Source organism: Erpetoichthys calabaricus, chromosome 7, assembly GCF_900747795.2.
Source record: "Erpetoichthys calabaricus chromosome 7, fErpCal1.3, whole genome shotgun sequence".
NCBI lineage: Eukaryota > Metazoa > Chordata > Cladistia > Polypteriformes > Polypteridae > Erpetoichthys > Erpetoichthys calabaricus.
Window position 1 is genome coordinate 183,614,260 of NC_041400.2, and position 144,179 is coordinate 183,758,438.

A 144,179-nucleotide genomic window follows, 5' to 3' on the forward strand; every position below is an offset into this window, starting at 1 on the left:
ATACAAAAAACAATATTAAATTAAAGATTGATAATAATGCAGGTAAAAACAGACAATAACTTTGTATAATGTTAATGTTCCCCCCCCCGGGTGGAACTGAAGAGTCGCATAGTGTGGTGGAGGAACGATATCCTCAGTCTGTCAGTGGAGCAGGACGGTGACAGCAGTCTGTTGCTGAAGCTGCTCCTCTGTCTGGAGATGATCCTGTTCAGTGGATGCAGTGGATTCTCCATGATTGACAGGAGTCTGCTCAGCACCCGTTGCTCTGCCACAGATGTCAAACTGTCCAGCTTCATGCCTACAATAGAGCCTGCCTTCCTCACCAGTTTGTCCAAGCGTGAGGCGTCTTTCTTCTTAATGCTGCCTCCCCAGCTCACCACCGCGTAGAAGAGGGCGCTCGCCACAACCATCAGATAGAACATCTGCAGCATCTTATTGCAGATGTTGAAGGACGCCAACCTTCTAAGTAAGTATAACCAGCTCTGTCCTTTCTTGCACAGAGCATCAGTATTGGCAGTCCAGTCTAATTTATCATCCAGATGCACTCCCAGGTATTTATAGGTCTGCACCCTCTGCACACAGTCACCTCTGATGATCACGGGGTCCATGAGGGGTCTGGGCCTCCTAAAATCCACCACCAGCTCCTTGGTTTTGCTGGTGTTCAGGTGTAGGTGGTTTGAGTCGCACCATTTAACAAAGTCATTGATTAGGTTCCTATACTCCTCCTCCTGCCCACTCCTGATGCAGCCCACAATAGCAGTGTCATCAGTGAACGTTTGCACGTGGCAGGACTCTGAGTTGTATTGTAAGTCCGATGTATATAGGCTGAACAGGACCGGAGAAAGTACAGTCCCCTGCGGCGCTCCTGTGCTGCTGACCACAATGTCAGACCTGCAGTTCCCGAGACGCACATACTGAGGTCTGTCTGTAAGATAGTCCACGATCCATGCCACTAGGTATGAATCTACTCCCATCTCTGTCAGCTTGTTCCTAAGGAGCAGAGGTTGGATTGTGTTGAAGGCGCTAGAGAAGTCCAGAAACATTTAGTTTAGAAAAAAAAAAGTCTAGAAACTTTGAGTGCCAGCCATACACTCCTCCTCAGGGCCCTCCACCTGGCTGCCTGCCTCCAAACTGCTCCTCACGATCCTGCCATCTTCGTGTAGTTTAAAAGAAAAAAAATACTACACAAACCCTAAGGATCTCCTAAAAACCAAACTCTCCCCACACAGGTCTTAATTAAGACAGTTTTAATAGAAATGCTTTAATTACTGGACTCATTAAAATACAACTACAATCTTTTTTAAAAACACACACACACACAAATAGTTTAGTTACTAATAAAAGTGTAGTTAGTTATAACACACTTGACCCCTACCCTAGGGGTCTGATCAGCCAGGGTTATTGGGATAATTAAATGTTTCGATCCAGACATCACATGGCAAGCAAGGCTAGGTGAATGGAAAAAAAGGTTTAATGAAATAACAAAGAACATACAAGTGTAACGGTTAAAAAAAACAAAAAACAATGCAAACCACATTAAATACCACAGAAAACAATACTTTAAACTAGTGTGACTCACAAAACCCGGCTGCCAGGTGGGAGAGTACAAAACCCAAATTGCCACATCTAATATCACCTAGGCTAATCAAACATCCCCCATACAATATGCACACTAAACATTTGGCCTTAAGTTAATCAGAACTATTAAAATGTAATTAGCCCAATCCCACAAGACAAACAACCAAGTAAATAAGCCATAAATAAATAGCAATCAGTGCAAAAAACAAAAAAAAAACATGAGAACAACATAATACAAATAAAAATCTAATATCAAAAATAAAACCTAAAACAATACTTCAAGCTAGTTTTGAGCAGGGGCAGTGGCGTAGCGTAGTGGGGGCGGCAGGGGCGGCCCGTCCCGGGTGGCACTTTTAGGGGGCGGCAAAATTCTTTAAAATTACTGTATATTTTAGTCTTTTAAATTGAAATACCTAAATAAGGGGGCGGCTGACACCCACGCTACGCCACTGAGCAGGGGTCAAATCTACCACAGCTTGCCCAACATTTACTTGATCTCAAACACAATGCCACAGTCTACCTTAAAGTTTTAAATACATTGTACATCTAACAAAAAAATTAAAACATTAATTAAAAATAAACTACCACATACCGCCAAGTAGCAAAGGATCATTCATTCCCACGACAAGGCCCAACTGTTCCTCGACCATCCTACCACCTGGCCATAAATAGCTTCTTCTTATTATTATTCTGTTATTATTATTATTATTAATTTTTTTATTATTATTATTATTATTTGTGAATTTCCCATTGGGATTAATAAAGTATGTATCTATCTATCTATCTAACACGTTCACTGAGCATACGGGACTGGGGGTGGGTTGGTGGGGGTGGTGGAGCACCTCTCTCGTGCTGAAGCCCTTTTCGAGGTCGTTTGACTGGTGGGTTCAATTTCCTGTCCCATGTGAAATAAACAAAGTTTTCATAATGTTTTCAAGGGAAGGGCTCCTTACGCTACGCAGGGCCCGGTCAGGCCCAGTGTGAGCACTTCTAGCGCTTAGTGCTTCACTGAGAATGAGCTACTGTATAATAATTGAAATTTGTTCATATTAACTTAAAATTATTTTTGAATCAGGGCTCTCCAAGAGAGCAAAACTCTTTGGATTGGATGCCCCCCTAGATATTGATGCCCGGGGCTATCGCCCCCTCGGCCTCCCCCTCTACATGTCACTGTTCTACAATCTGGACTGTTTTTAGCGTGGGAGGAATTTTCTGTAAAAAAGGAAATGAAAATTAAAATAATAAATCGAAAATGCAATCTCTCTTTTACAATTTCAATTTCAAAGTCTGTGTGCATGAATGCTGCAAAAATTATAATTAAAAATGAAATAACCCCATTTGCAATTTCATTTTCAGCCTGAACCGCAATTAGGCTGCAAAAATGAAAAGTAAAACGTAAATAAGCACTGGCGCCACCTGATGATCATTCAGTTTTCAATTTCCATGTTGCATTTCCATTTTAAAGTTCTCAACGTGCAAATAGTGCGGGTCAACGGGCGGGGAAAAGACTTCAACATGTGACCAAATCGTTTTTGGAGGGTACCGGCAGCTGCTAATAGGACGGAAAGTGCCCGTACTAAATTCAATCCATCCATCCATTTTCCAACCCGCTGAATCCGAACACAGGGTCACGGGGGTCTGCTGGAGCCAATCCCAGCCAACACAGGGCACAAGGCAGGAACCAATCCTGGGCAGGGTGCCAACCCACCGCAGGACACACACAAACACACCCACACACCAAGCACACACACATTAGGGCCAATTTAGAATCGCCAATCCACCTAACCTGCATGTCTTTGGACTGTGGGAGGAAACCGGAGTGCCCGGAGGAAACCCACGCAGACACGGGGAGAACATGCAAACTCCATGCAGGGAGGACCCAGGAAGCGAACCCGGGTCTCCTAACTGCGAGGCAACAGCGCTACCACTGCGTCAACCGTGCCGCCCCCGTACTAAATTACTATATACTGTATTATTATTATTATTTAAACACCTTTCTCATGCAGTAGACACCCTAAATTTTTAAGCAATGTGGACTAAAGTTACTTATGAGACCCATTTTGGATTAGGAGCCCTAGCTTCATTAGTTTCACAGTAGACCAGCCACTGGTCCGGGCATCACGCCGTCCACAAAAGAACAGGAATGTCTGACAAAGAAACAGGGATGTAAGGGTTGGCTTATCCAATAGAAGAAGTTCACAAATACAGGACGTGATTGAAACAGATGGACTTACCATTTTACTATTAAGCCTGTTTGTTATTCTAGACTGAAAACATAGAAATGTGAAGGTTTCAGTATTGTTGATCTGCTCAGGTCCACAAAACATTTAAAGGTATTTAAAGTGACTCCGTGAGAACCCTAACTACAAAGAGGACTATTTCATTTATGTTAGGTAGAATGCCCAAAGGGGACTGGGCGGTCTCGTGGCCTGGAACCCCTACAGATTTTATTTTTTTCTCCAGCCTTCTGGAGTTTTTTTTTTGTTTTTTCTGTCCACCCTGGCCATCGGACCTTACTCCTTTTTATGTTAACTAAGGTTGTCTTATTTTAATTTCTTATTTGTCTTTTATTCTTCTTTTCTTCATTATGTAAAGCACTTTGAGCTACTTTTTGTATGAAAATGTGCTATATAAATAAATGTTGTTGTTGTTCTTAGAAAAAAAGAAAATGAATAGTTCTGAAAATGTCTACTCTGGCAGATTGAGGCCACCAACATGTAGTGGAATTTAATAACTAGTTTACTTGACAACAAGAGTCAGCTTCTAATTAAGCAACTGGTTGATGTGAAAGTTTTAGGCCCAAACTTGGCTGGTCATCTGTTGGTTCACTTCAGAGGTAATTTCTGTTTAGGTGGAACTTAAAAGAAAGAGAAGCAATTCCGAGGACTGAATGTTATAAAACATGTCAATTAAACCAAAGGAAAAATAAGTTAAAATAGCAGCAAAAACTGGTCACTAATTAAGAAAAGGGTTAGAATGAAAACCTGTTGCTATACTTGAGCTCTAGAACTGGAGCTGAACGCAGAGTGCAGTCGCACTGTCGATAGGTAACTAAATTGAAGTACTCGTCCAGGTGATGGAGTGATCTGCGGCAGGTACTTATATGAAGCTACTTAAAGAATACATTTTCGCTGTTTCGAAAATAATGACTTCCATTTCAGTCTAAAGGTAGATGTTGAATTTTTACTAAAATTTGCCCTCTTTGCTGTAACGAAACCTGCAGTATACCTAAGATATTCAGAAACCCTGAGAATGAAGGCAGCTGCCCACCAGTTCCCTGGCCCGTCTCTCACACCACGCCCACATCTGGCACTTCTCCCCGCCCTCTCGCTTCTCCGTCTCAGCAATTCAGCGTGACTAAGCAAGAACCGCTTCCGCACTAGACCCCGCCCATTTCCTATAACTAAAACGCTATGATATTCGCGCGGTCCCGAGCGCTTCTCCTGGTTTTTCTGCGACCGAGAGCGCCGTTACTCACAGCACTAAACAACGGCATGGCGACGCGCTTTGACTTCCTAGTTATCGGCGGTGGATCCGGGGGACTGGCCGGGGCTCGGAGAGCAGCCGAATTGGGGGCATCGGTGGCAGTGATCGAGAGCCATAAACTCGGGGGTACTTGTGTGAGTATTTCAAGCTGCATTCTTTCTTGCTCAGGTGGTGGACAAGCAAGTAGGCTAAATCTCTGGCGCCTGCACTGTACACCCCGGAGGGATGCTGTTGTGATCGTATTTGGCTGCTGTAGTTTGTGTTATCAGTGAATTAAACGAAAATTCCGATGGGTAGACTACAAAGCTGGTGAACTGACAAAGGGTAGGATTTCTTGTCCGGTTTTTCCCATTTTTATTTTCCTTTGCCAAGTGCAGACCCCGCACACAAACGAATTTCCTTTTCTTGTCCTATTAAGTGTTGGGATTTCGAGTTTGACTGCTGTTAGTTCCCCAAAAATCAGTTTAGCGTGTCACGACGCTCCCCCTTTCTTCCTTTTTTGCCTACTTGTTGCATCGCAGTGAATGTGCGTCGCGCATTGTTTCTTTGATTTTGCGCATAGCGCATCAAAAACTAAATCGGGCGAGAACGCAACCAAATGAATATTAAAAGTTTATTTTGATCTGCTTGAGTTATCTAAACATTAACTTAGTAGGGCACATCATTAAACCCCCAACCTTAATCCAAAGGGAAAGCAGACACGGTATAGTCGATTGTAGTTAGATAGATAGATAGATAGATACTTTATTAATCCCAAGGGGAAATTCACGTACTCCTTGGGATTAATAAAGTATCTATCTATCTATCTATCTATCTATCTATCTATCTATCTATCTATCTATCTATCTATCTATCTATCTGTTAATTTTGTTACTTAACTATATTGAAGTACGTGTTGCTTAATATTGAAAGGTTGTGGTCTGACCTTCATTTTTATTTAGCGGTTGGCAGCACGATGGCGCAGTGCTTAGTGCTGCCGCCACAAAGGTTCAGCAGACAGAGTCCGACCTCCGACTCGCTCATTTTGTAGGAGCACTTCGTGTCTCACTGAGTATTTCTAGTTTTACTACCAAATCTCATGGGTTAGCTTAATCACCCTAAACTGGCTCCGAGTCAGTGTGAGAGTCCAGGGCATCTCCGCGACCCTTAGTTAATGTTAAAAGGGCAGAAAACGAACGAAGTAACGTGCCTGTTGCTGTTATGTGAACACAGATATCTACAGGAGTCTGTGTGACATTTTCTTTCAGTCATTTTTCTTAACTCTCCTAACTTTTCTTTCCCAATATAATTTTACATTCTCTTACACTTTACAATTAGCAATTCCATCCATCCATCCATTGTCCAACCCGCTGAATCCGAACACAGGGTCACGGGGGTCTGCTGGAGCCAATCCCAGCCAACACAGGGCACAAGGCAGGAAACAATCCTGGGCAGGGTGCCAACCCACCGCAGGACACACACAAACACACCCACACACCAACCACACACTAGGGCCAATGTAGAATCGCCAATCCACCTAACCAGCATGTCTTTGGAATGTGGGAGGAAACCGGAGCGCCCGGAGGAAACCCACGCAGACACGGGGAGAACATGCAAACTCCACGCAGGGAGGACCCGGGAATCGAACCCAGGTCCCCTGATCTCCCAACTGCGAGGCAGCAGCGCTACCCACTGCGCCACCGTGCCGCCCCAATTAGCAATTCGCAGAGTTAAATTTGAGCATTTTTTAATGACTTGGTTCTCTTCAGTCTGTTGTGTCCAGTTTTTGTTTGGGAGTACCATACTTAAAAGAGCAACTGGTAGCAGGACTCGAACTTGGGCAGCTTTTCTAAAACACAGTAGGGAAGTGTGTGTGTGTGTGTGTATGTGTAATGTACTGTATAGTACTGGGGTGTCAAACTCAGGTCCTGGAGAGCCGAAATGGCTACTGGTTTTCATTCCAACCACTTTCTTAATTAGTAACCAGTTAATGCTGCTAATTTAACTTAATGCTTAAGCCTTCGTTATGATTCACTTGCTTAACTGACTTTTTTTTTTTAAAGTAGCAGCCAAACAATAAAGAAATAAAACAACCCAACAGATAACCAGCCAACTCAGGGGTGCCAAGCAGTCCTGGAGGGCCATAATTTCCTTTTCAGCTTTTGATGAAGCTCATTATTTTATGTCTCGTTAGTGTTCTCATTCTGGCACACCAGTCATTTCCAAAATGGATTTCTTTTCTTCTTAGATCCATCCATTTTCCAACCCGCTGAATCCGAACATAGGGTCACGGGGGTCTGCTGGAGCCAATCCCAGCCAACACAGGGCACAAGGCAGGAACCAATCCCGGGCAGGGTGCCAACTCACCGCAGGACACACACAAACACACCCACACACCAAGCACACACTAGGGCCAATTTAGAATCGCCAATCCACCTAACCAGCATGTCTTTGGATTGTGGGAGGAAACCAGAGTGCCAGGAGGAAACCCACGCAGACACGGGGAGAACATGCAAACTCCATGCAGGGAGGACCTAACTGCGAGGCAGCAGCGCTACCCACTGTGCCACCGTGCCGCCCTTGTATTTATTCCTTATTACTAATTGGTTACCATATTATTGTGGAATTTATGAGACTTACCAGGTACGTTACCAGACTGGTCTACTCTCGCACTGTAAGGTTAGCACACACACACATATAAAGATCCTATCTAGTCAAAGTTCTGGGTGATGCCAATTGCTAGTCACCCCACGATATTCCACATAGGACCCCCATTCGTATAAGAGTGAGGCCAAATGCCTGTCACTCTTAGTACTCAACATGGGGACTCTGTGTCACCAGCCCTAAGAAACATAAAGCTGTCTTTAACAAAGGTGGTCAGCAGTGTCTCTCAAAGGCAACAAATCTTTTTTTAGATGCTGATCCTCTCCATCCATTTTTTAGACTTCACTTTGTGTATTTCAGGGTCCTCGATCACTGAACGCAGTTCTAACAGAATCGGGTGCAGTATATGAAACAAGCCTCAATGAGGCCCCAGGACATCAGATGACACTGTCACATATACACCCATAATCCCATATACACTTCGGCTAATTTTGAGTCCTCCGCTAACTTAACTTGCATGTCTTTTGATTAAGGGAAATAAACTGTGACTTCTGGAGAAACCTTTGCACAGGTGTGAGGATAATTTTCAAACTCCACACAGATATTGTCCCGGCGTGAGATCTGAAGTGAGTGTACTGGAGATGTAAGGCAGCAGCTTTAATCGCTGGGCCGTACCACATGCATATCGGATCAGGCAATCCACCTGAAGCTAAACACGTTCTGGCCCGGCCAGTACATGAATTCAAGACCATCTAGGAGAAGCCTGGGTTGGTGCTGTTAGAGGTGTTGAGGAGGCCGTCTGGGGGGTGCTTACCCTGTGGTTTGTGTGTGCACCCCAATGCCCCAGTGCAGCCATGGGGGACACTAAGCTGTAAAATTTGGCACTGTCCTTCAGAAGAGATGTCAAACCGAGATCCTGACTCTCTGTGGTCATAAAACGTCCTTGTGTATCTTTTGAAAAGAGTAGAGTGTTTCCCAATGCCCTGGCTAAATTACCCACCACATCCTACTCATTCTGGCCCCATAATCCTCCCTGTCCCTTACTGGCTAAATATGTCTCGCCCCTTCACCACCTAATAGCTAATGTTTGGTAAGGGTGAGCGTACTGCCACAAGAATGGCTGCTGTCCCATCATTCAGGTGGGAACTACACGTGAGGATTTGTTCTGTTCTGTGTATTGTATTGTATTGTATGGACCCCCTTGCTTTTGACACCCACTGCACGCCCAACCCACCCGGAAAGGGGTCTCTCTTTGAATTGCCTTTCCCAAGGTTTCTTCCATTTTTTTTCCCTACAAGGGTTTTTTCTTGTCTTCTTAGAGAGTCGAGGCTGGGGGGCTGTCAAGAGGCCGGGCCTGTTAAAGCCCATTGCGGCACTTCTTGTGTGATTTTGGGCTATACAACAATAAATTGTATTGTATTGTACACGGTGGTAGTGGTTGAAGTGATTCCTCACTGTCTATGTAAAGCACTTTGAATAGGTTAGAAAAGCCCTGTATAAATGTAGTTCATTAATGTTTAACTAGCCAACCCGCATACGTTGCATAATCACGCCGCTTTTTTAATGATTTTTAAGCACAGGGGAAAAAAATGAACATTTGAAAAATCCGTAATTTAATAAACCACCAAGAAAAGTAACATTGCAACAATGCACGCTACGAACCAACATACAATCATCGTTCAGTACGCACTGCCTGCTCATGTGCCCGCTCCCAACTCCTCACCTGAGCCGCTTTTGTCTCTGCTACAGTCCACATGCACCTCTGAGCCACGTTGTCTTTTCATTGTTCATTGCGGTTCTGGCTGCTTTTCTATATATAATCCACCATGTCACCTGACCAGTAGCGAGGGGGGTGAGTACAAAGGGCAGGGACGTAATCAGTGCAAGCGTATGACCCACACTTACTGGGAATTCCTCGTTCGTGGGGAACAATTGCAAGCCCCGGTCTCCATCACGAATGGGGTTCAACGGCTTACCCACGCCTATCGGCACCGGGTAGACGCACGTTGATCCATTCAGTGTAGCGCACGTGCAGTACCGGACATCCAAGGGCCTCACAGACCTGTTAATGCTCAATCTCACATGGCTGAAAGCCACTTGTCCCTCTAAGAAGTTGGACGCCGACCGGTTGGCGATCGCATAACTATTTAGCAGTAGGGAGTCTCATTTGTTTTCAGAATTAACCAGACTAATCGCTCCACCAACTAAGAACGGCCATGCACCACCACCCAAGGAATCGAGAAAGAGCTATCAATCTGTCAATCCTCTGCGTGTCCGGGCCGGGTAAGGTTTCCCGTGTTGAGTCAAATTAAGCAAAATTTGTGTGTGGTGAGTTGTTGTGTCCGGGCACATGAACAGGCACTGTGAATGCCTTGAGAGCGTGGGTGGACGCGTACCAGGGAATAATGAGTATCTATATATCTTTTTAGATATAGAAAGCGTCTGATGCGGTGTTTGGTGAATTGTTGCAGTTTGCGAGTTAGCAGTTGTGATGGTTTTACACTCTAGTACATTGCGGTGAGCGCCGGTAGCAGTCAGGCGAGCAGGCGTTCTCGTGCCATGCTCTTAGAGTTGGTGGGCGTGTCTCTGTATCGGTTCGAGTTGTTGGGCGGTGCTCTGTTGTTTGTATCCCATGGTCGGATGACTTGGTGGATTATATATAGAAATGCAGCCGAAACCGAAAAGAATAATGAAAAGTCAACATGGCTCAGTGGTGCATGTGTACTGTAGCAGAGACGAATGAGTGTTGGTGAGTTGTTGCGTCCGGGCACATGAGCAGGCACTGTGAATGCCTTGAGAGCGTGGATAGACGCGTGCTCGAGTTGGTGGGCTGGACTTTGTGAGTTGAATGACATGGCTATTTTTTGCGTATCCCATGGTTGTCTTCCGGTAGTGTGAATGCCTTGAGAGACAAGGTGTCCTTGTAACGGCCGACCCCTTACCCAGCCGGCAGCTACACCTCCAAGACCTGTGGCCTGGATGATTTACTGAGAAATAATCTAACTATCAAGCCGTACTTCTAACCAATTAAACTTTTCCCCACAATCGACGGTGAAAATAATAAGTACACAAAAAGAGGATGTAAAATTAAACGGATTAAATGTATTAAATGAAACAAGACATGCAAAAAATAGAAACATATAAATATAAATATCCCTCCACCCCAGCAACAACAAGACACCACCAAATATAAATACAACAAAAAACCCTCCCTTGTCCCTGTAACATATAAACACACAACATGAATAACAAGAATTGAATGATATATGGCAATGAATGTGAACGTGAGTCCGGTAATAAAGAAACTGTCCTGGATGCGGTTGACTGAATTAGTGAAAATGAGTCGTTTGATTTTCCCTGGAAAAAATGGGGCAGCCTCACCGTGAATCCTCGGTGCGTGGTGGATGATTAACTCCGACCCCGGGGTCTCTCGTGATGAGGTCCTTGAAGCAAGTCCGGCGGATGGAAAAACAAACTGGATGGAAATGCGCGATGTGGAAAATAACAGGTACAGATGGCTCGTGGTCGTGAATGTGAAAAAAAAAATCTCCTTCTCTCCTCCCCCTTCCTTCTTCTCCTGCTGGCTTAAATAGTCCTGTGACGGCTGTGATTGATTAATTAAGGACAGGTGTTTTCCAGGTTTGTGGCTGTGGCCTCCTTCCATCATCCGTCCCCCTTTACAGGGACGGCATTAACTGATACACATACAAACAATAAATGGGACAGTGAAACGAGACGCACTCAGAACTGACATTTAACACTAACTATGTGGCCCCGCTACATCCTGGTTTGGTGAGTTGTTGCAGTTTTTGATTGCATACAGCGATTCACATCCGCGACAAACATGATTTTTCTTAGATGGTCCTGCTGCGTCCACCCTCGTTCTTGAAGCATACACATTGCCTGGTCATGTGCCCACTCGCAAGAGCAACTGACAGAGACCCGCCCACCAACTCTAAGACCATGGGATAACCCTTGCAAACTGTTTTACATGCTGCATACGGCGATTCACATCCGCGACAAACTGTTTTACACGCTGCATACAGCGATTCACATCCGCGATAAACATGCCTCTTCTTAGATGGTCCTGCCGCGTCCACCCTCGTTCTCGAAGCATACACACCGCCTGGTCATATGCCTGCTCGCAAGAGCAACTCACGGAGACCCACCCACCAACTCTAAGACCATGGTGTGTAAAACAGTTTGCGATGGTGGACGCGGTTGTGCGTCATAACCGAAAAGAATAATGAAAAGTCAACGTGGCTCAGAGGTGCATGTGGAGTGTAGCAGAGACGAACGCGAATGACGCCCTGTGTTGTGAGTTGCTGCATCCGAGTTGGTGGGCGTGACTCTGCGAGTTGTCATCGTATCCAATGGTTTTAGAGTTAGTGGGCGTGGCTTTGTGAGTTGTCATCGTATCCAATGGTTTTAGAGTTGGTGGGTGTGGCTCTGCGAGTTGTCGTCGTATCCAATGGTTTTAGAGTTGGTGGGTGTGGCTCTGCAAGTTGTCGTCGTATCCAATGGTCTTAGAGTTGGTGGGTGTGGCTCTGCGAGTTGTCGTCGTATCCAATGGTTTTAGAGTTAGTGGGCGTGGCTTTGCGAGTTGTCATCGTATCCAATGGTTTTAGAGTTGGTGGGTGTGGCTCTGCGAGTTGTCGTCGTATCCAATGGTCTTAGAGTTGGTGGGCGTGGCTCTGTCCTGCGTGCTTCCATGGGTGTCTTGCTTGCGCTGGCGGCAGCTTAGTGAATTATATATATAGATTCTGACAAAAGGAATCCTTTATTTTTTCACATACAGCGGGCTTACTGTGGCGAATGATCCAGTTCTTGTAGAATAAATCCCTGGGAAAGGAAGCTTTTATGATTTTTGCAGAGTTGGTTTCAGTTAACGCATAGTGTTAAATTTGTCCTAAAAAAGTGTATTATTGTGACTTTAAGTCCAGCAGGTGCATTCACTGTCAAGACTTTTTTGTTCTGTTAATCTGCTCTCATTTCTTGCTAAGAGGCTGTTAATACGAAAGCAACCTGAAAAGAGCCGACAAGAGTGTGAGTGGAAATGAACTGCGGGGTATCGACGCTTATCTGTAAATGTATCTGCTCAGACCCGTACCCAAGGACAATCAAAAGTCCGATTCAAGCAAACTGCTGCTACAGGCACTAATGGAGTCAGTAAAAGCATCTATGTTGTAAATTAAAAAAAAAAAACGGTAAACTTTAAGTTACAAAAAGCTACGCTTGAAAGTATCTTGTGACACATTAAAATGGTGTCTCTTAAAATGGGAAATGCTATAGGAAGATTTGATTTTTTTTTATTATTATTATTGCAAAATTAGGGCAAAAAAATAAAAGATTATGGTAACGACTTTCATACACAGTTAGGTCCATAAATATTTGGACAGAGACAACTTTTTTTCTAATTTTGGTTCTGTACATTACCACAATGAATTTTTAAATGAAACAACTCAGATGCAGTTGAAGTGCAGACTTTCAGCTTTAATTCAGTGGGGTGAACAAAACGATTGCATAAAAATGTGAGGCAACTAAAGCATTTTTTGAACACAATATCTATCTATCTATTATATAAAAAATCTTGGGTCAAGATGTGATCATCTCGGAGAGACACTTTGAAGTCCTGCGAGACTACTTGCACGTCACACCCTACTTACAAACAATTTCTCGGAGACATTTTAACGTCCCACGGGACAAGTAGGTGAGACAAAAGGACAGCCGCTGTACAGGCTTTTAAATATATATATATATATATATATATATATATATACATATACTAGGGGGTTCCCCCCTGCTTGCTTCACTCGCCAAGGGGCCTGTGCTACACGCCAGCCCCCACTTCGCATCTCTGCTGCTGGTGTTGTGAAGAGGGGGGCTGAGACGCGGTCAAAAATCGTTGCACTTTTAGCCTTTATAAGTAAAATCCTAAGGCTAAAAGTGCAACGATTTTGTGCAACTTTTTTTGTCACGCTTTAAATTGAGCTTATTTGAAAACCTACATATATATGTTTGGTATCATTCTTTTCGGAATTTATAGAATGGTATTTTTAGATTTTCATATTTTTATTCCGTTTTTAAATTACGGTATAAACTAAAAAATATAAAGAGCTCACGTCCCGTGAAACGAGACTTTGTGCCAAGAGATTTAACCAGGGCCGGAAATAAAAGGCAGAGTAGGACAGCTGCTGTACAGGCTTTTAAATATTGAAAGCGTGCTCAAGATGCAGATCACACAGCAGCAGCAGCTGAACGAGCAAAGAGGAGGTAAAAAAAAAAAAAAAAAAATTATTTGCTTCCCATTGTATCACCGTTTAAGAGGGGGTTTCGGTGGAGCAACTGCGTCTCCTTGATGTGCGTTCCCACCGTGTCTGAAATTTTCTGCACTCACTTGCTATTGTGCATTTCTTTGGTTCTGCCATTTTTGGTCATCTGTAGCAAAGTTGTTCTTTGGTTGCAGTTGTTTGTGAAGATGCTGCCTTGATCAAGACAGTAGCTCCACCTTGTGTTAAACCTAAGAAGTACAATACAGTTAAGAACAAGTTTCGTGTGTGGGCCATAATTCATTATATTTTTAGAATTTGCTGTGGGCCAATTAAAAATGGACCATGGGCCGTAGTTTGGACACCCCTGTATTATGTTATGTACGGCCTCATGCCATGTACTACTGTGATCAGGCTACCTGGTGATTTACCTGTGGCTTTAAATGTGAAGTGGGGCTCAGGACTGCTGGGAACCAGTAGAGGGAGTTTCAGGTGGAGTACCTGACGCCAGAAAAGATTATGAAAGATGACAAAGAAAGTGATTCCTGGTTAAGGCTTAAGAGCTTCTCCGTTTCCTCTCCCTGGAACCTTCCCAATATAACCACTTTTGTGCAAATTTATTATCATTTTAATATTTTAGCACAACAGATTTACTTCACTTGCTATTCTCACCTTGTTGTCATCTTTCAATCTGACCGGGATTCCTTGTGATCCTTTACAGTGAGCCATTAATATCGGCCCCTGAAAGGAGCTTAAACCCTTAAGAGCAACACATGCTGGCACCGAGCTGCACTATATTATTATTATTAATATTTTTATGTTTTTTTTCAATTACAGGTCCTCTACAAATCAAGAAATACTTATGGAAATGTTATGTGGGTCTTGTAGCACTCAGCTGGTGTCCCCTAACTGTTCAGAGTTTTTTATTTTTTGCTTCTGCTGTTAGTTCTTTCTGTTTGGCATTTATTGTAATAATAAAGTAGAAAACAAATTGTTCAAACATACATGTATAATGTCAAGAATCATTAATGTAGGTTTGAATATGTTTACATATCCATCTTACTAACCGAAGGTTGTAAACCGGATATGGACGCTGGGCACATCGAGGCGCACGCGCACTGCTGCACTGCACAGAAAACACAGAAACGAGAAGGTTGTAAACCGGATGTCATGCGCACTGCAGCGAGCCCACCACCTGTAAACTACACTTGCCCTAATCCACTGTGCCAGTAATGTAGATCACATAACGGTCATTCAGTTTGGCGCCCACCCCAGAGTCAAACATAGTGGCGTCCCAAAACGCTGTGGCGCCTGCCTCGCATGCCTACAATGTGCTTGCGAAAGGAGTCACGGCTCAAACAAAAGAAAACACAGAAACAAGACTACGACCTGTGAACTACACCTGAGGTAAAGCGTGCACGCCAGGTTGTACAGCCGCCCGGACGCGACCGCCCACACCACCGCATATACCCTCCATGATATGTCTTCACGCAGCGGCTTCCCACCGAGGCGCATATTGCGCTGTGGCGCTCGCCCCACAGTCAGACGCAGTGGCTTCCCAGAGTCAGTAGGTGGCCCCCAAACAACACAACCTGTTCAAGCAGTCGGTGTCACCAAAGGCAACAGGCTCACATCTCCACAAAACGAAACCGCTTTAGTACAGATATGCTTATTGGATTAAATGACATTTCCCCAGACGCACCCGCCCTCCGTGTTATGTCATCCATCCATGTATCGGATGGAACAGAAACTGATTGCCATTCTAGGATTTCCGATTCGCTAGCAAATCCTAGGCTTACTTGTTAATTTTGAAATGAAAAAAATCGTACCTTTCTCAGATTGCGTAATCCATATATCAAGTCGTCCAGTCACTTGTACACAACTTCCCAAACACATGTGTTTTTACTAAAAAAAAATAACATTCTTCTGAACGAGAAATGGACTTAATGCGAAAGAGCAATTAAATTGAAGGCCCGACTCTCTGCCTTATTCATTGGTCAGGAGTCCAGCCCAGTAACAGCTTATTCGTTGGTTAACATTACGCTTCATGAGGTAACAGCAAAAACCGTCCCCTGAGGGACCTGTAAAACTAAAGGTTAAAAGTTAAGAAAAGTGAGTGTAAATATTATCAGGAAGAGAATACGCCTCAGGCTGGCGCACATCTGAAATTCTTCAACAAACATAAGGTCAGTTCATGCTTGCAGTGTCATATACTGCTACCAAACTAGTTATGGATATGAATGTAAATGTAACGATAGGAATCGGGTTTATGGTCACAGCTTTCCATTTTCATTTCTTTTTCACAACCAGCACTATAAACTACATGTGGTAAATACCATATAGAAAATAACACTTTTGGGTACAGGATTCTTTTAATTAGATTGGAACGTTCTAGAATGATTTAGTAATTGATCATTAATTAGCAGACTCTCCTGTTATATAAGGTTAGAAGTTTTATAAGTATTGGAAAAACAAACTTTCACCACTTGATTAATACCAGTGACAACATGAAAATTGACCTAGAGGTTAATAATTTGCTGTAAAAATGGAACATAAAGGTCTCCTCCTCAGTGTTCTTGTACCTCATACAGGACTGCTCAGACTTTTAACCCACATTTAATTATATTAAATATTTTTTAATACAAACAATTTGCCTCACATTTAGTAGTTCTGCTGGCAGCCTTACTATTTACTGAGAAATTCAGACAAATGGGTGCTGTATTACGATGATATTTCCCTCTACTTACCCTTTTCCTAGGGGTAGGTGTACTCATCAGATTAGTTACTGGGTTGGTCTACTGTCGCACCTTAAGATTATCACACACATACATAGATATACGCATACACACAGAAACTCAACAGTGTCCTATGAATGACAAACACACGGCTGGTTAACCTCTAACACTTTAAATCACACAAGTGCCTTAGAAATAACACAGCCTGTCACTCAGCACTTAAAGAGACTTACTTATTATCGGCACAAACAACATACGATGTTTTAATGATATCTCAGACCTAAATATTACTTTTGGTCTCCAAGAATACATTTAATACTCAGCATCCTTGACTATAGACCATTTATCAGCCAAGAATGCCTTACTTCACATGCTGTTCCCTACTTTTGGGTGGAGCTCACACCCTCAGCCCTTAGTAAACCTCACAGCACAGGGGTAATGGCAACTCTCCGGCTGCTCCAGGTACTCAAAGAAATCTACCTTATTACTTCAATCACTCTAGACATAAAGGCAAAGCATAGAAAGTTAAAAGCAGCATGATATTTATTACAGGAATAATAATACCAGTGGAACAAAGAATAATAGAAAATAGGACTGATAGTAAAGTCTGGATATATATAGTCTTTAGAAAAGTTTACGAAAAATTAAAGATGACAAGGATGAATGGCACAGGCAGTTTGTTATCTCACACTCATAGTTATTCATGAGATGCTTTTCTGAAGATCAGATGGAAACGGTCACACGTTGCAGGCACCTTCTCCTGACGTCTTTGTCTCTTCTTCTTCCTCTATCCCTCCTATGTTGCTCTTCAGACGAGGCATATTTATTATAAAATTCTACTGGGGGGTTTTGCAAGATGTGATTGTTAGATATTCTGATTGGCTGGCTGTCAATCTGATGAATGAATTCACTGTCTGTTTTCCCAAACAAAAACACTTTTTTTGATGTTGCCTGAGGTATCGGCATGTCTTCCTTTCCAAGGCTGTACAATGATTTAGCTACTTGTCCCAAATGCACAGGTTATAAACTAATCAATAGCCTTAGGCACCAGCATGTCTTCCTTTCTTTGTTGGAACAGCGCTTTTGAAAGTGACGTACAACTGGGAAAAGGATATGCTTTGATGTGCCCTGAATTTTGTTCATCTGTTGTTTTGTCTTGAACAAAATATAATGGAAATATAAACCAAAATGTACAGATTTTGTACCCCACAACGGCCGCAAATTGATTTTTTTTCTTTTTTTTCTGTTTTTACAGGTGAATGTTGGGTGTGTGCCAAAAAAGGTAAGATTTTTATTATCATTTTACTTTTAAAAAGTCACAATCTCAATTGATTTTTTTGCCATTAGGCAGTAAACCTTAACTGGTTAACTTTTTTGAAGTTAAGCCGGCATAGTGTTACACTGGTATGTGTTGCTGCGTCATGAAATCAGCCCCCCAAATTCAAATCCCATGTCAAGCTGTTTGTGTGGAGTTTGAATAGTTTCTCTCTGTTTGTGTGGGTATTCCTTCCACATACCCAAAAATGTACCAGTTAAGTTAACTGGCAGATCTAAATTTGTACTTTGTGTCTCTGTGTGTTTAAGTAGAGCCCCCTACCTTGTACCCACTGCTCCTGAGATAAACTCTAGTCTTTCATGACCATGATTCGGGGTAAATTTGCATTTTTAATGTTCTAAGTTTGCACTTTTTTTCTGAATGTTTTCTGATATTTTCTAATATGAAGATGTGGATAACCTCCCAGCAGTTACAAGACCGTTAAGGATTTACTTAGTTGTTTAGAAATTATAGAGAGAGCAGTGCTGCTTGGATTAAAAAGGCTGAAATCAAATAAATTGCCAGAACCAGATTGCTTAGTGTTAATGCATATATTTTTAGATAGATAGATACTTTATTAATCCCAAAGGGAAATTCACATACTCCAGCAGCAGCATACTGATAAAAAACAATATTAAATTAAACAGTGATAGAAATGCAGGTATAACAGACAATAACTTTGTATAATGTTAACGTTTACCCCCTCTGGTGGAATTGAAGAGTCGCATAGTGTGAGGGAGGAACGATCTCCTCAGTCTGTCAGTGGAGCAGGATGGTGACAGCAGTCTGTCGCTGAAGCTGCTCCTCTGTCTGGAGATGATCCTGTTCAGTGGATGCGGTGGATTCTCCATGATTGACAGGAGTCTGCTCAGCGCCCGTCGCTCTGCCACGGATGTCAAACTGTCCAGCTCCGTGCCTACAATAGAGCCTGCCTTTCTCACCAGTTTGTCCAGACGTGAAGTGTCCCTTTTCTTTATGCTGCCTCCCCAGCACACCACCGCGTAGAAGAGGGCACTTGCCACAACCGTCTGGTAGAACATCTGCAGCATCTTATTACAGATGTTGAAGGACGCCAGCCTTCTAAGGAAGTATAGTCAGCTCTGTCCTCTCTTGCACAGAGCATCAGTATTGGCAGTCCAGTCCAGTTTATCATCCAGCTGCACTCCCAGGTATTTATAGGTCTGTACCCTCTGCACACAGTCACCTCTGATGATCACGGGATCCATGAGGGGTCTGGGCCTCCTAAAATCCACCACCAGCTCCTTGGTTTTGCTGGTGTTCAGGTGTAAGTGGTTTGAGTCGCACCATTTAACAAAATCCTTGATTAGGTCCCTATACTCCTCCTCCTGCCCACTCCTGATGCAGTCCACGATAGCAGTGTCGTCAGTGAACTTTTGCACGTGGCAGGACTCCGAGTTGTATTGGAAGTCTGATGTATATAGGCTGAACAGGACCGGAGAAAGTACAGTCCCCTGCGGTGCTCCTGTGTTGCTGACCACAATGTCGGACCTGCAGTTCCCGAGACGCACATACTACATACATCCGCCACATACTGAAATTTCTACATAGTGGAAGCTAGCAAATATTATTTTGTTACAGTTGATCCTCAACATTCCCATGTTTAACTTTTGCAGCTTTAAGCTTTTGCATGATTATATTCGTAACCTCATTTTTAATTTTGTGTTGACAACCGCACACTCACAGGCTTCATGGCTATGTGCAGTAGAGAAAAAATGAAAGGTGTGATGTGTGCAAGTTTGAAGGGCAGCTACTATCCTCCTAGGCGCTTCACCCGTCTTGTTCACCCTAGTGTTGTAAAGTTAAGAGCTCCTTGTGTCTTTGCTGCATATTTTCATTCTTTTGCTTAAAAAAAATTAAACGTTTGTGTTGCAATTATGCCCCCAATGCATGGTGCAAGTACTTTGGGCTCTAAGCCCAAGTGTATAAAGTTAGTGATACAGTTTAGGGAGAAAATAAAGGTTTTCAATAAACTTTGTGCTGGAATGTCATCAGACGCAGGAGTGGTGTAAGCAAACCGACAGTTCATTATATCCACAGAGAGAAGGAAAGCAGAGGTTGGCAAGGCTGCTGATCCCATCAACAATTATATCCTCAAAGTTAAACGTCAACTTGCCTCTGCTGTGCCTCCATACCATGAGATCATTAAGGATCTCAAGCAGTTCGTGAACCAAACTTCGCTGATGGATTACAAGCCAGTGTGTCCTTCACGATCTTCAATGCCATCCTCATCCTGTTGTGAAGGACAGAGTGTTGGAGGTGATGTCGAGACCTTGCAAGTCTCAATGTCTTTCGAAAGGAGTGTCTACAGGCACAAGAGGTGTGGAAGTAACCGCAGAGGAAGACAAGAATAGTTCAATCAATCAGCTGTTATTCAGTCACAGATATAAGTACATGGCACAAGAGGTCATAGAATTCTTGGGAATGACTAGTGAGAAAAAATGTTTTGAATATTACCAATTTATTTTGTGTACTGCATTTTATTGTTTATTTCATGGTTATTGTGTTATGAAAAGTGCCTATTATCAGAAATAATGTTTTGTTACAAAGACGTCCATGCAGAAAAGTGTATGTTAAGCAGTGTCTAGTGAAAGATTACAGTTTTTGGTGGTTGTGGGAACCTAACCTCCTCTTTCCCATAAGATCAATATGTTAACATTCACATCTTTGACTTCTGTGCCAATTTTAACAAATGTTACTCCTGCGAAAGCTGAGCTCTGACTGTATATACAGTGCATCCGGAAAGTATTCACAGCGCATCATCACTTTTTCCACATTTTGTTATGTTACAGCCTTATTCCAAAATGGATTAAATTCATTTTTTTTCCTCCAAATTCTACACACAACACCCCATAATGACAACATGAAAAAAGTTTACTTGAGGTTTTTGCAAATTTATTAAAAATAAAAAAACTGAGAAATCCCATGTCCATAAGTATTCACAGCCTTTGCTTAATACTTTGTCGATGCACCTTTGGCAGCAATTCCAGCCTCAAGTCTTGTTGAATATGATGCCACAAGCTTGGCACACCTATCCTTGGCCAGTTTCGCCCATTCCTCTTTGCAGCACCTCTCAAGCTCCATCAGGTTGGATGGGAAGCGTCGGTGCACAGCCATTTTAAGATCTCTCCAGAGATGTTCAATCGGATTCAAGTCTGGGCTCTGGCTGGGCCACTCAAGGACATTCACAGAGTTGTCCTGAAGCCACTCCTTTGATATCTTGGCTGTGTGCTTAGGGTCGTTGTCCTGCTGAAAGATGAACCGTCGCCCCAGTCTGAGGTCAAGAGCGCTCTGGAGCAGGTTTTCATCCAGGATTTCTCTGTACATTGCTGCAGTCATCTTTCCCTTTATCTTGACTAGTCTCCCAGTCCCTGCCGCTGAAAAACATCCCCACAGCATGATGCTGCCACCACCATGCTTCACTGTAGGGATGGTATTGGCCTGGTGATGAGCGGTGCCTGGTTTCCTCCAAACGTGATGCCTGGCATTCACACCAAAGAGTTCAATCTTTGTCTCATCAGACCAGAGAATTTTCTTTCTCATGGTCTGAGAGTCCTTCAGGTGCCTTTTGGCAAACTCCAGGTGGGCTGCCATGTGCCTTTTACTAAGGAGTGGCTTCCGTCTGGCCACTCTACCATACAGACCTGGTTGGTGGATTGCTGCAGAGATGGTTGTCCTTTTGGAAGGTTCTCCTCTCTCCACAGAGGACCTCTGGAGCTCTGCCAGAGTGACCATCGGGTTCTTGGTCACCTCCCTGACTAAGGCCCTTCTCCCCCAATCGCTCAGTTTAGATGGCCAGCCAGCTCTAGGAAGAGTCCTGGTGGTTTCGAACTTCTTCCACTTACGGATGATGGAGGCCACTGTGCTCATTGGGACCTTCAAAGCAGCAGAAATTTTTCTGTAACCTTCCCCAGATTTGTGCCTCGAGACAATCCTGTCTCGGAGGTCTACAGACAATTCCTTTGACTTCATGCTTGGTTTGTGCTCTAACATGAACTGTCAACTGTGGGACCTTATATAGACAGGTGTGTGCCTTTCCAAATCATGTCAAGTCAACTGAATTTACCACAGGTGGACTCCAATGAAGCTGCAGAAACATCTCAAGGATGATCAGGGTAAACAGGATGCACTTGAGCTCAATTTTGAGCTTCATAGCAAAGGCTGTGAATACTTTTGTACATGTGCTTTCTCAATTTTTTTATCTTTAATAAATTTGCAAAAACCTCATGTAAACTTTTTTCACGTTGTCATTATGGGGTGTTGTGTGTAGAATTCTGAGGAAAAAAATGAATTGAATCCATTTTTGAATAAGGCTGTAACATAACAAAATGTGGAAAAAGTGATGCGCTGGGAATACTTTCTGGATGCACTGTAAGAAGGTGATGTACTGATCCAACTAACTTTAGGTCAGTAAGCTTAAGACCCTTAACAGATAAATTAATGGAAACAATTATTAAGGAAACGATCAAGTGATACATGTCAAGAGCAGGCATAATAGTGAACAGTCAGGCTGTGTATAGATGAGGAGATTGTGTTTCACTAATATGAGGGGAATTTAACAAGGAAGTGACTAAAGGAAATTTTCATAAAGTTTTTAATAAGATCCCACATGAGAGGATTATGATAACACTAAGTGAAGGCTCAGTCTGAAGATGGGTGCAAAACTGGCTTAAACATCAGAAGCAAAATGTGATGATGTGCGGCGTCGGTACATAATCAACTCCTCAATTTATGGTACCCCCAAATCCAACCCCTCAATTTATGGTACCTCTGAATCCGATTTTCATTCCTCTTATTTGTAATTAGTTTCGTATATTTAATACAAGTTGAATGAAAGCACACAACATACAAGATACGAGTCACTTCATTACTGCCAGCGTGAATCTTCAGGCTACTTTTTAGCACTCTAACCTGTTAAAGTTCAGGTTTAAAGGCTGTAGCGATGCTGTTGTGGATTACAAACGCCGAGTAACATTAAACATAAGACTAAACTTACAAAATTAAAAAATAAGCTATATTTTTTGCTTTGTGCCTTTTACCACCATAACCTATCATCTGTAGGAGAAGAGCGAAAGCATTAGATTCATCAAAAATTTCGATTACCAGTTTTTGATGGATCCCGACATTTTAGGGTCCTCTGATACCGAAAACATCGATATCTCTGTCTGTGTGTGTGTGCGTGAGTGTGTCTGTGTATCACAGTTTCTTGAGGACAGTGTAGAGCTAAAATGGCTGGATGGAAAAATACCAAACTCGAAACATGTTATGAGATGACAATGTGCTGATTAGCTTTTGAGGCAAATTGTGCAAGAGAAAGAGGCGCTCTAGAGGAATCCTCAAATGAATGTTTGATAACATCTCGAGAATTATGGCAAATACTATAAGTCTGCAATTATATATGAATTCTACTTATCACTTGCTATTGTAATGACCTATTTTATGATCAGAAAGATCAGCATCAGAGCTGTAATAATTACTGAAATGTTATAGAATAGTTTGGGTAACTTGGTTCATAGGGTGCAAAACCTTCTAACGCTCATGTCCAAATCAAAAGTCTAGAAGAAAAAATAGTTTAATTGAGTCCGTATATTGGAATTGGAAATTTTTGACACATTATTCATTTAGTCGGAGTTGGAGTCAGTACATTTTTATGAACTCCGACTCCACAAACCCAATAATAGCTTCTGACTCCATAGCCGTGATGGTGAGGGGAACATTTTGTGTATTAGATGACATTTAAATTGGTGTCCCTCAGGGTTCAGTGTGGTGTGCGCATACACTTTTTTATCTTGATTAGATTATAAATGACAGGCTAGTTAAGTTTTGCAGATGATGCCAAACTAGTTGGAATGGAAGATAATCCAAAATCGTTATACTGTAGTAGGACCTGAGTAATATAGGGTGTCCATAAAGTCCGTGTGCAATTTAAAATAGTTGTAACTCTGTAAATATATGTGATAGAATCTGTAAAAAGGATTAGAAAGGAGAAACACTGACATTTTTTATTGTTCTTGTTAGTTTTCAACATGTCCACCATCATTACTAATACAAAGGGTAATACGATTCTGTAGTTCTTGGAAAACATTTTCAAGCTGATTTTCAGTAATACCAGCAATCACATCAGTTATTGTAGCTTGCAAGTCTTCTAAAAGATCGAGGTTTGGTTGAATAAACATTAGTTTTCACGTGTCCCCATAAAAAGAAATCTAATGGGAGTCAAATCTGGCGAACGTGGAGGCCAAGAAAATGGTCCACCTCTTCCAATCCATCTGTTAGGGAATTTCTCTTGTAGAAACTGTCTAACATGCAAAGCAAAGTGACAAGGGGCACCATAATGTTGAAACACTGTATTCTCTCTCAGTCCTAATTGTTCAAGTTATAAATAAAGTAATTTATTACTTTATTAAGGAATAAAGTAATTGTGCTGCATTTCTAAATAGCTATCACCATTAACAACATGTCCACAAGGCCACAAGAATGGCCTTATGACTCGATTTTTTCCCAAAGCACACTGCACATTAACTTTAGGAGAATCTCTTTCATGTTCAACAGACTCATGTGGATTTTCAGTTCCCCAAATACGGCAAAAATAAAACTTCTAAAGACAAAAAAAAACTAGATACATCTAGCTTTCTAATCCTTTTTATAATTCTATCACATATACTTACAGATTTACAACTATTTAAAATTGCACACAGACTTTATTGATGCCCTGTTTAAGTAACTAGGAACTAAAAGTGTGGTGTGGAGACTGGCCCGGACACAGACAGGTGGACACTGAAGGTTCAACAACCAACACACGTTTATTCATTCTTCTATATACAAAGTATCACACACAACCCAGTGCCCCTGCACCAATCACCCTTCAGTCCTTGCCTCTCAAAATGCCTCTAGTCTTCTTGACCACCTCCACTCCTCTCCTCCGAGCTCTGTCCTCTTCCACCCGACTCCAGCCATTGAATGGAGGGAGGCGGCCCCCTTTATCCACACCCGGATGTGCTCCAGGTGCCTCCCGACGAGTTTCTGCCAGCACTCCCTGGTGTGGCGGAAGTGCCGGCTGTGCACCCGGAAGCACTCCGGGTGTCCCTGGTCTTCGTCCCCCTAGCACTTCCAGGTATGGCGGAAGTGCTGAGGACCATGGCTTTTCAGGCATCTGGGTGCCCCTATAGGGTTGAGCTTCCATGCTCCTTTCCTGTGGTCCCCATAGCCACCAGGGCGGCCGCCCCCTCGTGGTCCGGAGGAGGTGTAATCCCTCCTTTGGTCCTTCCGGGCGTCCCAGCTGAGTACCACCCCCACACAGTGGGAGTTTTGAAACTTGAAAATACCCCTTATAAGGAGTGAGTTTCAGAGTGTTATGCTGTATTATATAAAATTACTGAATGTTTTGCAATGCTCTGAACTGACCGAGTGGCATTCCACTGCCAGATAACCATTAACTGCCCAGTTTCATCTTCATTTATACCCATTGTTTCTCTTAATAAGATAAGCAAAGATCGACACCAATCAAACTGTATCAGAAAATGGAAGATAGGCAGAAATATTGTCAGAACTGGTAAAGGTGAGCAAGACCACAGAAACAAAGTGAAAACCCAGGTCTTTAAACAGGAATGAAGACCGGTAACACTATTGAGTGAAATAATAGAAACAGGACAAGGCAAAAAAGAAATGAAGAAACAAACATGAAGACAAAGGACAAAGACGACAAGAAATTAGAGAACAGAAATGATACAATCTGCTACTGGGTGACGGCAAAAGTTGGCCATGGGTATACTGCCAAAGACAGATGAGCTGTGGGCTCAAGTATCTCGCCAAGGTGTACAGTGGAATGTGATGGAAAGCAATAGGAGCTTCAGCAGAGCAAAATGTCTCTAGTCAAGGGTGAATGGACATGTTCAGACTACCGGAGAAGCCAAAGTGATCTGATGTGCAGTGACTTGCATTTTTTTTTTTTTTAAACCAAAAACCTGTTACAGAGAATTTCTTTCAGTTGAGACATCTGAGGCGAGAGATATAATTACCCTGAAACAGATTGTCCTGATGTGTGTACGATGGACTTTCACCTCATCCACAACAGACACCCTTCTTTCTACCAGTTTAGGTTGCTCCAGTTGTGAACTGGGTAAGCTCTTAATTAGATGGGTGACTATTGTAAGTTGCTAGTGTTTTAATTTAAAAGCTTTATGATAGTGTATTTTTTCAAATTCCTGTGTTATTTATATTTAAAGTTTCTAAGTCTCCTTAGATTACCATGACATGCCATTCTCAAACCTGCTTAATCCCATTCAGGTTCATGGTGAGTTGGAGCTTGACCTGGTAGCACTGGGCACACAACAACAATGACATTTATTTCTATAGCACATTTTCATACAATCAATGTAGCTCAAAGTAATTTACAAGATGAAATAAAAAGGAAGTTAATATATAAAACATAGACAAGATTATATTATACAGTATGTAACAAAGAAAAAGGGAAGATCAGATGGCCAGGAGGACAGAAAAGAAAAAAAAACTCGAGTTAGGATGGAGAAAAAAACAAAATCTGCAGGGGACCCAAGGCCAAAAACCTGCGCAGTCCCCACTGGATGGTCTACCTAACACAAATAGTCTCAAGCAGTCCTCATGGTTTACAGGCTTCAAATGGAAGAATTTGATGATGATGGTCATGTGGATATCTGGGACACCTGCCATTCAATCCATAAACGCAGGGGGCAGCATGGTACCTTGATCAAGTGGTGGCGCAGAAGTACTGGAAACACGGGAGGAAGCAGCCCTGGGTAGATTTCCAGTCTATTGCAGTGCCAATATGACTTACCCAAACCACCTCGATCAGGAGGAGCAGTAACTCTGACTGTTCCAAATCACTGAGTCCCTCGCCCTATCACGAAGTATCAGCCCAGCCACCCTGCAAAGAAACTGCATCTCTGCCACTTATACTGCCATTTTCATTCTTTTGGTCATTCCTCACAGCTCATGACCATATGTGAGTAAAGGGATGGAGATCGACCGGTAAATTGAGAGTTTTGTATGTTGACTCGACTGCCACTTCATCACCATGAACAACTGCCGCCGCTCTAATCCGCTTGATGATCTCCCATTCCCTTTTTCGATCATTTGTAAACCCTAACCCGACATACTTGAACTTGTACTTGAACTCCTCCATGAAGTTCATTTACCCCCCAGGGGTGTGGAAATCAAATTTGTTTCTACTTGTCCACGGACAAGTAAACTTAGAAAATCCACTTGTCCATAAACAAATAACAAAAGTGAAAAATAGTTTATTTTTTCTGATCTCTTTTATTGATACCAAAATTGCCTTCCATTTTAAAACTGAAAAAAGTTCTTTCAGGGAGTAGTATTTTGCCATCTTGCTCTAGAACATTTTATAAAAGATTCCCTTATTTTAACTCACAAATAAACAATGCCTTCATTATAGCTACACTAGTTCTGTTTCGCATACTACAGTTACAGTGAAGATTTTTATAGATATTTCATAACCTTTGGAAACCGTTAGAATGTTTTCTTCTTTATTTTTAATAAACTGACAGCGCAAAACCAACTTGTTTTATATGAAATATTCACTAATCAAAAACGATCTATTGACAGCTCATCAAAATTGATGTTGTCACTCAATAAATTTCTTAACTCCTCAATATATCACAACCTACACGAAATCGCACATTTCAGGAAAGATTAACTGCCAAACAAGCTTTGTTATGTGGTGAAAACAATTGTATTGTAAGTAAAATGACTGCATTTTTATGTAGAAACAATGAATTTTATCAATCTTCTTCTATAATACGCTACCGTGGCTGTTCATTTGTCTGTCCAGGATTTTAAGGGAGGCGCATGCATATGCGCCCACCACCTTCCCCACCACCTTCGCTAATCATTCTTCAGGCAGATTGAAGACTTAAGTGTCAGTTTAAGTGAAAAATTAAAGAAAACATTCTAAGTAATTGCAACACAAAAACTAACAATCAGTTTTAACGTGAAAAGATGCCAACGAAAGAAGAGAAGCAGCGGGCCGCTACGGTGGAGAAAAGAAGAGCTGCTCAGGAAGCAGCAAGCGCATCAACCTCTGAGCAAACGAATGCTCAACGTACAGAGAAAGAGGATGAAGACTAGGAATGCTCAAGTCAAGTGTATTTATTCACTGCATGTTATCGTGCAGTACGCCGTTACTGGTAATTATATAAAAGTTATTGATTTATAATGAAAAATCATCAGATTACATCGTAATGTCGGCATGAAAAAAATGACCGCATCTCCAAGCGTGTAAGTATTAGGGTAAAATACTTATATAAGACCGTAAGAGTGCTTCCCCTTTGAAAAATCAGCCGTCATTTTGTAAAAATATTGAAGGCCTGTTCTTCATGTCTCAAATTGGTCTAAGTAGACTGTTTCCGCACAAAGTACGTACCCAAATGTTTAAAATGTGAAAGTAGTGGTAAAATGTGCCCTGCACAGCACATATAATATTTTTTCTCTAGAAAATTGCACTTGTCCGCGGACAACTGAAACCAGAAAAACATGCTTGTCCGACGGTCAATTTACCCGTGTCGGACGAGTCGGGCGTTGGATTTCCGCACCCCTGCCCCCCCATTATATGGAGAGAGCAATTCTCTCTTTTCTGAGAGAGAACCATGACCTCAGACATGGAGGTGCTGATCCTCATCCCAGCCGCTTCACACACAGCAACGAATCACTCAAGTGCATGACGCAGGTCACAGTCAGATGAGGCAAAGAGGATAACGTCATGTGCATAAAGCAATGATGCTACCCCTAGCCTCCCCAGCTAGGCACCCTCATATTCTCCGGTGTGCCTTGATATCCTGTCCACGAACACCACAAAAAGGAGTGGTGACAAGACATCCTTAATGGACTCCCAACACTCACAGTGAACAAATTCGACTTAACTCCAAGTATTCGGCCCCAAGTCACACTGTATTCATATAGGAAACAAACGGCATGCAAAAGCGACCCTGTTACCCCCATATTCCTGCATAACCTCCCACAACACATGCAGAGGGACATGGTCGTACGCTTTTTCCAAATCTACAAAACACATGCAGACTGGGTTTTCATACTCCAGTGCACCCTCCATCAACTACACCAGAGAGAAGAGCTGGTCTCCTATTCCACAGCCAGGATGGAATCCACATTGCTTCTCCTGTATCCTTTGGCTTAGCCTTCAGATGGATTCTTCCCTCCAGCACCATTGCATAGGCTTTACCTGGGAGGAGGAGTTTGATCCCACTGTAGTTGGAGCACACCCTCTGGTCACCTTTCATGAATATGGAGACCACCACACTAGTTTGCCATTCCAAGGGTGCTTCAGTATGATATTGTCCAGCTCTTTTAACATTTCCATTGGGATTTCAGCCACCTTAGATATAAATCTAACATATATTACTTAAATGTTAACTGCTGAAATTTTATAAACTAAGAATTTTCAAGATATTGTTAAAAAATGTTGATGTTTTTGATTTTGCTGTCATTCATGCAGTCACGTACTGTAAAAGAAGTAGTCTCGACACATGAAAAAAGGTTTGGGGCAGCCACCCGTATATTGTCCCTGGCTGTAAAACGGTATAGAAAACAGGAGTAATGTGCTTAGGTTGAGTTCCAAGACTGAAATGATGAGGATTTGGAAGATGGTGGTTTTATAAGCCATTAACCGGAAGTGATTTCATCTGGCAGGAACTGGAAGTGGCGTCAGTCTGGGCACCGGAACCGGAAGTGATGTTGAATCAGGCAGGTTTCCCCGTATTTGGCCTGTAGAGATAACAGAGGTAGGTTTAGTGCACCCCACCACCCCCTGGCCTGGCGGGTAATTACCTCCACTTGGTCCACTCAGCTCCTTCCTAGTCGCACGTGTGTGACAGTATGTAAAGTGTGTCTCCTAAAGAAGAACATTAGACTTAAATACACTATCAGTCAAAAGGTTTTTTAGAACAACTTCGTTATTCCAGTTTTTCTTCAAATTTAAGCAGGTGAAATGCAATGAGTCACCCACAATGGTGAAAAGGTAAGCAGTAAACTGGCAGAGGTTTAAATTGAAATTTTAGGTTAGCAAAAAGTGAAAAAAGGAAATTTAAGAATATTACAAATTGGCCTTCTTCAGGGAACAACTAAAAGGTTACAACCAACAGATGTTTTGCAGCAGTTCAAGTAAATGAAGCCTTGGAAGTTGAAGCTAACAATTTGCACAGGTGTCCCAACTTGTGTTGATTACTTAAAATCCCTCTGTGTGTCTTAAAGCAGAGTTGGAGCAGACTGTGGCACTACACCCTCTGAAGTTCTACTTGGACAATATTCCAGTGATGATGCCAAGAAAACGGCAATTAGCAAAAGAAATGGGACAGAGCATTACTACCCATAGAAGTTTAGATGTTTTATTTAGAGAAATCACAAAAAAAGACTAACGACAAGAATATTCATTCAAAAACGAAAACTAAAATATTTTTAGTAAATTTATTATTTTACTTCAGTTAGTCTTACCAACTACTTCAATAGTTTCGTTTAGATAGATAGATAGATAGATAGATACTTTATTAATCCCAGGGGGAAATTCGTTTAGTTTTTCATTTTGGTTTTGATAATTATTTTATTTCAATTTATGAAAATGTTTTTTAATAATAATTTCAGTTTTGGTTTTAGTTTTTGTTAACTATAATAACCTTGGTGGGAACTTCTGCAACAGTATTGGGAAGATCTTTCTGACCACAATTTGATTTCCCTTATAGAAAGAATGCCATGTATGTGTTTGGCTGTTATACCAGCAAAAGGTGTAGGCTACTTTGATTAATCAGCCAGCCATCCATCCATTATCCAACCCGCTAAATCCTAACTACAGGGTCACGGGGGTCTGCTGGAGCCAATCCCAGCCAACACAGGGCGCAAGGCAGGAAACAAACCCTGGGCAGTGCGCCAGCCCACCACAGGGTTGATTAATCATAAATCTGAATAAAATTTTGCACACTTAATGATTTCATGACTTATAAACAATGGCAAATTAAAAAAAAAAAAGTTCTATGCCTTGATTTCATGAAACATTTAGACATTAAACCGTGTGCATTTCCATAAAAACTGTTGTGTTCTAAAACATCTGCCTGGAAGTGTACAGTACATACAGTTAATAAGGCATCTGGCAGAGATGCACACAGTTGCCTGCTTTACCTTCTGCTTCTTTATTATAGGTAATGTGGAACACGGCTGTCCACGCAGAGTACGTTCATGATCATGAAGATTATGGATTTCATGGCAGCAATGTCAAGTTTAACTGGCGGTGAGTTATAACATCCATGCACCTACTCGGGGCATAAAGCCGGCTTAGTTGGCCAGTTTGAGGTAACAGGAAAAACTCTGTGAAAGTATCTGTGCTATTATTATTGTATGCCATTTATTCAGTTCTTCTTGGAAAGACCATGCTACGTTTAAAACATGCAAAACAGAGAGGTCTGCTCATGCAAGTCTGAGTAATCTTCATTTGTCACTGCTTTTAACACCTCTGCTGTTGTAGCCAGTGGCTTTGTTTTCTTGCTGTGCCTCCATGTTCAGTTGTAAGCCTTTAAATGTTCCCCTTCTGTCACCACTTCCATTATAAAAAGGTGTGTGTGTGTAGCTTTGTCCTCCATCAAGCTTGTGCTGTATCTGTGAGAAACGTATTTTTAATAGATTTGCAAAAATTTTTTAAATCCTATTTTCGCTTTGTCGTTCTGGTGTAATGAGTGTTCAATGATATTGTTGGGGAATTTCAATGATTTTTATCACAAGGCTGCAACTTAACAAAATGTGAAAGAGGTAAGGGCGCTGAAAACTTTGAGTCCGCCGTAAATGATGTTACAATTGAATCTACCTTCTTAAAGAAGGATTTCTTGATGTATAAAGGGGTGCTCTGAAAGAGGTTATAGGAGCTTTGGAAGGATATTCACTTTGACAATGTTGTGCGCTTTCTCACCACAGGAACCAGAGACTTTTTAGAAACTTAGGAACGTTTGTAGTATTCCCACCACAGAAACTCGGGCCATTTAGATAGATAGATAGATAGATAGATAGATAGATAGATACTTTATTAATCCCAATGGGAAATTCACATTCTCCAGCAGCAGCATACTGATACAATAAACAATATTAAATTAAAGATTGATAATAATGCAGGTGAAAAACAGACAATAACTTTGTATAATGTTAAATGTTAACGTTTACCCCCTCGGGTGGAATTGAAGAGTCGCATAGTTTGGGGGAGGAACGATCTCCTTAGTCTGTCAGTGGAGCAGGACGGTGACAGCAGTCTGTCGCTGAAGCTGCTCTTCTGTCTGGAGATGATACTATTTAGTGGATGCAGTGGATTCTCCATAATTGATAGGAGCCTGCTGAGCGCCCTTCGCTCTGCCACAGATGTCAAACTGTCCAGCTCCATGCCAACAATAGAGCCTGCCTTCCTCACCAGTTTGTCCAGGCGTGAGGCGTCTTTCTTCTTAATGCTGCCTCCCCAGCACACCACCGCGTAGAAGAGGGCGCTCGCCACAACCGTCTGATAGAACATCTACAGCATCTTATTATTTGCAGTTCCTGGTAATTTTTTTTTACCTCCTGCTCCAGAGTTTGTATTTTTCGTTTAACTATAGGAAGTATCATGGGTGTAGCTTGTGCTTTGAATTGTTCTGATTGATTGACTACAAGCACTGGCACCATCTTACAAATCTATTAGTAGTTTGGGTGTAGGAGAGTTATCGGTGAAGATGGAGCACCGCATTTCACACCGCATCACTCTTCAAATCTGACTCCATGTTGTGCGACACCAAGCACTGAATCGAAGCAATAATCTCCCCCGTGAACGTGTAATTGCTTCAGAGCAATAAGGTGAAAGGATCACCCGTGAACACCCGATTGTGCTGCACTTTGTACTGCATCACTCTTCTTAACCCACCTCCATGGTGCGCCACACAATGTAGTGCATCAAAGCAGTAATCTCCCTCGTGAATTTGTGATCACTTTGAAACATTAAGGTGCAGAGGTCACCCGTAAACTCCCAATCGTACTGAACTTCACACCGCATCTTTTTTGCATATCACATATTTTGTATAAAGGCTACAGCTCCTGTCATGCGGTGGGAACGCAACACACAAACGTCACCAGGGACCACAAGTGGCCCTGGTCCTACATCGTACAGGGACGCATTTGTTCGCGATAACAAAGTTGCTGCAGTAGGAAAGTGCCTATGGGTTCTCCCAACTAAAGCAAGAAATAGGACATCTTGTTTGGTGGTTTCCATCATGCTACCAAAGCTGTGTTTAAAGAGATCTTTATATTTTCTTATTAATAATTATTAATTACTAGCTGAAATACCTGGCGTTGCCCAGGAGGAAAATAAAGTTGTTTTTTTTTAAGTTGTTTGAGAAAAATATAATTTAAAAAAACACAACTTTAAAAATAAATTAACAAACAATGAAGACTTGGGCGGCATGGTGGCGCAGTGGGTAGCGCTGCTGCCTCGCAGTTAGGAGACCTGGGGATTTGGGTTCGCTTCTCGGGTCCTCCCTGCGTGGAGTTTGCATGTTCTCCCCGTGTCTGCGTGGGTTTCCTCCCACAGTCCAAAGACATGCTGGTTAGGTGGATTGGCGATCCTAAATTGGCCCTAGTGTGTGCTTGGTGTGTTTGTGTGTGTCCTGCGGTGGGTTGGCACCCTGCCCGGGATTGGTTCCTGCCTTGTGCCCTGTGTTGGCTGGGATTGGCTCCAGCAGACCCCCGTGACCCTGTGTTCGGATTCAGTGGGTTGGAAAATGGATGGATGGATGGATGAAAACTTACTAATGTGCTTGTATTGTTTACTGAAGTGCCTTGTTATATGCAATGTTTTTAGTTTTTCCATCTTTAGCTAATATATAAATGTTCTAAGGACTTGCCACCCTTGAAATGCCACATAAAGTTGTCCATGTGAGAAACAGGCTGTGTCCAAATTGATTTGTCCTTGAGATGTATTTATTGATATGGCAAAAGCCAACTGAACTGGAAATATTTGGTCTATACTGTACCTTCGATTTTGATTACTTGATTAAATTAGTTTTTTTGATTATGACCGTATTAAAAAAAAAAAAAAAAAAAAAGAAAAAAAGAACTTCCTATTACTTTTTTTACGAAAAAATTGTAACACCAACACGTTAGCTACGATGCTGCAAAACAAATGACATTTCGTTCATCAATGAATAAAACAGAGCTGCTGAATCCACAAAATACAATACAATACAATTTATTTCTTGTATAGCCCAAAATCACACAAGAAGTGCCGCAATGGGCTTTAGCAGGCCCTGCCTCTTGACTCTCTAAGAAGACAAGAAAAACTCCCAAAAAAAACCTTGTAGGGAAAAAATGGAAGAAACTTTGGGAAAGGCAGTTCAAAGAGAGACCCCTTTCCAGGTAGGCTGGCCATGCAGTGGGTGTCAAAAAGAAGGGGGTCAATACAATACAATGCAGTACACAGAACAGAATAAATCCTCAATACAGTATAAAAATTTTACAAGTACGGAGCAGAATTTAACAGTAGATGATAGCCCATAATATGATTTGGATTTGTGTAGAGTCCTGGAGACCTCAGCCATCAAGCGGCCTCCCCCATTTGGCCATTTGACAGCTGAACAGCGCTGGGCCAGCCAATCCGATGAAAGGATCCTCCATCAGGGATGACTTTACCTTAGGCAGGCAAAACAACATAGGATACAATAAACATAGGATGTTTAGCTAAGATGGTAGCTAAAAATAAAATTGCTTACTTTTTTTATATATAATACTAGGGGGCTCCGCCCCCTGCTCACTTCGCTCACCCACCCCCGGGTTTGGTTTACCGGATATACAATTTAAAGAGATTGTTATTTTCATGGGAATTGTTACATATGCATTATTTTCGCTTTTACTTTAAAGCTTTTGTTCAAACAATACTTGTCCTTTATTTCCGTCCCCGGGCGTGGTTACGTCTCTTTCTCGCAGGATGTATAACGCTGCTCGTGTTGTGAAGGGGGTGTGGCTGAACGCACGCTAAGGAGATGCTGTCAGATCAGCTGCTGTCTTTCTGCTGCTGCTGTTGGTGAGCTGCGCGTTCTGTTTGTCGCGCTGCACGTCTATCATTTAAAAGCCTGTACAGCTTTTGCCATTTCGTGTCTCTGCTGCTTGCTTCGTGAAGAGGCGGATGTTTGAGCGGTCAGACCATCGGCTGGCTTGCTGCGGCTGGCGAGCTGCGCCTTCTGCTTGTCGCTGTTTTAAGAGCTGGGAGCACATGACGCGTGTCTGCCAAAAGCATTCCAACAACTGCTAAGTTAGATGTCCGTGAACTTGTTTTAAATGTTGTCTCACTGCCTTGTCTCGCGTGACATTAAAGTGTCTCTCGCGGGACGTCAGATTGTCTTCTGAGAAGATCACGTCTCATCTCCCTAGTCTCCCTCCCAAGATTTTTTTTTATAATAGTCTATATTCATCAAAATATAATTGTGGAATACATTCAGGGTAGTGTAAAAACGATGGGAAGAGCGAAGCCTTTTTTTGAAGGTTTTTTGACATATTAATTACTGTTTTGTGGTGTAGTAATACGTTTTTACATGCAGAATTTTTGATGCCGAAAAAAAATCAATTCAACTTAATATTATTATTAGGTTGATTTAATTCTACTTCCACTACAACACTGTTACAATATGAATAATGCAAGATGAAAATACTGTATAGTTAACAAAAACAAACATTAAACGACAAACAAATAATACTACGGATTTTTCATGATAAAACTGTCGGCTGCTTTTACGAAGCACACCAGAAACATACTGAGCGTCAACTGGATGATAACATACATACAAGACCACAAGATTGTTGTACTCTGCTTTATATATAAGATTCATGAGTATCAATTGTAATACTAATGGAATAGATGAATGTGGGTCTTTTTTTATACACAATATAAGCACCATATCATCAACATTAAAGGATTTTTTCTGTTCAAGTCCTTTCCTTACAATTGCTTTCTCGAGGAAAGCAAGGTCAGTGGCTTAATTGGAAAAACCTGGAGAAAAGAAGGCTGAACTGGAGGGAATTATGGGAGATGGAGTCTGGCAGGGTGAAGTTCCTTACTGGAGCAATTTATGATGTGTTCATGTCCCCAAAAAATATAATGATGTGGGACAGGGGCTGAGCTGAATTGTGTGTTATGTGCAGGTGTTGCTTCACTACAGCACTTTCTGTCAGGATGAAGAGTTAGTCTGAGCCAAGGCAGATGTACATGGAAGCATAATAAAGTACTACGATGTTTTGCCTTGGGAAGGAGTAAATTCAGTAAAGCAGACAAGCATGATTAGGCAGATTTTTGTTACGGAGATGGAGAACAACGTCCCTGTAGGCCTGGCTAAACAAAATGGGGCTCAATTAAGTGTGGCAAATGATTGGAAGCTTCATGTAGAATGTAATGCAAGGCTACTAGGCCCAAAAGAAGTTTGTGTAACTTGTGGTCAGTAAGGAACTGAATAGTTTACTTCATTGAATTAATGTTTCCATGGGAAGGATTAACTGAGGAAGCGCATGAAAGGAAGAGCGAGATATGCAGACTTGGCAGCTGACGCCCCCAAGAAATGTTGGGCTTCCCACATGTGGAATATTGAGGTAAGTTTCTGCGGCTTTGTAGCTGGATTAGTAACATTGTTACAGAGAGAGAGTCTGGCGGCTTAGCAAGTCAGCTTAGGCAAGTGCTAAAAAATCTGATTAGCGTGGTGGAGATAGGAAGCCATTGGATATGACTAAGGCAGCAGAATATGGAGTGGGGAAAAGACATCTAGGTGTTTCATTTAAATAGGAGGTTTGCTTTTAATTTTATTCTTAGCATTTTAATACAGTAGAACCTCTGGTCACGAACGTTTCCGAACACGTACAAATCAGGTTGTGATCAATAAGTTTGCCAAAATTTTGCATCTGTTCATGACCACACGCTCTGGTGGCGAACAAAAACACTGGCGGCCAGTTTCCCTACACGCGTTCGTACGCGCCAATGATTTCCCATTCTCCGTTTCCCATTTTGTTTTGTTTACGTATGCAGGGCCTAACAGAGCAGCTGATGTTGCAAAAGGACTTACAGTGTTAACCAAGCAGAGGCCTCAAGTGCTGGAAGAGGTGGAAAAACTGTTGCTAGTGTGGTTGAACGAGAAGCAACTTGTAGGGGATAGCGTAAGCGAGGCGATCGTATGTGAGAAAGCCAGGAAGATTCATGGCGATTTGCTGAAAAAAATTCCTTCTTCGCGTGGCGAAGGTGAGGAATTTAAAGGCCGTAGAGGATGGTTTGAAAAGTTTCACAAGAACAGTGGCATTTAATTTTTTTCCCCTGTGCTTAAAACTCATAAAGTTTACAGCGAGCGGTTCGTAAGGGTCTAGCGCCAACTCTTACAATGTTAGTTTTCTCTGTTGTTCAAGGTTTTCTCAGTGTTATTACATTTAGTTTACTATTACACTGTGCATTCTATGGTATAATTAACTATTTTTGCGCTTAAAAAATGTATATTTACATACAGGTTGTACGGTTTGGAATGGATTAATTGTATTTACATACAATCTTATGGAGAAATTACGTTTGGGTTGCATCCATAGTTTTGGAACGAATTACCACTGTATATTGATACTGTACATTTTTTTAACTATTTATTTATTTTTTTAATGAGATATGTATTGAAAGCATAGTTTGACGATGCATGTGTTTATATTTTAAGATTTGATGGCTTATTTAGTAATTTTAGGGTTTTTAACAGTTTTCGATAATTGCTTTAGATAAGTATGAGCATGGCCGGTACAACTTCAATCTGAGTTTACCTCAGAGGCTGCCGAGATAAGCTCACAGTACGTCTGTTTTGTGTGACCCTGACTAGAGTTTACCTCTGAGGTTGACCGATTAGGCTCATGCAGGGAAAAAGTGGGTTAGTTTTATAATAGTAATGATTTTACAATACCCCTATGGGTTAGAATTAGCTGAGCCTCAGTTATCCAGAAAGGAGGGCAGTGCATGTATGACGTCACACGCATTGTTGAAACCTTCTTGGTGTCGTGAGCCGTAACTCTGGCAAAACACCATTTGAGAGAGAGAGAGGGGACCACCTGATGACCTCTGTCATCTCCTATGTGACTGACATTCAGCCCAGTCGTGATGATGGCATAATTTACAGCAGTTTGGAAAGCACGGCATATTTAATTTCATTAAGATAAGGCGGGAGGAACTTTCATGTCCTGTGGCATCCCAGTCCTTTTGCTCGCCTGCCAATATTGCTAAGGGTGAAAAGGAGCAGACAGCGTAACAGTTTAGTGCAAAGAATATGAAAACAACATGGCATTTTCTAAAGATGACTGTTTTTTAGACTGCGTTTGGTCATTCATCTCATTTTTTTTTTTTTCAAATTGCTTAATAATTCAGAAAAATAATATCCTATGTCTCATATGTAAGAAACACAAAAGATTAGGATTAACCATTCATGTGCCTAAACCTGGTAAAGAATATGCTAAATTGCCTAAAGCAGATATTGATAAGAAATTAACTGACTTCTCAAAAAGAATTAAATTATTAACTACAAAAGAAACTAAAGCCAAAGTCACATTATGAGACTTTTTTGATGTGGCCATCACAGTTGCTGATTTCGTTGCTCCACCATGTCAGATTACATGACTGAATACCACACCCCGTGTCACATTTACCGATTGAGCACCAATTGTCCAGTACAGTCGTACTCGTCCCCCTTTTTCTGACAGTCAATAGCGAGTTACCTGACGGAGCCAGCATTGCAAGAAGGGTTAACAGCTGCAGCGAGTTTTAAGCAATTATACCTTTGTTTCATTTTTCCATTCTGCCACGGTATGCAGAAAGCATCAGACAGACGAGCTTCTCTTCCGTTTGTGAGGTTCACAGAGCCAGCGCTATGTGAAGCTTTAATTGCTGTGGTGTGTTCAGCCACAGTCTCTGCTCTTTTTCTCATTCTCTTTTAGTATGTAGAACACAAGACGTCAAACAGACACGATTGTCTCTCAAATTTCTTGTCCCTACATTCTATGCATGGTTACATCCAGATGAGCAGACATTGGCGGTCAGCTCTCCTGTACGCACAGCCTGCCCCTCCTACTGGAGAGAAAATCAAACGGGGTGATCTTATATCCTAGCCAGTCGCAAACTAGTTGGTCTTATTTGTTGGTATGTCACGGGAACGTGTCGCCAACTGTCTTTGACTTGCTAAGATTATGTAAATGAAGACTACAACTGGAAATCGCTGGAAGAGTCATCTATTGTGACATGGGTTTAAGCTGCTACTGCTTAAATCATGCGGTTTTATTATAAACTATCTAAAGTACCTGGTGTTGCGTGGGTATAAGAAAAAATAAATGTTGTGGGGGAAAAACTGGCCTTTGGAAATTCAGCATGACTAATCCCAACCACAATTAAGTCAAAAAGATGTAACCCGGTGAGATAATAAAATTGTTTAGAAAACACTACTCTATGTCCCTATGGACTTTGCTAAGATCACACTTTGGCTGCTTCAAAACTGCATGCTGAAGACGTCCTTCCTCTAGCCCCAGCATACTCCAGCTGACTGATGGGAATTGTAGTCCCCAAATCGGTGCTGGTTTTTTGGGTTTGCTCCCCCCTTCCCGATATGACCTGAAGCTTATATTTTAAGTTGGACTAAACAATGCACATACAAAATTGAACGAGAATCAGTTCAGCCATTTTTTTTGCATGATAGGTGAGACAAACAAACACAAACAGTTTTATTTGTATACATTACAATATACAGGCGCCTGTTGAAACTGTGCAAGTTAATCAGTTTTTTTATTTAATGTTATCTGAAACTGTTAACATACAATTTCATTTATATAGTGTGACAGATGTGAGCCTTCCACTGAGCCCCAGACTCCAAACACAGTGCATATACAGGATGGTTTAGATCTAACTATGCAATTATTGCATTGCATTGCATTAAAAGTTGCATAGTTAGATCTGGACCACTCTATACATAGCCAAGGGTTCAGTCAGTCATTATCCAACCCGCTATATCCTAACACAGGGTCATGGGGGTCTGCTGGAGCCAATTCCAGGAACAAATCCCAGGCAGGGCGCCAGCCCACCACAGGGCACACACACACCAAACACAATTTAGGATCGCCAATGCACCTAACCTGCATGTCTTTTGACTGTGGGAGGAAACCCACGCAGATACGGGGAGAACATACAAACTCCATGCAGGGAGGACCCAGGAAGCGAACCCGGGTCTCCTAACTGTGATGCAGCAGCGCTACCACTGCATCTCCGTGTCGGCCAAGGGTTCAAAATAAAGTAAATTTTATTATACAGTAAATACCATTTTCAGGTTCGTTCTTTACAAAAGCACTCACAAGCACAGTTCATACTTTAATTCTCTTCTACTCTCCACGCAAGCCTTGTCCTCCACCTCCTGACTCCAAATCATTTCGATTGGGGTTGAGTGGTTTCTTTTTTTGCCAGACCCAGCAGTACTTCCAATGTCACATGATTACACTGTGGAAGCACTTCCTGGTCAGAGTCCTCTCCCGACAGCTGCCTCTGGCAGCAACCATATATCCTGACGGGGCTGCTCATCAGGTGCCCTGCAGGTGTATAGATATGAGCGATGCCTAAGTGATGCTGCCATCTGATGTATTGGGGGACTACATGGCCCCAAGAGATTGTTCTTCCCTGTCCTTCTGTTAGATCTTCCTGGCCTGGAAAGGTATCCGGGACTACCCCAGCAGGGATGCCTGTCCGTCCAAATTCTTCCCTCGCAGTCTCCCATCTGAGTAAGGAACCACCCTTCTTCCTGGTCGGGATGCCATTCTGTCCCCCCTGGCACTTACAATTGGTAGAGAGAAAAGGCTAATAATGCACTAGCACAACAAAACAGAGGAAAAGACCTTCAGGACACTGTTGCTGAACCAAGAAGACTAGTAGTAGCACAGAGTACAGTGAAATATGTGTACGTCCAGCCAACATGCAACATGTCCGCACTCTCCGATACTGAGAGATAAGCAGTGCATTCAGGGAACACTATATGATGATTTTATCCATTTGAATGTAGCAAGAGTGACGTTCAAATGAAATGGGTTTTAGTGATAATTCAGTAATGACCGTTCTCCAATCGTGTTTGCAAAAATTGTCTAATGTTATATTTTATTTACAGGTTGATCAAAGAAAAAAGAGATGCATATGTCAAGCGACTGAATGAGATTTATCAAAATAATTTAAATAAGGTCAGTGCTTTCGTGGTCTATATTGAGGGTGTTGTGTATTTAATCTGTTTTCTTCTTCCTATCATGTTTGTTTACTAGCAATGTGCCAGGGTATGGACTTTATTCATTCACTAGCCATGTGCGCCCAACTACGTTGCGCGTGTTAAAGTTGTCTGTGAAGGGCTCCCTGTTTAAACGCGGCTGCCAGTCGTGAACTGGCCTTCGTCGCACAGAATTATGATTTTTTTATAAGGGAAACAAAATTACAAAACAAAACCCTTGGACATTGATTCGATAGGAACAGCCTACTCGGAATCACTGTCCGAATAGTAATTATGTGGTGGTGTAGGAGCATTTCTGCTTCTCTCCGTTCACAGTCCGTCTCGTTTTCACAACGCTGTCGTTTCCTCTCACGATCTCTTCTCAACCTTTCTCCAATCTCGCAGGTTGCTTTGTGGCAATCCAAAGAGTAAGGCAATATACACGGAGCAATGGTTATAAAAGGGGGACACATAGGTATCCAGGCTCTTTAAAGCATAAATAGAGATCACTTCACTGACATGTGAGCAAGCCACGGTACAACTGTGAGACGCGCAGCACTCACCGGCTACAACGTAACAATAATAATTTCCGGAACGTGCTGTTACGTTGTCATTCATTTTACCCACTGTCTTTCTTTCAATCATATGTTACGTAGGCACGTACCTTTTATCTTCGGCAATCTCATTCTCTAACCAGGCCTCAGGAGCTAACCAGCGTAACACTGTCCACCACCCCTTTCGTTATTCCGGCACATTGTTGACATCCATGAGTAACAACAACGTACTAAACTGGAAGGTGGTCTACGCATGCGTGGAATTCGCGGACAAACAAAGATCAAGATCCAAATGAAGATTATATATAAAGATTAGTTAATGTAAAGCACAACAATTTGTTTAGTTTGAATGTCTGTGTTTTGAGGTGTGACTGGAGTACTACAGTCTTCAGTAGTATAAGCCTGGAGGAGATTCTTAATGCAATGCCTATGTTTTAGCTGTCTCTCTACTGCCATCTAGTGCTTCTTCTTCTAATTCATTCGCGGACAAACAAAGATCAAGATCCAAATGAAGATTATATATAGAGATTTTCTTAAGCTGATTACTCAAAACCAGGATTTTAGATGGGCACGTTGTACCTACACAACCACCCCAAATGCCATTTTCCAGACACAGTAAATAACAGCTGAAATAACACAAGGCAACAAAAAAATGTTTTTAGTAATCATCAAAGACCACAACACACTTTTCCAAATGAATTTTCCAGGCTGATTTCAGATCCGCTTTCAGTCTTGTCCAGTCACGTCAACTCCTTGAGTTATGAGTAATGTTAGTTTACAGTGTACTTGAATGTAAGCACAAATGAAGTAAATGTTTCAATATCTTCGGTGCAAAGTCAAATCTGCGCACACTGTGGCCTGGAAATACTGAACGGTGTCCACTGTTTCATCAGAAAGGCTCAGAGTAGGATTTCCTTGTGTACGTTGTGCCTAGAATGTTGCGGTACAGAATCCAGCGGTAGTTGGCCATCATACTCGCATGGTAGCAACACTCCATTAACTGAAAGTCCTGGTGAAAATGTTCTCCTTGCTTGTCACTCACAATAGGAAGATTTTTTGGAAAAAAAACTCCAGATGTGAGTGCAAAGAAGTGTATTTCCAGTGACATGTGACAGCCCACTTTCTGGTATGAATCGAGGAGTCTGAACTCCTTCCTTGTATGCAGGAGACTTATGGCTACCCAGAAAGTTTTCACAGAGCCACTTGAATGACTCCCAAGCTTCTAGCTCGGCTGCTGAGAGAGACGGTTTAAAACCATCACCCTGTAATACGGACTTGATCTGTGGACCTATAAATAATCCCTTCCTACAGATGACATGTGGCACCCAAGATTTATCCTGATCATTAATTGGACAACCAAAGTACAAACTGGACATCGTAAGATTTGTGGTGTTGTGCTTTCACCATGAATGAACCTCACACTTAACAGAAACTGTCTGGATGATTAATACAATTTCTAGGCATGATAACAACTGAAATCAATTGTAGTTAATGCCATCCGTAACATATAAAAATAGCAGACAACTGTTGTTAAATCTTGTAATATGCTTAGGGCAATTATAACAAATGTAATGCATAATATAATTTGCTTCAACACAAAAACTAGACGTGCTAGAGAAAAACTTGAAATCGGCATGAAAAAACACAACAAAACCCACAAAATTATCCCTGATGAAAATGACCAGCTGGCCTGTAAAATCAGAACACCTGAAAAAAAAGAGTGGAATGAAATCACACGATAATGATTGGGAATCTTTAAATCCAAGACAAAAACACTGAATTATCTCAATATGACCTATTAATTTTTGTTAAATACCAAAATCAAGTTACAGCTTGCTTAAGTAAGGCTTGGCTTCAAATAAAAGAAGATTTGGTTGGAACTAAAACCTGCAGCCACAGTGGGCACCCCAGGACCAAACACGAGAACCTCAGGTGTGTGCAGACCCAGCTTTACGGTGTCCGAGGCTACTTTTAAAGCTGTGGGTTGAAAGTAAATGGCAGTCCTGGAACAACAACAGTGTGCTTACAGAAACCTAACATTACCATATCAATCTATCCTAGTGTTTTGTCTTGGTAGAGTAATATATTGCTCTGCTTTCCCCTTTTGTATTATTAATTTGTAGCCTTTGTCAGAATGCCTCAAATCTCACAGACTTACCCCTGTTTATAAGGTATTGTACCATATAACTTCTCACCAACTTCCCTTCTACACTTATAACCTCAGGCAATTAGGTGTAGTAAAGGACAAGCAGGAGTTAAGTTACACTTTAAATAATGTATTATTGATAATATTCATAAATAATAACAATAAGCAAAGTACATTTGAATATTGGCAACCAGACAACCTGATAAATGTTGATGTGTAGTTTCAGGCAGCACACAGACTTGTTAATTACTTAAAATGTCTCTAGTTAAGTCCTCATTTGTGGTCAGCTTTCTTCAGAACAGGCCGCATGCCTGTCTCAATATGGCTGCCGAGCTGTGCTCTTCATTATGTTGGCCTTTTCAGCTCATGGTGTGAGATGGTCTTTCATCAGTTTGGTCAGAGAGAGAGAGAGAGTGAGGGGTAAAGCAAGCAGATTTATAGATTTTCTGTCCAACCCCTAGAGCCAATAAGGCGTCATGGTACTTAAAGGCTTCTGATTAATACAAGCCAATTCCAGACAGCCATACTTTAGACCAATGGGGCAGAGAACACCTTCACACCTACCCCATTGAAGCTTGCCAGTTAAGCAGTCTGGCTTTCCTGTGGGGTTTAACTGAGAGAGTCCTGCAGAGAAACATTTGCTAAACTTGTTTGAGGCACGTCTCCCAACCCTGTCATAAAATTACAAAGAGACTCATTCCTAAAAGGGGGGAAAGGGGTTCTTACCTATCAAACTATTGCTGTTATTATCAATAATGTAGCACTAATATTACATTGCTTTGTCTAAGTTACAAATAAAGACATACAAAATATTTATCAGCTTGTATGCAAAATTTCACATCACAACACATAGTCTATCAGTCTTTACATTTTTAAAACATTCTTTTCCATGACACCCTTCATTGTAGATATTTACATCTATCGTTGTCCCTCCATACATGTGAGGAATTGGCTCCAGGACTTCTGCAGACACCAAAATCTGTGGATGCTCAAGTCCCTAATATTAAATAGAGTAGTATTTGCATAGAATCTGCGGATACAGAGGGTCCACTGTACTTTCACTGAGGTATTGTTGCCCCCTAGTGGACAAGGCATTGGACTATATGTCATCAAGCCTGTCTGAATAGAAGTATTTGTCAGCATAGTTTGATGAAACACCAAAATAAGTATCTGATTTTTTTTCTTTTATATGATCATTTGTGTTAAGACAAATGCCAGATTTTCTGAAATGACTACATATGGCAGTCGAGATACTTTAAGTTTATATATATTTTTCTCTTTTGAACAGGCAAAAATTGAAACGATCCGAGGCCATGCAATTTTCACATCGGATCCTGAACCCACTGTAGAGGTTTCTGGTGTTAAATATACAGCTCCACACATCTTGATTGCTACTGGTGGCTATCCAGCTATTCCTAGTGAGAAGCAAGTTCCAGGTACTAAACCCCCCCCCACTAGTTTCATTTTAGCTTTCCTCATCTCCTTACTTTATTAAGGTAGACCTATAAGATCACTTGACCATGCTGCTAAAGCTATAGGTCAGTGTTTCTCAAACTTTCTGGTGTTGTGACTTGTTTTTTTTTTCCCATTTGATTGCATGCACGACCCACCAAGGGTTGGGTGTGAGTCCCCCTTGGTAAATTGAGCATGATTGGTGGATCATCTCGTTCCCATTAGTGAATTGAACATGATTGTTGGAGCTTGGCTGTAATGAATGGCTACCAGAGAAGATCCTCAGCACCTGGTGATGTCTATGAATCGCAGACTTGAAGCAGTTGTTGCTTGCAGGGTACTAAATATGATGGCTATAATAGACCTGCCATTGCTATGTTCCAAACAGCATGGTGCCTTGAAATGGGGGGGGGGGGACCATATATAAAAACAGTGTTGTCATTTGTACATGCTTTAACCGAAATGTATGGAAATCTAAATTGTTTGATTTGTAATTTTAAATTGTGGAGCACAGGGGTAAATCAAGGAAAAATGTGTCTTTGTCCCAAACATTATGGATGGCACTATATGTGCCTGCCTGCCTGCCTACCTACCGTGGTCACCAAGGGGGTGTTGCAATTCCCGACACACAGGCTTAAGACACTTAGAGGATTTTATCTGGTGTGAAATGCTTCCTAGTAAGTGTTTCCCATAGCACCACACACGGTTACAGTTCCAAAGCACAGTAACATTCGATAGCTCTCTTGTCATTCTTTCTTTCTCTCTGCCTCCACTCCTCCAAGCAAGCATTGTCCTGCTCCTCCTCCTGACTCTGGCTTCCCGAATTGTGGCAGGTGGCTTCTTTTATGTGAAACCAGGGAGTACTTCCAATGTCCCATGATCGTGGCCCAGAAGCACATCCAGGTGAGGTTGGAGCTCTACAGAGCAGGGCTCTCAAGTTCTCTCTGTACCCACTGGCGGTACCCATGGAACCCAACAGGGCTGAGCCAAAGAATTCCAGTTCTGATGATGCCCTGTGGGAAACTGTGGCACTGCTGCAACCCAGGGAGGCTGCCACCTTGTGGTTCAGGGAAGGCAATGCCCAAGCTGCCTTCCCCCATCTTTCAGTGGCATCATGGCCAGGTCTGGTTCCTAGCCATCTCTCGCACCACCTACTAACCAACCACTTAAAAGACAAAGACATTCTTATTTCAGAGAGACCCCCTTGCACATGACTTTTGTAAAGAGCTATTGACCTTCTGTTAGTGTGAATGAGTCTGGTTATGCTCCTCTCACATCTTTCATTGCTGCTCACTGGATGTATTCAGGTTTACCACATAACTGTAGAGACTGTAGGGCATAAAACTCCCAGGAGGGCACCTGTTTTTCATACATTGGATCCGCTTGGTGTGTGGGTGTGTTTGTGTGTGTCCTGCGGTGGGTTGGCACCCTGCCCGGGATTGGTTCCTGCCTTGTGCCCTGTGCTGGCGCCAGCAGACCCCCGTGACCCTGTGTTCGGATTCAGCGGGTTGAAAAATGGATGGATGAATCCGCCACATCTGGCTCTAAAAATCATACCCAGGTCAGAGTCACTTTTAGATCAAGTTTAGTGTCACATGTAGAGAGTACATGGGTACTTTCCACTCTCTTGACCGTATGTCTTGCTCATTCTAATGTCTGACTGAACAACAACTAAACCTCTTGACTATGTCCATATGCTGTGTGCGATGAGTAGCAGTCACATAATTGGCTGTATGGAGAAACAGACAGCAGCTTCGTGATTGGCTATATGGAGAAACAGCCTAGTTGCATTAAACAGCAGGTGGACCTGATAAAGCGGTGTGATGATGCGGGTTCAGCTCCATGCTCCCCTCTATTAGGGAGCCCTTGAACCCATCACCGTCGGTAATGTCACCGATGAGCTAGACAGTGAGGCAATAACAATTGAGCAAGGGGATGATGTATAAAGTTCAAAAGTGCTTTTATTAAAAGAACAATCAAAACAATCAGTGTTCTCATAAATAGTGCAATAGTGCAATGTCCAATAAATAAATAATCCAATAACCTGTGGAGGTTAAAATCAATAAACGAACTCTTCTAAAAACCACGAGGTAAAATAGCACAGGAAGCAATATGTTAACATCAAAAAGCCCGGTGTCTTTCTATTTAGCCTGGCGGCTCCCCTGCTACGCCCATCTGGTCTGCTCTACAGGAGAGTCGCCTACCTGCAGGATCAGCTGCCCTTCAAACAGGTCCGGTAGCCCTCCGACCCTTGGCTTCGTCAGGCTCCCAACCGGACCAAGACTTGGGATATTTCCCAGCGGCCAAGGCGCTCACGCTGGGACTACACCAGCCCAAAGCCTTCTCGACTCCCGCTCCTTCTACGGTCAAGTCGATTCCACTACTGGTCACTCCAGCTACTTAGTCGCTCAGCTGGAGCGACCGCTTCCTTCATCCCCACTGAGTGTTGGCCAAACGCTTCTTTCGTAGGCTCTCCTCCCAGCTGCCTGCTTTCTCTAATGCGAGCCTGCTCTTGCTCGCTCTCCTTCCTCACACCGGCTTTCTCCACCTGCTTCCTGTCTTCTCTCTACCTCCCGTTCTCTTCTTTTTTTCTAACTGGCTCGCGCTTCTCTTTATATGCGGAGAGGACATAGCAGCTGCAGCCCATTAGCCACAGGAACGATCACGGATGTGGGCAGTCTCTCACCTGTGCACTTAGGTGAAAAACGCCCACACCGCAGATCGCCCTGCGGCTCGCTACAGCCACCATGCCCCCTCGCGGCGATTATTGATTTAAATAAAAACGGCCTTTGGTGGGAGAGCTGTGGACCCATAACACCACAAGCGGCTCTGAGTGTATGCTTACGTTCTTTTTCTGTGGAGCGTGCAGATTCTGCCCAAGTCTGTGAGGGTGTTCCTTAGGGTAATTTGGCTTTCTTTCTCCATCCCCAAAGTTGAGGAGGTTAGGTCAAAGGAATGCTCTACCCAAATGTTTTTTGTTTTTTAAATATTTTCCCTATCCCGTATAGTTTGTAGTAGTCGAGAAAAAGTATTACTCTTACGACATTTTCATTCAGAACAGAGATAAATAAAATGGAAAATTTATGATATAATACAAGCCAATGGTGACAAACTTACTTTTTAATAGTTGGAAAAATTGCTTCTTCTTTTATAAGAAAATGTGAAACATTTTGATAGTGCTGTTGGGGGTAAAAAAGAAAATCAACAGTTTTAGAAATCTCTGATGTGGCAGAATGCGAGTGAAAATAGTGCCCCCTCTCCATAGGAACTGAGTTTCTCAGCTTGTCAGCCATTTACAAACATGAAGAAACTTCTAATTTTAAATAAAAAAACGAGAAGAGGTTTTATTTTCAAATTAAGTTTTAAATATTATTCTGTTTACTACCTTGTGCCTGTTGCTGTTGGGATAGGCTCTGACCACAGCCATAAAGTGAATTCAGCTGCCTTAAAAATGTTTTGTTTCCTGCTAGTGTAAATGTGCATCTTTTGTACTTTGAACCCTTGCAGAGTTGTACAATTTTTGTTTTTCCTTTTAGGAGCAAGTCTTGGAATAACAAGTGATGGCTTTTTTGAACTTGAAGGCTTGCCGGGGTAAGCAGTTCTTTTAATCCACATACATTACATTGGACAATAAAGATTTAATTTCCTGAACACTTTCACGTATTTTGGTCTCCAGATGACAAAAATCACTTCAACATTTTCAACGACATTGATCCAGTCAAATTCTTACTTGTAGACACCAGTAGAAGTTAAGGAGAAAAGGTTTTAGGACTGAAGCCAGGAAGCACTTCTTGATGCAAGGAGTTATGGGAATCGGGGAATAAACTAGCAAGACATGGAGTTGAAGCAGAAACCTCGACAACCTTTTAGAAAAATCTGGATGAGATATTGGGACAGCTTAGCTAGTAGCTAAACAAACGAGCCCGATGGACTGAATGATCTCTCGTTTCTCAAATTTCTTATGAATCTTAAATTAAAAGTGCAAAAGTAAAAGGTTTTGTTGGTAAAACTATTAAATATAAACTGAGGGACTTGCTCAGCCCCTATAATACAGTACTGAGGCTACATCTGGAGTATTGTGTGCAGTTTTCGTCACAACAGTATAAAAAAGACATAGCAGCTCTACAGGATACTGCGAGAAGTGCAACCAAATGCATTCTGGGAGTAAAGGGCCTGTTGGGCTTCGAGTGGCTTGGGAAATTAATTTAGTGTGGAGCAGGAAAGGCAACACCAAGATCTAAACCCCTTTTTTCAGCAATTCCCAAAGGCTTTGATAAATCTGAAACAACAGAATTCTTTCAGTTAGATAGCGAATCACAAATCTAAGCACGCTAGTAGAAATTAAGAGTCAACCGAGTTATCAGCTGACCATACAAGCTTTATTTATTTATTTTAAGCTGCATCGACCTTTCCACTGTGGCTCAATTTGAGAAATCCATGATCATAAATTTAGGTGTGAAAATGGATTCCACTTTAAAACGTGATAGCCACGTGAACACAGTGGTAAAATCTTGCTTTTTCCAGTTGAGGTGGCTGTCAAAAATCAAGCCTCTTTTGTCTAAATGCAACCATGAAACAGCAGTATCTGCTTTTACAACCTCTCGTCTAGATTACTGCAGTGCACTTCTTTCTTGGAATTAGCCAGGCCTCCATTGCTCGCCTACAGCTGGTGCAAAAAGCCGCTGCTCGATTTTTAAGTGGCACAAGCAAGCATGATCATGTTACCCCAATTTTGGCTTCCCTTCACTGGCTTCCAGTTCGTTTTCGAATCCATTTTAAGATCCTTGTATTTGTTTTTAAATTCTTTACTGCTTGTGCCCCATTTTATTTGTCAGAACTGCTGCACCCTTATGTCCCGTCCCGCTCTCTCAGGTCATCAGACCAGATGCTTTTACGTGTTCCTAAGACACGATGCAAACTCAGATGTGATCGGGCTTTATCAGTTGCAGCTTCAGAATTCTGGAACGATTTGCCGTTGCACTTTAAGTCTTATTTAAAAACACACTTTTACTCCCTGGCCTTTAACCCAGTATGATATGTTGACTATCTGTGCATTTTTTATTATGAATTTCTTCAGCTCTTATGTGTTTCTGTTTCTTTTACCCTTTGGTTATTGTTTCTCTGATATGTTGGGTTTTATTGTACAGCACTTTGGTCAGCCTTGATGTTGTTTTTAAAGTGCTTTATAAATAAATATTTACATTTACGTATTTGGTTGACACCTTTATCCAAGGTGACTTACAACATCTGACATTACATTCCATTCTGTTTTTCCAGTTGAAGTGACTTGCTCGTGGGCACACAGCATCAGTAGCAGAATTTGAACCCACCACCTCAGGGTTTGAGATCCAAAGCCTTAACCACAATGCCAAAGTGCTTATGAATTTAATATACTGGGGGTGGGCAAATACAGTGGAACCTCGGTTTGCAAGTAACTTGGTTTATGAGTGTTTTGCAAGATGAGCAAAAATTTTTAATAAATTTTCACTTGATAAACGAGCGAGGTCTTGTAGTACGCGTAGTATGTACTGTATACACTTTGTCTGCTGAGCATCATGTGATCACAACTGAGCTGGCGGTTCTGCTCTCTCTCTCTCTCTCACTGCGGGATTGTGGGCAATCGTCTCCTATTCTCCGTCTGAGTCGGCATGCCTCACTCATATAGTCAACATCCGTACGAGTGTATAGTGTTTACTACAGCATTAGCATTGTGACTGTGTGCGCGCGTGTGTGCTGTGACGTGAGAGTCCCTGTCTTGCACCCTAAAACACGAAGCTGACTCAGTACTTTAGCAACACAAGCTTTATGAGTTTGAAACAACAACAGCGCGGTTATTTATGCACAAACACAGCAGTCAGGCAGGGCCCTGCACATTTATAATGTTCTTTGTTCCTTGTATCACCCATTGACGGCAGGCGCTTATAGCATGTGCGCGATCTTTTCGGATTCGCTTTTACAGAGAACTGCTACAGTGCTGGGAGACTGCGATTGCTTTGGGACGCTCTTCCGCGTGTCGTCCCGTTGGGTGCAAAGCCACAAGAGTTTAGAAACTCACTCACACCAGCCATGATTCTCTTCTAAAGTAAAGTGCAAGTTAATTTGTTTTATGTATTTTTACTTTATATTTTGTATTAATCATTTTTATATGAATAGTTTTGGGTTGTGGAACAAATCGTCTGAGTTTCCATTATTTCTTATGGGGAAATTCACTTTGATATAGATAGATAGATAGATAGATAGATACTTTATTAATCCCAATGGGAAATTCACATTCTTCAGCAGCAGCATACTGATACAATAAATAATATTAAATTAAAGAATGATAATAATACAGGTGAAAAAAACAGACAATAACTATGTATAATGTTAAATATTATTTACCCCCCCCTGGTGGAAATAAAGAGTCGCATAGTTTGGGGGAGGAACGATCTCCTCAATCTGTCTGTGGAGCAGGACAGTGACAGCAGTCTGTCGCTGAAGCTGCTCTCTTCTGTCTGGAGATGATACTATTTAGTGGATGCAGTGGATTCTCCATAATTGATAGGAGCCTGCTGAGCGCCCTTCGCTCTGCCACAGATGTTAAACTGTCCAGCTCCATGCCAACAATAGAGCCTGCCCGCCTAGCAGGCGTGAGGCGTCTTTCCTCTTAATGCTGCCTCCCCAGCATACCACTGCGTAGAAGAGGGCGCTCGCCACAACTGTCTGATAGAACATCTGCAGCATCTTATTGCAGATGTTGAAGGAAGCCAGCCTTCTAAGGAAGTATAACGAGTGCTTTGGACTACGAGCATGTTTCCGGAATGAATTATGCTCGCAAACCGAGGTTCCACTGTATAGGTTTACAGTTGTGAGTACAAGAAATAAGAGTTTATCCTTGTATTATTTATTGATTAATTTGTATTATTATTTATTTATTTGTTACACACAACCTGTATTTTAAGTGCGCTGTGCCACTGTGACATTATTTTGAGTTAATTAAGCTACTGTAATAATCTCAACCTGCATGTCTTTTTCCATACGGGCAACTGTAAACCTACATTTATTTAAAAATATCCAAATAGTCAGTTGTTGTTTGTTACACTAATATTTTTTCATAGATGTTTCTTTGTTTTCTTGTACTGTCACTCTGCAGACGGACTGTAATTGTTGGTGCAGGTTACATAGCAGTGGAGATGGCAGGAATCCTTTCTGCACTGGGGTCTAAAACATCACTGATTTTACGACAGGAAAAGGTAATATTGTCATGTAAATGGTTCAACCATACTAGATAATCAAAGTTGGCTTTTTGAGAACGTTCACTAGTGGTGTGCTTTATTCATTTGTTACGGTGCTACAAATGAAACTAGACACTTTCATTACTGACATTTATGATCAGCTTAGATAGGAGAATAAGGGACACTCGGAGAGACCCCTTTGGACATCCTTTCTGTTGTGCTTAGCTTGCCACTGAGAGTCTACCCCAAGCTCTCCAGCCTCAGCTCTCTTGTATTGGCTTTGGTTGGATAGTTTTGTTGTCCCGTCCCACCTCTGCTCCCTTTCAGCCTTTTGTAATCTGTTATCATTTTGTAACAGTTTTCTTCTCTCTTGCATTGTATTATTAAAGTAGCTGCGTTATTCAGCTTTGGCCGGGAAATTTTCTAAGACAATGGGGCCTTGGCTATCGTGCTGAGGGTTAATTGGATGATGTATGTAACTGAGTATCTTTTTTTATTTAATACTAGCTGATTACCCAGTGGCTTCGCTCACTGAGTGCAAGGGAAAAAAATAAAATGTAGTCTACAAGTTATTAAACAGTAAAACATTAACATTTAATAAGTAAAGATACATTGAGCACTACTGGAGTGGTTTGGGGTAAACTACATTTTAAAGGCGGTATAACACAACAGGTAAGTAGTACTAACAGCTGCTAAAACGTATTTGGATCATCTCTCGGTAGTAGATCCCTTGTGAAAGGCGCTACACGACCGCTATGGTATAGAAATTACATTTTCTGTGTGATCGTCCAAATTTCTGCCTGACAACCTTACACTACATGCCTGTGATTTAAGAGAAAAATAATTCTGATAAATGTGGACGCTGCCCTTCCGTGCTTAACGGGCAGAAGGTCCAAACAATTCGCAAGTCCAACACTTTACATGAAGAGGTCTGTACATCTTCTTAGATGTAAACTCTCCATCTTCTTAAAATAATTGATCAAAAAAGCAACCTTGAATGTTGCGGGGTTTTAGTGACCCGAACTCACCTTTGTTCTCACGACCCCTCGCAGCTAAAGGCGGTCTCGTCTTCACGTTGTTTACAGCTCGGCGCAGTTAAAAAGTAGAAAGACGCAAAGCTGTTTTCCTCATCTCTTCTACTATCAAGTACTGCCAACTAAAAAAAAGTTACAATGTGTCAGTTTCCACGACAGTCACGTGGACGAATAAATAAAACTTCTCTGTCAGAACACGCCTGGCGGCGGACGGCTCAGCGCTGTTGTTCAGAGATGAAGACTGGGAGAGGGCGACGCGGGGCAGACTTCTATGGGATAGATCGGCGTGTTTGTGTTTACTTCTTTTAAATAACATTCACACAAATGATAACAATTCGTAAAGACAATATAAAAATGGCGTCCAAAAACTAAGTGATTAGTTCCTGTATTATATGTTCTGTGGTCATACGTAATTTCCATATCGCGTGGTCATACGTAATTTCCGTCTCAAACGCGAAAAGAATTTTATATATATAGATTTCTTTTTTACCCCCATACACCGTGGCTAATATTATTCCCCTAGAGCTCCTTACTCTTGCACATCCTACATGCAATTGCCCCTGAGTAAGACATTCATACTGTTGCTTTTCCTAGAAACTGACCTTGGATTTTTTTTTTTTGTTGATGGTCATTGGAAAAATAGAATTTTACAGAAAACTATTATTTTGAATTTAAGCCGAGCAGGTAGTTACTGTATTATGAACAATGGGAATATGAGGTATACATATAATGTCACCTGTAGCACATCTTCTAAAAATAGTAGCTTCAATCAGATTCGTGCTACTAACACTCTGAGGTGTAATCTTGTAACGTCTCAAAGTTTTGGAGGGTTTAGATCATTGTCGGGCAACCGGTGTGCCGCGCCGCGGAATTTTCTAGGGGCGCCACGAAAACTTTTGTAAAATATTTAAAATTGCTACTGTTTTGGAACTTTTGGAATCTCTTATCTCTGTGAGCAAGGTTTTTCAACGCTTACGGAAATGAAGTCTAAGAAACGCGAGAGACTTCAAATGATCGACAAGGAAAAGCGCGCCTGTCTTTCGAAAATTGATCCTCGCATCAATCTCATATGTGCTGAAAAGCAATCTCCACGTTCACATTAATTAAATTTAAGATTTATCCTTTGATTCCTTTATTAATAAAATGTCTTTCAAACTTGTAAAATTAACTGTTTTTATTGGCGATTGTCCATAGATTGTGTCATCACGACTTTACTTATGGGCAGTCCCTCAGGTGCGCCGCGAAAGAAAATTTTTGAACTTAGTGCGCCGCAACTCAAAAAAGGTTGCCTTTCGCTGGTTTAGATCAAAAGCAATATACACTGAAATGTGATTTACTTTAACCGTGACATGAGGCATTGATTTGTACAGGCTGAACATTTACGTGGGGCACATAATAAATTGAACAGTTAATGCAAAGTACAGAAAAAAGCAGGCAAAGAGAAATAACGTTGTGAACAATGTCAAGTGTCCCAGTGCTTGAAGTGGAACCAAATTACAGGCAGTACTCTATTTAGTTGGCATCTTGCCCCTTCTTGCTCTTTGTTATTACTTTTACATGACAACATACAGTGGTGTGAAAAACTATTTGCCCCCTTCCTGATTTCTTATTCTTTTGCATGTTTGTCACACAAAATGTTTCTGATCATCAAACACATTTAACCATTAGTCAAATATAACACAAGTAAACACAAAATGCAGTTTATAAATGGTGGTTTTTATTATTTAGGGAGAAAAAAAATCCAAACCTACATGGCCCTGTGTGAAAAAGTAATTGCCCCCTGAACCTAATAACTGGTTGGGCCACCCTTAGCAGCAATAACTGCAATCAAGCGTTTGCGATAACTTGCAATGAGTCTTTTACAGCGCTCTGGAGGAATTTTGGCCCACTCATCTTTGCAAAATTGTTGTAATTCAGCTTTATTTGAGGGTTTTCTAGCATGAACCACCTTTTTAAGGTCATGCCATAGCATCTCAATTGGATTCAGGTCAGGACTTTGACTAGGCCACTCCAAAGTCTTCATTTTGTTTTTCTTCAGCCATTCAGAGGTGGATTTGCTGGTGTGTTTTGGGTCATTGTCCTGTTGCAGCACCCAAGATCGCTTCAGCTTGAGTTGACGAACAGATGGCCGGACATTCTCCTTCAGGATTTTTTGGTAGACAGTAGAATTCATGGTTCCATCTATCACAGCAAGCCTTCCAGGTCCTGAAGCAGCAAAACAACCCCAGACCATCACACTACCACCACCATATTTTACTGTTGGTATGATGTTCTTTTTCTGAAATGCTGTGTTCCTTTTACGCCAGATGTAACGGGACATTTGCCTTCCAAAAAGTTCAACTTTTGACTCATCAGTCCACAAGGTATTTTCGCAAAAGTCTTGGCAATCATTGAGATGTTTCTTAGCAAAATTGAGACGAGCCCTAATGTTCTTTTTGCTTAACAGTGGTTTGCGTCTTGGAAATCTGCCATGCAGGCCGTTTTTGCCCAGTCTCTTTCTTATGGTGGAGTCGTGAACACTGACCTTAATTGAGGCAAGTGAGGCCTGCAGTTCTTTAGACGTTGTCCTGGGGTCTTTTGTGACCTCTCGGATGAGTCGTCTCTGCGCTCTTGGGGTAATTTTGGTCGGCCGGCCACTCCTGGGAAGGTTCACCACTGTTCCATGTTTTTGCCATTTGTGGATAATGGCTCTCACTGTGGTTCGCTGGAGTCCCAAAGCTTTAGAAATGGCTTTATAACCTTTACCAGACTGATAGATCTCAATTACTTCTGTTCTCATTTGTTCCTGAATTTCTTTGGATCTTGGCATGATGTCTAGCTTTTGAGGTGCTTTTGGTCTACTTCTCTGTGTCAGGCAGCTCCTATTCAAGTGATTTCTTGATTGAAACAGGTGTGGCAGTAATCAGGCCTGGGGGTGGCTACGGAAATTGAACTCAGGTGTGATACACCACAGTTAGGTTATTTTTTAACAAGGGGGCAATTACTTTTTCACACAGGTTTGGATTTTTTTTCTCCCTAAATAATAAAAACCATCATTTAAAAACTGCATTTTGTGTTTACTTGTGTTATATTTGACTAATGGTTAAATGTGTTTGATGATCAGAAACATTTTGTGTGACAAACATGCAAAAGAATAAGAAATCAGGAAGGGGGGCAAATAGTTTTTCACACCACTGTATTAGTTGAACAATGTTTGTGGAGCGTTGCACTGCACTATACCAACATTTGATGAGGGATGTGAAGTCGGGGTATAGCATACCACTAAAAGGCACGGCAGTGCCCACCTCCTTGGTGGCTCTGAGGCTAGGGATCTGCAGTGGCAATCGGAAGGTTACCTGTTCAAATCCCGTAAATGCCAACAGGGATTTTGCTCTGGAGTGGTGGTGGAAGAGAGGAGAAGAAGAGTAGTGCTTGGTGACTGTATTGTGCTTTGGGACTGTGTTGTGGCTGGAGGAGTTACTGGGAAGACGTGCCCTCCAGCTGAAGAATAATAAAGAGTTTGTTTTTACACGTGCCTCTGTGTCAATCTGTGTCGGGTCGAGCACAATACAGCACCTTTTTTACAGCAGTTAGCAGAAGCCAACAGAATAAGGAATACTGCATGTGCCCAAGGAAGCCACTTGCTAACTTCGTTTTCCTTGTGATTTGTCTAACTTTCTTTTATCCACTTCACGTGCCATTTTCCACGAAGCTCACCACCTCGTCTCTCTTTTCTGTACAGGGCAGTTTTTTTTTACTCACCAGCAGCCCCCATTTCTCTGTGTGATTGCAGCCTTGGCTTGTACAGTGGTGCCATCCTGTGCATGACCCATTTCTCTGCATGAACACTGCTGAAGAAATAAAAAAAGATGTGCTGCTTAAGAATAATCCACTCGCTAAAGCTTCATTACCAACAGATATTGAAAGACGAGTAGTTGACACCTTTTTTTGTCAAAGCATTTTTGAGATTTTCGGGTAACTGGTTTCTCCAGAGCCAGCTCTAGGATTTTTGCCACCCTAGGCGAAGTTGTAAATGGCACCCTGCCATTCCCTTTGCTTTGAGAGGAGTCATCACTGCCAGACCTACACTTTAAGACCTGGACACAGGATTGGGGACAGCAAAGTATTTAGGACCTCAAATTCACAATTTGAGAAAGTCGAGTTGTAGCAACGTCTGTTTACAAAGACTGTCTCAAAAAATTTCACTTTTCAGGGGTGCCATTTCAGAAAACAAGTAGGAATCGGTCTGTATTAGTAGTCTTTATTTATTGCTTTTAACGTTTCAGTAAAAAAAATTAAGTTATTGCTAAAACTACCATTTAAAACATCTATTTAAACCACCAGCTAAATCTGTGCCTATTGATTGTGACATTCTACTTATATGTGACATTACTGTAACAGATACGTCATTATGCAAAGTTTTCAATTGATTTTATTAATTTAAATGACAACATTTAGTGAAATTGAGAATATAATAGTTATCTTTAAATAGGAATCCATCCATCCATTTTCCAACCCGCTGAATCCGAACACAGGGTCACGGGGGTCTGCTGGAGCCAATCCCAGCCAACACAGGGCACAAGGCAGGAACCAATCCCAGGCAGGGTGCCAACCCAGCGCAGGACACACACAAACACACCCACACACCAAGCACACACACTAGGGCCAATTTAGGATCGCCAATGCACCTAACCTGCATGTCTTTGGACTGTGGGAGGAAACCCACGCAGACACGGGGAGAACATGCAAACTCCACGCAGGGAGGACCCGGGAAGCGAACCCAGGTCTCCCAACTGCGAGGCAGCAGCGCTACCCACTGCGCCACCGTGCCGCCCTAAATAGGAATCTTTTTACCAACAATTCCTATTTACCTTATGCTTGTGCATGCACATAATGCAACTGCTTTAGCGTGCCCAGGGCTAAATGGTGGTGAGCACCAGTGGACGATATGTATGTCCACTTGGGAGATGTCCACAGTTTGGGTTAAATCAGCTTTGAGCAATTCATTCAAGAGCCACAGTTCTATTAGCATTTTGATCATTTAATTTTATAATGAATGTCTGTCTCTCCTATGCTACAGTTTGGGGATTATTATTGGTATCATCGTTATTCATGTTATTGTTGGACTGTGTAGGTCATCAGATGTTAAGACCGAACATTGCAAGTGTGTGGAAATAATATAAAATAGTATAACTGTACGTTCACTTTGAGTCCAACTGTTTGTAAGTTTGTATTGTTTTTAAAAAAAAAAAAGTTGAGTCACCAAGGGCCATTTTCTGGGCAACTGTACATAGTGCAGACAGTACAGGCGCTGCTGTGGCGCACAACATAAACATTTCTTTGTGTTCCAGTTCGGACAAATTTTTCTAAACAAAACAAACATACAAATCTCTACTACATGGGGCTGTAGTAATGCGCCCTAACTACTAGAAGGCACACTAGCCACCTGTCTACACTGCCTATGCCCAGAAACAGCCCTGAGTTTTTTTTCCTCTAAATATTGACATATCAAAATGTCCTTTCTTCGTCCTATTTTGGACAATGTGATGCATGGATGTATGCCATACAGTTTACTATCATATGCCGACCATTCACCTTTGTTCATTCATAGGACATTGTTGCCATCTTGTGGATGCCGGATGACATTACATCCGAGCAGTGGCATGGTCAGTCACCTTATCACTTTATATACAGTGGAACCTCGGGTCACAAACGTCTCGGAACACGTACAAATCGGGTTACGACCAAAAAGTTCGCCAAACTTTTGCATCTGTTCACGACCACACTAACTGACTAACAAGCCAGTTTAACTTCCGGTTCGTACGCGCCGATGACTTCCGCACGTGTTCAGTCTCTCCCTGTGCATTTGCAGCAAACTCTTTGTGCTCTATTTCGTTTTCCCTTCCGGTTCGTATGCACCGGTGATTTACGCAGGTGTTCAGTCTCTCCCTGTACAGTACATTTTTCTCGGTCAGACGTGCATCGTGCAGAGGGACTTTACCTCAAAACTGTAATCTCCTCTCCACCCAGCTTCCTGCTCACTTCCTTCAGTCCAGAACTCGACTCACGCAAGGTTAGTTTTCTTGGTTGTTTATAGTTAGTTTTTGTATAAATTATGAATTTTTCAAATCCATCCACCCATCCATTGTCTCCCGCTTATCCAAGGTCACGGGGGCAGCAGCTTGAGCAGAGATGCCCAGACTTCCCTCTCCCCGGCCACTTCTTCTAGCTCTTCCGGGAGAATCCCAAGGCGTTCCCAGGCCAGCCGAGAGACATAGTCCCTCCAGCGTATCCTGGGTCTTCCCCTGGGCCTCCTCCCGGTTAGACGTGCCTGGAACACCTCACCAGGGAGGCGTCCAGGAGGCATCCTGATCAGATGCCCAAGCCACCTCATCTGACTCCTCTCGATGCGGAGGAGCAGCGGCTCTACTCTGAGGCCCTACCGGATGACTGAGCTTCTCACCCTATCTTTAAGGGAGAGCCCAAAAACTCATTTCAGCCGCTTGTATTCGCGATCTCGTTCTTTCAGTCACTACCCATAGCTCATGACCATAGGTGAGGGTAGGAACATAGATCGACTGGTAAATTGAGAGCTTTGCCTTATGGCTCAGCTCCTTTTTCAACACGACAGACCGATGCAGAGCCCGCATTACTGTGGATGCCGCACCGATCCGCCTTGTCAATCTCACGCTCCATTCTTCCCTCACTCGTGAACAAGACCCTGAGATACTTGAACTCCTCCACTTGGGGCAGGATCTCACTACCAACCCTGAGAGGGCACTCCACCCTTTTCCGGCTGAGGACCATGGTCTCGAATTTGGAGGTGCTGATTCCCATCCCAGCCGCTTCACACTCAGCTGCGAACCGATCCAGAGAGAGCTGAAGATCACGGCCTGATGAAGCAAACAGGACAACATCATCTGCAAAAAGCAGTGACCCAATCCTGAGCCCACCAAACTGGACCCCCTCAACGCCCTGGCTGCGCCTAGAAATTCTGTCCATAAAAGTTATGAACAGAATTGGTGACAAAGGGCAGCCCTGGCGGAGTCCAACTCTCACTGGAAATGGATTCGACTTACTGCCGGCAATGCGGACCAAGCTCTGACACCGGTTGTACAGGGACCGAACAGCCCTTATCAGGGGGTCCGGTACCCCATACTCTCGGAGTACCCCCCACAGGATTCCCTGAGGGACACGGTCGAATGCCTTTTCCAAGTCCACAAAACACATGTAGACTGGTTGGGCAAACTCCCATGCACCCTCCAGGACCCTGCTAAGGGTATAGAGCTGGCCCACTGTTCCGCGACCAGGATGAAAACCACACTGTTCCTCCTGAATCCGAGGCTCGACTATCCGACGGACCCTCCTCTCCAGGACCCCTGAATAGACTTTTCCAGGGAGGCTGAGGAGTGTGATCCCTCTGTAGTTGGAACACACCCTCCGATCCCCCTTCTTAAAGAGGGGGACCACCACCCCCGGTCTGCCAATCCAGAGGCACTGTCCCTGATGTCCATGTGATGTTGCAGAGGCGTGTCAACCAAGACAGTCCTACAACATCCAGAGCCTTGAGGAACTCCGGGCGTATCTCATCCACCCCCCGGGGCCCTGCCACCAAGGAGTTTTTTTGACCACCTCGGTGACCTCAGTCCCAGAGATGGGGGAGCCCACCTCTGAGTCCCCAGGTTCTGCTTCCTCATTGGAAGGCATGTTAATGGGATTGAGGAGGTCTTCGAAGTACTCCCCCCACCGTCCCACAACGTCCCGAGTCGAGGTCAGCAGTGCACCATCCCCACCATACACAGTGTTGGCACTGCACTGCTTCCCCTTCCTGAGACGCCGGATGGTGGACCAGAATCTCCTCGAAGCCGTCCGAAAGTCGTTCTCCATGGCCTCCCCAAACTCCTCCCACGCCCGAGTTTTTGCCTCAGCAACCACCAAAGCCGCATTCCGCTTGGCCTGCCGGTACCTATCAGCTGCCTCCAGGGTCCCACAGGACAAAAGGGTCCTGTAGGACTCCTTCTTCAGCTTGACGGCATCCTTCACCGCCGGTGTCCACCAACGGGTTCGGGGATTGCCGCCACGACAGGCACCAACCACCTTACAGCCACAGCTCCGGTCAGCTGCTTCAACAATAGAGGCACGGAACATGGCCCATTCAGACTCAATGTCCCCCACCTCCCTCGGGATGTGGTCGAAGTTCTGCCGGAGGTGGGAGTTGAAGCTACTTCTGACAGGGGGCTTTGCCAGACGTTCCCAGCAGACCCTCACAACACGTTTGGGCCTACCACGTCTGACCGGGATCCTCCCCCACCATCGAAGCCAACTCACCACCAGGTGGTGATCAGTTGACAGCTCCGCCCCTCTCTTCACCCGAGTGTCCAAGACATGTGGCCGCAAGTCCGACGACACGACCACAAAGTCGATCATCGAACTGAGGCCTAGGGTGTCCTGGTGCCAAGTGCACATATGAACACCCCTATGCTTGAACATGGTGTTCGTTATGGACAATCCGTGACGAGCACAGAAGTCCAATAACAAAACACCGCTCGGGTTCAGATCAGGGGGGGCCATTCAAATTTTTCAAATGTTCATTTTTTTTCCCTGTGCTTAAAACTCGTTAAAAAAAAATTGTTTACAGCGATCAGTTCGTAAGGCTATTAGCGTGAACTTTTGCAATGTTAGTTGTCTCTGTTGTTCAAGGTTTTCTCAGTGTTATTCAATGTTTTTACATTTAGTTTTTCTATTACACTGTACATTCTATGGTATAATTAACTATTTTTGTGCTTAAAAATCTTTAAAAAAATATATTTACATACAGTTCATACAGTCTGGAACGGATTAATTGTATTTACATACAATCCTATGGAGGAAATCACTTCGGGTTGCGACCAGAGTTTTGGAACGAATTACGGTCATGACTCGAGGTTCCACTGTATACTGTACATAGAGAGAGGTTCTGAATTTAGCATTATAAGTAAAGATGAACAAAGTCATTGCATACACATAAAAGCCGATTGAGATTACACCCAAGAAACAGAAGAATTCACTTTGCACTTGTGAATGCCTTAGGGTGCTGCCTCCTGGGTTTGAATTCTGTACCCGGTTGTCCCTATGTGTGTCTGTGGATTTCCTCTGGGTAGTCTGTCCCCAAAATCCAACTCCACTGACAGGTAGATAAGGTTAACTGGCGACTTTACATTGGTAGCACTACTCTGAGTGAGTTTGGATGTGTGTGAAACTGCCAGAAAAAGTTTGTCTATTGCGATCTTGAATTGGATTAGGCAAGTTTATACTGTAAATGTGCATTTAGGTGTGTCTGTATTACATTGTATTTATTTATTTAGTAGACACATTTTCTCATCGAATTGGGATGAAATTCACATGACTTATACAACATAGTTTTTGGATAGCTGACAAGAGTTTTTAGCATGCGTTTGAGCACGTGCGCTCCAGTGGTATCCTCCTCACAACCATAGTCTAATACCCCTAACCATACAGCATATGAGCCTGTCAAACCCCCTTCAGTTGTTCAAATAATTTTTCAGGTGATCAGACTACCTCACTCATTCTTTCTCTGTGTCAAAAAGTTTACAATAAGGAAACGCCTGTCTCATGTTGGAGCTCTGTACTTCACCTAAATGGTCTTTAAAATCTCAACTGCATGCTTATTTATAGCCATTTTTAAACGATTTTATTTAACTTGACTCCTCTGCCTGTTTGTTTGTCTGGGTCAAATCTTGCAACTGATTTTAAACCCACTCTTGCCCAAGCGAAATTCTTCAAATGTTGCATACGTGTTCAGTATCGATGACAATACAATAATCCATCAGAACCAATGCAGTCACATAACAAATTTCGCTATAATCAACGGTTATGCGCTTCCAATTAAAACACACACAACAATGACGGAGAAAGAATATAGTGAGATATTGGAGCATACAATTGAGAGACGCAGCGGATTGCCCTCGCTTGCCTCTTCTAGCGAGTAGAGTGAGTAAATATGCGTGCCGACTTTACTCGTTGACTCTTGTGAAGGCCTTGATGATCACGGTGAGGAAGTGGCTCTGAGGCTAGGGATCCACACTGGCAATCGGAAGGTTGCCGGTTCGAATCCCGTAAATGCCAATAGGGACTCTGCTCTGTTGGGCCCTTGAGTAAGGCCCTTAACCTGCAATTGCTGAGCTCTTTGAGTAGTGAGAAAAAGCGCTATATAAATGCAAAGAATTTATTATTTTATTATTATTAAGCTCGCCGTTCTGTCATCGCTTTTTTTTTTTTTTTTTGGCTGCAACGGAGCGTTACTCCCATAAGAGCCTAAACTGAAAAATAGAGACCAAAAAAATTTTTTTTAAATAAAATGATTTTATTTACTTTACTTATAAATGCACTAGAAAGGAAAAAGTAAAATTTTCTTTAACCACAATTTTCGTGGTTATATGTGACTAAATAAAATTGTGGGCCGCACATAAATGAATTGATTCAAACAATTTTTGAAACTTGTTTTTAGTGTGGTGGGGAGTTAAAATGTTGTTGTTTTTTTTTAATATTTTATGATGAAAGTACCTATTCTATTAATTGATTGATTGAATTAATTAATTTATGTGCGGCTCGCAATTTTATTTAGTCACATATAACCATGAAAATTGTTAAAGAAAAAATTATTTTTTCCTTTCTAGTGCATTTCTAAGTAAATAAAGTTGTTTTGAATATATAAAATTAAATATTTTTTTTATATAATTCAGTTGAATTTTCCCAGTTCGGTGTAATGTTCGTGCAGTGCACTAAACCATCTTGCTCTACTGCTTACAAAAGCAAAGCTCTCCGTCAGAGAGACAAATTGATTGGCTTGAGACTTTCCCACAAAATGCGCCCTTGCAGTCACTCAAAAGCCAACTGCTTGTCACACTGTTGTTGCTTTCTTTCATTCTCACAGGTGCTAAGAAGCTTTGATTCCCTTATCAGCACGAACTGTACTCAAGAACTGGAAAAAGCTGGCATCGATCTTTGGAAGAATTCACAGGTATTGTAATGTTGATGTGAACATGGTTTATTGTACCCCACTGTGATATAGCAGGTCCGTGGTTCCGAACGAATGGCCAGTTTTTAATAAATAATCCGTTTGGCCGTGTTAGTCTCCGTGAGCGCGCTCGCGCAACCGCGGGGAGTTGATGAGGTATTTGGGACAAGACGGACCTGCATGTGAAGGTGCCATCATTCTCAATTGCTTCATTGGCTTCCTGTAGTGCGCGAGGGAGCGAGCGAGTGAGGCAGGCAGCTGGGAGGAGAGACCCAGAAAGGAGTGTTTGGTCGACATTTGGAAGGGGGGCAGTAGGAAGCGGCCGCTACAGCTGAGCGGTTCCAAGGAGCCGGAGTGACCGGGAGTTAAGGATGGTTCGCCACACAAGGCAGAGAAGGCAACGGGAATCGAGGAGGCTTGGAGGATTGAGAGCCCCAGTGTGATTGCCCTGGTCGCTGGGGACCCGAGTCTCAGTCCGGCAAGGGAGCTGTACGTAGCCAGAGGATGGAAGGCAACCGGACCAGTTGAGAGTCAGCTGCACCTGTGGATAGTGAGACTCCCATGTTGCAACACCCATTTGGGATACGCAGGGGAGCCACCAGCTAAAAGGAGAAGGCACCAGGTTTTTAAAAAGGACAGCTTTCATCCATGGGTTTAAACTCGTTTTAAAGGATGTATTTTTTTGGCTTTTAACCTCCTCTTTTTGCATATGTTTTTATGGATTATTTATTAACTTTGTGAAGCACTGCACTATTTATTTGAACACCGTTTTGATGGTTATCTATCTAGAACATTCCAGTTGATTTTGCGACTTCTCTTATAGCACTAAGTATCATAGTTCGCCTGTGGTGCCAACTCATTTGCACGAATCTGGGAGACATGCTCTGGCACAATGGGGGGGGGGGGGTAAGCATGACGTCACGTGCCAGCCTCGGGGGTGTACCTTACCTCCACTTAGCTAGCGAATGACAGAACTACTTAACGGATTTAGATCATTTTTTTCTTTAATTTGCTTGAACATTCTGGTTGATTTTGCGACTTCTCTCATCTCTCTAAGTATCACAGTTCACCTGCAGGCGTGATATATTCACACTAATCCGAGACAAAGGCTGTGGGCCGAGGGGAGGGGGGAAGCGTAATGTCAGGAATGGGGAGCTGAGCAGGGCCCTCCTCACTGTCCTGTCTCAGTACAACACAGGCGGAGTCGCGAGGGATGGCTAGTTGTTAATAAAAGCACAGGACACTTTTACACCATCCCCTTGCTCCATGTGTGATTTGTCCTCATCTGCCAGCTCTTTCAGTTATGTTATCAACGGTGTCGGGTTCAAGAGGCTCCCAAAACAAGAAGAGGGAACATGGAGGAGGACCCACACCCTCATTGAAGGGTCAAGACTTGCAAACGTTCTCCTCCACCTGAGGCCTTAGTCAAGTGTACCAGAGAGCTGAAAAACAAAGAGTTTCCAAACCTAACAGCTTTTCATTTTTCCCATTTTCTTCCACAAATATCTTGGATTGCTGGGTGTTTGTTAAATTCTTGCAGTAGGAAAACGCCTCAAGTGGCACTCTACGCTCTAAGGCAGTGTTTCCCAAATTCAGTCCTGGGGACCCCCTGTGGCTGCAGGTTTTTGTCCCAACCAGATTCCTAATCATTGACAGCACCCTGATAACACTGAGCTCATTTAATTAGCTGGTATTTTTTTTTCTTTTCTTCGATATTCAGAAAAGCACAGCAGCATGATTTTTACATTTATAAGACATTTATAAATATTTCTGCTTTTGCTGTAAATTTAAATGCTTAACTCTCTTTTGTTGATTTCATTATATTTTGCCCTTTGTGCAGTTTTTTTGCCAGAAGTCTGCATGACCATCATCATCATCAAGTCCTTCTGTGAGAACCCTAAATACAAAGAGGATTATTTCATTTATGTTAGGTAGAATGCCCAAAGGGGACTGGGTGGTCTCGTGGCCTGGAACCCCTGCAGATTTTATTTTTTTCTCCAGCCGTCTGGAGTTTTTTTTTTGTTTTTTCTGTCCCCCCCTGGCCATCGGACCTTACTCCTTTTCTATGTTAACTAATGTTGTCTTATTTTAATTTCTTATTTTGTCTTTTTATTTTCTTTTCTTCATTATGTAATGCACTTTGATCTACTTTTTTGTATGAAAATGTGCTATATAAGTAAATGTTGTTGTTTTCCCCTTCGTCGTATCTTATTAATGACAATTTAAAACGTGCAGAGCAGACACCCAGGCAAACATCACTGAATAACCAAAGGCTGCAACTACTTTAGTGTCAGACCCACTCATTAGTAAATAATGAATTAATTAAACAATTAGAACACCTAGAAAAGTAGAATGAAAACACTGTTAAAAAGAAAAAAATACATTATTCCTACATAACTGCTTGGTACATTTTAATATTTTTTTTTTTTTTAGCAAACTTATTTTTCTAATTTCTATATTGTTCCCAAAACACTTGGGAAATATCAGTTCACTTAATTAGCCCAGGAGTTCAATTAAAAACAGAAGGTGGTTGGAACAAAATCCCGCAGCCACAGGGGGTCCCCAGGACCGAGTCATAGAGACACTGCTCTAAGGTATGGAAACCGAGTCCAAATTAGGCTCGTGCTGATGTTCAGTATCATCGGCAATCAACGAGTTGTTACTTACATCGCCATTGGACATTACTTTAAACACGCTGTACAACCTCAGTTCCCAAAAAAGTTGGGGCAGTATGGAAAATGCTAATACAAAAAAACCAAAAAGGAGTGATTTGTAAATGTACCTTGACTTGCACTCAAACTCAAACAATATAAAGATGAGGTATTTCACATTTTACCTAATCAACTGCATTGTTTCAGAAAACATACATTTATTCTGAAATTGATGCCTGTAACATGTTCCAAATAATTTGGGATGGGAGTAGTTTAGGACTAATGACGATGTGACAAGTTGAAATAATAAGGTGATGTGAAAACAGGCGAGCCAGTAGTGTTCTGGTATTGTAAGAGCCAATCTTAGAAAGTTAAAGTTTTGAGTTAAACTTATATTAATGTTTGCTTTATTTGAATAGAATATAATTTCTTCCATAGTCATAGACAATGGTATAGTCTTTTCCCCCTATAAGTTAGCAAGATATAGAATCTTCTTACTATAACTGAGAAACTGTGAGTTAATAAGCTCAGTTGTTGTTGTTGTTGTGTTTAGAACAGGTCCCAGTAAACAGGGACTTGAAAGACCCATTTTCTACTTAGAAATGGGATAAGCATACAGTTTTCTGATCGTTTTGAAATGGTTCAGAAATTATATGTGAATAGTAATGATTTAAGATGTAACAAGATTAAGCTAAGAACTGAACTTTTTTTGTTATAGATTTTTCCTTTTTTTGCTATTTTAATTTTCTTTTTTTTTTTGTGTGTGAACTGTTTTACTTTGAAACTTAACTAAACACTTAAAAACAAAGATATTTTGTCTGTGTAATCATTTCTGCGCGTCAGGCCTTTGCTGAATCCCATTTTTGAGTTAGAGCTGCAGAATTTTAGAAACTTTGGGAAAACGTAGCTACAGGTATATTAGGGGCCTCCAAAAAGAGGCCAAGTCCTTCAAGAGCAGAGATGGGTTGAGGCTTGCCAGTTTGTCTATAGATATGTCTGCGAATAATCAAGAACTTTGAGAATGTACAGTGGTGTGAAAAACTAGTTGCCCCCTTCCTGATTTCTTATTCTTTTGCATGTTTGTCACACAAAATGTTTCTGATCATCAAACACATTTAACCATTAGTCAAATATAACACAAGTAAACACAAAATGCAGTTTGTAAATGGTAGTTTTTATTATTTAGGGAGAAAAAAAAATCCAAACCTACATGGCCCTGTGTTGAAAAAGTAATTGCCCCCTGAACCTAATAACTGGTTGGGCCACCCTTAGCAGCAATAACTGCAATCAAGCGTTTGCGATAACTTGCAATGAGTCTTTTACAGCGCTCTGGAGGAATTTTTGGCCCACTCATCTTTGCAAAATTGTTGTAATTCAGCTTTATTTGAGGGTTTTCTAGCATGAACCGCCTTTTTAAGGTCATGCCATAGCATCTCAGTTGGATTCAGGTCAGGACTTTGACTAGGCCACTCCAAAGTCTTCATTTTGTTTTTCTTCAGCCATTCAGAGGTGGATTTGCTGGTGTGTTTTTGGGTCATTGTCCTGTTGCAGCACCCAAGATCGCTTCAGCTTGAGTTGACGAACAGATGGCCGGACATTCTCCTTCAGGATTTTTTGGTAGACAGTAGAATTCATGGTTCCATCTATCACAGCAAGCCTTCCAGGTCCTGAAGCAGCAAAACAACCCAGACCATCACACTACCACCACCATATTTTACTGTTGGTGTGATGTTCTTTTTCTGAAATGCTGTGTTCCTTTTACGCCAGATGTAAAGGGACATTTGCCTTCCAAAAAGTTCAACTTTTGTCTCATCAGTCCACAAGGTATTTTCCCAAAAGTCTTGGCAATCATTGAGATGTTTCTTAGCAAAATTGAGACGAGCCCTAATGTTCTTTTTGCTTAACAGTGGTTTGCGTCTTGGAAATCTGCCATGCAGGCCGTTTTTGCCCAGTCTCTTTCTTATGGTGGAGTCGTGAACACTGACCTTAATTGAGGCAAGTGAGGCCTGCAGTTCTTTAGACGTTGTCCTGGGGTCTTTTGTGACCTCTCGGATGAGTCGTCTCTGCGCTCTTGGGGTAATTTTGGTCGGCCGGCCACTCCTGGGAAGGTTCACCACTGTTCCATGTTTTTGCCATTTGTGGATAATGGCTCTCACTGTGGTTCGCTGGAGTCCCAAAGCTTTAGAAATGGCTTTATAACCTTTACCAGACTGATAGATCTCAATTACTTCTGTTCTCATTTGTTCCTGAATTTCTTTGGATCTTGGCATGATGTCTAGCTTTTGAGGTGCTTTTGGTCTACTTCTCTGTGTCAGGCAGCTCCTATTTAAGTGATTTCTTGATTGAAACAGGTGTGGCAGTAATCAGGCCTGGGGGTGGCTACGGAAATTGAACTCAGGTGTGATACACCACAGTTTAGGTTATTTTTTAACAAGGGGGCAATTACTTTTTCACACAGGGCCATGTAGGTTTGGATTTTTTTTTCTCCCTAAATAATAAAAATCATCATTTAAAAACTGCATTTTGTGTTTACTTGTGTTATATTTGACTAATGGTTAAATGTGTTTGATGATCAGAAACATTTTGTGTGACAAACATGCAAAAGAATAAGAAATCAGGAAGGGGGCAAATAGTTTTTCACACCACTGTATGTTGTCAACATCAAGTCGGTAGGATTGTGGGCATTTCTCCCTCTACAGCACATCATGTAGTTAAAACTTTCCCGTCAAATCTCAGTGTGTGAAGGGCACAGCCACAATCCACTTCTGAATGTGCGTGATGTCTGATCTCTCAGATGTGCCTCTCTTAAAAACTGTCATGTGTCTGTGATGGATATCATGACGTGGACTTGGGAATACTTTGGTAAACTTTTGGCAGTCAACACCATTGGCCACTGCAATAACAGATGCAACTTAAGGCTTTATTTACTATGCAAAGCAGAAGCCGTACATCAACACTGTCCAGAAGCTCCATTAACATCTCTGGGCTTAGTCTCATCTGAGATGGACAGTAGCACAGTGGAATCGAGAATTGTTGTCTGATGAGTCAACATTTCAAGTAATTTTTGGAAAAAAAACAACCATTGTGTTCTCCAGACCAAACAAGAAGCCATCCAAGATGTTATCAGCGTCGGGTCAAATGCCAGCATCTGTCCTGGTATTGGGAAGGGCGAGTGCACTTCGGTGAGGGCACCATTGATGCAAAAAGGTGTGTACAAATTTTGTAGCAAACTTTTCTGCCATCCAGACGGGACGTCCCAGATTATTAGAGCACAGTTGTGTAAGCAGGGAGTGTGGGTAGAAGAAGAAAGCCAAAGATGAGTAAAGGAAATGTTTCCAGAAATGAAAGAAGCACTGGGATAAGTGATTTAGTAACTGGGGTGTGTTTTTTAACCTTTGACACTTTGTGTATGGCTTGAAAATGATCTGGGGTTATGTTAAAAGAGGTTGTCCTCCATTGTGTTTTGCCTACAGGTCAAATTGGTACGCAAAGGTGACAAAGGTTTGGAGGTAACCATAATGACCAGGAAAGCAGATGGACAAGAGACGACCAGTACAATCCAGGATGTGGATTGCCTATTGTGGGCAATTGGGAGGGAGCCGAAAACTAAAGAAATGAACCTAGAAGTGTTGGTAAGGTTGTCCTGCGCCAGTACGCGGCTCTTAAATTCATTTCTTTACGTCATCTGACATTTTTGGACCTTATTTCTGGGGATTTCAGCCTTAGGAAGAGTTACTTTACATTTCATAACATTTGAATCTAGAGTAGGAGAGTACTTGGTGTTGTTGCTACAGGGATTCAGTATTCTAGAGTCAAAGAACATCTTTATTGTTATAATAATAAACTTTATATTGTATTTTTGTAGTGTTACTGCCTTAGACCAGCAAGAGTCTGGGTTCTGTGAACGGCCTGGTCACTATCTGTGGACTGCTTGCATCTTGTCCACAACATCAGAGGCGTATGTGTTAGGATGACTGGCCCCATGTGAGGGTGAATATGTCTTATTACATGAGATACACGTGAGATATATTTCTGCACATTTTCATGTCTTGTAGACTGAAGTTTAAATGGATATTTTTGCTTATCAATCTATGTAATGCAAAAATGCATATGCAAAAAATAGAAAGAAAAAAAAAACTTTACATGGGAGTTGTTCTGCTTGCCCAATAACCATAATGACAAAGTGACAACTTTGAAAGGTTTGCAAATGTATTAAAAATCAAAAACTGAAATCTCCTGCCCATGAGTATTCAGACCCTTTGCTGTGGCACGGAAGCCACTCTACCATAAATGGCATTTAAAGTACCCTGAGAGCTTGAGGAGGAAGATTCTCTGGTCTGATGAGACACTAACTGAACTCTTTGGGCAAAACTCCAAGTGCTCACCTGTTTTGTCTTGGTAGAGTAATATTTTACTCTACTTTCTCCTTTTGTATTTTTAATGCGTAGCCTTTCTCAGAATGCATCAAATCTCACAGACTTACCACTGTTTATAAGGTATTATAGTATACAACTTACCTACATCTGCAACCCCAGGCAATTAGATGTAGTAAAAGACAAGCAGGAATTAAGTTACAATTTAAACACTATTATTGGTAATATTCATAAATAATAACAATATGCAAAGTACAATTGAATATTGGCAACCATACAACCTGATTAAATGGTGATGTGTAGTTTCAGGCGGCACACAGACTTGTAGTTATTTAAAATGTCTCTAGTTAAGGCATCATTGGTGTCCAGCTTTCTTCAGGCCGTATGCCTGTTCCAGTATGGCTGCCGAGATGTGCTCTCCATTGTGTTGTCCTTTCACATGAGACATGTCCTCTTTTTTTAACATGGTTTCCTCCGTCCTCCAGACATTCCAAAAATTCATTAAAATGTCCTCCTTTCACAGAATCACGAACAGAGTTGACCGTTTTTGACCAAGTACATATGATATATACCAAGAATGAGCAGCCTTCGGCCATTCTCCGTTCATCCGCGTCACCGCGTGACATTACGTTACATTATCACGTTATCAATAATTGTAACATCAAGTAGCAGCAACACTGTTTTATATTCTATTTCCGCCTGACAGCGCAACAGACAGCAGTTAGTGGTTGATTGTCTAAAAAAAGTAATAACTAAGAAGTTTTTGTAAAAATTAAATGTCAACAGAAACAGAAAAGTCTAAAACCGAAAAGAGAAAATGCAAGTTTTCTGGTCGTCACAAGGCAAAATATCCGTGTTTTGAGGAGGACGAAATTAAACCGAAGCGAAATGCGTGGTGTGCGATTCCTACATGTCTGTCACTAATAAAGGAACGCTTGATTTTCAACGACATATTGAAAGCGAGAGACACCGAAAGACGGTACGAACGTACGATTCAAATGCCAAGATGACATTTTTTGAGCTGAAACATTCAACTGCTGACAAAAAGGAGCATGCAGCTGAAGCTACATTAGCGTTTATACTGTTGCTCATCATCAGTCCTACAGGTCGATGGACTGTACTGCTGGCTTAATGCACAAATTGTTTGCGGACTCTGACACTGCAAAAAATACTTCGTGTGGTAGGACGAAATCAGAAGCCATTATCAATGGCGTCATTGGCCCTCACAGTGTTACCAAACTAGTTCAGGCACTGAATGACGTTGGCTATTTTGGAGTGGCAACCGACGCAAGCAATCACGGAGCAGAGAAGTTGTTCCTAGTTATTGTGCAGTATTTTGACTGGAAAGCTGGTGGAACTAAAACAGGATTACTCGAGCTGGACAGCATGCCAAACGAAACGTCAGAAACTATTTCCAAGTATCTTGTAGATACTCTTAAGTACCACCATCTGTATTGCATTTTCCAGAGACAATGCAAATGTGAACTTTGGAGGTATCAGTCGGAGGGATGGGAATAATGTGTTTTCGCAGCTGAAAAAAGCCCTGCAGTGCCCACTTGTTGGAGTAGGATGTCCAGCCCATGTACTGCACAACTGCATTCAGCATGGGGCAGATCTGCTGCCAGTTGACGTTGAAACAATTATACTGAAAGTGTTCAATTATTTTTCCATTTACACCGTTCGCACACAGGCTTTGAAAGATTTCTGCTATTTCGTCGATGTTACGTGCCAGCAGCTGTTGTACCACGGCAAGACCAAATGGCTGAGTTTGTTTCCAGCAATAGAGAGAATTTTGCAGATTTTTCCAGCTTTGAAGGCTTACTTCCAAAGCATGGATCAGCCACCAGTGTTGGAAGATTTTTTTTTAAACGATTTTTCGGAACTGTACTTGTGGTTCATACATTCTCAGATGTCCGTTTTCCAGTGCCAGATAGCGCTGATTGAAAAAGAAGAAACGTCTGTGTTGGAGGTCTGCAACAGCTTGCAGTCAACAATGAAAACTCTTCGAGGCAGGCTGGAGGAGACTTTTATTCCACTAACCATTACACAGCTTCTGACAAAATTTCATCAAGACGGTCGAGACGCAGATTCCAACAAGTTCACGCAAGCAGTCCAGTCAGTATACCAGGCATGCATTTCTTATTTGGAAAAATGGAAGGCACCTTTTGCTGAATTTCAGTGCTTTCAATGGATGTTTCTTGACAGGATGAAAGATATTTCGTTTGATGCTTTACTGCCATGTGTACAGTACCTGAAAGAGAAAGGAATTGATCTAGATGATGCTTCATTGTTTGATCAGTACCGAAACATTAGAAAGATGCCGAGTTTTTCAAGCGCCCCCTGTCCCAACAATGGAGCTCATACTTCAAAGATACTGTTGCTTGTCTATCTGAACTGCTTAAAGTGTGCACGTTTTTCTTCGCTATACCAGGGCACAACGCCAACATCGAACGAGCGTTCTCGCTCATCACCTCTCAGTGGACAAAGGAGAGAAACAGGCTCTCAATCCAGTCCGTCCAGGGAATAATTGTGACAAAGTACAACTTCAGGAACACATTGTGTCAAGAATTCTACACCTACATTGCTGGAAACAGTGACCTCTTGCGGAATGTTGGATCATCTGAGAAGTATGACATGACATAGGCGTAAACATACGTTTTTTTTTCTAAAGACATTGTTTAGTTTATGTTTAATATCTAATGATAATATTCGAGTTTCAGTTTTTTAGGTTGCTCACTAAATTGTAACCACTATATGTCACGTATGGTAACCGTGGAGTTGGAGGACAAAAATTACCAAATATATTTTCCTTTTTGACTGTCGGTGTCCTCCTTTATAGCCAAACCCATCTGGTCACCCTACCTTTCAGTTCATCAGTTTGGGAAGAGAGAGAGATGCTCCTTCATCAGATGTTAGTAAGAGAAAGTGTGTGAGGTTAAGCAAGTAAATTTTATAGATGTTCTGTCCAACCCCTACAGCCAGTAGGGCGTCATGGTACTTAAAAGCTTCTGATACAAGCCAGTTCCAAACAGCCATACTTCAGACTAATGGGGGAATAGAACATCTTAACACCTGATACCCCCCAAGACCATATGTTAAGGTAAAGCTTGGCAGTTAGGTAGCCTGCTTTCTTGCGAGGGTTGAAAGATTTTAGCAGAGAAATACTTGCTAAACTGGTTTAAGGCAAACCCCCAAACTGTGTCGTAAAATTCAAAGAGACCCATTCCTGGTAGGGGAAGGGGTTCTTAAACCATCAAACCATTGCTGTTATTATAAATAATGTAACACTGATATTACATTTGCTTTGCCTAAGTTACAAATAAAGACATACAAAATATTTATCAAGTTATATGCAAAATCTCACATCACAACATCACCAGACATACTTTTAAGGTTTTCTTTTTACGACCGACAATTGAAGGCCCTGGTTTTCTGATTTATATCACAGCTACAGTGCTGTTCACTTTTAATAATCTGTTGCTCTTGTTTCCTTTCCAGGGTTTGAAGCTAGATGACAAAGGACACATTGTCGTGGATGAGTATCAGAATACCAGTAGAAATGGCATTTATGCAGTCGGGGACGTCTGTGGAAAAGCTCTCCTTACTCCAGGTAGTTTGAAACGAGACAATGAATAATGTAATGAAGCGAAAACAACTGTCACAGCCCTCAAGCATACACTAGACATAATTGAAATAAATCTAAAAAAAAATGGATAGAATCTGCACAAATAGGGTTGGGGATGAGGAACACAAATAATGATAAAGAATGATTAATGTAAAAACAATAAACTGCTGTATAGACTGGACTGTACACTGTTTTTAAATACAGAGTAGCTAGCATACTTACCTGCTCAATTAAAAACTTCATACTCCACTATCAGTATAAAGCCCCTTAAAAGCTGTCCAAACTATCATTCTGCTGTGACTTTAGTCACATTTAGCAGCTCTTAGATTCTGATTGCCACCATTTTCCCAGGGCATCACACACTTTGCATGTTTCTTTAGCCCTTTTGCTCTTCGTACTGTTGCTGTGGACTGAAGTCAAACGGCAAGAATCCAAGGCTAGCGAGCACTTCTTAGTTTGTGCAGGGACGAGTTATTACAGATCAATCTGTTGATGCTTTTATTCAAGATCAGTAAATCAATACGATGAAGGTCGGGGCTTCCATGTTGAAACTGTATTTTTTTTTGTTATTTTGTTTTATACTTTTGTCCATTGGGGTGCCCTTGTCCTCAACATTGTGTACCCATAATAACTGTGACGGAGAGCAATTGCAATTTGAAGGCAATTTTTAAATTTCAGCTTTATGGGGATTGATGCAGGAACATAAAATGGAGGTAGTATGCAAAAATGAAAATCGGCATGGCACAGGGTAGTGTGTTTTTTTTTTGTTTTTTTTTCCCCACCTCAAATGAGACAAAGAGCAATATGTGCTCTATTGTCACTTAAAGCAGTACTCTTGGAATAATCAATTGCCGTGGCATGTTTATCTTGTCTTTAAAGCTATTGCTGTACATTTTTGTTTGAAGCTGTTGGAATGTGGGTGTGTGATATATATGCACACCACCTTATTTACTGTGTACTACTGGCTGTATAAGGAGCTGTCTGTCCTGGGACAATTCATTATACACTCAAAAACCACATCAGTGGTAGACTGAATATCTGTCTATATGTATATATTGTAATAAAGGCACTATATTGCGCCCGACCTGACACAGATTGTTTTATTTTTATACCTGCCTCCCGTGTCCAAACTTTTATTTTCTTCAGCTGGAGGGCACGTCTTTTCCGTAATCCCCCAGCCACAACACAGTCCCAAGCACCAACTCAAACACCAAACCAGTCCTCGCTTCTACCACAACTCCTCCCAGGCAACCTAGTCCTCCTCCACCCGACTCTGGCCGCTGAGTGGTGGTTGCTGGATCCTTTTATTGGGTACCCGGAAGTGCTCCAGGTGCTTGATTGCCGACATCCAGATGTGGCGAAACCATGCCCAAAAGGGCCCAATAGCTCCTGCTGCAGCACCCCCTGGTGGCGCCTGCAGAACCCAACAGGGCTGCACAGAACTCCAACCTCCATGAAGCCCTGGGGGAGTCCGAGGCACCACTGCAACCCAGGGAGGCTGCCATCTAGCGTCCAGGGAGAGACACTGGGTTTCCCACCCTTGCCCCCCATGTACATATGGTGCAGGGGTGTCCCGGCCAGGCATGGCCTCCGGCCATCTGTCACAATAAATATATAGTGTATATACAGTGCATCCAGAAAGTATTCACAGCACATCACTTTTTCCACATTTTGTTATGTTACAGCCTTATTCCAAAATGGATTAAATTCATTTTTTTCCTCAGAATTCTACACACAACACCCCATAATGACAACGTGAAAAAAGTTTACTTGAGGTTTTTGCAAATTTATTAAAAATAAAAAAAACTGAGAAATCCCATGTACATAAGTATTCACAGCCTTTGCTCAATACTCACAGCCTCAGGTCTTGTAAAATATGATGCCACAAGCTTGGCACAGCTATCCTTGGCCAGTTTCGCCCTTTCCTCTTTGCAGCACCTCACAAGCTCCAAAGGCAAGTGAATAAAAATAAAACGCAAAAATGTTTTTTAGGTAAGAATTGGCTTCTAATGAAGCCGTTAGGTTAGAACAAAAGCCTGTAGCTGCTGTGGTCCTCCAGGGCCACACATGAGGATCCCTGCTCTAGACTTCAAACTTTTTAAAATGAAGACCCAAATATGAGGGTAAATCAAAAAATAAAAGCAATTTGAGAATTACGCATTAACCACTAGAATAGAAGCTGGCACAATACAACACATTCACAATGACATGTAGGTAGTTTGAACATGCACAGCACAACGCTCTGCCGTTAGTCTAGGTAAGACCAAGGTCACATGGACGTGGACGCTTCGCTGCTACATTGCACTATTGTTAGACAACGGACCACAGTGCGATTTCTTAGGGCAGACGGAGTCATTTATAGAAATCTTTACAACTTTATCAGCTAACTCAACATTCAGTCTTGTTTCACTGTTTAATGCTGAAAACAGTTACTGGACTTTTTGGTATGAACAACAAATTAAGTGTTTTCCAGTATTTTTCTTGACAATTTTATTGTTTTATATTATTAGTTGCTATTGCTGCTGGAAGAAAACTTGCACACAGGCTGTTTGAAGGGAAGAAGGACTCGAAGCTCGACTACAGCAACATTCCAACCGTTGTGTTCAGCCATCCGCCCATTGGGACCATTGGACTAACTGAAGGTACGTCTGCTGCATAATTCAATTCAGTTTATGTTTGTAGTACTGTATGCTTTTTTTGTAGAGTGCTGTGACAAGTTCACAGATAATTTGTAAAGGTTGTATTTGTATCTGAGTGCACATATAGACACATTGTTTTAAAAAGGCAACAAACAAAATGGATCAAAGTTGATTAAAATAGAGTCCAGCAGTGTCTATCCATTAATTAACTGTTAAAACTATGGCCAGTTTCCAACTATATCTAATTATCACCATCTTGATAATAACAATTACTGTATACACTCGTGTAAAAGTCGGGTTTCTTGATCATAAAATCAGACCCCGACTTATACGCCCGTTCAAAAATAAGACTTTTTTTTTTTCTTGTCTCCTGTAGTCTCACATCAGTTTCTCAGACGTATTGAATTTTGTTGCAGCAGAGCAGTTACCAATTTCTTTCATCACTTCCAACAACAAATTTAATCCATTTTGGAATAAGGCTGTAACATAACAAAATGTGGAAAAAGTGATGCGCTGTGAATACTTTCCGGATGCACTGTATCTGATGCGTTTTGGACACCTCCCTGCTGAGGTTTTACGGGGATGACAAGCTGGGTATAGACCATGAAGAAGACTCTGGGCTCACTGGAAGGTGTACATCTCCCAGATGGCCTAGGAATGCCTTGTGATCCCACAGTATGACTTGGCATGGACAGCTGGAGAAAGGGATGTATGGGCCTCACTTGTTGCCACTGTAACCTGGTCTCGGATAAGCTGTGGAAAATAAATGATTCAGTTTTTGGGTGGAGTATTTCTATAAGGGGCATAGACTGATTATAAGATATAAGTAACAAGCACTGGACCAAGTATTACTGCAGTCATTATAACAGAATATAAACTTGACATAATCTTTTTTTTTCCCTCTTGTATCAGTGCCGACTAACCATTCAGAACAGAGCGTTGAGGAGGACATTATTAAAGTGAATGTGATATTTTTGTTTTTACAGACGAGGCAACTGTTACCTATGGAAAGGAAAACATTAAGACCTACACGACATCGTTTACACCTATGTACCATGCAATCACCGCACGAAAGACCCAGTGTGTCATGAAGCTCGTGTGTGCAGGAAAAGAAGAAAAGGTAACCCGCAAAGTAACAGCAGCCTGATGCTTTGTTGAGCAATAAAGACCTGTAATAGAAAGGGGATGTTATGTACAGTATATTTAAAGTTTTAGTTGTTGATATTCTTGGGTCCACATGCCCATATTATCTGTACCTAACGCTATTTAAAACTAGACAGATACTAACATATAGTGTTTGTGTTTAGTCGTGGGAGGGGGTCGGCAACACAAACAGTTGAATGGCTTTGAACGGTGGATACCAAACACACCAGCATCTGTGCACAGTGTAAGACGCTAGGGGGTCGCTATTGCCCCATAAACCCAACAGACAGACGCTCTGGACACAAGTTAAAAGCAACAAGATCATCTTTTAATTCCGTTCTTCCTGTAATAGTGCCCTCTAGCACCTCCGCCACAATAATCACAATACTAATAAACACAATTCTCTCCTCCACACCTCCCAGCAAGCTCTGTCCTACACCTCCTGACTCCGGCTTGCCTGCTGGGCTCACAGCAGTCCTTTAAATAGTCCCTAACCCGGAAGTGCTTCTGTCCTTCCTTCCCCGTGACTTGCTAGCACTTCTGGGTCGGATGGAAAGCTGACCTTTTCTTCAGTCTATGACGGGGGTCTCCAACTCCAGTCCTGGAGAGCTACTGTGGCTGCAGGTTTTCATTCTAACCTTTTTCTTAATTAGTAACCAGATTTTGCTGCTAATTAACTCTTTGCCTTAATTTTAATTGATGCACATCTTAAGACTCAGGGCCCTTAATTATTTCTTTTTTCCTTAATTAGCAACCAAACAATATTAAGACACAAAATGAACCAACACATAAACAACAACCTGCGTCCATCACACAATAACTAAATAAATAAAGAAAGGAGAAGGCCGCAGTAATGTTGATCTGCTCAGGCCCACAAAACATTTTGACAGCGCGCTCTTAAAAAGGAAAATCAACAGTTTTGGAAATGTCTGCCATGGCAGAATGAGCGCCAAGGAATTAAATAACAGGTTTAATTAGCAACAACAACTGGCTTCAAATTAAGAAACTGAATGAAGTGAAGTTGGTTGGAGTTTGAGGCCCCAACTTAGTTGGTCATCTGTTGGCTCACTTCACATCAAATTTATGTTTAGATGCCAGTTAAGGAAAAGAGAATAAATTCAGCAGTCAGAGTCTCAAGAAAAGTCAATTATAATAAAGAGAAAAAGTTAATTAGCAGCAAAAACTGGTCACTAATTAAGAAAAGAGTTGGAATGAAAACTTGCAGCCACAGTAGCTCTCTAAGCCTGGACTTGGAGATCTATGGGCTATGGATGAGGCATGGCTCCTCCGGTCCTTTCACAGCTCCTCCTGGCGGCACCCATGGTCCCCAACAGGGCTGAGAAACCGAACTCCAAGTCCCAGGATGCCCTGCGGGAATACGGGGCACTGCTACACTCCAGGGGAGCTGCCATCTAGTGTTTTGGGGGAGGCAGTGTCCAAAAGTAGCTGCCTCCCCATATCCTTCCATCCTCAGGATGTCCTGGCCGTCTATCACAACAGGTATGCATCGCTTACGTTTTGTGAAATAGGATGTTATGTAACTTGGAACATTGTGTGAACACCATATTATATATAGTTCTTAGCATCTCCATAAGGGATACTGTAATGTTCTTAATGTATTGACTAAATTGCCAAGATACGGTACACAGACAGTTCTGCATTTCATCCATGGGAGCCATGATGCACTTCACGGTAATGTTTCAGAAAGAGGATTGAACAGAAAGATAATACTACTGTACAACACTCGAGACTAGTGATACATGAGATTGCGTGCTGCTGCCTGCAAGCCAAAGTTTACACTATTGGACAGTAAGCTTTTTATTTCTAAGTAGGGAAAGTTCACATTAAAATAACAATAGAAAGTACAGTACATACAGGTGCTGGTCATAAAATTAGAATATCATGACAATGTTGATTTATTTCAGTAATTCCATTCAAAAAGTGAAACTTGTATATTAGATTCATTCATTACACACAGACTGATGTATTTCAAATGTTTATTTCTTTTAATGTTTATGATTATAACTGACAACTAATGAAAGTCCCAAATTCAGTATCTCGGAAAATTAGAATATCAATTAAGACCAATGCAAAAAAAGGATTTTTAGAAATGTTGGCCAACTGAGAGGTATGAACATGAAAAGTATGAGCATGTACAGCACTCAATATTTAGTTGGGGCTCCTTTGGCCTGGATTACTGCAGCAATGTGGCGTGGCATGGAGTCGATCAGTCTGTGGCACTGCTCAGGTGTTATGAGAGCCCATGTTGCTCTGATAGTGGCCTTCAGCTCTTCTGAATTGTTGGGTCTGGCGTATTGCATCTTCCTCTTCACAATTAAGGTCAGGCGAGTTTGCTGGCCAATCAAGAACAGGGATACCATGGTCCTTAAACCAGGTACTGGTAGCTTTGGCACTGTGTGCAGGTGCCAGGTCCTGTTGGAAAATGAAATCTGCATCTCCATAATGTTCGTCAGCAGCAGGAAGCATGAAGTGCTCTAAAACTTCCTGGTAGACGGCTGCGTTGACCTTGGACCTCAGAAAACACAATGGACCAACACCAGCAGATGACATGGCACCCCAAACCATCACTGACTGTGGAAACTTTACACTGGACCTCACGCAATGTGAATTCTGTGCCTCTCCTCTCTTCCTCCAGACTCTGGGACCTTGATTTCCAAAGGAAATGCAAAATTTACTTTCATCAGAGAACATAACTTTGGACCACTCAGCAGCAGTCCAAAGGCGAGACGCTTCTGACGCTGTCTCTTGTTCAAGAGTGGCTGGACACAAGGAATGCGACAGCTGAAGCCCATGTCTTGCACACGTCTGTGTGTGGTGGTTCTTGAAGCACTGACTCCAGCTGCAGTCCACTCTGTGAATCTCCCTCACATTTTTGAATGGGTTTTGTTTCACAATCCTCTCCAGGGTGCGGTTATCCCTATTGCTTGTCCACTTTTTTCTACCACATCTTGTCCTTCCCATCGCCTCCCTATTAATGTGCTTGGACACAGAGCTCTGTGAACAGCCAGCCTCTTTAGCAATGACCTTTTGTGTCTTGCCCTCCTTGTGCAAGGTGTCAATGGTCGTCTTTTGGACAACTGTCAAGTCAGTAGTCTTCCCCGTGATTGTGTAGCTTACAGAACTGGACTGAGAGACCATTTAAAGGCTTTTGCAGGTGTTTTGAGTTAATTAGCTGATTAGAGTGTGGCACCAGGTGTCTTCAATATTGAACCTTTTCACAATATTCTAATTTTCCGAGATACTGAATTTGGGACTTTCATTAGTTGTCAGTTATAATCATCAACATTAAAAGAAATAAACATTTGAAATACATCAGTCTGTGTGTAATGAATGAATCTAATATACAAGTTTCACTTTTTGAATGGAATTACTGAAATAAATCAACTTTGTCATGATATTCTAATTTTATGACCAGCACCTGTACATAAACCAGCAGCATAGGTGTTTATTTGGATTATCAAGACATTTGTATTAAAGGTTATATACCGCTGGTAAAAATATTGAACGAGTCAACGTTTTTCTCAGTAAATATATTTCTAATGGGGCTATTGACATGACATTTACACCAGATACAGGTTAAAAACCCAAGTAATCCACACATACAAAAGGAATCAAAACAAGTAAGTCCATAAGTTATGTGTAATAAAGTGGAATGACACAGGGAACAAGTATCAAACACATGAAGAAAAGGAGGTGCAAAAGGGCCTGGAAAGCCAAGAAAGCAGCTGACGTCTGTCAATCCTGATAGCCTCCCCGTCAGTGCACATGAATATCAGCTGATTTAGTCCAAATTGATGGCCGATAAAGTTTCTCATTCTCAAGGTGTCACACAAGAAGCACCTCATGATGGGTAAAGCAAAGACCTCTCTCAAGACCTTCACAAACATCCTGATGGCATTGGTAACGGACAGACTTCTAAACTTCTGAACGTTCTACTGAGCACCGTTATGGCCGTAATCTGCAAGTGGAAAGAACAATGTTTCACCATAAACCGGCCACAACCAGGTGCTCCTCGCAAGATTTCTGACAGAGGAGTCAAAAGAATAATCAGAAGAGCCAAGGACCACTCGCTGAGAGCTTCAGGAAGACCCTGGAATGAGCAGGTCCAGTTGTTTCAAAGAAGACAATAAGTAATGTACTCCCTTGCCATGGCCTCTATGCACGCAAGACTCCACTGCTGAAGAAAAAGCCTGTTGAAGCTCACTTAAAGTTTGCTGCACAACATTTGGACACGCCAATGGGAGAATACTGGGAGAAGAGAGTCGGGTCAGATGAGACTAAAACTAAACTCTTTGGATGTCACTGCACATCACCCCAAAAAACAACCCAAAATACTGTCAAGACTTAATAGAATTGAAGGAAGGATGAATGGAGAAATGAAGCAGGACATTCTTGATAAGAATCTGCTGCCATCTACCAGGATGCTGAAGATGAAACGAGGGGAGACATTTCAGTAAGAAAAGGATCTCAAACACCCAGCCAAGGAAACTCTCGGCTGGTTTCAGAGAAAGAAAATAAAGAAGCTGCTAGAACGGCCGAGTCAGTCACCTGACTTGAATCCAATTGAAAATCAATGGAAAGAACTGCAGATCAGAGTTCATAGAAGAGGCCCCCAGAACCTTCAGGATTTGAAGACAGTGCTTTCTAAATACAACACTGAAAGTTTTCAGCTGGTTTCTTGGCTTTCCAGGCCTTTTTGCTCCTCCTTTTTCTTCACGTCTTCAATACTTTTTCCCAGTGTCATTCCACTTTATTACAAATAAGTTTAATTGATAGACTTACCTGTTTTGATTTCTTTGTATGTGTGGATTACTTGGGTTGTTACTGACATCTGGTGAAAATTTCAAGTCAATAGTCCCATTAGAAATATATTTACTGAGAAAAACATTGACATGTTCAATACTTATTTTCCCCGCTGTATGTACAGGTGTATTACATGCCTGGCAGTACAATCGCTTTGTATACAAGAGACACGAGACACACGTGCAGCACGCGGGATGCTGTTATGTTCACTACATCTAGTTCTACAATCTGGATTTCTGAACTGTATTATAACCTTCTGGGAACACGGGCACGGATATGGGCAGTTGTTACATAAACAGACATGCGATTGATTACCTGTATTGGAAACAGGAGCCCTCTTAGTGGCTGTGGATTACAAAATGTAGAACATTAGAAGACTGCGGTGGGCTGGCGCCCTGCCCAGGGTTTGTTTCCTGCCTTGTGCCCTGTGTTGGCTGGGATTGGCTCCAGCAGACCCCCGTGACCCTGTGTTAGGATATAGCAGGTTGGATAATGGATGAACATTAGAAGAATTCTAACGAGAACAGACCTTTCAGCCCTGCAAAGCTAGTCAACCCAATCCATCTAATTTCTCCAAAACAGCATTGGGGACATTCAAAACATGACATAAAGTCCTACTCTGCCACACTGTTCACACACAAGTGTGTCCTGTGTAATGAATGGGCTGCCCACCAAGAAACATAAGGAGGTCTTGCGTTCAGAAACAAACCACTGATGTAAAGGGCCAGTGAAAGCTGACCTCCCTAAAGTAATAGGCAGATAGTTGATTTACTGATGAATGTGGGCTCAGAATATGAGAGGACAGTGGCAGGTTGTGACATACTATGTGTTTGATTAAAATTTTATGGGAAAAATGCCAAAAGACTTCACACAGTGAGATGTTCGCTTACCTGGTGCCAGTGTCCAATGAGAATGGCAGTCTCTGTCCTTCTAGTTGGTTGCCTTACTGGGAAGCTTAATCTGCCAAAAAAAAAAAAAGTGATTAGTTCCAGATATTCTATAGAAATTATTTTATAAAATATTTGTAAATGTATTTCTATCTCAATTTGAAAAACATTGAGAGAATATGTAAAATTAGATTAGAGCAGATTAGATATAGTTTTAATCCCCAAGAAGACATTTAAAATTTTAAAGTTTTTATGCCAATAAGAAGAGAAACTGGTACATTTTAAATTTTGACCTGTATTAAATTGAAAACCGTCAAATGACAGGAAATGTAATGTTTTTCCATACCATCTTTTTTTTTTTTTTTTTTGTAAATACGTGCTGTCCAAATATGGTGTTTGCAGCGGTTTCTATTTTGGCGTAGTCGGCAGGATCTACACTTGTGTACAGTTGGAGCGTTAAGAGTTGGTTCTGTGTAGAAGGTGGAGGCTGACTGAAAGCTCACCAGGAAGGACCACCAATGCTGTAGAGATTCAGTCCAGACCCGACAGTTTTGAACTGGATTAAGCAGGTTTTCGGATGCTTTGTTACAGAATACTTAACAGACAAGTGTGCTTTCTTTTGCAGGTGGTGGGCCTGCACATGCAGGGACTGGGTTGTGACGAGATGCTCCAAGGCTTTGCTGTTGCCATCAAGATGGGCGCCACAAAGGCAGACTTTGACAACACGGTTGCTATTCACCCCACCTCATCAGAAGAACTGGTGACAATGCGCTAGGCCTCTGTCTCATGTTACTTTTTAAATATTGTTTTTTCCCCTTTTATTTTCTGGGTAACTCCCAACAACAACACTTTCCTTTTTCTGACAGTGGTGCTCACTCTGTTGCCAAGTAGCTCGATACTTGTGGAACAAATTCACGACAGCATTACACTTAGTTGTTATTTATAAAACATTATCTTAATTATGATTAAACATGACTCGGTGATCAATCATGAAAGGATAAGAAATCGTCAGATTAATCAGCCTATTTTTTTTTTTTTTACAAATTTTATGGACCCTTTGCTTGTCTGCTGTGGACCATTCTGTGCCTTAATTATGTCATGACGTTTGACATGCTGTTTTTATGTATGCTTGGTGTTACACCCGTTATAGTGTGACGAAATCAATTAAAAATAAGAATTCTGATAGAAATTATTTGTCTACATTGTGTACCTGAGAAACCTTGTGGGCTGCTGCTATGGGAGGTGTAGCAGGTAGTGCATTATGAGACTGTTATTCTGATTATGAATTATACTATTATCTTCTGCTGACATTTCTAATTTAATAAATGCAATGCGGTTTAAGCAAGACATTCCAAAGTTAAAATCTTTAGAATCAAAAATAAGTATGTGTGCTCCATTTGTCACAAAGTGACCTGCACAATAGCAGCACAGTAGTGAAGCACACGAAGCAGGCCACCTCACAGCTCGAAGGTTCAGTTCTAAACAAGCTTTATATTTGTGAATCCAGGGCCGATTCCTGCTTTGTGCCTTAAGTTGCTGGGATAAACCACAGTTACATGTAACAATGTACAGAAACAGGCAGGTTCAAAAATAAATACATGAAAGTGATTTGTACAAATCTGAGTGTTCTTTTTATTTATTCAGAAACTAGCCATACTTTTTCTGTTTCCATAACCGCTTTTCCCTGCTGGTTCGTATTTGTGGAAAGTTTAATGATGCAACTCAGAGAAACACGATGATACTAGCAGAATAAGACACTCACAAAATACTAGAGTGATGAATCGACGGGTAAACCTGCTTCCTGTTAGCCATCAGAGGATCATGGATATTTCACCAGTCTCCTTGGATTTTCAAAAACTGATTTCAGCAATCCAAGTATTGTTGAAAAGTACGACTCATTGAAAACATCACAACTGGACAAAGGCTATACATTTTTAATGAAGGAGTTCCTTTATAATTAATGAGATAAGTTTGTTAATTTTATTTTTGCCAGAACGAACCCGTTTACTTTCTCTTTTTTTTTTAATCTAGCAACTTCGCCAGATCTAATGCTCGCGGATGTACAATTTAAACTGTTATTTTCGTGGGAATTGTTACATATGCATAATAGAACTAACGTTTACATTACAGCAAGTAATTAACCATAGGAAAAAAAATAGTAAAATGTAATAAATTGAAAGAAAATGGTTTCTTATTGCATTAGAACTATTCGTTGCATTACACGTTTTCGTTCTGTTTGGCTTTGAAATTAAGAGACACAATTTTTAAACTTACACTTTCAATGTAAAATTGTGATTCTGTGTTTGGATTTACATCGTGACAACGCAACATATAACTAACTGCCCATGACTGAATTTCGTTTCTTTCTCTCTAATAAATAAACCAGACTTTTTCAAATGTTTGTCCCTGTAATTTGTTAATTGTCATAGCAAAAGCTATTCTAATGGGAAACTGTAAACATTTTAATACGAATGGCATATCAAGATCTCCTTTGGTGTCTAATGTTATCCGCGGAAGTTGTACTACATTACCTTTCTTGTTGCCTGTTAAAATTTTACATGTCAGAATTGTTCAACCAATTTTGAATACAACTAATCTTGTCCTGTTGCATAGCCCATCACTCATCGATGACTCATTCTTCAATAGCATTTGGACAGAAGTCGTCTTTTATTGAGAACTGAAAGTGAGCTGAGAGCACAGGAACTGTGTCTGTCAAAAGCATTCCCACGAATGAGAGGTGAGAGGACTGTGGCTGTGGTTGAAAATGGTTGAGAGGAGGGTGGGACTTGAAAAAAATCTCGTGGCCAAAGTCTCATCACAAGAATTTCTTTTATAATAGAGAGATTTGTTCGTTTTTTTCCATTTCAATAGACATCAATACGATTGTAATCTGTATAAACAAAATCATAACCGTTTCTGCATGGATTTGTGTATACCAGCAGCAGTATGCCTGCGACTGCCAAGTCATGTTTTCTTTCTTTACAATTTTCTTCCTGTTTAGTCATTCTAGTGTGTGTATATATATATATATATATATATATATATATATATATATAATATTTATTTATATTTAGAGTTTTCTTCTGGGGACAAGGAAAGTTTTGTCTAATCTATTCACTAATCACAACTGAAAAAATGTTCACAAAACATTGCATGAGCCTTGCCGCTGGTACACCTTAAACCATAGGCTTTGTCATTTCGAGAAGAATGGTTATAATGGGAGGAGTGTAATTTAAAAAAAAAAAAAAGTGCCAACGCGGGGAATCAGTTTCCATAAAACAGCACAATTACACTGGGGCAAGAATACCATCATCAGTACACATTACGTTTTGTGGTGACCAAAGCAGAATCTCATCCAAGACCACAGGTATGTACAGCATTTCCTTCTCCATTGATCTGTCATCATCTCACACGAGTACAGTTTTTGTCTTTTTCTCATTGTTAACCATGCTGAATTTCCAAAAGCAATTTATTTTCCTCTATTTATTTGTACCCAGGCAATGCTAGGTACTTGGGCTAGTATGGAATAAACAAGGTAGAGTTGGTTGCAATCTTATAAATTAACCAGATTTGATTACCCAGCAATCATTTGTCTTTGTGGTGTTTCATCTACAAACAAACATGAAAAATATGAGTTAAGTTCCTGCCATAAAAAGGCACAAAAATACAAAATTAGGTACGATTTTAAAACGCATGGTTCACACTAATAGGAAAAAAAAAATCACGTTGCAGTAACATCAAATTGTATACAGTACATTCAGACTATTTTTTTAAACACATTATGTTTCAGTCTTGTGCTAAAATGATCTAAATTCATTTTTCCCCCCACATCAAATCAGGAATGACAAAATGAATACACAATTTTAGTAATTTTTTTTTACATTTTATTTATATAGTGCCTCTCCCATGCTCAAAAATATTAAAAATAAACTACAATCTCACATTGACACAAGTACTCAGACCCTTTGCTATGACACTTGAAATTTGGATCAAGTGCATCCCATTCTATTATTCATTACTGAGATGTTTCTACACCTTGTTTGGAGCCCACACGTGGTTAACTGATTGGACATAATTTGGAAGGTCCCACAGTTTAGCAAAACCCAAGCCATGAGGTCAAAGGTATTGCCTGCAGAGGTTAGAGAGAGGGTTGTATCAAGGCAGAGACCTGGGAAAGGCTATAAAAAATGTCTGCAGCTTTGAAGGTTCCCAAGAGCACAGCGTCCATAATCAAATTTTCAACAACCACAGCCCTAGCCAAACTGAGCAATTGGGGGAGAAAGGCCATGGTAAGAGAGGCAACCAAAAACCTCATAATCACTCTGGCTGAGCACCAGAGAACTGGTGTGGATCTGAGAGAAACTTCCAGAAAGACAACCACCACTGCAACACTCCACCAATCTGCGCTTTATGGCATAGTGGCCAGATGACATGTGAAAGTCCACTTGGAGTTTTCAAAAAACCATCTAAAAGACTCTCGGACTATGAGAAACAAGATTTTCTGGTCTCATTAAACCCAAGATGCACGGTTTGACCTCAATTCTAAGAAGCCTGTCTGGAGGAAACCAGGAACCACCCATCACCTGCACAATACCATTCCAGCCGTGAAGACTGGTGGTGGCAGCATCATGCTGTTAAGACTGGTTTACAGGGTTAAGAAATGAGAGTTTAGATAGGAGGTGGGTAAAGCAAAATGGAGCAAAGTGTAGCGATATTCTTAATGAAAACCTGCTCTAGGGCATTTTACACCTCCCATTCAACTTCCAAAAGGACAAAGCCCTTAAGCACAAAGCAAAGAAAACACAGGAGTGGCTTAGTGTCAAAATTAGTGAATGTCCTGGAGTGGCCCAGCCAAAGTCTAATCCAATTGAACGCCTTTGAACGGACAAGAAAATATCTGCACACCTATGGTCTCCATCTAACCTCAATCCTACTGTTCCAAACTGCTCGCTTTTTTAAATATAAAAAACAAGACCCCAGTTTTTGGCTGTGCTTCTGAACACTTGCATCTTTTTCAAGTCAAAACAACTATGTGGTGACAGAATACAGTAATCCCTCGCTATATCGCGCTTCGCCTTTCGCGGCTTCACTCTATTGCGGATTTTATATGTAAGCATATTTAAATATATATCGCGGATTTTTTGCTGGTTCGCAGATTTCTGCGGACAGTGGGTCTTTTAATTTCTGGTACATGCTTCCTCAGTTGGTTTGCCCAGTTGATTTCATACAAGGGACGCTATTGGCAGATGGCTTAGAAGCTACTCAATGTACTTTTCTCTCTCTCTCTCTCTCTCTCTCTCTTGCTCTGACATTCTCTGCTCCTGACGGAGGGGATGTCAGCAGGGGGGCTGTTCGCACACCTAGATGATATGGACGCTCGTCTAAAAATGCTGAAAGATTATTTTCACATTGCTACCTTCTGTGCAGCTGCTTCGTGAAGCGACATGCTGCACAGTGCTTCGCATACTTAAAAGCTCAAAGGGCACGTATTGATTTTTGATTGTTTGTTTTTATCTGTCTCTGTCTCTCTCTGACATTCTTTGCTCCTGACGGAGGGGGTGTGAGCTGCCGCCTTCAACAGCTTTGGCTTTTAAGTATGCGAAGCACCGAGGCACAAACAGCCTACTGATTTGTTTGCTTTTCTCTATCTCTCTGACAATCTGTGCTCCTGATGCGCAGTCCTTTGAAGAGGAAGATATGTTTGCATTCTTTTAATTGTGAGACGGAACTGTCATCTCTGTCTTGTCATGGAGCACAGTTTAAACTTTTGAAAAAGACACAAATGTTTGTTTGCAGTGTTTGAATAAAGTTCCTGTCTCTCTACAACCTCCTGTGTTTCTGTGCAAATCTGTGACCCAAGCATGACAATATAAAAATAACCATATAAACATATGGTTTCTACTTCGCGGATTTTCACCTTTCGCGGGGGTTTCTGGAACGCAACCACCGTGATCGAGGAGGGATTACTGTACATCTCTTAGTAATGACACAAGAATCAACTAAACTGTTACAGAGGGACTTTGACGACACACAGGCTTGAACATATGTGTGGCAGAAGTAACAATGAAAGTAAATTTAAAAAGTGTTAAAAGTAGAAAGTAAAAATATTAAATATGAATACACAATAGGAGGTCTGAAACATGAAAAGTACACCTTATGAGAATGATGTTTGACTTCTCACTGTCTAAGTCCAGACAATGTACAGAAGAGATCAAGATGGCTATATAGCGCCCTGATGTGTGCAGTACTAGTCAAAGGAAGTTATCCTTAAGTTATGTAACACATTAATGAGGCCTTACCTGGAATACTGTGTTAAGTTTTGGTCTTGGTATCACAAAAAAAAAGACAAAAAAGCACTAGAGAAAGTCCAGAGAAGAGCAACTCAGCTGATTCTGGGACTAAGAGGTATGAGATATGGGGAGAGATTGAAGGAGTTGAAACTTTTTAGGTGACGCAAGTGGAGATTAAGAGGTGACATGACTGAAGTTTTTAAAATTTTAAAAGGAATCAGTGCAGTGGATTTCAGCTGTTACTTTACAATAAATTCTGCAACAAGAACATGGGAAAACAGCTGGAAACTTGAGTGTAAATTTCATATAAATGTTACAAAGTTCTTCACACAAAGAAACTGACACATGGAATGTATTACCAAGTTGTGTGGTGAAGAGTAGGGCTTTAGGGACCTTCAAATCCATACTTATTTTGAACAATGTAGGTGACTAGGATAGACTAACTTGTTGGGCTAAATGGCCTGTTCTCATCATAGTTGTTCTAACAGTCTAAAGTAAAAACACAATAAGGAAAACATTTCCATCACATAACTGTAACTGCAGGTTAATAATAAATTCTAACAAAATTTCCCATACAATAAACAAAATTGCAGGCAACACAGTGATAAGACTTAGTGCTGGGAAGCCCAAACACAAGGTTTGTTCAGTCACTCTCCCTTTGTGTAGAGTTTGCATGTTTCGCTCAACATACCAAATTCTAGTCTGGCCCACTGAAAGTGACACCGGGTGAGGGCACGAGTGTGCCTAGCAGTAGAATCCAGGGTTGGATCCTGCACTGGGCACAGTACCAGGGGATTAGGCTACAGCTCCATTACTCCCCGAAACGGAAAAAGGAAGATCCAGACAAGTAATCGATGGATAAAACATTGGGTCAGCTTTCATATTTGTTTTAATCCAAACATTTACCTTCCTTACACAAAGTCCAAGCAAGAAGAGAGGAAAAAAGCATCACAACATGTCTCTAGCCGCATGTGCCATGTTCCCTTTAATCAAAGTCACATATGCAGATTTGTATGCTTCTAAAACAGTCCGACTTGAAGGCCTTGCTGTTGGATCTTGTTGCTTACAGGATTTATGGGTGTCAAAAAGATGAAAACGGACAACGTCACTCCCTTCTACCTGCCCTAGTAGAAAGTCAGTCACATCTGGGATTTTCCAAATATCTGTTTTTTCATCATAGGACGGCATCCTTTTGTCAGTAAACTGCACATCCTGACCATAAGGCCACAGCTGTTCAGGTGCCACAAAATTTCCGAATAGTTCTCGATGGCCACATTTAACTCCATCGTTAGCATTCTTGTCAACAAGAGGAAGTGCATCCAAATCATTTGCCACAAGATGGAGGTCATTGGTCAGTAAATACTGGGACAAAGTCTTGTTAAGATCACTAGAATCACACATAACCCTTGTGCCTGCTGGGCTGTTGTGCAAAAAGTTGATGATAAACACATACTCCATTGCTAGTCGGAATCGATTGTGCCAAGTGTTCAAATTTTTGTATTTCTCAAAACTGAAAACAACATTAATATTGGCAAGAGATCCCAAAGGATGGTATTCGGTGACAATTGTGTGGTCTTCCATACACAAGCCAATGAGAGTGACAACATACTTGCTCTGCAAAGATTTCAACATGTCCAAGCCGTGCAGAAAATCATCTAGAAACTCTTCAGAAGACAGCCTGGAAAGAGCCACTTTGTTGCCTTTCCATTCCGAGAGGAAGACCTAAAGGAATCAACCCATAAAAAAAAATAAAGTATTAAAAAAAAATTACTGAACACACAATTGTAGCAGTCCGAATTTAAACACAGTTTAAATCACAGTATACATGCCCTCCTTAGCAGCACAACATATTACATATTTTCCAAGGTTTTTTCATTATCTAAAGAAAGAAATCCTTTACTATTTGTATTCCTGGAACTTTTAAGATGCCAGTTATTGAATTTAAGTGGTATTTACTTTTATAGAAACATCCAGACTTGCACTTTTAATACATTGACTGCCACACTGACAATAGAAAAACTTGCTCCTAACACCAAATGTAAAATCAAGGTGTTATGTTATTGAGCAAAAGTCAAATTTATCTTGTCTTAAAAAAAAAAAAATCTATCTGAATTACCTCATTGTTGGCACATGGAACAGAACATTCTTTGTGCGTACCGGCCTCGTGATAACTCAGCTGGGTCTAACAAGTTAGATATTACACAATCCGTTACAGTCGAATGTCAAAGTTTCCATTTTATCTTTGTAGTGGTTAGATGCTAATCAATGAGAGATACTCAGGTGGTGAAAAATTATCCAAACTATGGCTAATGGGAAAAAAGCCGAAAGTGAAATATTCTGTTCTGTGATGTCACGCTGATTTTTCTTTTTCACCAGACACCCTATATCCTCGGTTTAAACGCATTACCCACAAATACAGTGCCTTGCTGAAGTATTCGTCCCACTCGATGTTTGTCGTGTTCGGTCACATTAACAATCTGGAATTAAAATGGATTTTCATTTGAATTTTATGTAATGCACTTAACAATACAGTCCAAACTGGAATGAAAGTAAAGTACTGTGTGTATGTACATTTTATATAAATATACAGTGCATCCGGAAAGTATTCACAGCGCATCACTGTTTCCACATTTTGTTATGTTACAGCCTTATTCCAAAATGGATTAAATTCATTTTTTACCTCAGAATTCTACACACAACACCCCATAATGACAACGTGAAAAAAGTTTACTTGAGGTTTTTGCAAATTTATTATAAATAAAAAAACTGAGAAAGCACATGTGAATAAGTATTCACAGCCTTTGCCATGAAGCTCAAAATTGAGCTCAGGTGCATCCTGTTTCCCCTGATCATCCTTGAGATGTTTCTGCAGCTTCATTGGAGTCCACCTGTGGTAAATTCAGTTGACTGGACATGATTTGGAAAGGCACACACCTGTCTATATAAGGTCCCACAGTTGACAGTTCATGTCAGAGCACAAACCAAGCATGAAGTCAAAGGAATTGTCTGTAGACCTCCGAGACAGGATTGTCTCGAGGCACAAATCTGGGGAAGGTTACAGAAAAATTTTTGCTGCTTTGAAGGTCCCAATGGGCACAGTGGCCTCCATCATTCGTAAGTGGAAGAAGTTCAAAACCACCAGGACTCTTCCTAGATCTGGCCGGCCATCTAAGCTGAGCGATTAGGGGAGAAGGGCCTTAGTCAGGGAGGTGCCCAAGAACCCGATGGTCACTCTGTCAGAGCTCCAGAGGTCCTCTGTGGAGAGAGGAGAACCTTCCAGAAGGACAACCATCTCTGCAGCAATCCACCAATCAGGTCTATATGGTAGAGTGGCCAGACGGAAGCCACTTCTTAGTAAAAGGCACATGGCAGCCTGCCTGGAGTTTGCCAAAAGGCACCTGAAGGACTCTCAGACCATGAGAAAGAAAATTCTCTGGTCTGATGAGACAAAGATTGAACTCTTTGGTGTGAATGCCAGGCGTCACGTTTGGAGGAAACCAGGCACCACTCATCACCAGGCCAATACCATCCCTACAGTGAAGAATGGTGGTGGCAGCATCATGCTGTGGGGATGTTTTTCAGTGGCAGGAACTGGGAGACTAGTCAGGATAAAGGGAAAGATGACTACAGCAATGTACAGAGACATCCTGGATGAAAACCTGCTCCAGTGCGCTCTTGACCTCAGACTGGGGCGACGGTTCATCTTTCAGCAGGACAACGACCCTAAGCACACAGCCAAGATATCAAAGGAGTGGCTTCAGGACAACTCTGTGAATGTCCTTGAGTGGCCCAGCCAGAGCCCAGACTTGAATCCCATTGAACATCTCTGGAGAGATCTTAAAATGGCTGTGCACCGACGCTTCCCATCCAACCTGATGGAGCTTGAGAGGTGCTGCAAAGAGGAATGGGCGAAACTGGCCAAGGATAGGTGTGCCAAGCTTGTGGCATCATATTCAACAAGACTTGAGGCTGGAATTGCTGCCAAAGGTGCATCGACAAAGTATTGAGCAAAGGCTGTGAATACTTATGTACATGGGATTTCTCAGTTTTTTTTTTATTTTTAATATATTTGCAAAAACCTCAAGTAAACTTTTTTCAAATTGTCATTATGGGGTGTTGTGTGTAGAATTCTGAGGAAAAAAATGGAATAAGGCTGTAACATAACAAAATGTGGAAAAAGTGATGCGCTGTGAATACTTTCCGGATGCACTGTACAAGAATATAAAAAATATATATATTTTTATATAAATATATAAACAAGTAAAAACTGAAAAGTTCAGTGCATATGAATTCATCCCCTTTGCTATGAAACCCCTAAATAAGATCTGGTCCAAACAATTAACTTCAGAAGTCACATAGTTAGTCGAGTAGGGTCCAATTGTGTGCAATCCAAGTGTCACATGATCTGTCACATAATGTCTGTATAAACCAACTTATTAAGAAAGGCCCTTAACTCTGCAGCACCACTAAGCAAGCAACATGAAGACCAAGGAGGACTCCAGAGCAGGTCAGAGACAAAAGATGTGGAGAAGCATAGATCAGGGTTGGGTTATAAAATATAAAAAAAAAATCCCTAACTTGGGATATCCCACAGATATCCCAAATCCATTATAATAAAATGGAAAGAAGAATATGGCACCACTACAAACGTGACAAGAGAAGTCTGCCCACCAAAACTCACAGACCAGATAAGGAGGGTGTTAAACCAAAATGCAACAAAGACACCAAGGATAATACTGAAGAAGCTGCAAAGATCCACAGTGGTGATAGGAGTATCTGTCCATAGGACCACTTTAAGCTGTACACCGAGCATGGCTTTTTATGGAAGAGTGGCCAGAAAAAAGCCATTGCTTAAAGAAAAATAATAAGAAAACAAATTTGGAGTTTGCTCAACAGTATGTGGAGGACTCTCTAAACACACGAAAGAAGTTTCTCTGGTCAAATAAGACTAAAATTGAACATTTTGACCATCACTGGAAGTATCGTGTGTGTGGTGCAAACCCAACACTTTCTATTACCAAGGACAGGTAAACTGGTCAAGATTGAAGGAAAAACACATGACACTAAATATAGGGCAATTATTGAGGAGAACCTGTCTCATTCTGCCAGAGATTTGAGACTGGGATGAAGGTTCACCTTCCTAAACATACTGCGGTACCCGCAAGTTATAACCCAGATAGCGCTTCTCCATTCACTCATGTGTACAACGTCTAACAGTGATGACCCTTTCGATGTTATACTTAATGACATTAGAAACTTTGCGACAGAACTAATGCTTCAAAAGTAATTTTATGTATTCTTGTTTTTCTTTTGTAAATAAACTGATGCAAAAAACGAAGTTTTTCTCTTGCCTGTGCTAGGGTTATAACACACAAGTACCCATACTGCTAAAGTAACACTGGTGTGGTTTAGAGGGAAACACTGAGATGTCCTGGAAAGGTCTCGTCAAAGCCCAGACCTTAATCCAATGGCGAATCTGTGGCATGACTTGAAGACAGCCGGACCCCAACGTAACCCATTGAAACTTGAAGTTAGATCAATTTTGCCTTAAGGACAGAGTGGACATTCCAGTGGCGAGATGTGCTATGGTAATAGAGACAATCTTCCAAGAGACTTGCAGCTGGAATTGCTGCAAAAGGGGGCTCTATAAAGTGTTGACTTTGGGGGTGAATACCTATGCACACTCACGATTTCTGTTGTTTTAATTGCTGTGTGTGTCATAATAGTTTTTCACCTTCAAAGTGGTAGGCATGTTTTGTAAATCAAAGGGTGCGAAATCTCCAAAAAATCAATTTTAATTCCATGTTGATAAAACAGTACAAACACCAAGGGGTATGAATACTTTTTCAGGACACTCTATGCTCATATATGGTGCTACAGTCGTAAACTCAGGACATTGCACAGTGCATTGCAGAATGATAAAAAAAAAGTTATGATAAAATCGTGTCGCATAACCCACGTTAGTTATCCACTTGTTTGCACACAATATTCAAAACACAAGCTTTTTTTGTTAAAATACTGTTAAATGTTTGCAGAAAAATCAACACACATCAAAAACAGTAAACACAGTTGACATGAGACTGATAGCTAATGGGTGGTTTGCCTTGGTTGTCATTATTCTACGCCAGGGGTTCTCAAGAGTCAGTCCTGGGGACACCCTGTAGCTGCAGGTTTTTGTTCCATCCCGATTTTCATTCTATTTTTATGGGTGTTCTAATTGTTTAATTAACTGATTATTTTCTAAATAGTGGATCTAATGCTAAAGTAGTTGCAGACTTTCATGATTCATTGTTGTTTGCCTGGATATCTGCTTGTTTTTAATTGTCATTATTAAGATACAATAAAGGGAGCAAACTGAACAGAGAATGGGTAAAATATAATGAAAACAATAAAAGTGGGGCAGCACGGTGGCACAGTGGTAGCACTGCTGCCTCGCAGTTAGGAGACCTGGGTTTGCTGCTTGGGTCCTCCCTGCATGGAGTTTGCATGTTCTCCCCATGTCTGCATGGGTTTCCTCCGGATACTCCGGTTTCCTCCCACAGTCCAAAGAAATGCAGGTTAGATGGATCGGAAATTCTAAATTGGCCCTAGTGAGTGCTTGGTGTGTGTGTGTGTGTCCTGCGGTGGGTTGACATCCTGCCCGGGATTGGTTCCCTGCCTTGCGCCCTCAGTTGGTTGGGAATGGCTCCAGCAGACCACCGTGACCCTGTGTTCGGATTCAGCAGGTTGGAACATGGATGGACAATAAAAGTGAGTTAAGCATTTAAATCTATAGAAAAAAATTAAAACATTTGTAAATGTCTTATAAATGTAAAAATCATGCCCCTGTGCGTTCTTAATGTAAAAATGAGAAGAGAAAACAAATAATGGTAATAAACTGTGCTCAGTGTTACCAGTTGTCAGTGATCATGAATCTGATTGAAGCACAAACCGAACCCACAGTAGGACCGACTTTGAGAATCCCTGGCTTAGTATTTTATAATAATTATATATATATATATATATATATATATATATATTATACACACACACACAGTTGTGCTTGAAAGTTTGTGAACCCTTTAGAATTTTCTATATTTCTGCATAAATACTACCTAAAAAATCATCAGATTTTCACTCAAGTTCTAAAAGTAGATAAAGAGAAACCAGTTAAACAAATGAGACAAAAATATTATACTTGGTCATTTATTTATTGAGGAAAACGAGAGAGATCTATATATACGCATACACCAAAAACTTAGTTTTCTAATTTCTACATTGTTCCCCAAACACATAATACAGTATAGGAAATATTTCACTTAATTAGCCAGTGTCCAATTAAAAAACAAAAGCTGATTGGAACAGAAACCTGCAGCCACAGTTGGGTCCCCAGGACCGAGTTTGGGATTCCCTGTTCTATGCCACTGCCCCGCGTACGATATATACAAAAAAGACAGACCCAATTCATCCATTTGTATTTTTACGAGTCACGTACCACTAGGGCGGCACGGTGGCGCAGTGGGTAGCACTGCTGCCTCGCAGTTGGGAGACCTGGGGACCTGGGTTCGCTTCCCAGGTCCTCCCTGCGTGGAGTTTGCATGTTCTCCCCGTGTCTGCGTGGGTTTCCTCCGGGCGCTCCGGTTTCCTCCCACAGTCCAAAGACATGCAGGTTAGGTGGATTGGCGATTCTAAATTGGCCCTAGTGTGTGCTTGGTGTGTGAGTGTGTTTGTGTGTGTCCTGCGGTGGGTTGGCACCCTGCCCGGGATTGGTTCCTGCCTTGTGCCCTGTGTTGGCTGGGATTGGCTCCAGCAGACCCCCGTGATCCTGTGTTCGGATTTAGCAGGTTGGAAAATGGATGGATGGACGTACCACTAGTCAGTGCCTAATCTGAGGCAGCCACCATCTCTGGACTGGGCACACTGAGATTTACCTGGCAACATGTTGACTGTGTGTAAAATCGCCTGGGCTTTGACGAGGCTGAGGTCGACTACTTATTCGAATTTCCCGTTCCACCTTAAAATCTGCAATATTGCTTATACTGTATTTAGTTAGTATAACGGAAAACCAGAACAAACAGCTGTCGAATAAGTAGCCAACTTCAGCCACGTCGTGCATTCATCCCCCGAGTTCGTAGACTTGAGAGGCGGCACTGCACAAGTGAGCGATGACACTTCGTATTAAACACGCAATTCAAACAAAGGCACGAATCGGCCATTTTTGTAAGCGGAGCCCCATATCTCCAGTTGCACTCTTTCTGTCGGGAGCTCACAATCTGTCTAACAGATTTCACAATACAGAAGCACACTGCTGGCCACCCACGCTGACATAAACCGCCAGTCCTTACCTGCTTGACTGCTCCTTGTCCGGTGAGACGCAGCGGCCTCACTTCTCGGCGCACGGCCTCGCACGACAGCCAGGGGGTGCAATTCCTCGTGGCTTTCAGACTGAAGTGCGCGCGGGGGCAGACGGGCTCGTCGTCTAGGTACTCCAGCGGGCCGGATGACTTGTATAGCGTCTCCACGTAGAGGTACAAAATGAGGTTACCGCAGAGCAGCGCGCCCAAGCACAGCAGCACCACTGGGATGGTTCTGCCGGTGTCTCCCGCTTTGGCCATGGTCTCATCTTCTTCGACACACCGCCGAAAACACGAAAGAAATAAAGGGGCCACCGCGTGTGTTAAGTAGAACTTAACACTCACTTCCAGCAGGCGAATAATGGCTGCATGGGTAGACGGAAGAATCCTTCGTGTATATGAAAAAAAAAATAAAAGCGGTCCGAATCACAAACGCGTCTACATGCACACAGCATCAACAAACAAAAGTGTACGAGCTCGCGCTGCGCGTTGGCGTCGACTTGAAAGCAGCGGCTGCTAAAATGCCGGCGGCGCGCACGCGCTCCTGGGGAAGAGCGAAGAAGAAGTGCTGAGCGACACCTACTGGCGACTCCTTAGAAAAAACCGATAAAACACGATAAAAATTGTCGCCAAAACAAACAGCAGCTCAACGCGACCTTGAGAAATGAGTGTGGCAGGGGTTCCACACCAAAGCTCGACATAACCCTCCTCTCCTCACCTTTTTTTTTTTACCTAAGACACCCCCACCGGGCACATGTGTATGCAGAACTCACAAATTATGAACATCAGACATGTAAATAATAAATCAGGTACAGGGACTGGAGTAGAAAAAAGTCATAAACTTTTTATAGATATAAATATATAGAAAGACAGCACTTTATTTGTCTTCTGGAGGGAATTTTACAGAAGCTCAATAAGCACATTTCACTATATTATGATAAACCGACATCTCTCTCAAATACACACCAGAATGACTGAAAAGAAAAACTTCAGACTTGGCTGAAGATAAAAAGATCAGTAACAGTCCCAGTGAGGCATTACAATATTAACAGGATATATTTACGTTGGTATAAAGTACACTTCTGGTGAATAATTCAATGGCTGAAAGTGCACAGTATATTCAGCATTGTTCATAATGGCACTCAGTTTTCTCTTCATTCTCTCCTCCTTTACTACCTCCAGGGGGCTCACAGTGTGTTTCATGAAGGGCTGCCTGGTATGCTGGTACTTCAAAAGTACGGAAAGAAACAAATTTTAAAACAGTATAGCACCAGCTTTTCGGGATTTTCATTTCTGTAAGTAAGCTATCAGCTTTCATCTCAATACCAAGTCTTTCCTCAACACTCACTATTGCAGTTGTGGAGAAACATCCATTTTGTAGACCTCACAAAACAAAACTACAGGCTTCAATGCAATCGGGACTTCACGGTGGACCCTTTATTGCTTTGACGTGATCAGGACTTCATGGGGAAGCAGTGAATATTGAGGCATGATGACGCAGCTTACTAGAGAGGCTAACAATCATGAGGCACACCATGTAGGCTGGAGTAAGATGAGGTGAGGTTTTGGAGTTATCCGTTATTTGCTCTGCAACCGTTTTGGTACCAGTATTGTGGTTTGAAGTCTAGTATTGATACCAAAGTCAAAATTTTAGCATTGATCCTGCTCTAGCCTTGTAACTGAGCCTGCCCTTTAAATCAGCTTGTTGGTTCGGTTTGTCTCTTTTGAAATGATGTTACCAGTCCAGTACACCACACTGGCCATCACAGAGTTGTAGAAGATGTGAAGGATGTCACTTCCAACATTAAAGGACTTCAGTCTCCTAAGGAATAAGAGCCTGCTCTGCCCTTTCTTCTGTAGTTCTTCTGTGTTTTGAGACCAGTCACACCTGTAATTAATGGGGGCCCCCAAGTACTTATAGCAGTGCACCACCTTCACATCCTCTCCCTGAATAGTGACCGGACACAGAGGCTCTATAATGTGGTGAAAGTCAAAAAATCACATGGCACATGTAATGTGGTGATTGCTGTTACCCTGAATACACAGACCATATGAAACACTGAGGGTTCAGCCAGTTACCTTACCAACAAGCCGGCCACCACATACAGCACCGACACAGCTAATTTAACTCAAGACAAATGAATCACCAGTTGACCAAGTTAACCGAGACATGATGTTTGCCAGTCCCATCTTGGCATCACAGATGACTTGTGCATTAATGGACTGCCACTGCTTACAGTTAACAAAAGCAGCTTCATTCTTGCCAGGTGCCCTGATTGCAATACGAGTGCAGCAAACTGCTCCGATTACCTTAGGAAAACTGGACACTGCCGCAAATGGCATTTGGATGATGGCAACAATGTGTTGTGTTGTATGTATGTGCACCCACACCAAATGAAACTGGGTGTAACGTGTCAGCAGACAGTTAATGGCTTCCAGCACAGCAAGAATGATGAAGTGAAGCTTGGCTGAGATGTTCCTGATATGTCGGCCAGTTCACTGGGAAGGGACAACAGGTAGCCAATATAAATTGATGAACAAAACCAAACAGTTTCCTCAGTACAAATACGCAACATTGGCCCTCCAAAAAGGGAACTACAAGGTCTGTACATCTTATTCATCACATTTGAGCTTTAAAATGTTTGTCATGTCAACACACATTCTAATAATGTCTTGGTGATATGAATTATTGTGCATGCGAGTTATCATTTATCTGATCTGGTAACATTTCCTTTTCCTTACTTGATCGAGGATCTTGTCACTTCCCAGTTTCTCTGAAATGTTGTATACGCTCGGGTCAGAGTTGCCGTAAATATACCGCACATTACCCCATCAAGTTGTCTTTTATAAACACTGATAGATAGATAGATAGATAGATAGATAGATAGATAGATAGATAGATAGATAGATAGATAGATAGATAGATAGATAGATAGATAGATAGAGTGCATCCGGAAAGTATTCACAGCGCATCACTTTTTCCACATTTTGTTATGTTACAGCCTTATTCCAAAATGGATTAAATTCATTTTTTTCCTCAGAATTCTACACACAACACCCCATAATGACAATGTGGAAAAAGTTTACTTGAGGTTTTTGCAAATTTATTAAAAATAAAAAAAATTGAGAAAGCACATGTACATAAGTATTCACAGCCTTTGCCATGAAGCTCAAAATTGAGCTCAGGTGCATCCTGTTTCCCCTGATCATCCTTGAGATGTTTCTGCAGCTTCATTGGAGTCCACCTGTGGTAAATTCAGTTGACTGGACATGATTTGGAAAGGCACACACCTGTCTATATAAGGTCCCACAGTTGACAGTTCATGTCAGAGCACAAACCAAGCATGAAGTCAAAGGAATTGTCTGTAGACCTCCGAGACAGGATTGTCTCGAGGCACAAATCTGGGGAAGGTTACAGAAAAGTTTCTGCTGCTTTGAATGTCCCAATGAGCACAGTGGCCTCCATCATCCGTAAGTGGAAGAAGTTCGAAACCACCAGGACTCTTCCTAGAGCTGGCCGGCCATCTAAACTGAGCGATTGGGGGAGAAGGGCCTTAGTCAGGGAGGTGACCAAGAACCCGATGGTCACTCTGTCAGAGCTCCAGAGGTCCTCTGTGGAGACAGGAGAACCTTCCAGAAGGACAACCATCTCTGCAGCAATCCACCAATCAGGCCTGTATGGTAGAGTGCCCAGACGGAAGCCACTCCTTAGTAAAAGGCACATGGCAGCCCACCTGGAGTTTGCCAAAAGACACCTGAAGGACTCTCAGACCATGAGAAAGAAAATTCTCTGGTCTGATGAGACAAAGATTGAACTCTTTGGTGTGAATGCCAGGCATCACGTTTGGAGGAAACCAGGCACCGCTCATCACCAGGCCAATACCATCCCTACAGTGAAGCATGGTGGTGGCAGCATCATGCTGTGGGGATGTATTTCAGCGGCAGGGACTGGGAGACTTGTCAGGATAAAGGGAAAGATGACTGCAGCAATGTACAGAGAAATCCTGGATGAAAACCTGCTCCAGAGCGCTCTTGACCTCAGACTGGGGCGACGGTTCATCTTTCAGCAGGACAACGACCCTAAGCACACAGCCAAGATATCAAAGGAGTGGATTCAGGACAACTCTGTGAATGTCCTTGAGTGGCCCAGCCAGAGCCCAGACTTGAATCCGATTGAACATCTCTGGAGAGATCTTAAAATGGCTGTGCACCGACGCTTCCCATCCAACCTGATGGAGCTTGAGAGGTGCTGCAAAGAGGAATGGGCGAAACTGGCCAAGGATAGGTGTGCCAAGCTTGTGGCATCATATTCAACAAGACTTGAGGCTGTAATTGCTGCCAAAGGTGCATCAACAAAGTATTGAGCAAAGGCTGTGAATACTTATGTACATGGGATTTCTCAGCTTTTTTATTTTTAATAAATTTGCAAAAATCTCAAGTAAACTTTTTTCACGTTGTCATTATGGGGTGTTGTGTGTAGAATTCTGAGGAAAAAAATTAATTTAATCCATTTTGGAATAAGGCTGTAACATAACAAAATGTGGAAAAAGTGATGCGCTGTGAATACTTTCCAGATGCACTGTAGATAGATACTTTTATTAATCCCAAGCAGAAATTCACATCCTCCAGCAGCAGTATATTGATAAAAAAAATATTAAATTAAAGAGTGATAAAAATCCAGGTATAACAGACAATAACTTTATATAATGTTAACATTTACCTCTCCCACCCCCACCCAATGGTAGAATTGAAGAGTCGCATAGTTTGGGGGAGGAACGATCTCCTCAGTCTGTCAGTGGAGCAGGACGGTGACAGCAGTCTGTCGCTGAAGCTGCTCCTCTGTCTGGGAAGTTGCGTATACGCATTTCAAACCTCTTTCTGTGTGTGCGCAAATTTTATAAATGAGGCCTCTGGTCTCTAATAATAATAATAATACATTTTATTTATATAGCGCCTTTCCCATGCTCAAGGCACTTACAGAATATAATAAAGAACGGCAGAATATACAGTATATAGCATTGTGCAAACCAGATAAATAAAAAAGAAGATTAAGACAGTAAATTCTGAAAAAAAAAACAGACAACATAATTGATAGTCTAGCACACACATACAGGTTACATGAGTATCTTGACAGAGAAGTAAACTGAGAGAAAGGTAATAAAGTCAAGTAGAGCTAAAAGCCTTCCTGAACAGATGAGTTTTGAGTTGTTTTTTAAAAGAATTCATGGAGTCAGCTGACCTGATTAATTATCTTATTATTAATCTAAGTAGAAAAACATTTTTCAGTTGTTTGCTGGTTTCATGCTGACCAGCAAACATCCAACAACAACAACAACAACATTTATTTATATAGCACATTTTCATACAAAAAGTAGCTCAAAGTGCTTTACATAATGAAGAGAAGAAAAATAAAAGACAAAATAAGAAATTAAAATAAGACAACATTAATTAACATAGAAAGGAGTAAGGTCCGATGGCCAGGGTGGACAGAAAAAACAAAAAAAAACTCCAGAAGGCTGGAGAAAAAAATAAAATCTGCAGGGGTTCCAGGCCACGAGACCACCCAGTCCCCTCTTGGCATTCTACCTAACATAAATGAAATAGTCCTCTTTGTAGTTCGGGTTTTTCACGGAGTCACTTGATGCTGATGGTCGTACAGACTTCTGGCTTTTAATTCATCCATCATTGTTGGAACATCATGGTGCTTTGGGTAGATGGTGGTGGCGCACGCCACCACCAACAGGACACCGGAAAAGGAAACAGAAGAGAGAGTAGGGGTTAGTACAGATTTTGAATGAATAGTTATTATAATGAATTAGATATACAGAGTATCAGGATTAAATTACAGTGAAGTTATGAGAAGGCCATGTTAAAATAATGTGTTTTCAGTAGTTTTTTAAAGTGCTCCACTGTATTAGCCTGGCGAATTCCTACTGGCAGGCTATTCCAGATTTTAGGTGCATAACAGCAGAAGGCCGCCTCACCACTTCTTTTAAGTTTTGCTCTTGGAATTCTAAGGTGACACTCAGTTGAGGATCTGAGGTTACGATTTGGAATATAAGTTGTCAGACATTCCGATATATAAGCCGGGGCGAGATTATTTAAAGCTTTATAAACCATAAGCAGAATTTTAAAGTCAATTCTGAATGACACAGGTAACCAGTGTAGTGACATCAAAACTGGAGAAATGTGTTCGGATTTTCTTTTCCTGGTAAGGATTCTAGCAGCTGCATTCTGCACTAGTTGCAAACGATTGATGTCTTTTTTGGGTAGTCCTGAGAGGACTGCGTTACAGTAATCTAGCCGACTGAAAACAAACGCATGAACTAATTCCTCTGCATCTTTCGATGATGTAAGAGGTCTAACTTTTGCTATGTTCCTTAGGTGAAAAAATGCTGTCCTAGTGATCTGATTAATATGCGATTTAAAATTCAGATTACAATCAACGGTTACCCCTAAGCTTTTTACCTCCGATTTGACTTTTAATCCTAATGCATCCAGTTTATTTCTAATAGCCTCATTGTATCCATTATTGCCAATCACTAAGATTTCGTTTTTTTCTTTATTTAATTTGAGAAAGTTACTATTCATCCATTCTGAGATACAAGTTAGACATTGTGTTAGTGAATCAAGAGATTTGGGGTCATCAGGTGCTATTGATAAATACAGCTGTGTGTCATCAGCATAGCTGTGGTAGCTCACGTTGTGCCCTGAGATAATCTGACCTAATGGAAGCATGTAGATTGAGAAGAGCAGTGGACCCAGGATAGAGCCTTGTGGAACACCATATAGGATATCATGTGTCTTTGAGTTATAATTACCACAACTAACAAAGAATTTTCTCCCTGCCAGGTAGGATTCAAACCAATTTAAGACACTGCCAGAGAGGCCCACCCATTGACTAAGGCGATTCTTAAGAATATGGTGATCAATGGTGTCAAATGCGGCACTCAGATCTAAGAGGATGAGAACAGATAAATGGCCTCTGTCTGCATTTACCCGCAGGTCATTTACTACTTTAACGAGTGCAGTTTCTGTGCTGTGATTTGTTCTAAAACCTGACTGAAATTTATCAAGAATAGCATGTTTATTGAGGTGCTCATTTAACTTCATAATGACTGCCTTCTCTAGAATTTTACTTAAGAAAGGCAGGTTAGAGATAGGTCTATAATTTTCAAGAGCAGAGGGATCGAGATTATTTTTCTTAAGTAGGGGTTTAACTACAGCAGTCTTAAGACAGTCTGGGAAGACCCCCGTATCTAATGACGAATTTACTATGTCAAGAACATTATCACTAAGCACGCCCGATACTTCTTTGAAAAAATTTGTTGGTATTGGGTCAAGGGCACAGGTGGAGGGTTTCATTTGAGAAATTATTTCCAGAAGCCCAGAGGTCAGCGGTGGTACTGGTCAGCCCCAGAAGTGTGTTGTTCGAGTTGTGCAGTGTGTCATCTGCGTGGATTGTATCTCCTTTATTGTGGATTGTCCTCTTTTCACCTCAAAGCCGTTTGATTCTAAACTTGAGGTGTTGCTGTTTGTATTTAGGCAGGTCACAGCCAAGAGTTTGTCCTTGTCAGGGGGCGGCTGCACAGCTTTCAGTTTGTTTAACATTTAAATCTCTGTGGTTAGCGGAGGGCATCACAACGATCTGACAGACCAGTCACCAGCACCCCATTGTTATTAGTGTATGAAGGCTTCCATGATATATTACTGGGCATGAGTGCAATTCTGCATCCTCAAATTGTTTTATATATTTGTGTGTTTATGCAATACTGTATATTATTATTCTCTACAGCTATAATAATAATAATAATACATTTTATTTATATAGCGCCTTTCCCATGCTCAAGGCACTTACAGAATATAATAAAGAACAGCAGTGTATACAGTATATAGCATTGTACAAACCAGATAAATAAATAAAGAAGATTAAGATAGTGAATTCTGAAAAAAAAAGAAACAGACAACATAATTGATGGTCTCGCACACACACACAGGTTACATGAGCATCTTGACAGAGAAGTAAACTGAGAGAAGGGTAATAAAGTCACGTAGAGCTAAAAGCCTTCCTGAACAGATGAGTTTTGAGTTGTTTTTTAAAAGAATTTATGGAGTCAGCTGACCTGATTAATTTCGATAGGTCATTCCAGAGTCTGGGCGCTATACAGCTGAAGGCCCCGTCACCCATGGAGTGTAGATTAGTGAGGGGTACAAGAAGATTGCCAGAATCAGAGGACCTTAGTGGGCGGGCAGGCACATAGTGATGGAGAAGGTCACTGATGTAGTTTGGCCCGTGGTTATTTAAAGCTTTGTAGGTTATTAGTAGGATTTTATATTCAATCCTATAAGACACGGGGAGCCAGTGAAGACGAAGCAGGATGGGTGTGATGTGCTCGCTGCTGCTGGTTTGAGTAAGGACTCATGCAGCTGAGTTTTGAATAAGCTGGAGCTGTGATATAAGATTAGAAGGGGCACCTGCCAGTAGGGAATTACAATAATCGATGCGGGATGTGATAAAAGCATGGACAAGTTTCTCAGCGTTAGAAAAGGAGAGGAAGGAGCGAACACGGGATATGTTACGGAGGTGAAAGTAAGAAAGTTTCTTAATGTGATTTATGTGGGCGGAATAAGTGAGGGAGGAATCAAAAATGACACCAAGATTTTTTACAGTAGAGGCAGGTCTGATGAGATCACCGCCAAGACAGACTGGGAAGGAGCTCATTTTATTAAGTTGCATTTTAGTCCCAATTTGCAGGAGTTCAGTTTTATTGCAATTTAATTTTAAAGAGTTCTGCTCCATCCAGGTTTTAATTTCACTGAGGCAGGTTGTGAGCTGAGAAAGCTCTGATGAAGTTCCACTTTTAACATTGAAATAGAGTTGAGTATCATCTGCATAAAAATGATAACCCAATCCATAACTACGGATAATATGGCCAAGGGGAAGCATGTAAATACAGAAAAGCAGAGGACCGAGGACAGAGCCCTGAGGAACTCCTTGTGTGACTGGCACGGAGTTGGATCTGCTGTTGCCAAGACTAACAAACTCTTGCCTATCAGTCAGATAGGACTTGAACCACTGGAGGGCAGTGCCAGAGATACCCAGCATGTTCTCCATTCTGGACAGTAGGATGTCATGTCTGACCGTGTCAAATGCTGCACTGAGGTCTATCAGAATTAATATGATAATCCAGAGTCTGCTGCCATAAGCAAATCATTGGTTACCCATAGCAGAGCAGTTTCACAGCTGTGCCGCACCCTGAAACAGACTGAAAGGATTCCATCAAATTATTAGAGGTTAGGTAATTGGTGAGTTGGGAAGCTACAACACGCTCAAGAACTTTTAACAGGAAAAGTAAGTGGGAAATAGGCCGGAAATTGTTAAGATTGTCAGCATCAAGGCCAGACTTTTTTAACATTGGGGTTACATAGATAATTCTGGGATGGTTTCATGTGGGCAGCATGGTGGCGCAGTGGTAGCGCTGCTGCCTCACAGTAAGGAGACCTGGGTTCAGTTCCCTGGTCCTCCCTGCATGAAGTTTGCATGTTCTCCCCGTGTCTGCGTGGGTTTCCTCCCACAGTCCAAAGACATACAGGTTAGGTGCATTGGCGATCCTAAATTGTCCCTAGTGTGTGCTTGGTGTGTGTGTGCCCTGCAGTGGGCTGGCGCCCTGCCTGGGGTTTGTTTCCTTCCCTGTGTTGCCTGGGATTGGCTCCAGCAGACTGGTTTCATGTATTGTACAGTATATTGTGCTGTTAATTGTATGTTACTTTTGTTATGGAAGGAACACCAAGAGAAATTCCTAGCAACTACATTGCCTGGCAGTAAAGTTCAACTTCAATTCTGTTTAATTCAATACCTCCAAGTAGTGATAGATAGAAGATAGAATACAACAGATAGAAGCAGCATGTACCATTGCCCGGTAAGTAACGTTAAGCTCTGGTCATTTTGTCTGCTAGTTCTAAGCCAGCAGGTGGCACTGGTGTACAAATTGTAGCACAAAGGAACAAATAAACCCAGTGGGACCCTCAGAGTTGGTCCAGATCTGTCAAACTGGGGAAGAATTGTATCAGGAACATACAGTGCATCCGGAAAGTATTCACAGCACATCACTTTTTCCACATTTTGTTATGTTACAGCCTTATTCCAAAATGGATTAAATTCATTTTTTCCCCTCAGAATTCTGCACACAACACCCCATAATGACAACATGAAAAAAGTTTACTTCAGGTTTTTGCAAATTTATTAAAAGTAAAAAAACTGAGAAATCCCATTTCCATAAGTATTCACAGCCTTTGCTCAATACTTTGTCGATGCTCCTTTGGCAGCAATTACAGCCTCAAGTCTTTTTGAATATGATGCCACAAGCTTGGCACACCTATCCTTGGCCAGTTTCGCCCATTCCTCTTTGCAGCACCTCTCAAGCTCCATCAGGTTGGATGGGAAGCATCGGTGCACAGCCATTTTAAGATCTCTCCAGAGATGTTCAATCAGATTCAAGTCTGGGCTCTGGCTGGGCCACTCAAGGACATTCACAGAGTTGTCCTGAAGCCACTCCTTTGATATCTTGGCTGTGTGTTTAGGGTCATTGTCCTGCTGAAAGATGAACCGTCGCCCCAGTCTGAGGTCAAGAGCGCTCTGGAGCAGGTTTTCATCCAGGATGTCTCTGTACATTGCTGCAGTCATCTTTCCCTTTATCCTGACTAGTCTCCCAGTTCCCCACAGCATGATGCTGCCACCACCATGCTTCACTGTAGGGATGGTGCCAGGTTTCCTCCAAACGTGACGCCTGGCATTCACACCAAAGAGTTCAATCTTTGTCTCATCAGACCAGAGAATTTTCTTTCTCATGGTCTGAGAGTTCTTCAGGTGCCTTTTGGCAAACTCCAAGCGGGCTGCCATGTGCCTTTTACTAAGGAGTGGCTTCCGTCTGGCCACTCTACCATACAGGTCTGATTGGTGGATTGCTGCAGAGATGGTTGCCCTTCTGGAAGGTTCTCCTCTCTCCACAGAGGACCTCTGGAGCTTTGACAGAGTGACCATCGGGTTCTTGGTCACCTCCCTGACTAAGGCCCTTCTCCCCCGATCACTCAGTTTAGATGGCCGGCCAGCTCTAGGAAGAGTCCTGGTGGTTTCGAACTTCTTCCACTTACGGATGATGGAGGCCACTGTGCTCATTGGGACCTTCAAAGCAGCAGAAATTTTTCTGTAACCTTCCCCAGATTTGTGCCTCGAGACAATCCTGTCTCGGAGGTCTACAGACAATTCCTTTGACTTCATGCTTGGTTTGTGCTCTGACATGAACTGTCAACTGTGGGACCTTATATAGACAGGTGTGTGCCTTTCCAAATCCTGTCCAATCAACTGAATTGACCACAGGCGGACTCCAATGAAGCTGCAGAAACATCTCAAGGATGATCAGGGGAAACAGGATGCACCTGAGCTCAATTTTGAGCTTCATGGCAAAGGCTGTGAATACTTATGTACATGTGCTTTCTCAATTTTTTTATTTTTAATAAATTTGCAAAAATCTCAAGTAAACATTTTTCACATTGTCATTATGGGGTGTTGTGTGTAGAATTCTGAGGAAAAAAATGAATTTAATCCATTTTGGAATAAGGCTGTAACATAACAAAATGTGTAAAAAGTGATGTGCTGTGAATACTTTCCGGATGCACTGTACATACAAAGAAACGGACATTCTACTTTATACTCTTTATATAGATAACAAGCATAACATAAATAGCAAGCAGTGGTTAAGGCTTTGGACTTCAAACCCTGAGGTCGTGGGTTCAAATCCCACCATTTACACTGTGTAACCCTGAGCAAGTCACTTCACCCACCTGTTCTCCAATTGGAAAAAAGGAGTAGAAATGTCACCAATTGTATCTCAAATGTTGTAAGTTGCTTTGGATACAAAGTGTTAGCCAAAGAAATAAACAGCATACTTTAAAGTTACTCAAAGATGACATAAAAAATGAACTTAAAGGGAAAACAAAGAACACAATCAAACAGGACCGTGATACACCCTCCAACCTTTACGAACAAATCTGTGAAATTTATGTGCGAATCATAATACAAGCTGTAAAGTGGCTGCCATATATGAAATAATAATAAACTGTCCTTCTTCAAGATACCCGAGCCTCATTTTAACGATACCCGAGTGACAGAAGGAGCATGGAGGTGTCTGTTTCACACTATTGTTCAGCTTCATGCTGTGCTCATGTCTAAAACATTACCAGTCATAAGCCATATGGAAGTGAAATGCTATCCGCCACAGACAGCCTCCCTGCTTCTCCATCTGGGTGCACACCTTTTTTTCTACCGCCATCTCATGTGGCTTGGTGACACTTGACAAGACATGCACTGTCACCTCTTTGTTTGTTAATTCATTCATTCTTCCTCCGAATCCATTCACTCCAATGGAGGATTAATGGCCATCTAGGACCACCCCAAACGAGAGCATAAACCTGATCGCCGTGCTCTGAGAGAGTTCCGTTTACTTGCTGTTTTCATTTCGAGTCGCTAATCAAATTCATGTGGACATCTCTGGACGAAATCAGAAAAAAACGCAAGTGTGTGGCGAGAACGTGTCGCTCTGCACAGGCAGCTTCAGGGCACTGAGCCCAATGCCACTGTGTTCCTGTACTCCTTCCCTCATTTCCATGCTGCTTATTCAGCACTTGGTGCCACTTTCTGATATCTTGTGGAAAAAAGGAGTCAGTATATTTTTATTGTCCTCACAGGTGGCGCGGTGGTAGTGCTGCTGCTTTGCAGTAAGGAGACTGTGGAAGATTGTGAGTTCGCTTCCCGGTTCCTCCCTGTGTGGATAGTGCTTTGAGTACTGAGAAAAGCGCTATATAAATGTAATGAATTATTATTGTATTAATTAGTCACATCGGTAATCCACCATATATTTCCATTAAAATACTGCATATACAGTGGATTCAGAACGGATTCAGACTGCTTCACTTTCTTTGCACTTTGTTGTGTTGTAGATTTAATTTAAAATTTAATTCAACTCAGTTTAAATCAGGGCGGCACAGTGGCGTGGCGGTAGCGCTGCTGCCTCTCAGTAAGGAGACCTGGATTCGCTTTTTGGGTCCTCCCTACGTGGAGTTTGCATGTTCTCCCCGTGTCTGCATGGGTTTCCTTCCACAGTCCAAAGACATGCTGGTTAGCTGCATTGGCGATCCTAAATCGTCCCTGGTGTGTGCTTGGTGTGAGTGCCCTGCCCGGGGTTTGTTCCTGCCTTGCGCCCTGTGTTGGCTGGGATTGGCTCCAGCAGACCCCCGTGTCTCTGTGTTTGGATATAGCGTGTTGGAAACTGACTGACTGACAGTTTAATTCAGTTTATTGATATAAAATGCCCTTCACTGAGTACAAGTTCTCAAATAAAATGCAACTATAAATTAGTGCACATAAAGACTCATTGGACAAAAGGAGACATTTGCCATTTTTGCCAATCAATCTGCACTCAATCACCCATAATGACAAAAAACGAAAACATATTTTCAGAAAAGTTTGCAAATTTATTGAAAATAAAAAAAAAATTAAAACTGAAATCTTTCATTCATATAAGTCAGGGGTCCCCAACTCCAGTCCTGGAGGGCAGCAGTGGCTGCAGGTTTTCATTCTAACCCTGACCCGTTTTTGCTGCTAATTAATTCTTTCTTCCATTCATTTTAATTGACTTGTTTTTTAAGAGGGTGGCGCAGTGGTAGCGCTGCTGCCTCGCAGTTAGGAGACCCGGGTTCGCTTCCCGGGTCCACCCTGCGTGGAGTTTGCATGTTCTCCCCGTGTCTGCGTGGGTTTCCTCCGGGTGCTCCGGTTTCCTCCCACAGTCCAAGGAGGATTGGCGATTCTAAATTGGCCCTAGTGTGGGTGTGTTTGTGTGTGTCCTGCGGTGGGTTGGCACCCTGCCCGGGATTGTTTCGTGCCCTGTGTTGGCTAGGATAGGCTCCAGCAGACCCCCGTGACCCTGTGTTCGGATTCAGCGGGTTGGAAAATGGATGGATGGATGTTTTTTAAGATTTGTTCCCCTGAATTTCTTCATCGCTCCTCTAAATTGCTTCATTTCTTTCCTTAAATGGCACCCAAAGAGAAATGAAATGTGAAGTGAGGGAGACAACAGAAGACCAACTAAGTCAGGGCCTCAAACTCCAACCAATTTCACTCCAAGCAGTTGCTTAATAAGGCACTGATTCTTGTCGTTAATTAAAGCCGTTCTTTAATTCCATGGCTTGTCACTGCTCTCATTGGTCAATAGCAGACCATTTCCAAAATTGTTGATTTTCTCTTTTCTAAGACCACCGTTCAAATGTTTTTATGGGACTGGAGCAGATCTTCATCTTTCTTTATGTTCAGACTAGACATCAAGCCCATTACAATAACGGGCGCTAGAACAGTAGTGCATTCTCTTTGATTATTTTTTTTTACGCTCATTTTCCTTTTCTTCTATAGATCTATTTGCTCTTCTGAGTCTTTCTCTTTTAGCATTTTAATGACGCTCATTTTCTTTTTCTTCTTTTTTAGGTGGCATGTTGTTAGTAGATAGTCACAGTAATATAGGCTTGTACGTCCGTAATATTTTCTGTTACAGTAATACTGGCTTGTATGTGGCTGTAATAAGCGGCACTGTATTGTGTGCCTTTAATTTTCTCTCACAGTAATACTGGTTTGTATTTCCGTAAAATGCCTGTAATTTTCTCTGACAGTAACACTGGCTTTGATATCGTAATATGCGTTTAATTCTCTGTCACAACACTGGGCAATCAGCAGATTCTCCCCAGCAACTGATGTAATGTGTGGCATGTAGTTGATGATCGTGCTTGTGGCGTCTCTCCAGCAAGTACTGTGCAGTTCCCCAGCCAAGTATTTTAATCTGTGCTGGCGTGCAGCTGACTATTTTATGTGTGGCGTCTCCCCAGCAATGGATTTTATGTGCGCGAAAATAAATCTACTTTTAAAAGTCATCCTATTGTAATATCACGAAAATTTTTATACAGTGAAAATCGTTTAACACGAAACTGAGGGGACTGAAATATTTTTTCATGTTAAAAGAATTTCGTGTTAAAGGATATTACAAAAAAAACATACAGTATATTCAACAAAATTAAGTTTATTAGAGTACATTTTATTTACATAGATATGTATATATGCATGTATTTTCTGTTTTTGATCAACAGCCTTAAGAAGCTCCATCTTCATTTTAAGCGAAATAGCAGTTTCTTTCCCCCTGAGCTCTTTGCCATTGTGCTCGTAAAAAAATTCTTCTAAAATAGAAAAAAAAACGCAAACCAAACTCACTGATTTTTACTAAACACTGCGATGTACTCGTCACCGAATTCCAAAGCTAACTGATGAGAGATGAGATGTTTTTGTGTGGCGTTTGTAGGGGTGGAGGGTGAAAGTAGCTTAGATAAACAAAATTGGCTCGTGTCACAGGCTATTCCGAGGGTATTTCAAAGCCAAGTTAGCCTCCTTTCTACGAAACATGTGAAACCACCTCTCTTTCATTTCACACCCCTCTTAAATCTCGCCTGCGCGGCTGGTGTTTTCCGTATTTTGTTCATTCCCAGAAGGGAAATCTTTTCGTGTTAAGCGATTTTCGTTTCGTGTTAAGAGAATAAAATGCATGAAAATACATAGTAGTTTGTCAGGACTGTTGTATTATTTCGTGTTAACTGATATTTCGTCTTAAGCGTTTTCACGTTAAACGTATTTCACTGTATTTAGGAAAACCCCTCCAACGACTGACACTTTACACTTTACCGGGCCAGGCTTCATAATCGCAAATCTGACATCCTCAGAGTGAACACTTGCACAACAACAAACACTAATCCTACCTCTTTGGGGAAGCTGGTCTCTGGGTCTCAGTACCCATTTGGATTTTTCGTGCCTTTTGTTTTAATTCTCACCTCATTTACAGAAATCTGATTGGATTGACTGCGTGATATTTTATGGGTCCCGACCTCTCTGTCTTGTGTGACGCGTCAGGCGGCCTTTGAAGCATCTGCTCAAAGCACCGCACCGTGCCCTGCACATGCGCACTTCACCAGAAGACACACACACACGAACACTGGACGCACACAGGGGTTTTATTAAAGAGGATATTGTATGATAGACACAGTTCTCTAGTCATGTTTAGGTTCATTTTGCATCTCTTTATTATGTGGCTGCTAATTAAGGAAAAAGAAACAATTAAGGGGTCTGAGTCTTCAAAAACAATTTAAATAAAATGAATTCAGAAAGAAGTTAATTAGCAGCAACAACAGATAACTAATTAAGAAAAGGGTTAGAATGAAAACCTGCAGCCACTGAGGACCTCCAGGAGTTTGAAACCACTGATCTAAGCCAAGCTTCACTCTGTCATGCCCGCTGTGCCGGACGCCTTTAACCAACCGGCGAGGTGCTAACATCCAGTTTTCGTTTCTGGTCTGAGGACTATATAAATGAGATCCTTCCGGAAGATGACATCTCATTTGGAAAAAGGGAAGACCACTGCATGGAGCTTTTACCTAAGCTCAGACTGATCTTCAGAGCTACCGTAGCATTTGTTGCTGATGATATTGTCTCTGTTTACACCTGCTGCTCCAAGAAGACATTCAATGAAGGCAATTGTAAGATTGTAAGACTGAGATACTTCTGGAAGGTGGTGTGTTGTTTCGGAAAGAGTAGACCTATGGACTGAGCTCCTACCTAAGCCTTGACCACTCTTCACAGATACCTTAGCATTCGTTGCTGACGGTATTGATTCTGTTTTCACCCACCACTCTGAGAAGATACACAATGAAGGCAACTGACTCCACCCCTTCTGGTCCAAAGGTTATAAGGCTGAGACACTTCTGGAAAGTGGTGTCTCATTGGGAAAGAGCAAACTGTTGGGTGAAGATTCTACCTAAGCCTTGACCGCTCTTCAGAGCTACCTTAGCATTTGTCGCTAATGGGATTGTCTCTGTTTTCCCCCACCACTCTGATAAGATGAACAATAAAGGCAACTGGTGGTGTTGTCTTGTTCCAGAAAGAGTAGCCTTCTGGACGGAGCTCTTACCTGAAGCCGTATCCGCTCTTCAGAGCTAACTTAGCATTTGTCGCAGACAGTATTGTCTCTGTTTTCACCCACCACACTGAGAAGACACACAATGAAGGCAAATGACTCCGCCACCTTCCAGTCTGAGGAATATAAAACTGAAACGGTCCTGTAAGATGGAATCTCATTTGGGAAAGAGCAGACGACCAGACAGAGCTCCTACCTAAGCCTTGGCCTCTCTTCAGATCTATCTTAATATTTGTTGTTGATGGTATTGTCTTTGTTTTCACCCACCTCTCCGAGAAGGTGAACAATGAAGGCAACTCACTCCACCTTTCTGGTCTGAGGACTATATAAATGAGATCCTTCCGGAAGATGACATCTCATTTGGAAAAAGGGAAGACCACTGCATGGAGCTTTTACCTAAGCTCAGACTGATCTTCAGAGCTACCGTAGCATTTGTTGCTGATGATATTGTCTCTGTTTACACCTGCTGCTCCAAGAAGACATTCAATGAAGGCAATTGTAAGATTGTAAGACTGAGATACTTCTGGAAGGTGGTGTGTTGTTTCGGAAAGAGTAGACCTATGGACTGAGCTCCTACCTAAGCCTTGACCACTCTTCACAGATACCTTAGCATTCGTTGCTGACGGTATTGATTCTGTTTTCACCCACCACTCTGAGAAGATACACAATGAAGGCAACTGACTCCACCCCTTCTGGTCCAAAGGTTATAAGGCTGAGACACTTCTGGAAAGTGGTGTCTCATTTGGGAAAGAGCAAACTGTTGGGTGAAGATTCTACCTAAGCCTTGACCGCTCTTCAGAGCTACCTTAGCATTTGTCGCTAATGGGATTGTCTCTGTTTTCCCCCACCACTCTGATAAGATGAACAATAAAGGCAACTGGTGGTGTTGTCTTGTTCCAGAAAGAGTAGCCTTCTGGACGGAGCTCTTACCTGAAGCCGTACCCGCTCTTCAGAGCTAACTTAGCATTTGTCGCAGACAGCATTGTCTCTGTTTTCACCCACAACACTGAGAAGACACACAATGAAGGCAAATGACTCCGCCACCTTCCAGTCTGAGGAATATAAAACTGAAACGGTCCTGTAAGATGTAATCTCATTTGGGAAAGAGCAGACGACCAGATGGAGCTCCTACCTAAGCCTTGGCCTCTCTTCAGATCTACCTTAACATTTGTTGTTGATGGTATTGTCTCTGTTTTCACCCACCTCTCAGAGAAGATGAACAATGAAGGCAACTGACTCTGCCCTTCTAGTCTGAGGACTAGATAGATAGATAGATAGATAGATAGATAGATAGATAGATAGATAGATAGATAGATAGATAGATAGATAGATAGATAGATAGATAGATAGATAGATAGATAGATAGATAGATAGATAGATAGATAGATAGATAGATACTTTATTAATCCTAAGGGGAAATATGAATATATGAAGGAGATCCTTCTGGAAGGTGGAATCTCATTTGGAAAAAGAGAAGACCACGGCATGGAGCGCCTACCTAAGCCCTGACCGCTCTCATAGCTACCTTAGCATTTATCACTGGTGATATTGTCTCTGTTCACTCCTGCCGCTCCAAGAAGACATTCAATGAAGGCAACTGACTTCACCCCTTCTGGTCCAAAGGTTATAAGGCTGAGACACTTCTGGAAAGTGGTGTCTCATTTGGGAAAGAGCAAACTGTTGGGTGAAGATTCTACCTAAGCCTTGACCGCTCTTCAGAGCTACCTTAGCATTTGTCGCTAATGGGATTGTCTCTGTTTTCACCCACTGCTCTAATAAGATGAACAATAAAGGCAACCCTTCTGGTGTGAGGATTATAAAACCAGTTAAAAAATTTGGAAAAAATCAAATGGAGCTTCTACCTAAGCCTTGACATCTCTTCAGACTGTGAGATATGCTCGAACACCACAGACAGAGACCACGTCTTTATAAAAGCACACACGTTTATTGTTCAATACACACAGTCCTGCAAAGCACACAGTGCTCCCAGCACCAGTCACCCCTAATATGGGCCTTTCTCTCACTGTCCGTGGGCCGCCTTTCCTCACTCTGCGGGAGCTTCGTCCTGCTCCCACTCCCGACTCTAGCTCCCAGACTGTAGGAAGGCGGCCCCTTTTATGTTCACTCGGATGCTCAATGATGCTCTTCCTGGTGTGCCGGAAGTGCTGCTCTTCCACCCGGAAGCACTCCGGGCGTCCCTGGAAGGATCTTCCTCCATCTTCCCGGGTGTGGCGGAAATGAATGTTTCCCGTTCTCTCTGAGGCTCGGGGCGCCCCCTGGTGGTGGCCATGGACCCCAATGGGCTTGAGCCTCCTTGCTCCTCTCCCGTGGTCCCCTCAAGACCCAGGGCGGTTACCCCCTCGTGGCCCGGGGGACTTATAAGCCACCTCCTGGTCCTTCCAGGCATCCCGGCTGGGTCTGTCCCCCAGCCTCCTGTGACAAGACATAACTTAGCATTTGTTTGGAGACATTTTTCACTCCCTCTGCCCAAAGAAATCTCACTATGGCACATTACTTTTTGATTTACACTCGTGTTTCTAAATGTTTCAATCAATTTAAAACTCATACTGCTGCACTTTTCTGAATGCAGAATAAGAGAAAAGAGAAAAAAAGTCCAGCTGCTTAAATTAGATTAATTATGATTCTGCTTGGAGGAAAAATCTGTAGCCACAGTTGGTCCCCAGGACGGAGTTTGGGAAGCACTGCTCTGGAGTATTGGAATCAGAGGGACTACTGTGACTGGGCACAGGAGGGCAGTGTTGAGTTAATTATTGAATTGAATACTTTGGTGCCAGGCTACGTACCCATCAACCCATCATAACAATGGCATACATTTGCAAAACTTTGTTGAAATTGTGCTGTCAGTTTGTCGTTATGGGTTATTGTATGTAGATTGATGGACAAAAATGGCAGATTTATCCAGCACAATAAAATGAGCCAATAGTGAAAGAGTGTGAACCTTTTATGAATCCGCTGTAAAGGAACACAAAACACACAAGAGCCAGGGATGACAAGGATGTGTGTTAGAATCTCGTCTCAATGCCCTGTTTCTGCTAAAGTTCCTTTAACCTGCACTTGAATACACACAGCACAAAGGTAACCAAACTAGAAAATGAACATATCTTACTTAAAAACAGAAGCCGCTCAGCTACATAGCCATGTTTATATATAAACAGCCAGACAGGTCGAGGGACTGCTGGAAACTAAAGAAACACAGTGAATGTCACATACAAGGGCATTTGAAACACAGCTTTTACCAGAATTCTCCAGAATGCTCAAACTAGAAGAAGACAAAATCGAGAAATTCCATGTAAACCAGAGGAGGAGAGGCAGAAAAACAAAAGCAAGCATTCTGTACACAACTGATCTTGTAAATAACATTTCAGTAAGATGATCAAAAGCATACGACTCAATCAGGACTGCGTGCTGCAGATTAACATACAAAGCTGTTCTGAATCACACAGCCGTTTAGTAAATTCGGACTGTTCTGTAATAACCGTCTAATGTAACACAACATAACCTGTGATAATAAAGAGGGTGTCACACACGTGTGCATGGGGGGGCAGTCAAGGGGCATAACTAAGGGCAGAACGTTAACATGGAGGGTGACAAAGTGTACTAACATCTCTTTTTCCACCCTTACAGATAACTGAAATGAAAGACCACTTAGAACCAAATGGGGTTCCACTTCTGTCTCCGGACCACACCCTCCAACTGACCTCACTTCCTTCTAATCCTGTTGGACCCTCCTCTTCCTGCCTCCACTTGCCTCCTGCAGGCAGTCACATCTTGGACTCAGTCTTTAGTGACTACTCTCTAGCCCTAACATTCTTTTGAAGATCATCTTAGATAGATAGATAGATAGATAGATAGATAGATAGATAGATAGATAGATAGATAGATAGATAGATAGATAGATAGATAGATAGATAGATAGATAGATAGATAGATAGATATGAAAGGCACTATATAATAGATAGATAGATAGATAGATAGATAGATAGATAGATAGATAGATAGATAGATAGATAGATAGATAGATAGATAGATAGATAGATAGATAGATAGATAGATACTTTATTAATCCCAAGGGGAAATTCACATGCTCCAGCAGCAGCATACTGATAAAGAACAATATTAAATTATTAAATTAAAGAGTGATAACAATGCAGGTATACAGACAGACAATAACTTTGTATAATTTGAATGTTTACCCCCTCTGGTGGAATTGAAGAGTCGCATAGTGTGGGGGAGGAACGATCTCCTCAGTCTGTCAGTGGAGCAGGACAGTGACTGCAGTCTGTCGCTGAAGCTGTTCCTCTGTCTGGAGATGATCCTGTTTAGTGGATGCAGTGGATTCTCCATTATTGACAGGAGTCTGCTCAGCGCTCGCTGCTCTGCCACAGATGTCAAACTGTCCAGCTCCATGCCTACAATAGAGCCTGCCTTCCTCACCAGTTTGTCCAGGTGTGAGGCGTCCCTCTTCTTTATGCTGCTTCCCCAGCACACCACCGTGTAGAAGAGGGCGCTCGCCACAACCGTCTGATAGAACATCTGCAGCATCTTATTGCAGATGTTGAAGGACACCAGCCTTCTAAGGAAGTATAGTCTGCTCTGTCCTTTCTTACACAGAGCATCAGTATTGGCAGTCCAGTCCAGTTTATCATCCAGCTGCACTCCCAGGTATTTATAGGTCTGCATCCTCTGCACACAGTCACCTCTGATGATCACGGGGTCCGGGAGGGGCCTGGTCCTCCTAAAATCCACCACCAGCTCCTTGGTTTTACTGGTGTTCAGTTGTAGGTGGTCTGAGTCACACCATTTAACAAAGTCCTTGTTACATACCTATATCTTGTATATACTGTATATATATATACGGGATGGGACCCCAAACCTTTCTTTTGTGTTTCTTATGCTTTTTCGACAAGGGTTAATTTGAATATTGAACAAAATAGTAAACCTGTTATGTTTTTGGGATGTTTGTGGTTAGAAGATCAGCAGGGCCTACTAAACATATGGGCACGATGGGCAGTTGCTGTGCCCCATGCTAATCTATGTATGTTGTGACTTGCCGAGTGGTTGTGTAGGTAGGGGTCCCAGTGCACTGCTTTGCCTGGGGGCCTATAATTTTGTTAAGACGGCCCTGAAGTTCAAACCCAAGTGAGTTTTCTGTTATACAGGTAAAAACAGTTTGCGATGGCTGTTAAATTATTTAAAGTTGTATTCTTTATTAATGACCTACTGTACTGTGCACTCCATAATGTTTGGGGCATTTCTTGATTTACTCCTCAGCTTCACAGTTTAAAATTACAAATCAAGCAATTCTGACTCTCAAGCATGGGAAAGGCACTATATACAGTAAATAACATGTTAATATTATTAGACATTATTAAATTGTAAATTGCAGACTTTCATGTAAGGTTTTTTACACACATTTTCTACACGGTCCCCCCATTTCAGGGGACTATCATGTTTGGGAAACAGCAATGGCAGATCTATTAAAGCCATCATACTTAGTACTTTGTCACATATCCTTCCATGCAATGACTGCTTGAAGTCTGTGATTCATAGGTGCTGAGGATCTAATGTAGCCATCTTCACTCCTGCTTGTTTCGGTGAAGGTGGGGGGGGGGGGGGGGGGCGGCGGCTTGTTCCCTTAATTTTTCACTTCAGCATATGGAAGGCCTGCTCAGCTGGATGTAAATCAGGTGTCTGGTGTATCTCACAGTCCCTTGCGGTTCATTTGAATGTGCTCATGATGTGGTGAATTTCTATTGTGTATTCTGTGCTTTGTTTGCTTATTATGATTTTCTGGATTTTTGACTTTCTTGCTCTGTTTTTCCACCACTCCCTTTGGATATCATATTGGGATTTTGTTTTCCTTGGCTTGGCTTGTGGGCAACTCCTTTTTGACTTTGTGCTCCACAGAGCCCTTTTATTACAGGGAAATTCTGGATAATAAATTTTTTAATTATAAAGGTGGGCGACACGGTGGTGCAGTGGGTATCGCTGCTGCCTCTCTGTAAGGAGACCTGGTTTCGCTTCCCGGGTCCTCCCTGCGTGGAGTTTGTATGTTCTTCCCTTGTCTGTGTGGGTTTCCTACGGGTACTCTGGTTTCCTCCTACAGTCCAAAGACATGCAGGTTAGGTGCATTGGCGATTCTAAATTGTCCCTAGTGTGTGCTTGGTGTGTGGGCACCCTGCGGTGGACTGGCGCCCTGCCCGGGGTTTGTTTCCTGCCTTGCGCCCTGTGTTGCCTGGGATTGGCTCCAGCAGACCCCGTGACCCTGTAGTTAGGAAATAGCGGGTTGGGTAATGGATGGATGGATTATTAAGGTCCTGCACTTACCCTATTACTAGCCATTTTTTGATGTTTTTACCCTTTGTAGAAGGCACTCGGAGTCTTCAGAACAGACAGCAAAATCAGGCTTTATTGTAGGGCGCTCATACAGACTCACTTAAGATGGAACAATGAGCCCCTAGCAATGGGCACCTTTTACTTTTATTACAATTCTTATTATTCTTCTCCATTTCACTTCTAGCATTCCATTTGCTCCAGTCCTGCCTCTAATTGATTCCACCAATAATTCTTAGTTGAGGGGGTGTCAAACCCAGGTCTGTCCATCTTATCTGTTTGATAAGGACTATCCTTGCTTGTTACTATAATTTACAGCCAATGAGCTCACATTCTCTCTCTAAGTGAGCGGCTCATCCTTCTCCAGCTCTCCTGCACATCTAACCTTTATGAACTATTGGTGGTTTCTAGCTCATACAGAATATTAAAAAATATAGTGCATCCAGAAAGTATTCACAGCGCATCACTTTTTCCACATTTTGTTATGTTACAGCCTTATTCCAAAATGGATTAAATTCATTTTTTTCCTCAGAATTCTGCACACAACACCCCATAATAACAATGTGAAAAAAGTTTACTTGAGGTTTTTGCAAATTTATTAAAAATAAAAAAACTGAGAAATCCCATGTACATAAGTATTCACAGCCTTTGCTCAATACTTTGTTGATGCACCTTTGGCAGCAATTACAGCCTCAAGTCTTGTTGAATATGATGCCACAAGCTTGGCACACCTATCCTTGGCCAGTTTCGCCCATTCCTCTTTGCAGCACCTCTCAAGCTCCATCAGGTTGGATGGGAAGCGTTGGTGCACAGCCATTTTAAGATCTCTCCAGAGATGTTCAATCAGATTCAAGTCTGGGCTCTGGCTGGGCCACTCAAGGACATTCACAGAGTTGTCCTGAAGCCACTCCTTTGATATCTTGGCTGTGTGCTTAGGGTCGTTGTCCTGCTGAAAGATGAACCGTCACCCCAGTCTGAGGTCAAGAGCGCTCAGGAGCAGGTTTTCATCCAGGATGTCTCTGTACATTGCTGCAGTCATCTTTCCCTTTATCCTGACTAGTCTCCCAGTTCCTGCCGCTGAAAAACATCCCCATAGCATGATGCTGCCACCACCATGCTTCACTGTAAGGATGGTGCCAGGTTTCCTCCAAACGTGACGCCTGGCATTCACACCAAAGAGTTCAATGTTTGTCTCATCAGACCAGAAAATTTTCTTTCTCATGGTCTGAGAGTCCTTCAGGTGCCTTTTGGCAAACTCCAGGCGGGCTGCCATGTGCCTTTTACTAAGGAGTGGCTTCCGTCTGGCCACTCTACCATACAGGCCTGATTGGTGGATTGCTGCAGAGATGGTTGTCCTTCTGGAAGGTTCTCCTCTCTCCACAGAGGACCTCTGGAGCTCTGACAGAGTGACCATCGGGTTCTTGGTCACCTCCCTGACTAAGGCCCTTCTCCCCCGATCGCTCAGTTTAGATGGCCAGCCAGTTCTAGGAAGAGTCCTGGTGGTTTTGAACTTCTTCCACTTACGGATGATGGAGGCCACTGTGCTCATTGGGACCTTCAAAGCAGCAGAAATTTTTCTATAACCTTCCCCAGATATGTGCCTCAAGACAATCCTGTCTCGGAGGTCTACAGACAATTCCTTTGACTTCATGCTTGGTTTGTGCTCTGACATGAACTGTCAACTGTGGAACCTTATATAGACAGGTGTGTGCCTTTCCAAATCATGTCCAGTCAACTGAATTTACCACAGGTGGACTCCAATGAAGCTGCAGAAACATCTCAAGGATGATCAGGGGAAACAGGATGCACCTGAGCTCAATTTTGAGCTTCATGGTAAAGGCTGTGAATACTTATGTACATGTGCTTTCTCAATTTTTTTTATTTTTAATAAATTTGCTAAAACCTCAAGTAAACTTTTTTCATGTTGTCATTATGTGGTGTTGTGTGTAGAATTCTGAGGAAGAAAATGAATTTAATCCATTTTGGAATAAGGCTGTAACATAACAAAATGTGGAAAAAGTGATGCGCTGTGAATACTTTCCGGATGCACTATATGTGGGCATAAGTCTTTTTAATCCTAAGTCTTACATCTTAATGCTTAGTAAAATATAGTGTCTACTTTTCTCATGTGCTTATAATACTTCTTTAATACATAAAGATTACCAGTTTTAAGAATGCAATTTCCTATAGCTGGTGGTGTGCAAATTTTAGTAATATATACAGTCAAAGTAAAAAGTATGTGAACCCCTAGGAATTATCTATATTTATGTCTAATTCCCATATCAAACATGGTCGTATCTTTATATCAGTCACAATAATGAACAAACACAGTCTCCTATAACTAAAGATACACAGATTTTCAGAGAATTTTTGACCATATTGAATAAATCATTCAAACTGTGAAACTGAAGGTTAGAAAAAGTAAATGAACCCTAAGCTAATGACTTTATAAAAAGCTCACTGCAGTCAGAATTTAGCAACACCTGGAGTCCATTTAATGAAATGAGTTCAGAGGTGTGGCCTTAAATGACTTTGATTGATCACAAACACTATAAAGTTTTGAGTCTGAGCTTTTGACAAGAAGCATATCCAGATGGGAATCATGCCTCACACAAAAGAGCTGTATGAAGAGCTACGAACGATAATTGTTAATCTACATAAGGCTGGAAAGGGTTACAAAGTCATCTCAAAGATTTTAGATATTCATCAGTCTACTGTTAGGCAAGTTGTCTATAAATGGAGACGATTTGGTATTGTGGCTACTCTGCCTAGAAGTGGGTGTCCTGCCAAGATGACCCCAAGAGCACAACGCAAAGACAGCAATGAGGTAAAGAAGAACCCAAGAGTGACAGCAAAGGACTTGAGGAAGTCATCAGAAATGGCTAACATCTCTCTTCATGAGTCAACTATACGCAAAACATTGAACAAGAAAGGAGTCCATGGCAGGACACCAAGAAGGAAGCCACTGCTATCAAAAAAGAACATTGCTGAACGCCTGTAGTTTGCCAAAAAGCACTTGGACACTCCACAACGGTACTGGTAAAATGTTTTGTGGAGTGATGAAACCAAATGAACTATTTGGGAGGAACAAGCAGAACTTCATTTGGCGTAAAAAGAGCACTGCATATCAACATCAAAACATCATCCCTACAGTAAAGTATGGTGGAGGAAACATCATGATTTGGGCCTGGACAGCTTGCCATCATTGACGGGAAAATGAATTCACAAGTTTATCAACAAATTCTCCAGGATAATGTGAGGGTGACTGTCCGTCAACTTAAGCTCAGAAGAGGCTGGGTGATGCAACAGGACAACGACCCCAAACATCGCAGCAAATCTGCAGCACAATGGCTTCCCAAGAAAAAACTCTGCCTTTTGGAGTGGCCCAGTCAGAGCCCAGATCTCAATCCTATTGAATGACTTGAAGAGAGCCATACACAGAAGACAACCAAAGAATTTGAGTACTGAGAAAAGCGCTATATAAATGGAATGAATGAACGAATGAATATGGAAGAGTTAAGGCAGTTCTGCAGGGAAGAATGGGCTCAAATCCCCCCCCCCCCCACACGATGTGCAGGTCTGATCTGCAGTTACAGGAAGCACCTGGTTGAGGTCATTGCTGCCAAAAGAGGGTCAACCAGTTATTAAATCCCAAGGTTCACTTACTGTTGAATGCGTTTGTAAAATAAAGATGTGAAAGAGTAGACTTTTTAGTGTGTCATTGGCTTAAGCTCATTGTGTATATCAGTACCTGTGACTTAGGTGAACATCAGATCACTTTTTATGACCAATTCATGCAGTAAACCAGATCATTCCAAAAGGTTCACATACTTTTTACTTTGTATATAATTAACTGTGGCGGCACGGTGGCGCAGTGGCTAGCACTGCTGCCTCGCAGTTGGGAGACCTGGGGACCTGGGTTCGATTCCCGGGTCCTCCCTGCGTGGAGTTTGCATGTTCTCCCTGTGTCTGCGTGGGTTTCCTCCGGGCGCTCCGGTTTCCTCCCACAGTCCAAAGACATGCAGGTTAGGTGGATTGGTGTTTCTAAATTGGCCCTAGTGTGTGCTTGGTGTGTGGGTGTGTGTGTGTGTCCTGCGGTGGGTTGGCACCCTGCCCAGGATTGGTTCCTGCCTTGTGCCCTGTGTTGGCTGGGATTGGCTCCAGCAGACCCCCGTGACCCTGTGTTCGGGTTCAGCGGGTTGGAAAATGAATGGATGGATGGATAATTAACTGTGCTATCTGTCTAAGATGGGTTGAAGTCTAAATAATCAACATAGACCTCAGCATTAATGTTTGCACAGCATACATATACAAGTGCGAATACCAGGGCAAGGTGTGTGGAATGGATGAAAAACATGGTAATGATGCAGAGGAGGGATGTTGAGAAATTACCCAAAATAGCGTGCTGTTTTTAGAAAAGTAGCCCAAAAAAAACACAACCTGCACAACTGGGCAGGAAACCCACAGACCTGGCAACACTGCCCATGAGCTCCTCCTTCTTTCCTGTAGAGGTCTCGCCTGGTACTGCTCTCTGCCTCTTGTCACCTTGATGGTGTTTGCCAGGCAGGAAAGTCTTCACAATACCTGGCATCTACTAATTACAAAGGCACAGTTTACACTTCGTATAACACAAGTGTTGATTGACTAGAGAACAACATTCACTTTCCAAGATACTATACTAATTTAAAAGCTTAATAATGCACACTGTTTTGATAGATCAGTGAGATGGTATCTTTGTGATGCTGTTCTCTGCATGTGTGTCCTTCAGGGAAGATGAGATGCTCCCTGGTGGACAAGCAGGTGTTGCTTCAATGGCCTCGCTTACATCATGCAGTCCATTGGATGAGATGTGGCTTACTAATTGGAACAAAGGAAAACAGCAAGAAGAAGCTGCTGGTGTTTTAATCCCATGATTCTGTAAGGCTGAACGTTGGCAATCCCTGAGGTAGCAGCACATACTGTATGTCTTCAGCTCATATATCCATGACATCTCAATGATCAGTTTCTTCTGAATACTGCTAGCTTTCATCATTAAGATAGATATGGCATATGATATGCTATGTGTGTTCACCCTGTGATGGACTGGTTCACAGTCCAGAGTTTCTTCTTGCATCGCATGCTAGGCTTGCTGGGATGGCTCCAACTTGCCCATGACCCTACTCAGGATAAAGCAGGTTTTGGAAATGCATGGATGATATGGGTTAATAGGTTTTTAGGATTATCACTGTCTAGTTTACAGAGTATAGTGAAATGTTTACTTGCATGTGCTAATCAATATGAAAGATGTCACCACAGTTCAGTGCCATGATAAGGGAGTAGATCTAACTTACTTTGAAACTTCTGTCTTCCTTAACTTACATGATATGATATGATGTAAAGTGTCAAAAAGGAAAGCAGACCTCTAAATAAACTAAAACCTCGCCAATGCTTCACTGATCAGCCTTAAAAACAGGTTTCACCTCAATATATTATTATTATTACTAGGGGGTTCTCTACTGCTTGCTTTGCTCCCCAACGCACCCGGCCTGCAGTATGTGCCAGCCACTTCGCATCTCTGCTGCTCTCATTGTGAAGAGGGGGGCTGAACGCACCCCAAGGAGATGCGGTTGCTCCTCCGAAACCCCCTCTTATACGGTGATACATTGGGAAACAAATAGTTTTTTTTACCTCTTCTTTGCTCGATCAGCTGCTGCTGCTGCTGCCATGCCACGTGATCTGCATCTCGCACGGTGCTTCAAACATTGAAAAGCCTGTACAGCATCTGTCCTACTCTTTGTCTTTTATTCCCGGCCCCGGGTGTGGTTTAATCTCTTGACACAAAGTCTTGTCTTGCGGGACGTGAGTTCTGGATATTTTTTAGTTTATAATTCAAAAACGGAATAAGAATCTGAAAATCTAACAACATCACATTAAAGTTCGATAAATTCTGAAAAGAATGATACCAAACATATATATGTAGGTTTTAAAATAAGCCGATTTAAAGTGTGACAAAAAACGTCACATAAAATCGTTGCACAAAATTGTTGCACTTTTAGGCTTAGGATTTTATATATAGAGAGTAGATTAAAAGGCAGGCTTCAAGGCCTTAAAATGAGGCTTAGGCTACAAAAGTTAAAAAAAAAACATTTTAAACATCCAAAATTCTCAAAAAAATACCCTTCAAGGGGCAGGATGATTGTAAACCTCTGGCTTCAGAAGACAAGAAGTATCTTTATAAACCAAGACTTCATGTCTTTCTACGTGTTACATTTCAGCCAGGGTTCCTTCCCAGGGTTTCCAGTCGTTGTTTTATGTATTCTTTGTTCACTTTTGATCCTTTTGTTTGTAGATAGATAGATAGATAGATAGATAGATAGATAGATAGATAGATAGATAGATAGATAGATAGATAGATAAGAAAGGCACTATATAATAGATAGATAGATAGATAGATAGATAGATAGATAGATAGATAGATAGATAGATAGATAGATAAGAAAGACACTATATGATAGATAGATAGATAAGAAAGACACTATATGATAGATAGATAGATAGATAGATAGATAGATAGATAGATAAGAAAGGCACTATATGATAGATAGATAGATAGATAGATAGATAGATAGATAGATAGATAGATAGATAGATAGATAGATAGATAGATAGATAGATAGATAGATAGATACTTTATTAATCCCAAGGGGAAATTCACATACTCCAGCCGCAGCATACTGATACAAAAAAACAATATTAAATTAAAGATTGATAATAATGTAGGTAAAAACAGACACTTTGCATAATGTTAATGTTTACCCCCCCCGGTAGAATTGAAGAGTCGCATAGTTTGGGGGAGGAACGATCTCCTCAGTCTGTCAGTGGTGCAGGACGGTGACAGCAGTCTGTCACTGAAGCTGCTCCTCTGTCTGGAGATGATACAGTTTAATGGATGCAGTGGATTCTCCATAATTGATAGGAGCCTGCTCAGCGCCCATCGCTCTGCCACAGATGTCAAACTGTCCACCTCCATGCCAACAATAGAGCCTGCCTTCCTCACCAGTTTGTCCAGGCGTGAGGCGTCTTTCTTCTTAATGCTGCCTCCCCAGCACACCACCGCATAGAAGAGGGTGCTCGCCACAACCGTCTGATAGAATATCTGCAGCATCTTATTGCAGATGTTGAAGGACGCCAGCCTTCTAAGGAAGTATAACCGGCTCTGTCCTTTCTTACACAGAGCATCAGTATTGGCAGTCCAGTCCAATTTATCATCCAGCTGCACTCCCAGGTATTTATAGGTCTGTACCCTCTGCACACAGTCACCTCTGATGATCACGGGGTCCATGAGAGGTCTGGGCCTCCTAAAATCCACCACCAGCTCCTTGGTTTTGCTGGTGTTCAGGTGTAGGTGGTTTGAGTCACACCATTTAACAAAGTCATTGATTAGGTCCCTATACTCCTCCTCTTCCCCACTCCTGATGCAGCCCACGATAGCAGTGTTGTCAGCGAACGTTTGCACGTGGCAGGACTCCGAGTTATATTGGAAGTCCGATGTATATAGGCTGAACAGGACTGGAGAAAGTACAGTCCCCTGTGGTGCTCCTGTGCTGCTGACCACAATGTCAGACCTGCAGTTCCCAAGACGCACATACTGAGGTCTGTCTTTAAGATAGCCCACGATCCATGCCACCAGGTTCAATTTAATTGTTCAATTTATTTATGTTTATTTGTATTTTTCTTTGCATTTAATTGTGTCTATGTGTCAATGCCTTTGTTATGTGCCTTGTGTTTTGTAGGTAGGACCACCAGACCATCAGCATCATCCTTATAAAGGCGTCTTTATGGAACATTTCTTTGTTGAAGAACTGAGACTAGCATTGCACTTTTGCACATTTTTGGACCTTTTGGGGATTACCTTGTGTAAAAGAAGTAGTCCTAACACACAAATAAAGGTTTGAGGCAGCCACCTGTACATTGTCTCTGGCTGCAAAAGGGTATTGAAAACAGGAATGATCTGTTTGGTTTGAGTTCCAAGACAGAACTTATGAGGTTTTGGAAAATGGCAGCTTTATAATCCATGTACCAGAAGTGATGGCCGGAACAGGAAGTGACGTCAGTCTGGGTGCCTGAACATGAAGTGATGTTAAATCAGGCAGGTTTTCCCGTATTTGGCCTGCAGAGATAACAGAGGTAGGTTTAGTGCACCCCGCCTGGCCTGGCCTGGCAGGTAATTACCTCTACTTGGTCCACTCAGCTCCTTCCTAGTCACACGTGTGTGACTCTTGTTTTGGAGAATAAAAAGTACAACGCACTTATGCACCAGCCTTTGTTGTCATGTGGCCCTAGCCTTCCCGGTTATGACTATCATTGTCCAGATTCAATGACACGATACAAAGACTGCAAACAACCCAGGTATCACAAAGTCAAAACCCCTATTTTGACCCTGTTTTGGTCGAAGCACACCAGTAGAATTTGGGCTCAGGCTGCCTGAGGTGGGGCAGGTTAGGTTAGGCCTTGGTCTGGTTTATGGGTCTTTTTCCACACCTCACACCATTTTGCTGATTTTGGTGCATTCAATCAAAACAGAACCCAAGGGTAATGTGTAACGCAGGGGTCTCCAACCTTTTTCCCCCTGAGAGCTACTTTTACAAAATGAAAATGGCCGAGAGCTACTCATGTTTTCTAACATTTATTCTCAAAGCTGATTTCAACCCAAACAAACTGAATAAGCTTGTTTTGCCTGAACATTTACAAAATGTTGGTGCCCACAACTCATTCTGCATTAAAACGTCACAAAAAATATTTAGTTCACCTGCAAGTGCATTTTGTATGTCTGTATGCATTTTCTAGTGTATCTCACACCATTGGATTAAAACATGAATGCTGTCAAAACAAAACAGTGCAATTCCAAACACACAGATATGACTTATTCATTTGTCATTGTGTTCCATGTCACTGTGTCACTTTATTCACATGTCCAGTTGCATGTGTGACGTGTTTTTGAGTTAGTCAGATAACTCAACAAGAGAGGCATATGTCTGGTGGAGTGGAGCCACTCAGGTTCACTCTGATGGAGTCATTAAAATGTTCGTCTGTCAGTCTTGTTCTAAACTTTGATTTCATGACATTCAGAAAGGTATGGAGACCCAAACAAAGCAGACATTTTCAGAGCTGCTTGGTGAAGATTCTTATAGATATCTGGCTCTACTAACCTCCAGAAATGATGAGAATGCTGTTGAGACTTTAACTGCACATTATGTTGAAGGTTTACTAATAAATAATATAGAAAATCCAATGTCTGTCTGTCTGTATGTCTGTCTGCTTTTCACAAGAGAACTACTTAAAGGATTTAGATCGGGATTTTTTTCTATAATTTGCTTGAACATGGCGGCACGGTGGCGCAGTGGGTAGCGCTGCTGCCTCGCAGTTGGGAGACCTGGGGACCCGGGTTTGCTTCCCGGGTCCTCCCTGCGTGGAGTTTGCATGTTCTCCCCGTGTCTGCGTGGGTTTCCTCCGGGTGCTCTGGTTTCCTCCCACAGTCCAAAGACATGCTGGTTAGGTGGACTGGCGATTCTAAATTGGCCCCAGTGTGTGGGTGTGTTTGTGTGTGTCCTGTGGTGGGTTGGCACCCTGCCCGGGACTGGTTCCTGCCTTGTGCCCTGTGTTAGCTGGGATTAGCTCCAGCAGACCCCCGTGACCCTGTGTTCGGATTCAGCGGGTTGGAAAATGGATGGATAGATGGATGCTTGAACATTCTGGTTGATTTTGCGACTTCCCTCATTGCGCTAAGAATCAGAGTTCGCTTGCAGTACTGATTTATTTGTGCGATTCCCAGAGACACGCAGCGGACCGAGGGAAGGGGCCTTCCTCACTCACTCGCCAGCTTCGGGGCCTTAACTCCACTAAGCTAGTGAACGAGAGAACAGTTGAATTCAACTTTGTTTGATATTTATAATAAAATGTTACTTAGGTCTTGATGAGTTTGAATCCGGATATTCTCTTACGTGTATGCCACATTGAAAAGACAGATGGCAATTCAGATTGTGGATCGTGATTTTGTGTTAAAAGGATCGTGATATGATTTTTTAGAAAGATCACCCACCCCTAATTTGACTAATCAAGTTTTCAAATTTATGTAGTGTGGATGTTACAGTGCGCTATTGCCCCATGAAACCCAATAGACAGATGCTCTGGACACAAGTGTAAAAGCACTAAGCAGATTTTTAATCTTTTCTTCAGCTATAGTACCTTCAAAGCACCACATCTACCAACCACATAACAAATCAATACAATAAATTTCCTCCTCTCCTCCCAGCAAGCTCTGTTACACTCCCTCCCAACTACAGCATTTTTACTAGGTTCCCATCAGTCCTTTAAATAGTCTTAGACCTGGAAGTGCTTCTGTCCTTCCGACCACGTGACTGGCTGGCACTTCCGGGTCTAATAAATAACAGGGATTCTCTTAAGGCTGGAAGTACTTCGGGGCTTCTGTCCTCGTGACTACCTCGTACTTCTGGGCCACAATGAAAATAAATGTCCCCAGGTCCTTTGACAGCTCCTCCTGGCGGCACCCACGGCATCCAGCAGGGCTGTGTGTTCGAACTCCGTGTCCCATAGTGCCCTGCAGGAATCCGGAGTACCACTACACTCCAGGGAAGCTGCCATCTAGTGTTTTGGGGGAAGCAGTGTCGACAAGTCGCTGCCTTCCCCCATCCTTCTAGTCCAGGAGCGTCCCAGCCGCGTTGAGCAGCCGGACGTCCATCACAGTAGGAGTCATTAACCCTTTGGCGAGCTACTTGGAAAGGGGTTGCGAGCTACCGGTAGCTCACGAGTGACAAGTTGGAGACCCCTGGTGTAACATATCCGTATGATTTCTGCATATACCTACCCAAACATTCACATGTGACTTTAAATAGATCTTAGATATTATTAATCTTTATAATGTTAATACTATCATTCTCACAGGGATCTCCACATAGTTCTCTTCATGTATTTTTTGTGTATGCAAGTATTTTAATGCATTAAAAGTCCCATTATTTGAACTCTTAATTTGTGCAGCAGATGTTTCAAATCTGTCCCTTTGTTTACTGAAGGGTTAAAGTCCTTTTCATTGTAAGGCACACACTAAAATAATATGACATATGTACACACTGCAGCATACACTCCTACTAGTTTAAAAGGTGCAATTAAAGTTAAAAAAGTTAAAGGTTATGTCTATGCTGAAAAGGAATGAATGTTAAACATTGAATGGTTTGACTGTATAGCCTCCATCAGGTAAGCAACTGAAAATGGAAGAGCTGGTAATATAAATAGGAGGGGAAGGACGGAACAAAGCCAGGGGACAAAGTGAGCAGGTGAGAAAAAGCTGCACTTAGAAGGGAGAGATTAAAAAGTTAGTTGGACATTAAGACCTGGAGAAATACACTACATGGACAAATGTATTGGGATGACTGACCAGTACACCAACAGGGACATTAATGACACTGCTCTCAAATGCATAGACTTTAATATGGAGTTGGTCCCACCTGTGCAACTGTAACAGCTTCCACTCTTCTTGGAAGGCTTTCCACAAGGCTTTGGAGTGTTTCTGTGGGGATTTGAGCCCATTAATTCTGTAGAGCATGTATGAGGTCAGGCAATGATGTTAGATGAGAAGGCCTGGCTCACAATCTCCACTCCAGTTCATCCCAAAGGTGTTCAGTGGGCTTGAGGTCAGGGCTCTGTGTGGGTCACTCAAGTTCTTCCACACCAAACTCTGTTTTTATAGACCTTGCTTTGTGCACTGGGGCACAGTCCTGCTGGAATAGAAAAGGGCCTTCCCCAAACTGTTTCCACAAAGTTGGAAGCATAGCATTGTCTAAAATGTCTTGGTATGCTGATGCATTAAGATTGTCCTTCACTGGGAGTAAGGGGCCTAGTGCAAACCCTGACAAACAGCCCCACACTATTATCCCTCCTCCACCAAACTTCACAGTTGGCACAATGCAGTCAGGCAAGTTACATTCTCCTGCCAAACCCAGACTCGCCCAGAGTACCAAACAAAGAAACGTGATTCATCACTACAGAAGACACGTTTCCACAGCTCCACAATCCAGTGGCGGAGTGCTTAACACCACTGCATCCGATGCTTGGCATTGGACTTGGTGATGTGAGGCCTGCATGCAGCTGCTCGGCCATGGAAACACAGTTTTTGTGCTTACGTTAATGCCAGTGGAAGTTCGGGACTCTTTAGCTATGGAATCAGCAGAGCGTTGGTAATTTTTTATGCACCATGCACCTTAGCAGTTAGTGACCCCGGTCTGTGACTTTACATGGTCTTCCACTTCGTGGTTGAGTTGCTGTTGTTCTTAAAGGCTTGCACTTTCCAAAAATACCACTTACAGTTGACTGTGGAATATCCAGCAGGGATGAAATTTCACAAACCCTCTTATTACAAAGGTACCACACTTGAAGTCACTGAGCTCTTCAGAATAACTCATTTTGTTTTACAAATGTTTGAAAATGGAGACTGCATGGCTAGGTGCTGATTTTATACACCTGTGGCACTGGGTCTGATTGAAATGCCCGAATTCAATAATTGAGAAGTGGGTCCCAATACTTTTGTCCATATACTGTATATGATCCCAGGCTGAGAATGAATTTAACGTCTTCTGATTTTCTTTGAAAAGTGTCTTTGAAGCCCTGTGAAAGAACACAAACAGAAAGATCAGTGTGGCTGTGATCAAGGGAGGTGAGGTGTTGTACAAAAGGCTTTGTGATGTCTTTGGTCTTAATAGGGCTGTTGTGGGGTACAAAATCTGTAAATCTTGTTCTGTATTTTCATTTTATGTTTTGTTCAAGATAAAACAACAGATGAACTACGTTCAGGACACATCAAAGCATATCCTTTTCCCAGTTGTACCTCACTTTTAAAACAGCTGTTCCAACAAAGAAAGGAAGACATGCTGGTGCCTCAGACTATTGATTAGTTTATAATCTGGGCATCTGGGACAACAAGTAGCGAAGTTATTTTGCAGCCTGGAAAAGGAAGACATTCCGATACCTCAGGCAACATCAAAAAATGTTTTATTGTTTGGGAAAATGGACAGTGGATTCATTCATCATATTGACAGCCAGCCAATCAGAATATCTAACAATCACATCTTGCAAAATCCCCCAGTAGAATTTTATAATAAATATGCCTCATCTGAAGAGCGACATAGGAGGGATAGAGGAAGAAGAGACGAAGATGTCAGGAGAAGGGAACAGAGCGTCGTCAGAAGAAGACGGCGGCAACGTGCGGCTATTTCCATCTGATCATCAGAAAAGCATCTAATGAATAACTACAAGTGCTCGATCACAAGCCGCCTGTGACATTCATCCTTGTCATCTTTAACTTTTTGTAAGCTTTTTCTAAAGACTATATATATATCCAGACTTTACTATCAGCTCTATTTTCTATTATTCTTTGTTCCACTGGTATTATTATTCCTGTAATAAATACCATGCTGCTTTTAACTTTCTATGCTTTGTCTTCATGTCTAGAGTGATTGAAGCAATAAGGTAGATTTCTTTGAGCACCTGAAGCAGCTGAAGATTTGCCATTACCTCTGTGCTGCGAGGTTTATTAAGGGCTGAGGGTGAGAGCTCCACCCAAAAGTAGGGAACAGGACGTGAAGTAAGGCATTCTTGGCTGGTAAACGGCCTATAGTCAAGGATGCTGAGCCTTTGTATGTTTGAATATTTTCTTGGATACCAAAAGTAAAATTTAGGTCTGAGATATATTTAAAACCTGTGGTGGGTTGGCACCTTGCCAGGGATTGATTCCTGCCTTGTGCCCTGTGTTGGCTGGGATTGGCTCCAGCAGACCCTCGTGACCCTGTGTTCGGATTCAGCGGGTTGGAAAATGGATGGATGGATGGATATATTTAAAACAGTGTATATTGTTCATGCCGATAATAAGTCTCTTGAAGTGCTGAGGGAGTGACAGGCTGTGTTATTCCTAAGGCACTTGTGTGATATAAAGTGCTAATGATTAACCAGTTGTGTGTTTGTCATTCATAGGACACTGTTGAGTTTCTGTGTGTATGCATATATCTATGTATGTTTGTGATCTTAAGGTGCAACAGTACACCAACCCGGTAACAAATCTGATGAGTACACTTACCACTAGGTAAAGGGTAAGTAGAGGGAAATACCACGATAATACAGGGGCAAATGGGCTCCCTGAAATGGTCTGCTAGCTCTCTCCCTATTTCATTTATGTAGATGGTAGGACACTTCCTACAAGAAACGCAGTAAATCAGATTCTTAGACTGGCAAGAAGCCTGTTATCTAATATTGAATTTACCAGAGGGACCAGATACAAGGGTATTGCTGGTGACATATTTGCAAGTGACACAGTGGCTCCTTTTACAGTTCAAAGAGCCTGGTGAGGAATGTGGTTTTCCTCTCTGAGCTGTGGACAAGAAGTTTGCATGGGTTAGGTGGTCAATGGAAGAGATCAAGGGAGGGTAAGGAAAAAAAGATACTGTGGAAAGATCAGTCTGGAAAGGAGGGAATTTTGTTTGTTGACCTGTGGGAGAGATAAGAGTGTTAGGCTGGAATGGGAGGACCACTGGGACGTGGATTTTATTATTGGATGTTATGAGGTCTACTCCTGGTTCGATTGAGAGCCCTGTCCACAATATAAGAAGAGTATCCTCTATCAATGAAAAAGCTCCTCATTCTGAGTGCTTCATTACCCAAGTCAACATCATCACTACAGAGGCAGTGGAGTCTAAGGAACTGCGAGTTATAGAGAACGAAACTGTGTTAACTAGTTGGCTTATAATAGACAAGAGGTTCTTTTGTCCTGGTAAGCTGATAGAAAGACTGGTGTTTAAAAATTGTAGAGTTGTGGTGGAAACATCAACTGTGAACCTATCTAAGCTAGTAAAATCATTGATGTATTCCTGTAGCTGGCTTCTGGAATAAGAGGCAGCACTGACACAATTATCGATATTTCTTTTGAACAGGTCTGGCACTATGCCTAGGTAGGAAGAAGAGAAACACTCTTCCACCCAGCCAACAAAGATATTGGCATAGCTAGGTCCCATACTAGTATCCACTGTTTTTATCAAAAGAGAAAGCCTTGAGGGTAAGAACCATTTCTGGCAGTCTGATTAGGGGGTTCATGAGTGGACTGGACGCCAGTTGAATGTCTGTCTGACGGCAATGAGACTTTCATTGTGAGGAATGACTGGGTACAGAGGTGATGTCTAAGGTAAAGATAAAGCGTTCAAACAACTGGAGAGCATGGATTTTTTAAGTATAAAGGGAAGATCTAGGGGATACACCACCAACAAAGAGCAGGTTTCTACAAAAAAAAAGATAATAAATCATGAATCTGTTTGAACTGACAAGCAACTGTTTGGTTTGGAGTCAGAACCACAGCGAACAGTGTGGTAGTCCTTTCAATCAGCCACCAGAGCAGGCCAGGATCTCCACTGGCCTGTCCAAAAGAACCTCACCCCAGTCCAGTGAGCCCCCACACTACTACCTGAGGTTTGTGGTCTAACCAGGCCCAAAAATGGCAAAACTGGCTTTTAAGGTTCAAAATGCCATTAAAATTCTGTCATATCTTAGGTGCCTCTCAAAGGAAAGGAACACTGTAAAAACCTTTGGCTTGAGGAGATAATCCACAAAAGGATTTTTTATAAACAAAGGTATTTATTCAGAAAAATAGAAAGACACAGCAAAAGACTCAAAAAGTGAAAAAGCCAATTCTAGGCAAACATGTCCCACATTCAAAATCCAATAAACAAATACAAAGAAAATCAAAAAACAATACCTTCACACAAAAAAAAACAAAACTCACAATTGGCTCAGTAAACTTCAGTACACCACTGATGATAGTCTCTCTTGGACCCTTTGGCTGACCCCTAATTGCGTGTGTGTGACTATACACAGTGTGTATACAGTCATATGAAAAGGTTTGGGAGCCCCTCTCAGCCTGCATAATAATTGACTCTACTTTCAACAAAAAAGATAACAGTGCTATGTCTTTCATTTCCTAGGAACATCTGAGTACTGCGGTGTTTTCCGAACAAAGATTTTTAGTGAAGCAGTATTTAGTTGTATGAAATTAAATCAAATGTGAAAAACTGGCTGTGCACAAATGTGGGTCCCCTTGTAATTTTGCTGATTTGAATGCCTGTCACTGCTCAATGCTGATTACTTGCAACACCAAATTGGTTGGATGAGCTCGTTAAGCCTTGAACTTCATAGACCAGTGTGTCCAATCATGAGATATAAAGGTATTTAAGGTGGTCAATTGCAAAGTTGTGCTTCCCTTTGACACTCCTCTGAAGAGACAGCATGGGATCCTCAAAGCAACTCTCAAAAGTTCTTAAAACAAAGATTGTTCAGTCTCAAGGTTTAGGGGAAGGCTGCAAAAAGCTATCTCAGAGGTTTAAACTGTCAGTTTCAACTGTAAGGAATGTAATCAGGAAATGGAAGGCCACAGGCACAGTTGCTGTTAAACCAGCAGGTCTGGCAGGCCAAAAGAAATACAGGAGTGGCATATGTGCAGGATTGTGAGAATGGTGACAGACAACCCACAGATCACCTCCAAAGACCTGCAAGAACATCTGGCTGCAGATGGTGTATCTGTACATCGTTCTACAATTCAGTGCAATTTGCACAAAGAATATCTGTATGGCAGGGTGATGAGAAAGAAGCCCTTTCTGCACTCACGCCACAAACAGAGTCGCTTGTTGTATGCAAATGCTCATTTAGACAAGCCAGATTCATTTTGGAACAAAGTGCTTTGGACTGATGAGACAAAAATTGAGTTATTTGGTCATAACAAAAAGCGCTTTGTATGGCGGAAGAAGAACACCACATTCAAAGAAAAACACCTGCTACCTACTGTCAAATTTGGTGGAGAGTCCATCATGCTGTGGGGCTGTGTGGCTAGTTCAGGGACTGGGGCCCTTGTTAAAGTCGAGGGTTGGATGAATTCAACCCAATATCAACAAATTCTTCAGGATAATGTTCAAGCATCAGTCACAAAGTTGAAGTTACGCAGGGGTTGGATATTCCAACAAGACAATGACCCAAAACACAGTTTGAAATCTACAAAGGCATTCATGCAGAGGGAGAAGTACAATGTTCTGGAATGGCCGTCACAGTCCCCTGACTTGAATATCATCAAATATCTATGGGATGATTTGAAGCAGGCTGTCCATGCTCGGCAGCCATCAAATTGAACTGAACTCTAGAGATTTTGTATGAAGAATGGTCAAAAATACTTCCATCCAGAATCCAGACACTCATCAGAGGCTATAGGAGGACAGCATCTAGAGGCAAAAGGAGGCTCAACTAAGTATTGATGTCATATCTCTGTTGCGGTGCCCCAATTTATGCACCTGTATAATTTTGTTATGATGCATATTGCATCTTTTCTGTTAATCCAATAAATTTAATGTCACTGCTGAAATACTACTGTTTCCATAAGGCATGTCATATATTAAAAGGAAGTTGCTACTTTGAAATCTCAGCCAATTATAAGCAAAAATCCAAAGAATTAAGAGGGGTTCCCAAACTTTTTCATATGACTGTATATATATATATATATATATATATATATATATATATATATATATATATATATATATATATATATATATATATATATATATATATTACAGACCATTAATTTAAATAAACATACATGCAAATTACACATGTGGAAAAATTAAGTTATCCCTTATGTTTAACTCTACCTCAAATTAGAATTACAAGCACCAGGTAATAATAATCCATCCATCCATTTTCCAACCCGCTGAATCCGAACACAGGGTCACGGGGGTCTGCTGGAGCCAATCCCAGCCAACACAGGGCACAAGGCAGGAAACAATCCTGGGCAGGGTGCCAACCCACCGCAGGACACACACAAACACACCCACACACCAAGCACACACTAGGGCCAATTGAGAAACGCCAATCCACCTAACCGGCATGTCTGTGGACTGTGGGAGGAAACCGGAGCGCCCGGAGGAAACCCACGCAGACACGGAGAGAACATGCAAACTCCACGCAGGGAGGACCCGGGAAGCGAACCCGGGTCCCCAGGTCTCCCAACTGCGAGGCAGCAGCGCTACCCACTGCGCCACCGTGCCGCCCAGTAATAATAATAATAATAATAATAATAATTATTAATACATTATGAGTAGAACCTCATTAGAGAGGATCTCATCTGAATCTGTCTTATTTAAACCACAGGCATTAATTTTGTTGTTGTAGTGTGTGTTATCACCAGGCCTAGAGTTTTTACCACAGATGGCAATGGTAGATATGTTCATTTTTCATTAAATAAATTATTGGAAAGACAATTTTTTTTCAATTACATCACCTTTATCTAAAGATTCTTCTTAAATGAAGATCAGACCTTGATATGCCCACAGTAAAGTAATTGACAGCCAAAAGATCATCAAGGTATGGGGCAGCAAAGTGATCCCCAAGTGATTTTCGGTTGGTCGTTAATCAGACTGTTTTAAGATGTCAGTTTTAAGGAAACGGAGAGGAAGAGGTGGGTTTGGTAGACTGGATACCAGAAGGGACATCATTGGAGGGAGGTAGACGAGAGGAATTAAATGATAGTGCCAGCTCCTGGTTTGGAAGGTTACTACTATTAAATGAGCCTGAGGTTGTCTCCCAATTGTTCGTTGTTGACACCACTTATATCTTCTTCTTCTTCTTTCAGTTGCTCCTGTTAGGGGTCACCACAGTGGATCATCTTCTTCCATATCTTCCTGTCTTCTACATCTTGCTCTGTTACACCCACCACCTGCATGTCCTCTCGCAGCACATCCATAAACATTCTCTTAGGCCTTCCTCTTTTCCTTTTCCCTGGCAGTTATATCCTTAGCATCCTTCTCCCAATATACCCAGCATCTCTCTTCTGCACATGTCCAAACCAATGCAATCTTGCCTCTCTGACTTTGTCTCAAAACTGTCCCACCTGAGCTGACCCTCTAATGTTCTCATTTCTAATCCAATCCATCCTCGTCACACCCAGTGCAAATCTTAGCATCTTTAACTCTGCCACCTCCAGCTCTGTCTCCTGGTTTCTGGTCAGTGCCACCACCTCCAGCCCATATAACATAGCTGGTCTCACTTCTGTCCTGTAGACCTTCCCTTTCACTCACCACTTATATCACAAAAGAAAAAACGGTTCATAGAGTGTATTTACTTTGTTACATGACTGTAAATAGATTTCAGAAAAAAAGACGCATTGATGGTCTCCAGTCTTCAAAAGATTCTGACCCCCCCAATGTTAAAGAAACTAAAGGCCAGATGAATATTTGCAAGGAAAAAAAGCTCTCTACAAAGCAGAGTGGATGCAAATAACACTTTAGAGGACGGCAAGATCATATTCTTGTTTCCTTACTGCCAAGTCACAGAGCCAGGAAGTGCACATGATCAGATGCCAAAAAAGCAGATGTACAAGGACTTCACCATGGTAATACTCTGAAAAAAAAAGAGTTGTGTAATAACACTCCAAAAAAAAAATCATCAAATCCCCAAGAATAAAATCCTAGAGGGCTGCACTGCCTACAGATTGTTGTTCCCGTGTAAAAAAAATATTTTTTAGTTGATAGAACTTGCAGAATGCTGTCAGGAATTTCTTCTAGCCTAAATTTTACTGGGAAAGTCAACAAAATAAAATGAATTGTCATCTTCTTTCAATATTTTTTATTTCAAAATTATTAAAACACCTATTTAAAGAATGTGTTGAAATGTGAAAACGCCATCAATTTAGCAGATTGGCTCTTCCCACCCTTGTTGCTTGTGAATTGCCACAATTTATTGGTTAATAAAAAAGAAATAAGAACATAACACATTCTTAGACCAACTTTATGTGGGTCAGGAGGCTGAAGTCGATCCTGGCAGCAATGGACTCAAGACAGGAACTGACCCTGGAGAGGGCGCCAGTCCATTCCAGGGTCCTGTCTCACACCCACCCACTCATGCACATAGGGCCAATTTTGAATATCAATAAACTCAGTCACTGGATCGTGGGCTGTTCCTGGTGGGTCATGAGTAGCTATTCTTTATAAAGTGCATTTTGCGGTGGGTTGCTGCTCTGAATATCTCACTCATTCTCCACCCTGCTCTGACAATCATGTTCGATTCACAAAAGTGTAAGCCCTCCTGCTCTCACAATCAACACGAGGGGTAACCCTACAAGCTCCTCCAACTCTCACGATGGTGATCTGTTCACAAAGGGGGACTTAACTCCTGACCCTGTTTTCTCAGTTCTGCTCAGTTTACAACAACAACATTAATTTATATAGCACATTTTCATACAAATAATGTAGCTCAAAGTGCTTTACATAAGGAAGAAAAGAGAAAAAAGACAAAATAAATAATTAATTTTAGGGAACACTAATTAACATAGAATAAAAGTAAAGTCCGATGGCCAGGGAGGACACAAAAAAAACAAAAAAAAAAAAACCTCCAGACGGCTGGAGAAAAAAATAAAATCTGCAGGGGTTCCGAGGTCACGAGACCACTAAGTCCCCTCTAGGCATTCTACCTAACATAAATTACCTCAATCAGTCCTCATTGTATTCAGGGTTCTCATGGAAGAATTTGATGATGATGGTCATGTGGACTTCTGGCCTTTAATCCATCAATGTAAGGACATCACGGTGCTTTGATCAGGTCGTGGTGGCGCAGATCGCCGCCCCAGAAAACCGGAAAAAGAACAGAAAAGAAAGTAGGGGTTAGTACGGATTTTGGATCCACCATGAATAATAATGATAATTCATTGAATATACAGAGCATCAGGATTTAACGAAGATGAAGCTATGAGAAGCCATTTTAAAGTAATGTGTTTTCAGTAGTGTTTTAATGTGCTCCACTGTATTAGCCTGGCGAATTCCTATTGGCAGGCTATTTCAGATTTTAGGTGCATAACAGCAGAAGGCCGCCTCACCACTTCTTTTAAGTTTAGCTCTTGGAATTCTAAGCAGACACTCATTTGAAGATCTAACGATTTGAAATGTAAGACATTCTGAAATATAAGATGGAGCGAGATTATTTATGGCTTTGTAAACCATAAGCAGTATTTTAAAGTCAATTCTAAATGACACAGATAACCAGTGTAGTGACATCAAAACTGGTGTGATGTGCTTGGATTTTCTTTTCCTAGTTAAGATTCTAGCAGCTCCATTCTGCACTCATTGCAATCGATTGATGTCTTTTTTGGGTAGTCGTGAGAGGAGTGCATTACAGTAATCTAGCTGACTGAAAACAAAAGCGTCAACTAATTTTTCAGCATCTTGCAAAGTTATAAGACTTATAACTTTTGCTATATTTCTTAAGTGAAAAAA

At 41.9% G+C, this 144,179-nt stretch overlaps 2 protein-coding genes across 2 annotated transcripts; one reads left to right on the forward strand and one right to left on the reverse strand.

The window, feature by feature from the left end:
• Positions 1 to 4,958: 4,958 nt before the first annotated feature.
• On the forward strand, positions 4,959 to 86,425 carry gsr (glutathione reductase). The gene is made up of 13 exons (XM_028805816.2): positions 4,959 to 5,198; positions 17,907 to 17,933; positions 31,184 to 31,272; positions 41,180 to 41,249; positions 45,258 to 45,405; positions 48,958 to 49,012; positions 52,554 to 52,653; positions 64,582 to 64,668; positions 70,790 to 70,948; positions 75,188 to 75,299; positions 77,825 to 77,956; positions 78,940 to 79,073; positions 85,433 to 86,425. The coding sequence occupies exons 1-13, from the start codon at positions 4,992 to 4,994 to the stop codon at positions 85,580 to 85,582; spliced, it is 1,470 nt and encodes a 489-aa protein (XP_028661649.2). The 5' UTR covers positions 4,959 to 4,991; the 3' UTR covers positions 85,583 to 86,425.
• A 5,518-nt stretch (positions 86,426 to 91,943) lies between these two features.
• pomk (protein O-mannose kinase) lies at positions 91,944 to 99,964 on the reverse strand. Its single transcript, XM_028805817.2, has 2 exons — positions 99,422 to 99,964; positions 91,944 to 92,819 (listed from the first exon to the last, which is right to left on the reverse strand). Exons 1-2 carry the CDS (start codon positions 99,689 to 99,691, stop codon positions 92,046 to 92,048), a joined length of 1,044 nt encoding a protein of 347 aa, XP_028661650.1. The 5' UTR covers positions 99,692 to 99,964; the 3' UTR covers positions 91,944 to 92,045.
• Between the last annotated feature and the right edge of the window lie 44,215 nt (positions 99,965 to 144,179).

Bases quoted from the DNA above. Each gene is read 5' to 3' on its own strand.
- gsr (XM_028805816.2), top strand. From the start codon at position 4,992: ATGATATTCGCGCGGTCCCGAGCGCTTCTCCTGGTTTTTCTGCGACCG. The intron at 5,199-17,906 runs GTGAGTATTTCA...CTGTTTTTACAG, and splicing joins ATAAACTCGGGGGTACTTGT to GTGAATGTTGGGTGTGTGCC. The intron at 52,654-64,581 runs GTAATATTGTCA...TCATTCTCACAG, and splicing joins TGATTTTACGACAGGAAAAG to GTGCTAAGAAGCTTTGATTC.
- pomk (XM_028805817.2), bottom strand. From the start codon at position 99,691: ATGGCCAAAGCGGGAGACACCGGCAGAACCATCCCAGTGGTGCTGCTG. The intron at 92,820-99,421 runs GTAAGGACTGGC...TGATTCCTTTAG, and splicing joins GACAAGGAGCAGTCAAGCAG to GTCTTCCTCTCGGAATGGAA.